The sequence below is a fragment of the Hemiscyllium ocellatum genome, chromosome 6 (genome assembly GCF_020745735.1).
Source record: "Hemiscyllium ocellatum isolate sHemOce1 chromosome 6, sHemOce1.pat.X.cur, whole genome shotgun sequence".
NCBI classification, from domain to species: Eukaryota; Metazoa; Chordata; class Chondrichthyes; order Orectolobiformes; family Hemiscylliidae; genus Hemiscyllium; species Hemiscyllium ocellatum.
Genome location: NC_083406.1, coordinates 113118359 through 113262537, shown reverse-complemented (window position 1 = coordinate 113262537; position 144179 = coordinate 113118359). Strand labels below are relative to the sequence as shown.

Below are 144179 nucleotides of genomic sequence, written 5' to 3'. Positions count from 1 at the left end.
CAGAGGGTCAGTGTAGACTTGTTGGGCTGAAGGGCCTGTTTCCACAATGTAAGTAATCTAATCTATGATTGTATTGAATGGCGAAGCAGGCTCAAAGGACTAGATGGCCTACTCCTGCTCCCAGTGCTTTATGTTAAAAATCGCACAACACCAGGTTATAGTCCAACAGGTTTAATTGGAAGCACACTAGCTTTCGGAGCGACTATCACCTGATGAAGGTGCGTCGCTCCAAAAGCTAGTGTGCTTCCAATTAAACCTGTTGGACTATAACCTGGTGTTGTGTGATTTTTAACTTTATACACCCCAGTCCAACACCAGCATCTCCAAATCATGACCAGTGCTTTATGTTCTTGTTATATTTCAGAAGGTCCTGTTCATAGCTCCAGGCAGCAATCAACATGAAATGAGAACTATCCTGAGTGAGTGGTGAATATCTCCTTGTGTAGCACCTAAAATGGAAATGGTTACTTCCAGCCAGATATTTGGAAAAGAGCATTAAAGTTTCAAAAATAGCAGCGTGAGTTGACCATTTGGCTCCTCAAGGCTACTCTGACATTCAATATGATCATGATCTATCTTTTGATTTCGAATTCATTGTTCCCATTCTTTCTCCCATTATTCCTGACTCCTTATGCACTTTGTCTCATTCCTTTGCTTTGTTCCTCTTTAGTTAGGTCCCTTTTGAATACCTCAGTTGATCCCGCCTACACCACACTTTTATGAAGTACGTTACAGACATTAGGCCCTCACTTTGTGAAAACTTTTTTTCCTTTTACTAATTTCAGCAATGACTTTCCTTCACATTCTCATGTGTGGGAAGTTTCCATCAATCTACTTTGCCCAGACACTTTGTAAACTTGAATGTTTCTGTCAGAATTCCCCTGTCTTCTGTTTTGCAACTTCCCCAATCTGTCTCTGTAACTGAAGTGACTCATCCCTGGACCCATTCTCACAAATCTTTTCTGCACTCTCTATAATGTTTTCACATCTCCCTCAAGTATGATTGCAAAAACTGGACTCAATACTCTTAGCTTAGGCTGAACTATTGTCGTCTACAGGTTTAAAATTATTTTCTTGCTATATTCCCCTGTTAGTAAAGCTATATACTTTATAAACTGCTCCTCCGCCATTTCGACCACCTACAAACAGACTCCACCACTAAAGATATATTTCCCATTTGCTTTTCATAAAGAGCATTCCGTCCGCAACTTCCTCGTCAGGTCCACGCCCCCTCACCAACTCACCGTCCCCTCGCGACACCTTCCCCTGCCATCGCAGGAATTGCAAAACCTATGCTCGCACCACCCCCTCACCTGCATCCAAGGCCCCAAAGGAGCTTTCCACATCCATCAGAGTTTTACTTGCACTTCTACACATGTCATTTACTGTATCCATTGCTCCCATTGCAGTCTCTTCTACAGTGGGGAGACAGCACACCTACTTGCAGAACACTTCAGAGAACATCTCTGAGACACCTGCACCAACCAACTCACTGCCCTATGGCTGAACTCTTCAATTCCCCCTCCCACTCTGCTGAGGACATGCAGGTCCTGGGCCTCCTCCATCGTCCAACCGATGCCTGGAGGAAGAACGCTTTGGGACCCTCCAACCCCATGGCATCAATGTGGATTTCACCAGTTTCCTCATTTCCTCTCACCCCACCTTATCCCAGAACCAACCTTCCAACTCGGCACCGCCCTCATCACCTGTCCATCTCCTTTCCCATCTGTCTGCTCCTCCCTCATCGCTGACCTATCGCCATTACTCTCACCTCCATCCACCTATTGCACTCTCAGTTACCTTCCCCCCAGTCCCACCCCACCCCCTCCCATTTATCTCTCCATCCGGTCAGCTCACAAGCCTCATTCCTGATGAAGGACTTTTGCACGAAACATCGATTCTCCTGTTCCTTAAATGCTGCCTGGCCTGCTGTGCTTTTCCAGCACCACACTCTTGAATCGGTCCTCCTATTCTGCCATCTTTAATGATATGTGCATATATCCGTCTGCTCCTGCACCCCCTTTGAAATGATGCCATTTCTTCTGTTTTATCTCATGTCCTTCCCATCAAAACTAATCACCTCACATTTCTCTGCATTAAATTTATCTGCTCCCTGATAATTCCACACAATTGTTGCTCTTTTCTTTTGAGCATTAGCCATCTCACAGTTAATAATACTCTCAAGTTTGTATCAGCTGCAAAATTTGAAATTGTTTCCTGTATGCTAGTAGCTAGAAGATCAATAGATAACAGGAAAAGCTACATTATGGGGAATTCCACTTGAGACCTTCCTCCAACACAATGAACACCCGTTAGTGATGGCTCTCTGCTTCCTGTCATTCTGCCAATTCAGTATCAATGCCCATTTTATAACTTTGCTCATAATCCTGTTGTGTGGCATTGCATGAATATTTAGGAAACCTGTACAACATTAACGGTATTGTCCTCATCAAAACTCCCCGTTGCCTCTTCAATAAAACTTCAATGGTTTAATTAACCATGATTTTCCCTTGAACAATCCATGCTGATTTTCCTTAAGTAACCCACATTTGCTCAAGTGACTCTTGATTCTGTCCCTGATTATTGTTTATAGAAACTTGCCGGCCCATGGAAGGTAAAGTCATACAGTCATAGAATCATTGCGTTGTGCAGTATGGAAACAGACCCTTTGGTTCAACTCATCCATGCTGACCAGATACCCTAAATTAATTTAGTCCCATTTTGCCAGCATTTGGCCCATATCCTTCAAAACCCTTTCCTATTCATATACCCATCCAGATACCTTTTAAATGTTGTAATGTAATAGCCTCCAGCCCTTCCTCTGGCAGCTCATTCCATACACGCACCACTCTCTGCATGAAAAAGTTGCCCCTTAGGTCCCTCTTAAATTGTTCCCCTCTCACCTTAAACCTATGCCTAATTCTGGACTCCCCCACCCCAGGGAAAAGACCTAGTCTATTCACCCTACTTATGCCCCTCATGATTTTATAAACCTCTGTAAGGTCACCCCTCAGCCTCTGATGCTCCAGAGAAAATAGCCCCAACCTATTCAGCCTCTTCCTATAGCTCAAACCCTCCAACCCTGGCAACATCATTTCTGAGCGCTTTAAAGGTTTACAACATCTTTCCTTTAGCAGGGAGACCAGAATGGAATGCAATATTCCAAAAGTGGCCTAACCAATGTCCAGTACAGCCACATCATGGCATTCCAACTCCTATACTCAATGCACTGACCAATAAATGGTTCGAAGTCACTTGGTTTATCTTCCTGAACAGGCGTCTAGCATTTACAGTTCTTCAATTCTTTGACACCAACCTTGAGTCAAAGAAAGAATTTTAATTTATGGCCAGAGCCTCTGCAATTCTTATTGGTCCCTCAGTATCCTTCATTGCATCTCATCTAGTCCTAGTGTCTAAACACATTTAGTGCAGCCAGGATATGCAGTACTTCGTCCTTATTAATACCTAAGTATCTGAATTAGTTCCTCTTTCATCATGGCCTTTGTAGCATGTTCTTCTTTGGTAAGACAGGTTCAAAGTACCCATTTAGTATCTCAGCTAAGCTTCCTGCCTCCATTTGGTCCCGAATGAGTTCTATTTTTACCATCATTTTACTATCTATATGCCTTCAAAATCTTTGGGATTCCCACTTATGTTAACTCCTAGCCTCTTTGTGTATTCTCTCTTTGCTTCACTAATCTGCTTTCTCCCCACCTCCTCTGAAATATCTACATTCAGCCTTTTCTCCCTGTTATTTGTTTTAAGCATTTTTTCTTGTCACAATTTCTAACTCTTTTGCAATTAGCAAGATTTTTCTTTGTTTGCCTTACCTTTCCCCTTTGAGAGGTTATATGTTGATTTGTGAAAGTGATCTATGAAAGAAGAAAGGATGAAGTGAATAATCTTTATTCATTCAGTGAGTGCTGGAAAGTGGAGGCAGATCAATTGAGACATTCAAGAGGGTATTGGATGATTATTTGGTTAAGAATGATGTGCAAGGCTATAGTGAGAAAGCAGGAGATTGGAACGAGTTAACCATGCTTATTTTACGAGCCTGAGTGTACTTCATCTGTGCCATATCCTATCCAAGGTTTCATGACTGTACACAAACTATCTCTTCCTTGAAGGTGGGTGATTGTTCAATTATCAATTTTTCTACCAGCCTTTGTCCCAATGGTATTTATTCCAGATTTGAGATTGAGTTGGTGGGTTGTTGGGAAATGCAAATGAGATTGATCAGAACTGCTCACCAACATAGTCCCACTACTGGGCTGGACAGTTTACACATCACCTGACCACTCTGCAGAGGCAGATAGTCAATGCAAGTAATGAAGTCCTCATTAGGGATGATAGTTCATGCTTAACAGTCTTCCAGAGTTATTTGCTTCATCCCCACCCAAACCCAGACTGGGAATTCTACCTCACACCCTCTCCCCAGGTGCTGCAATCTGCCACCAGGTAATCCAGGGACACCTGTTGAATGTTTGTTGTTAATTGACCTTTTTTGAAAGTGCTTCCTTGGTGAGGTGTGGTCTCACAGTGCTTCTCCCAGTGCTCAGATTCTCTGAAATGGCTGCTGAGACATAAGGATCACCACTACCATTTCCATCTAAAAGGACAAGGGCAGTAGACACATGGAAAACCACCATTTGCAGGTTCCCCTCATTATCCTGACTTGGAAATATATCGCCGTTCCTTCAGTGTCTCTAGGTCAAAAGCCTGCCCTGTCTTCCCTAAGGCCATTGTGGGTTTACCGACAGCGCATGAACTGCAGCGACGCAGGAAGGCAGTTCATCATCACCTTTTCGAAGACTACTAGGGATGAGTAATAATCCTGGTCAGCCAGTAATGCCCAAGTCCTACAAGTGAATAATAAAGCTGCCCGGGTGATTGGCCTTGTATGAATGATATCCTGACTGCCAGCCTTGATTGGATGACAACTGTGGAAACCAGTGGATGGGCCCCCAGCAAGTGACCACTGCAAATCTCGTTTAATTCAACTGTTTTTGGTTCTGATGTGGGAAAATCCTGTCCCAACGGCATGAAATAATCTCAAGCCATCATTAGCTCATTATTTCTTCCAACTAAACATTGCATTGATATGTTTGAACAACATTTGTTTTCAATATGGGATTGTCAGTATTGATAGCTGAGGACAGAGCAAGCTTAATACAGTTCTCCATCTGTACTTGACGGTGACATAATAACAATAGCTAATGCTTTAAATAATTCTGGTTGAACGGTTGACAGTAGACCCAGAAGTCCTGCTGCTGCTGAGATTTACGAATCAAGGATCCAAAGTCACCTGTTCCTCTTAAACAATGCAGCACCCACCACAGATTGCAATTTAAATTGCTCATGTTCTGTACTCTACCATGTTGTTTTCTGAGAAAAGGGATGGTTGTCGCAGTTGGCTGGACAATTGGTGAAAACGTGTTGCTGGTTAAAGCACAGCAGGTTAGGCAGCATCCAAGGAACAGGAAATTCGACGACGTTGAATTTCCTGTTCCTTGGATGCTGCCTAACCTGCTGTGCTTTAACCAGCAACACATTTTCAGCTGTGATCTCCAGCATCTGCAGACCTCATTTTTTACCTGGACAATTGGTTTACATTGCAGAGCAATGCTAACAGCATGGTTTCAATTCCCACACTGGTTGGGGTTACCACAAGCAATTCCCTTTCTCAATCTCTCCCCTTAGTTGAGATGTGGTGGACCCCCATTAGCAGTCTCTCTCTCTCTCTCTCTCTTTCTCTCTCTAGTGGAAGTGCACTCCTATGGTCTGGTAAGACTATGACTATGGTGATTGTAATGAGGTCAGCTAGGTGGACCTCATTGAATGAGTTCCCTGATTGGAACTGTTAACCTGGTCCAGTCAGAAGGCCCTTGGCTGACAGATAAGAGCAGGGGTGTCAGATGTCCTGTTCACTCCAAGAGCAGCCTCTGTGGGAGCTGGATCAGTGTGGGAAGGACTCTCCATTTTAAAGAATTTAAGGAAAAAAGAAAAGAGAAAAGACGAAAGAACAAGGGTGTCAGACGTCCTGTTCACATCGAGAGCTGGCTCTGAGGGAGCTGGATCAGTGTGGGAAGGACTCTCCATGTAGAAGTAAAGGGTGACTTGGTGACATGAAACCAGCCTCTGTGGAGTTATTTCAATGACAACTTTACTTTTCTGACAAGGTATTCAAATTTGCCTTTCCTTCAAATGATCAGGAAATGAAGCATCAAAGACATAGCAATCACATTGTTGGAATGGCTGTATTTGGTCACAATTTCTGAGATTTTCCAAAGGCGATGAGTTTTCAGGTTAGGTGAAGGATTGCTGTTGAGGGTGGTTTAATATCTGAGGCAAAATCACAAGGAATCAGATTATTTTTTTGTTTATGCTTTTATGGGATGTGGATGTTGCTAGCGAGGCCGGTCTTGGTTGTCCATTACTAGTTGCACTGGAAGTATGTAACTTGCTAAACCATGTCAGAGGCTGCCAACACCGGTACTGACAGCATAGAGTAACATATAAGTCTGTAGTAAACCAAGTGGATTTTTTGTGATCCTAGTGATAGCTTTCTGGTCAGTATCACTGAGATAAGCCACAAAACTCCTCATTTTGTTAATTCAGTTAAAAGCCCACAGTCTGTTATAGTGGGATTTGGAGTCTTTATCTCAAGAACATAGCTCTGCCCTCTAGGTTACTAGTGTAGTGACATAACAGCAATGCCATCATCTTCCCTCCCCCATGAAGGGCTATTGCCAATTCAATCAGTGTTATCTTTTGCTTCAAGATGCCTTAAAGGGAAATGGCCTGTCTGTTCTTGAAAATGTGGCAAACGGTATATTTCATACTTTAAATGTCCTTTGTTGGCATTAAAGAATATTAATGTTACAAACTTTCATCTGCACACTTGCCCACTCCTGCCTTCCCCTGTTAAATATCGTTGGGCCTTTATATTATACATCAATAAGTCATGCCAAAGTGCCTGTTCTTTGAATGGCTTCCAAAAGGAATCTAAGTCCATTCTGAATTGATATCAGAGCTAATGGGAACAATAGATCAAAGGCTGAGTACTTCTGAAAATTGGTACAAATCCAAAAGCTCACGTTACTTTTTAAAAATATCTATGACAGATGGAGAATCCAAAGGTATTTCTTCTTCCGTGCTGCAAACTGTCCCGACTCTTTTATTCAGAATTATACTCTTTTAACAATCCAAAAGCAATTAAAGCCATTTCCTATTGTCCAGAATGCATGGTTCAATATCTTTCTTCCTGTCTGAGTAAACAGAGGACAAGTACATGATTCTTAGCCAAGTTATACGCTCTTAGATTAGACTTACAGTGTGGAAACAGGCCCTTCGGCCCAACAAGTCCACACCGACCCGCCGAAGCGAAACCCACCCATACCCCTACATTTACCCCTTACCTAACACTACGGGCAATTTAGCATGGCCAATTCACCTGACCCGCACATCTTTGGACTGTGGGAGGAAACCGGAGCACCCGGAGGAAACCCACGCTGACACGGGGAGAACGTGCAAACTCCACACAGTCAGTCGCCTGAGTCGGGAACTGAACCCGGGTCTCAGGCGCTGTGAGGCAGCAGTGCTAACCACTGTGCCACTGTGCCGCCCATAATGGCAGTCCAGTGATGAAATAGCTTGTATTTGCTGTATTTATGAATGACCTAAAAACTGGTGTTGGGGCCTGATCTGACCATATGCAGTTGGTAATTAGATCCATGTGAGAGTTAGGACTGTGAATGATGCTCTGCTGATTTGGGCATCCATCTATCTATCTATCTATCTATCTATCTATCTATCTATCTATCTATCTATCTATCTATCTATCTCTGATACTTGTCACATGAATGTGGTACATATACAGTGGAAAGTGTTGTATAATGTCGCCAGCACTATCTTAAAACACAGAAAATAAGCCAAGACATAGAATATAAAGGTAGAAAATACAGAAATAAAGTTAAGACTTCAGCTTGACGATCCTTCTTGGTGCATAACCATGAGTCTGAATCCAGGCTCTTCAGCACTGATACTGAGACCAACACCAGCAGCTGCCAACTGTTTTGCATGATGGTGATACTCGGGCCACTCGAGTAATTCCCAATTTTAAGCTCAGTTATCACGTAATTGTTGATATAAATTATGAGAGTTGGCATTCAAGACTATAAAATATGTAGACTTGGCAATGGATCTGTCTGAAGTTTATAAGTTAATAAAAGGAATAACTTTGTTCTAAATGACAGTTTGCTACCTAGAATAGCGGGAATGAAAGATATAAAAGAACAGATTTAAGTTAGATGTCAGAGAATAATGCATTTTATATTTTAAGTTTCCAGTTCTTGCAGTGGACACCAATTAATTAAATATCCTCAAAAGTTGATGGAGGGTCAGAATGAATGAAGAGGTAGTGATGGAATACTTAGACATTACCCCCAGGTTAATGTCTGAGACATGAGTTTGATTCCCACCATTGTAGGTTGTGAATATTGATTTTAATGAAAATCCCAAGTGAAAAACTGGCCTAATGGCAACCATTGTTCATTGTTGTAAAGACTGCTGTCTGCCAATTTTACCTGATATGGCTGACATGTGACTTCAGACACACAGCAATGTGCTTAACTTGTTCTCTGGGCAATTAGGGACAGACAGTAAATGCTATCCATGCCAGTGACATCTGCATCCACCCATGAATTAATAACATTATCAATTAGAAAGACATAACTGATAGAGTGTCACAAAGATCAGTACTGGGGCTTCAATTATTTAGCACGACTTCTACATGATTCCTGCAGAAGGGCTCATGCTTGAAACGTCGATTCTCCTGCTCTTTGGATGCTGCCTGACCTGCCGCGCTTTTCCAGCAACACATTTTCAGTTCTATATTAATGGAGGAAGGGAGTGCACAAACTGAAAGGGCTCAAAATCCAGCAGATCTGGCAGCATCTGTAGAAGAGAACGAAAGCTAAACTTTCTTGAGACTGAAGAATCATATCAGACCTGAAACATTAATTCTGCTTGTCTGTCCATTGACATTGCCAGACCTGCTGAGTTTCTTGAACGGAAACAGAAATCACAGGAGAAACTCAGCAGGTCGGACCACATCTGTGGGAAGAAGGCAGAGTTAACATTTCAATTCTGGTGACTCTTTTTCAGAACTAGCGGCTAGAGAAAAATAGTATTTATGCTGAAGGATCAATGGGGGAGAGAGGAGGGAGGGGAAGAGAGAGGTAAGATAGATGGAACCAGAGCCCAGGGAAGGAGAGAATGAGAGATATGAAAGGGGTGGGAGTTTATTTCTAGTAGGCTAGATTAGATTACTTACAGTGTGGAAACAGGCCCTTCGGCCCAACAAGTCCACACCGACCCGCCGAAGCGCAACCCACCCATACCCCTACATATACCCCTCACCCAACACTACGGGCAATTTAGCATGGCCAATTTACCTGACCCGCACATCTTTGGACTGTGGGAGGAAACCAGAGCGCCTGGAGGAAACCCACGCAGACACGGGGAGAACGTGCAAACTCCACACAGTCAGTCGCCTGAGGTGGGAATTGAACCCAGGTCCCTGGCGCTGTGAGGCAGCAGTGCTAACCACTGTGCCACCGTGCCGCCCTTCAGAAAAAAAAGCTGAATAAGCTATAATAAGAGCTAAGAGTGGGAAAACTAGGTAGCTGTTCTAAATGCAACCCATATAATGTGATAATAAAAACTAAGTGTCAAAGTGCTGAGTTTTTTCCTGTTTTTTTGTTTAGGGATGACCAGTCCAATGATAATATTACCACAGCACCACCAACTCCAAAATCTATCAGCCAGAAATTTTGCTCAGATGCTATTATTTTGGATTATGAATTCTGTTTTACAGTAAACAATTGCATAACCACGTAACTGAAGAGTGTGAGATGTACTTTCAGATCTAAGGTATGTGAGATCAGAAGGCTTCAGGTCCTCATTTCTTGATGTTCTATGTTTGGACAGGTGGATTGTCTGTAATAGTATTTCTGAAACAAAGATAAAAACTGCTGGAGGAACTCAGCAGTTCTGACAGCATCTGTGGAGAGAGAAACAGAGTTAACAGTTCAGGTCCGGTGACTCTGTCAGTTCTTTGGGAGAGTCATACTGCACTCGAAACGTTAACATAGCTTTCTTGCCACAGGCCTGCTGAGTTTCTGCAGCACTTTCTGTTTTTGTTTTAGATCTCTGGCATTCATAGCTCTTTGTTTTCTGTTACTTTTAACTGTCCTGGATCTGCTCAGTGTCAGCTTTTGCTCACTGGCCTATCTCTTCTTCATCATAATTGGGAGAAAGCAAGAGGGAATAATTAAACTTGAACTGAATGGCCATAAAAAGTATCAAAGGTTAAGTTTGGTTCCATTATGTGCAATTCATAAAGTCATGGCTGTAAAGGTCTCGTTCCAAGTTGAATACTTTCCTATTCAATAGGTCCCTGTGGGGGAGATGCCTGTCCACTGTGGTTTTTAAATTCTGCTTTTACAATTGCAAATGAAAATCAGGAACTGTTGGGTCACTAAAAACTTGATGGATGATAGATTTATTTTTTTTAAATTATCTTTTTGTGGTCCTTTTCTTTCCTATCAAGCGAGAGATGACGATGATGAGTTGTGATCAAAGATCATCAACCTGAAACATTAAATCTCTTTCACACTCCAAAGAGGCTGCCAGACCCACTGAGTATTCCCAGAATTTTATGATTGTTTTTGTCAGATTTTCCAGCATCCACAGTAATTTGGTTTTTAAGCTTCTCCCCTCCCTGGACAGCCTTCTACAGGGACCGTCCCCTCCAGAACACCTTGATCCATTCCTCCTCCACTCCTAACACCTCCCCACCTCCCCACGGCAACTTCCCTTACAATTGCAGCAAGTTCAACACCTGCCTGGTTACCTTCTCCCTCCTCACTATCCCAGGCCCCAGACATACCTTCCAGGTGAAGCAACAATTTACTTACACTTAACTCAATCTAGGCAACTGTATTCATTGCTCACAATGTGATCTAGTCTATGGGGAAACAAAATGGCAGACTGGAAAACCGCTTTGCAAAGCACCTATCTTCTGTCTGCAAAAAAGACTCTGGGCTTCCAGTTGTCTGTCAAGAGAAAGTGAAGACTACAAACTCTGACGATCGCAGTCGAGAGTGTGGTGGTGGAAAAGCACGGCAGAATCCGAGGAGCAGGGAATCGATGTTTCAGACATGAGCTCATTAGAAAGCCCTTCGTGATGAAGGGCTTATGCTCGAAGCATTGATTCTCCTGCTCCTCGGATGCTACCTAACCTGATGTGCTTTTCCAGCGCCACACTCTCAATCCCAGTTGTCTGCCACATCCACATACCACCGTATTCACTGGCCAACATCTCTGACTCGGTCTTCCTGCAGTGCTTAAGTGAAGATCAGCGTGACGGGGAAGAACAGCACTTAATTTTCCACCTGGACACCTTCAGCACTCAATATGAAGTTCAATAATTTTAGGGTCTGAACACCACCTTCTATTTCCTTTATCCACTCCCACGCTGTAGACCATATGGGAGTCACATGGGCTGCTTTTGGCACAGCCAACCCATTGTCATTTACTAATGGTTCCCAATAGCAATTTTTCATTCTCCCAAGTTGACTTTCACCCATTCCTTTATCTGTCCAACTGCTGTTCTCTTGCACTCTCTCTCTCTCTTTGGGATTCACCCCCATCTATCATTTCCTTCTTCCCCTCCTCAACACCCCCTACCCCTCCCCCCGCCATCTTCAATATATATATATATATCATCCTTTCCCAGTTATAATCAGTTCTGAAGAAGGATCACTGCACCTACAGCATTAACTTTGCTTTCTCTCCACAGATGCTGCCAGACCTGTTGGGTTCCTCCAACAATTTCTGATTTTATTAATGACGTTCCTGTTCAATTTCTTTTTTGGTGGGGTTTCATGTGGACTTAAGTATCAGAAGTTGGCCTGAAATAATGACATCTGGGTGGATATGCTTTATGCAATGATATTATTTTTAATATGGCCAGATAGAAGCTTTTAATCACGTTCCATAACAGGTGCAAGCTGTAGCTCAATTGGTGGCATTCTCACTCAGAGTTAGAAGTTTCTGGACTTCATGTCCCACACAAGAGCTTTAACACAACAGTGTTGACTAATAATCTACAGCAGATCTGTGGGAGTTCTGTGCTGTCAGAGTCGCTGTCTTTCAGATGAGATTTTAAACCAAGGCCCTGTCTATTCCCTCTGACCCATGTCAGAAATCCCGTGGCATTGTGTTTAAGAACGACAAGCCCCAGATTGGACCCACAGCCAGAGAACTCTGGCTTGGCAGAAAATTGGCTAAACTAAACTAAACAGCAGCTAATCAGTCACTGAGAATAATGGAAACCAAGGTTAAAGAAATCACAAAGTTCAGGGGAACCAACTACAACCAGTTACAGAGGCTGATCTGTGGTATTGTGGCCAAGATTGATTCGTCAATCAACCTCAACATTATTACAATGTGGTTGTGAGAATTTCCTGTCTGCAAATATGTTGCTGCATTTCCTACATTTCCACAGTGACATCATTTAATAAAGTATTTCATTCCTTACAAAGCATTTTTGGGTCTGCAAGACAGACACTATTGTGATGATACTGTGGCTTTAAAATTTATATTTTGTCCTGGTTTTTATTTTGAAAAGAGGTTTTAAGACAGCGGTAAAGAGCTGTCTAATTCAATCCAATAGACAGTGTGAGAGGCCTTGGGTTTTTTTAAATGTCAGAACAATAGAAGCAGCCTGAATGAGTGGGGTCAAGTTCCCACAGAACAAGTTTTCTAAGTTTTAGATTTTCAGTAGCAGTTCCTGGGTTTGGAAGCTGCAGTACATCTCTCCCTGTCACTCTCTCTCTCTCTCTCTCTCTCTGAGTTTTCTCCTGATGTTTTTCCTCCTGGAATTGCCTGTGAGACAATCTATTTTACTGAATTTGCCTTATCCACAGGTACATTTATGGGATGTTATTATATTGGAACAGTTACTGTTTGTAGTTAAATAATCTATAATTCTGTTAAGTTTTCCAATAGAGTTAAGTTATTCCAATTTCTTCTCTCTTTACTTGTATTGTAACTATAGTGTTTGAATGAAGTGTGTTTTGCTTTAAGACTGGGAGTTTGACCAAACAATTTGCATCCAGAACACCACTCCTGGCACTTCCCTTTAAAATACAAAAACAATGAGGTCTACCCTATCTTCTTAATAGATTTTGAGAGGATTTGGTCAAGTCCATAGCACTATACGAATACAAAGCTTTCACTCTCATTGATGATAAATGAAAATCCCTTAACTTTAATTCTCCTTCTTCTGAAAGTATTGGGTTCTCATTAGGACAATGTTCTTTGCCTTTCCCCAGGTGACCACTATTCACATGTAAACCTTGGCAGTAGGTGTTACAGACTAGTACATAGGTGAGTGGCACTGGGGGAAGGCGGATGAACATCCAACCAAACCTGATCTTGTCTTCATTCACTGTATACACATATCTCTTCCCTACAGCACCAAGTGGACAAGCAACAGCAACGTGGACAGGGGATAATTTTTTACATTATGCACAGTTGGGCCCAAGTTTGTGTCTTTATTCTGACTGAGATCTGAGAACTCAGGGCAGACTGGGGATCAAGGCAAAGGTACATGTGGCCTGTGGGGTATAGTAATTCAATCAGCAAACCATGTCACAAATGATCAGTTGTTTTTTAGTTTGATACCTGTAGTCCTACAATCTCAGGCCCCAAATTGGACTTTCTAAGTTGACCTGCAGCCAGAGAAATTGGGCCTGCCCAGAAATTTAGTCAAACTAAATTGAACAGCAGCTGTCAGACACTGAGAACAATGGAAACCAAGGTTAACAAAATCACAAACATTCAGGGGCGCCAACTACAACCAGTTACAGGGAAGCAATGACTTAGTGATATGGCTAGTCTTTAACGCAGAAACCCAGCTATTGTTCCGGGGACCTGGGTTCAAATCCCATCCCATGGTAGAAATTGAATTCAATAAAGAATCTGAAATGAAGAGCCTAATGGTGACCATGAATCCATTGTCGATTGTCAGATAAAGCCCATATCTTCCATACCAATGTCTTTTGGATGGAAATTGATCATCCCTTCCTGGTCAGGTCGACATGTAACTCCAGACCCACAGCAATGTGGTTCAAACTTAACTGCCCTCCAGTCAATTAGGAATGGGCAATAATTGCTGTCCCAGCCAGAAAGAGCTAACTTTGGCAAATAGAATTAAGGAGAATCCAAAGGGATTTTACAAATATATGAAGGACAAAAGGGTAACTAGGGAGAGAATAGGGTCCCTCAAAGATCAGCAAGGCGGCCTTTATGTGGAGTCACAGAAAATGGGGGAGATACTAAATGATTATTTTGCATCCCTATTTACTGTGGAAAAGGATAAGGAAGATATAGACTGTAGGGAAATAGATGGTGACATCTTGCAAAATGTCCAGATTACAGAAGAGGAACTGCTGGATGTCTTGAAACGGTTAAAAGTGGATAATTCCCCAGGACCTGATCAGGTGTACCCAAGAACTCTGTGGGAAGCTAGAGAAGTGATTGCTGGGCCTCTTGCTGAGATATTTATATCATCGATAGTCACAGGTGAAGTGCCGGAAGACTGGAGGCTGGCAAATGTGGTGTCACTGTTTAAGAAGGGTGGTAAGGACAAGCCAGGGAACTATAGAGCAGTGAGCCTGACCTCAGTGGTGGACAAGTTGTTGGAGGGAATCCTGAAGGACAGGATGTACATGTATTTGGAAAAGCAAGGACTGATTCGGGATAGTCAACATGGCTTTGTGCGTGGGAAATCATGTCTCACAAACTTGATTGAGTTTTTTGATGAAGTAACAAAGAAGATTGATGAGGGCAGAGCAGTAGATGTGATCTATATGGACTTCAGTAAGGAGTTCGACAAGTTTCCCCATGGGAGACTGAATAGCAAGATTAGATCTCATGGAATACAGGGAGAACTAGCCGTTTGGATACAGAACTGGTCAAAGGTAGAAGACAGAGAGTGGTGGTGGAGGGTTGTTTTTCAGGCTGGAGGCCTGTGACCAGTGGAGTGCCACAAGGATCGGTGCTGGGCCCTCTACTTTTTGTAATTTACATAAATGATTTGGATGCGAGCATAAGAGGTACAGTTAGTAAGTTTGCAGATGACACCAAAATTGGAGGTGTAGTGGACAGTGAAGAGGGTTACCTCAGATTACAACAGGATCAGGACCAGATGGGCCAATGGGCTGAGAAGTTGCAGATGGAGTTTAATTCAGATAAATGCAAGGTGCTCCATTTTGGGAAAGCAAATCTTAGCAGGACTTATACACTTACTGGTAAGGTCTAAGGGAGTGTTGCTGAACAAAGAGACCTTGGAGTGCAGGTTCATAGCTCCTTGAAAGTGGAGTCACAGGTAGATAGGATAGTGAAGAAAGTATTTGGTATGCTTTCCTTTATTGGTCAGAATATTAAATACAGGAGTTGGGATGTCATGTTGCGGCTGTACAGGACATTGGTTAGGCCACTGTGGGAATATTGCGTGCAATTCTGGTCTCCTTCCTATTGGAAAGATGTTGTGAAGCTTGAAAGGGTTCAGAAAATATTTACAAGTATGTTGCCAGGGTTGGACGATTTGAGCTACAGGGAGAGGCTGAAGAGGCTGGGGCTGTTTTCCCTGGAGCATCAGAGGCTGAGGGGTGACCGTACAGAGGCTTACAAAATTATGAGGGGCATGGATAGGATAAATAGGCAAAGTCCTTTCCCTGGAGTAGGGGAGTCCAGAACTAGAGGGCATAGGTTTAGGGTGAGAGGGGAAAGATATAAAAGAGACCTAAGGGGTAACTTTTTCACGCAGAGGGTGCTACGTGTACGGAATGAGCTGCCAGAGGATGTGGTGGAGGCTGGTACAATTGCAACATTTAAGAGGCATTTGGACGGGTATATGAATAGGGAGGGTTTGGAGGGATATGGGCCGGGTGCTGGCAGGTGGGACTAGATTGGGTTGGGATATCTGGTCAGCGTGGACGGGTTCGACCAAAGGGTCTGTTTTCATGCTGTACATCTCTATAACTATTACTCTAAGTACTCACATCCATGAGGAATAAAGAAACAGCCCAAAGATTGTGCATTGGAAAAGTTTTGATCATACTTGCAGGCCCCTTGACTTCCAGCAGTGCCTGAGGTCATGCACTTATACCCCTCCAACAAGTCAACAATGAAGGATGTTGACATGACTCCATTGGATGCTTTGAGCCTCGGTCATGACTCCATTGGCCAAAGGCCATGGAACATTCTGGAAAGTCTGGAAGCCACCTCCTCAATGAAGACTCAGAACAAGAATCCATGTGGAAAATAGTGCAATAACCCTAGATGACCAAGGAGAAGTTCCACTTTGACCTGTGAGACCCAACTTATGGAAAACAGCTAGCCCTATGTTGGCGAAGAAGGAGACTCCAACTGTCTAGTTCAGACACTTGCAATATTGTGGTGACATCCTTTTTCAGATGGATGGAACTAGATAGAGAGACAATATTGTGAGAATTTGGGAAATGCTTACATGGAGTTTTTAATAAGGGATATTTTGTTAATAAAATTGAGTTGAACTGCACTTTGTCTCTTTTTTCCACCTCAGGACAAGATCGATTGTATAAAGTGTCATTCCTACAGAAATTGTCCAAAGCACAGATAACAATCGTATTGAAATTACAGTGAAGCCAAAGTTGACATAATCCAAGAGGACACTAGGGCTGCACTCTCCTCTGAGCAGAATAAATGGTGGTGAGTTTAACCTGAGCATCGGCACACCTCACGAACGGGAAGGTGGAGCCTTTATGGTAGCCACAGGTGATATGAGAATCGAAGCCGTGTAATTCCCATCACTCTGCGTTGCAAATCAGCTATCCAGCCAACTGAACTAACTGACCATAGTCTCTGGGCTGAAAAATTAAAACTACATGTCCAGTATAACTGAGAATATTATGAAATTATCGCTTATTTGGTTCTGACCTTATAATCTTTATTCAGAAGGTCTGAAGACTTTGGATTCATTGTTTATATAGAATCACAGAATGACCAAGGCAGCATTAGACCGTTCAGTCCATTGTAACTGCGCCAACTCTTTAAAAGACTTCTCTGAAGCATCCTAGTTCCATGCTGTTTTCCCAAAGCTCCAGACAACTTGTCTCTTTCCAGTATTTCTTCAATTCACTTTTGATGGTTAAATGAAGTATTCTATCAAAGACTTTGTGAATCGACAAGAAGCTGAATCAAAAGGAATCTGAAGCCTAGGCAGATATACATCTCTCTTGTCAGTCATTGTTCAAGCTGAGCAATTGGAAAATGCATGAAAGGAGAAAACAGTTGAACTCCAGCTGCTTCTAAACTAATCAGAAACAGTGGGCAAAGATGGTCAATGCCACTATAACCTAAAGAAAAAAGAACAACAACCTTTCTTGCTTCTCATCTTTGGAATGTGGCTTTGAGCCTGGTAATCATTACATTCCCAGATGATAAACTTTATCTATGTTTTGGACTGAAGTAAGCAACTGTGCTGAGGTTCAACAACAACTGGCAAGCCATTCAGGAGAGATCAGTAGGTGGTGGAAATATATCAATGCCTGACTGATAAAATCGTCAAGGAGTGAGCTGAAAAACACACCCGCCAGACAGAAAGCAATGAGTTGGCAGCTGGACGAGGTTCCATCTGTAGCTATTTCCTAAAGGTCAGAATAGCAGACCAGATGTGTGTTAGAATCAGTTTAACAGAACAGTTAAGGAGACATTGTTCACAATCTAGGTTCAATGACAGAAAAGGAAGCTCAAACATAAATAGTTTTTCCCATACCCATCAATTTTGGAATGAAATAGTTTTCCAATGACTGATTTATTTAATGTTTATATACATTTGAGAGAGAATGAATTGACTGTCACATTTTGTCAATGCAGGTTTTTGTGTTACATTTTTAAGATGGAGCTACTAAAGAGGAAATCTGGTTCTTTCCAACCTACAGAGAAAATTCTCTGACAATAAAAAGACTCCTAATTTATCATAAGTTACCCAAAAGCACGTTTAATCTCCAATTGACCTCACTGTATTATAGTAATTTGTCCTACTAATGTTAGAGCTAACAGGCCAGTTACTAACAGCAGCCACTTCAGATTAGAATGATATTTTTTGCATTGCATGGTACAATATTTGTGGTCTTTCTAAATTAATATGTCCACTGAGTCTTTGAACATAGGAGTTGGGGCGTCATGTTGAGGTTGTACAGGACGTTGGTGATGTCTCTTCTGTGGAGTACTGTGTCTAGGAGAGGCTGGATAGGCTGGGACTTCTTTCACTGGAGTGCAGGAAGTTGAGTAGTGAAGCTTATAAAGATTTATAAAATCATGCGGATGATAGATAAGATGAATGGCAGGTGTCTTTTCCCTACCATGGAGGCATATTTGTAAGGTGAGAGGAGAAAGTTTTAAAAAGGACATGAGGGGCAATGTTTTTACACAGAGTGTGTGGAATGGACTTCTAAAGGAAGTGGTAGATGTGGGTACAGTTACAACATTTAAAAGACATTTGGATAACTACACGAATGAGAAATGTTTGGAAGGATGTGGGCCAAGTGCAGGGACTTGTTTAGTTGGGATTATGGTCAGCATGGACTGGTTGGATCAAAAGGGTCAGCTTCCATGCTATGTGACACTATGGCCCTTTGACTGACTGGAAATAACATCAGTAAGGACCCATTCAGAACTGCCATCTGGTTTACTCCTGTTCAAAGAGAGTTGGCATGCTTAGGTACCATGCCAAGGGGCATGGGTGACCTTGGCCTCCCAAAACTTCTGGTCAGATCTGCAGAGGATGAGCTTGTTGTTGGAGTTTTGCCAAGCTGCTTCCTTCTTTATCGACTTCTTTCTCATCTTCTGTTCTTCCTTCCAATTCTGTAAGAAGATCTCACCGTTCTACCCATGTTTGAAGGACTCCCATATTTGTTGCCTCATTCAACACATCTTCATTGTTATTTCCTCCATCTTTCCTCCATCCACCTGACATTAAGATTTTTTTGAGACACCACACTTTGAAGCTGCTGATTTTCTTCTCTTTCATTTTTCAAATGTTCTCAGCTTCCCACAATTCATTACTGACCAGCCATTATCTTTCAATATGTGCATTCCTGTTCCAAGACTTCAGCTGGATTTCTTAGGATTTGGCTTAATTTTTCTACAAACATTGGATTTTAGCTTCTAATATCAAATGTTTCTGTTAACATAAGAAAATGAAAATTAGGAGCAGGAGTTGGGCATTCAGTCTCCTCAAGCCTGTCCCCATTTAATAAGATCTTGGGTGATCTAATGTGGCCTTATTTCCTTTTCTTTTCCTATCTCCCAAATTCTTTTGTGAATCACAGATCTATCCAGCTCAGCCTAGGTTTTGTTCAATGATCGAACCCCAACTACTCATTGAGGAGAGAATCCGAAACAGTAATGATCCTCTGAGAGAAGAACTTCTGAATGCTCTCTAGATTGTTTTTTTTTTGCAGTACTTGAACACTGTGGGCAGCACAGTGGCTCAGTGGTTAGCGTTGCTGCTTCACAGTGCCAGGGACCTGGGTTCAATTCCAGCCTCAGCAAAATGTCAGCGTGTTCTCGGCATGGGTTTTCACCAGGTGCTCTGGTCCCATAGTCACATAGATGTGCAGGTTAGAGTGGGTTGGCTGTGCTAAAATTGCCCACCGTGTTCAGGGATGTGTTGGTTAGCTGCATTAGTCAGGGGTAAATGTAGGGAGTGGGGGCGGGTTACTCTTTAAAGCCTGTTGTGAAACATGAGTGTGAGCAGAAAAGATTTACAAGGATTTTGAGGGTGTGATCCATAGAGAGAGGCTGAATAGGCTGTGGCTATTTTCCCTGGAGTGATGGAGGCTGAGGGGTGACCTTATAGAGGTTTACAAAATAATGAGGGGCATGGATAGGGTGAATAGACAAGGCCTTTCCCAAGGATAGGGGAGTTCAGAACTAGAGGGCATAGGTTTAAGGTGAGTGGGAAATGATTTAAAAGGGCCCTAAAGGGCAATTCTTTCACGCAGAGGGTGGTGCGTTTATGGAATGAGCTGCCAGAGGAAGTGGTGGAGGCTGGTACAATTACAACATTTAAAAGGCATCTGGATGGGGATATGAATAGGAAGGGTTTAGAGGGATATGGGCCAAGTGATGGCAAATAGGACTAGATTTATTTAGGATATGTGGTCAGCATGGACGAGTTGGACTGAAGTGTTTGTTTTCATGTTGTTCAAATCTACGACTCTATGTATCCATTTAGTATGATAGAACATTCATGAATTTCCTCTCCCTTTGCTATCACTGCAATGCATATTTTCTTATTATTGAATGTAAGCCCCATCCTGCACTTTCATTTACAATGGTGTCAATTAATTGTTTCAAGTCTTTCTCTTTATTGCTGTATGTTGTCAGCATCAGAGATGTTGCTGATGACTCTCCCTCCCTCTTCATTCTGCAATGAAATTTCAGATAACCAGAAATCTCTGGTGCCACTAGCCCCAGACGCATGATCCCTCTCAACCTGGTCGTTCGTTTTCCAGTCTCTGATCTCCCTTTGGCATTGAGTGTCTTTCTATTCTGCAAGAGAAACTGGAATTTTCTTAGTGAGTCAAGAGACACTAATTCTATTGTCCCCTTGCATCCCCATGCCGCACAAAACCACCTACATCTTGCCAGCTTAACATACGCAATATCTACAGCACAGTGTAACATCTTTCACATGTGCTGGTGATAATGATCCCATATTTCCCAGCCTGACTTCTTGCCCCACTTGCAAAGTCCATCAGCTTCACACTGTCATTAGAGAATCTTTGAAGCACTGCTCTGATATCCACCTGCCTATATGGTTGAGAGGAGGTCACTTCTCCATTTGCAACACTGGACGCAAGATTCTGAGCACTCTGCATAGTTGCTTATCAGTTATGAGCCATTCTTGATTAAGGGTTTTTGCCCGAGATGTCGATTTTTCCTGCTCCTCAGATGCTGCCTGACCTGCTGTGCTTTTCCAGCACCACTCTAAACTTCACTCTGATCTCCAGCATCTGCAGTACCCACTTCCGCATAACTGCTTATCACCTCAGTGATCTCCAGCGCAAACAAGAGGGTTTCCAATCTCCATCTCACAGAATCATAGAATCCCTACAGTTTGGAAACAGGCCATTCGGCCCATGAAGTCCACAACGATCCTCCAAGGAACATCCCACTCAGACACCCCCCCACCTATCCCTGTATCCCTGCATTTCTCATGGCCTGCACATTCCTGGATGCTACTGGAAATTTAGCATGGCCAATCTACCTAACCTTTAGACTGTGGGAGGAAACCGGAGCAGCCAAAGGAAACTCTTACAGACACAAGGAGAATGTGCAAACTCCGCACAGATAGTCACCCAAGGCTGGAATTGAGAGGGATAACCTCCTTGGGAAGATTATCGCCCCATTCCTCTGGATGGCTCAGGGAAGAACCTCAAGGGAGGCATAGCTGAATAATGGGCTCGAATCTTTGGCTGTAACAAGATACCTTTGTGAATAGGACATGGAGTGAAGAGGAGGTTGAGAAAAAGAAATGCAGATCAAAGCATAGACTGAAAGAGGTACAAGAAAATCAACTGACAGATGAATAGTCGAGGAAAGGTTTGGTAATGAGGGAGTGATAGTGGTCAACTGATGGAGGGTGTCAAAGAGCTGGGAGTCACTGGAAAAGATTTCCACATAGCCCTGCAGGAATCCTCCTAGCTGGCACCAGTACTCGCTCCCCACAGAGACTGACCCTTCCAAAGTCTTCTCTGAGCAGGAATTAACTGATGGAGGAGAGTCAGGGGAATTGGGATTGGAAGCTTCCTACCCGCTAGGCCGGAGCAGGGACATGTGCCCGCTGCTCACTTGATAGAATTTGCATGGTAAGTGTGGGTGAGTGCATATATATGTGTGTGCATGTTTGTGTGTACATGTGGGCGCATGTGGATGTACGTGTGTATGTGTGCATGTGCCTCAGTGCATGTACGTATGCGCATGTGCATGTGCACATGTGCACACATGTGCATATGTGTGTGCACATGTGTGTGCACATGCACGTATATGTGTGCACGTGTGCATGTGTGTGTGTGCATGAGTATATGTGAGCATGTGTGTTTGTGTGTGTATATCAGCTTCTAGAAATAGGGATTGAAATTGACACTCAATTCCTGTCCTGCCTTTGGGAGTCATGCTCGAATTAAATCCCTTTGAGTGGTTCAGTGAGAAATTGCCTCAAATATTAAGATGCAAATAAAGCCCAGTTATCCAGCACAAGATTCTGAAACTGCAAAGCCATTAGCAAGCCTGATGCAAATTGTGGCCACTGGCAATAAAGCTGGATTCATTAGAGCTGTGTTTATTTAATAATTCCCTTTGGAGTGATATATTTACCAGAATGCCCCCTTGGGATCAGTTCAGCTCCAGAAATGTTCTAACACATACTGTCACAGCTGTGGAGGGGAAGTTTTTTTATAAATAACATCCTGAATTAGGAAACAATGAACAGAAACCAAAGGTGGAAAGGGTTCAACAAGTTGGAATCTGAATTTCAAATGACAACCGGTCATTTGCACAGAACACACACAAACAGCACTAACATTTAAAGGCAGACGGCTGCAGTTAAACATAAATAAATTAAATTAGAACAACATTAAAAACAATACTTGAGATAATCTTGTGACCAAATTCATTGAATCTCTGAAGAAACACTCAAATATAATTAAAATGAGAAGGTAAGGTATGAGTCTGTAGGTATGACTGTGTCCGACTGTTGTTTAGCTCCCCAATTTTGACATGATCCCCTAAATCATAGAATTCCTACACTATCGAAGCAGCTTATACCTACCCTCCAAAGAGCAACTCACCCAGACCCTTACCCTGTAACTCTGCATTTCCCATGGACAATTTAACATGGCTACTCCACCGAAATTGCACATCTTTGGATCATGGGAGGAAAACAGAGCACCTGGAGGAAACCCCCACAGACACCACAAGAACATGCAAACTCCGTACAGACAGCTGCCTGAGGATGGAATTGAACCTGGGTCTTTGGTTCATGTGAGGCAGCAGTTCTAACCACTGAGCCATCGTGCCACCTTTAACTATTGGTAATAGCTGGATTTGTTGCTGTTTGTTCCAGTGTCTAGGCCGATGCCAGATAGTCCATCCAGTTTCATTTCTTAATTGAATTTTCTGTAGAGGTTTGATACAACAGAGTGGCTCGTCATTTCAGTTTGCGTGTAATTTCAGAGGATGTTTTAACGTCAACCATGTTGCACTGAGCCTGGAGTTACATGTAGATCTGATCAGGTAAGGACACAAATTTCTTTAATAAAAACAGAAAATGCTTGAAAAACTCAGCAGATCTTGCAGCATCTAAGAGGGGGTCAGGCAGTGTTTTAGACTGATAAAATATAGGACTAGAAGTAGACCATTCAGCCCATTAAGTCCGCTCCACCATTCAATGAGATCATAGCTGATCTGAAAACCCTCGACTCCATTTTCCTGTCTTTCCCCCAAATCCATGATTCCCCTCCTGATTAAAAATCTGCCCATCTTAGCCTTGAATATACCTTAATACTCAACCTCAACAGCTCTATGCGATAAAGATGTCCACCAATTCATCAGCCTCTGAGGGAAGGAATTCCTCCTCATCTCTGTCTTAAATGGACAACTCCTTATCCTGGATTATACCTTCATGTCTTAAAGTCTCCCACAATGGGAAACAGCTGAAAATGTGTTGCTGGAAAAGCGCAGCAGGTCAGGCAGCATCCAAGGAGTAGGAGAATCGACGTTTCGGGCATGAGCCCTTCTTCAGGAATGAGGAGAATGTGCCAAGCAGGCTAAGGTAAAAGGTAGGGAGGAGGGACTTGGGAGAGGGACGTTGGAAATGCGATAGGTGGAAGGAGGTTAAGGAAAGGGTGATAGGCTGGCGTGGGGGGTAGGGGCGGAGAGGTCAGGAAGAAGATTGCAGGTTAGGGAGGTGGTACTGAGTTCGAGGGTTGGGACTGAGACAAGGTGGGGGGAGGGGAAATGAGGAAACTGGAGAAATCTGAGTTCATCCCTTGTGGTTGGAGGGTTCCTAGGCGGAAGATGAGGTGCTCTTCCTCCACTTCTTCCACAATGGGAAACAACCTTCCCACATCTACCTGGATTTGATTTGATTTATTTTTTTGCCACTGGTCAAGTGATCTAAGAATCCTGTATGTTTCAGTAAAGATTGCCTCTCATGCTTCTATATTCCAACAAGTACAAACCCATGCTATTTAACCGCAATCTCTTTTCTTATTAGACAGTCTCTCCAAAGGAACATAGGAACAGAAGTAGGCCATTCAGCCCGTTGAGCCTGTTGCACCATTCAGTGTGATCATGGCTAATCTGTGGTCATTTCACCTGCCTTTGGCCATTATTCCTTAATACCTTTCCTTATCAAAAAAGTATCTATCTCAGATTTAAAACAAACAACTGACCTAGCATCTGCTGTCACTTATGCAGTAGCGTTCTTTATCGATATGTGCCCTGTTAATACCTTGAAAACTTTGATCAGATCACCATTGACCTTCTCAATTTGAGAGAAAACAGGCCTAATGTGAATTATCTCTCCTTATAACTTAATTCCTGAAGTCCAAGTATCATTACTGGAAACCCATGTTTTACTTGCTCCAACATCAATACACTAATAAATCCATATCTCGTGTCACTTTAGTGAATCTTCTCTGGATTGCTGCCAGGATATCTTTCGTAAACCTAGAAACATAGAAATGAAAAGCAGAAGAAAGTCATCCAGCTCTTTGAGCCTGCTCCATAATTCCATATCATCATGGCTGATCATCCAACTGAGAATCATGCTTCTGACTTTTCACTATACGCAGCAACTACATCTCACTCCTTCTTTAAAAACATTCATTGTTTTGGCTTCAGTTGCTTTCTATGGCACAAACTTTCACAAACTGAATGAAGACTCTTCTCTTCATTTCATTCCTAAGTGGCCTACTCCATGTCCTTAGTCTGTGACCCCTGGTTCTGGACTCCCCAGTTATCAGGAACATCCTTCCTAATTTAACAAGTCTGCTCTGTTTGAATTTTCCAGATTTCTGTGAGAATCCACTCACCCACCTCCCCTTTTTCTAAACTCCAGTAAATATAGTCCTAACCAATCCATTCTTTCTTCATATGTCAGTCCTGCCATCCCAGCAATCAGTCTGGCAAACCTTTGTTGTTCTCCCTCCATAGCCAGAATATCCTTCAAGACCAAAACTATGCACCACACTCTGGGACAAAAACAGAAGTTGCTGGAAAAGCTCAGCAGGTGTGGCAGCATCTGTGAAGAAAAATTAGAGTTAAGGTTTGGGTCCGGTGATCCTTCCTCAGGAATGATACAGATTCTGCTTTGTTCAGTATTGGTGCCTGTGTCCGATGAACTGGAGACCACTTCAACCATCTCTCTAACGTTGTCATTACCTGTAGCCCCAAGCCACTTCCTGCTCTTGCCTCTGAGTTTATTGCTCTCTTCTTGCAAAATCTCTGCCTCCATATAAATACATTGTCATGGTCCCCATCTTACTATCTTGCTATTGGTAAATCAAACACTACTTATTTACTTTGATAGCTCCCTATCACTGTTACCTTCCCCTGTTCCAAATCCATTCCTTTCTATTAATGCTGGGAACAAAATAATCTCTTTCAAATCATTCAAATTCCTCCCTATCTTGTCTTTTGCCTAAAATCCAAGGTAACATTTATGTAGCAACTATTTGGTTAAATCTTATTCTCTTCACAACCTTCAGCAGCCTTAGAACTCAGGCCTAGTTGTTCAGGGTAGTTTCTTAGAACAGCACATTCTGGGGGTAACCCGAGAGCAGGCTGTACTCAACATAGTGTTTTTCCAGCACCCCTCTAATCTAAACTAGGCTTAATTAATGATCTGTTAGTGAAGTCACCCCTTGGTAGCAGTGACCAGTTTTTTTAAAAAAAATTAAATTAGGGGAATTGTGACAGTGCAGGATAAAGTGAATTCACAACTTAGGTGAAAGGCTGGGTCAGTAGAGATGCAGTGGAAAACATTTAAAGGGATATTTCAGAATATACAGAATAGATACATTCCAACAAGTAAGAAAAATTGCAAGGAATGTACCAATCCACTGCAATGCACTAGAAATGGAAAAAATTGTATATAGCTTAAAAATAAACATATAATTGTGATAATTGTGGTAATAGGTCAGAAGGTTGGACCAAGTATAAAAAGCAGCAAATATTAACCAAAAAAATAAAGAGGGGAAAATTGCATTCTATGAGAGAAAGCTGGTTAGAAATATAAAAGAATGATCTATTGATATTTAGTACAGAAAAGAGACACAAAAGAGACAACAAGATAAGTATTACTGTTCTAGAAGAGTAAGGCATGTGAATTAATAAAACCACAATAAAGAATTAAAGAAAAACTGAACAAGCCTTTTGAATCTGTCTTTATCATAAAGGTGAAAATGAACTCTGGCAAGCTACATCATCAATACTGATAGAATCCGAACAGCAGAGGATCGGCGAACGTGTCCCGTATGGAATCATATCTGGGACCTTCAATCGAAGGTCTCATGAGGGCTGAATTAGGCAGATTTTTAATCAGGGAACAACCAAGTGTTATGGAGAAAGGGCAGGAAAATGGAGTTGAGGATTATCAAACCATCCATGATTTCATTGAATGGCAAAGCAGACTCGATGGGTTGAATGGCCCAGTTTTCCTCCGACATCTTATGGTTTTATCATGGAGCTGGAAAACCGTGAGCCTGCACTTTCCTCGGGGAGTGACGTAGCCACTTGTAGCTGTGCAGGAAACATCTTTGTTATGTCAACAATCAAGTGACATTTACAATTTTATTTGATGCAGCACTTGTTTGTCAATTCAAAATAAATTTTCTTTGGTTCTGATTAGTGTTAAAATAGAAGCTGCAAATGTGAAGTCAGCTTCATTTGGGGCTGTCTGAAAATTTGGTTACATTGGTTTATGGCTTTTCCACAGCTTTTACCACACTTGTCTTAAACTGACACACAATTTCTTTATACTCTGGCACCTTTACTCCATCATATTCTTTGACACATTTTCAATACCAGTACTCCTTAAGTCTTGATAGTTTCACTAACTTATCTGTGAAGCAGGATCTCTTGCCTCAGAAATACATAGATAAGTCTGAAGTGTCAAAAATGAATAATAAATCAACTACTCAAATAATACTCAGCACAGTAATGTCAATGTAAATACTAAATAGGATTAACTGTGCTTTCAGGCACACACCAGGGAGGCTTTAGTTTTGATATTCACTGCCTGTGTCTGTGGTACAACATGAATAAATTGAAGCTCTCAATGAGTCCATATCTCAACAATGGTTTTATTCAATTTTGTTTTGTTTCCCCAACATGATTCAGTTCAGCACAGTCTCGTTCCCTGGTGAGACTTGGGGGTTTAAATGAGGCAGTTTCAGGATGTGGTGGTAGTCATATATTAAACATTAACCTTTGAGAAATAAAGTTCTGAACAAGTTCATTGGCAGACAGTGAAGCCCCCTATCCAAAAGTTCATGAGTTCAAATACCAGACTCCTCTCATATTCAAGCCCATTGTCCCTCACTTAAAGTGCGGAACCACTCGACAGATGACTGCAGTGATTTGAACTATTCCATCCCAGAGGCAGAATTAAAATCTCTTTCTGTCACCACATTCGACTTATGTATACTTATATGTTTTAGTGCTATCATTTATAATAGGCACAGAGACTTTTATTATCCATTTATTGGCAATTCAGCGTGGGAATGTCACTAGTCTGGTTATCCAATGACCCACCCTAATACTGTGGGTTCAAATCCCACCACCATTACTGGTAGCGTTTAAATTTAATAATTAAACTTGGAATTGAAAGCTTTTCTCAGTGATGGTGACTACGATAGCTATCAGCAGTCAGACTAACAACTGGTTCACTAATGCCCTTTAGGGAAGGAAATCAGTCATAGAGTCCCTACAGTGTGGAAACAGGTCATGGCCCATCGAATCAACACCAACCCTCCAAACAGCATCCTACCCAGATCCAACCCCATAACCGCATTTCCCATGGCTACTTGACCCAACCTGCACAGTGAGCAATTTAGCATAGCCATTCCACTTAACTTGCACATTTTTGGATTGTGGGGGGAAACTGGAGCATCCGAAGGAAACAAACAGACATGAGGAGAACCAGCAAACCTCACAAAGACAGTCACCCGAGGCTGAAAATGAACTTGGGTCCCTAGCGCTGTAAGACAACAGTGCCAACCACTGAGCCACTGTGTCACCCCATCGAAGTCCATTATAAGTCATCCTTACCCAGCCTGACCTAGAACCAGTTCACTCCTCACAACTGACTGAAATGGCTCATAAGCCACTCAGTTCAAGGACAATTAGGGAAGAGTAACAAACTCTGGGATTGTCAGTGATATTCACAGGCCACAAAAGAAGAAAGACAAAAAAAAACTATTACCTTGTGGCTATCTCTTAAAATGAATGGAAACTGGAAGAATGGAAAAGAGGGTAGAGAACAGAAGGAGGTGAAATTTAGGGACTAAAACCAACCAGCAAAGGAAAATGAAGCAAGCGACCTTAACAGTGAAGAATAAAAGGATTGCAAACGTATAAACAGGAGAATAATAACACAAATGTTTAATTAGGAAATATTAACACCACAAGAAAATGTTAAGAAATTACCACAGAAGTTGGCGACAGATTGTAGCAAATGATTGTCAGCTAATAACTAGTACTTGTAAAGTATTCTTAGGAGAATAGTTAGATACTTAGGTACATTTTGTTGTGAGATTTGCAAATTTGCCAGCTAGTTGTAATAATTATACTATAATGCTGGAACTATATAGATCACTACAGATACATGAGAGCACAACCCCTTCAAGATCCCCCCCCACCCAAGTCACTCACCATCCTGACTTGGAAATATATCGCAGTACCTTCACTGTCGCCGGGTCAAAGCCCTGGAATTCCCTTCCCAATGGCATAATGTATCAATCCATAGCAGGTAGACTGCAGCAGTTCAAGAAGGCAGCTCACCACCATCTTCTCAAGGGCAACTAGGGATGGGCAATAAATGCTGGCCAGCCCACATCCCAAAAATGAATATAAAAACAAAGGTGAGACTGCAACTAAAATACTACACACTGCCTTTAGTCACTGCACCGCAAGAAGGATGTGATCACAGCAGAAGGATGTAGAGAAGATTTAAGAGGATATTAACAAGAATAAACAATTTTAGTTTTGAGGAAAAATTGGATTTGATGGGATAGTTTTCTACTGAACAGAGAAGGCTGAGGGGAGACTAAGGTTAGGTGCAAAACATTGTAATAGATTGGATAAGCAGAATAAATTTCTTCAATTGAGATGCCTAATGAGCTCGGATTTAAAATAATTGGTAGAAGTTTAGATTGGAGTTGAAAAGAAACTTCTTCATCCAGATAGTGGTGTGCACCTGGAACTCAAAGTTCAAAAAGTTGATAAAAGACAAAATTGTATTTTGAAAAATATTTAGATGTGAAGTGCTGGAACCTACAGGCTAAAGACGAGGGGCTTAAAGGTCTTAGGGATTAGTTTAGATAGCTCTTTTTTATCCAGCACAGATACAGTAGGCCAAATGACCTCCTTCTTTGTCTTAAACTTTGTTTCAGTTTCTATTCAAGGCTACACATTAATTGTAAAGCTAATTAATCAGTGAATTTCAGCTTAACTTCGATGATGGGTCAAATATTTTGAAAACAATTTATTAAAAGCAAGTTGCTGTATATTCTGCAGTTTATTAGAAGGTGTTAACCACTTCATTCACTGATCCTATCCCAAGGAAATGGTGAGGGGAGAAAGAAACTGTGTCCTACTGTAATGTCAAGAACAATGTTCTTCAATAAATTGATGTAAATGTCTCCGGCACATAATTTGCAAAAGTAAATAACATTTTATGGTTACTTACTCAATGTTGACTAATGGCATGTTTCCTGCACTTACTCAAATATCCACAGTTGAACTCTGAATGATGGCAGTTCTAAATGGTCTTATGGTATTATAAAAAGAAACAAAGTAGTACATGCTCGAGACAAGGAAAACATGGCATAACCATTGTGTTTACTGTTACTGACAATGATATATAATACATATTCCCCATATGTAGAAGTAACCTCTTTAGGATAATTCATGATTTGAAGATGCTGGTGTTGGACTGAGGTGTACAAAGTTAAAAAAATCACACAACACCAGGTTATAGTCCAACAAGTTTATTTGGGAACCCTAGCTTTCGGAGCGACACTCCTTCATCAGGTAGTTGAAGGAGCAGCGCTCTGAAAGCTTGTGCTTTGAAATAAACCTGTTGGACTATAACCTGGTGTTGTGTGATTTCTAACTTAGAATAATTCAGTATTGCTGCATTGAAGGCAAATGTTCAGCCCAGCGAGTGTATGCCAACTCCTTTGAAGAGGAATCCAGTTAGACACACTAATTGCTCTTTCCCCAGATCCGAGCAATTTTTCTCCTTTATTTATTTATCCAATTGCCCTTTGAAGGTAACAGCTGAATCTCTTCCCATTACCCCATAAAGCAGTGCTCTCCGAATCTGAAAAACTGAGTGACTTTTCCTCAAGCCACCTCAGCCAATGTTTTAAATATGTACATTTTTCCCCTAATTCACCCCTCTGCTTGGTACTTCATCGTTAGCTGGGGTAGGTGTGGCGTAGAGAACAGCTGAATGCATTTCTTGGATGGTTTTAGATATTTAGATGTCATTACACCACATCTGGAGCAGGTGGGACTTGAAGCTAGATTTCATGGGCTCAGAAGTAAGGTAATAGTCACTAGGCCACAGGAGCCTTTTCTGATTAGTTTATTTTTTTTAAAAAAATAGCCTATTTTTCTAATCAACCTGTTGGGGTTATTATCAGATACTTCTGGAGCAAGTGGGACTTGAACCTAGGCTTCTTGGTCCAGGGGTAGGGAGACTACTACTGTGTCAAAAGAGGGCCCATTTTCTCTGATGAGTTTAAATTATTTTTTACTTAACCGATTTTTCCTAATCAATCTGTTATTATGCCCCTCTGCAGCAGGCGGGACTTGAATCGAGGTTTTCTTGGTCCAGTGGTAGGGATACTACTACTACTATACCACAAGGGGACCCCTACTCTCTCATGAGCTTGAAAATTATTACACTATAAGTTACAGGTGCAGGTACCTACATGGAGTACTTCTGGTCAATTGACAAATCCTGTCCACTTCTGACGATCCCATCCTTGACTGGACACACCCTCATAGGTATGACTGGCCTATGTGATGGTGAAATTCACTGAGACTAGGTTAATGTAACTATCTAAATAGGAGAGTATGCTTTTATTTGGATGGATTTTGTTTTGTTTAAACGCAAGGTATAAGCATTACTGGCTGGGCCAGTGTTTATTGCGCATCCGTTATTCCCCTGAGAAGGTGGTGGTGAACTGTCTTCTTAAACCACTGCTGTAAGTAGACCCACAATGCCCTTAGCAAGAGATATTTAGGATGTTGGCTCAGTGACTGTGAAGGAACAGCAATATCTTTCCAAGTCAGAATGGCGAGTGGCTTGGAGAGGAATTTTCAAGTGATGCATCTGTTACCCTTGTCCTTCTAGATGGTCGCAAATTTTGGTTTGGAAGATGCTATCTACTGAGCCGTAATGAATTTCTGCAGGGCATCTTGTAGGTAGTACACACTGCTGCTGCTGAGTCTCAGAGTGAGGAAAGTGAATGTTTGTGGATGTAATGTCAATCAAGTGGACTGGTTGGTCCTGTATGGTGTCAAGTTTCTTGAGTGTCATTTGAGCTGCGCTCATCTAGCCAAGTGGGGAGTATTGCAACACACTCCTGATTTGTGACTTTTAGATGGTGGACAGGCTTTGTGGAGTCAGGAGGTGAGTTATTTGCTGTAGGATGCCTAACCTCTGACTTGCTCTTGTAGCTACTGTATTTATATGGCTCACCCAGTTCATATTCTGGTCAATGGTAACCCTCAGGATGTGGACAGTGGTGATGGCAATGTTGTTGAATGTGAGGTTTCTTTGTTTCTTGTGGGACATAGCCACAGCCTGGTATTTGTGTGGTGAGATTGCTGCTTGGAACTTTGCAACCTAAACCTGGATATCAACCAGGCTGCATTTCAATGTTGGTGAAAGTGGGTATTGCAGATGCTGGATATCAGAGTCAAGATTAGAGTGGTGCTGAAAAAGCACAGCAGGTCAGGCAGCATCCGAGAAGCAGGAAAATCGATGTTTTGGACAGATGAGACCTAATCAACATTTCGATGTTGACTGCTTCAGTATCTGTAGAGTTGTGAAGAGTAGTGTGTAGTAGAACATCACTGGGAAAAAGTTTGATGTAAAAGCATTTGTAAAAAAATTATTCTTTTGTTGCGATGTAGTTGTTGGTAGTGAGACCCATCACTAATTGGCCATTAAATAATTGGCTTGCTCGGCCTTTTAAGAGTATAGTGAATCAACCATAAGCTAGGACTGGGTAAGCAAAACAGATTTCCTTCTCGAAAGGACATGAGTGAACAAGATGGATTTTTGCTACTAATGATAGTTTCACAGTCACCAGCTTTCAATCCCAGGTGCCGTTAAGTAAGATTACTTCCACAAACATTAAAAGCCATGGGAATTAGCCTAGGTCTCTGGATTACTTGTGCAAGTGTCAATGATGTCTTGGAGCAATTGTAGGCCATTCTGCTGGGGGTCAGTGAACCACCAGAGGTTGTGGTTGATGTTAGATTCAGATAGAAAAGGGCATGAAGTCTTGAAAGCAGACTGTAGAGAACTAGAATAGAGACTGAAAAGCAGGACTTCTGAACTGGAGACAGCTGTTTGAAGGGAGCCAGTGACAAATCAATGGGAGTCATTCAAAAGAGAGATTCCATGGTTATGTGCTCCCTCAAACAAAAAAGCTGGTATTGCTAAGTCTAGAGTTTCCTAGTTCACCAGAAGTATACAGAATAAGTCAAAGCTGAAAAAGAGAGCCCATGACAATCATACAAAAGACAATACTGTAGAACACCAAGAGGAGTACTGTAGAATCTCGATTATCTGAATGAGACGGGCGGAGAGTATTTTGTTCGGATAACTGATTGTTTAGACAATTGATCTGGTCATAAACAAGCAGTAATTTATGAGTGCCAATTATCCAAAGATTTCTCAGTAATCCTGCAATGCCTGCCATAATGTCGTTTAACTGATAACTGAATGCTGAGTTGCCTAATTTCTTTTTTATGGGACCTTGACATCTTGTTCGGATAATCTGATAATAGGATAATTGATGTTCGGATAATGGAGGTTGTACTGTATAGGGATGAAATTGTAAAAAAGAAACCGATTACAGTCATGTCAACTGGACAAGGAGCATTAACATGAAAACAGGTTAACCCAGCACTGGCATTTGAGTATCTATAAGGCTGCTGCTGAGGGTAACAGGTTTGACTCTCTATGACTAATATTTGTCGTAAGAATATTTCAAAGATTTCTTGCACAGTAATATGGTTAGTGATTTTTTTTCTCTTTTGCGAGAGATGAACTTCTATGTTCTTTGTACACTAGCAGCTTCTTATGAATATATTTACTGACTAGCTACTACAGTGAACAAATTTCAAAAGCAAAACTTATGATTTATCAAATCAGGTTTCACTGGGGAATCTGATTTGGCAAAGTTACCATCAGTTAGAATCATAATATTGCTTTCGTCACTGTGGTGTGTGAACTCTCATGATTTATGTGCACCTGGTACAGTAATCTACTGTGATTGAGTATGCTTTCCTTTGAAGGTTGGAAAGATCTAGTACCAACCTTTGCCAAGGTCTATGTGAGAGACGAGAAGATAATATGGGGTCTATTGATTTACATGGTATCTCTCAACAATGCAATCACTATTGCCTGAGTTTGCCTGTTAGATGAGTGGATATGTCAGCTGGTGTCTGGAATGCCTGACTACCTCCTAGGGTAACCAATGGATAGTAGTCTGTTATAATTTGCAACATCAATTCTATCAGATAGTCTGCAAAATGACACATCCCCATATTACTGCTAGAGCCTCTTTTCTTTGTGACATCATGTTGTTTTGTTAATGAACTGGATGTGAAATAAAGTGTCTTCCTTCCACCATCATCCTAAACTTGTTGAGCATTGCATTTTTTTAATTCACTCACAGGATATGGCATTTATAACTAGGACAGTATTGATTGCCTGTCCCTAACTGCCCAGAGTCAACAACATTGCTGTGGGTCTGGAGTCACATGTAGGCCAGACCAGATTAGGATGGTAGTTTCCTTCCCTAAAGGACATTAGTCAACCAGATGTGTATTTCATGGTCATCATTAGACTCTTAATTCAAGATTTTTTTTATGTTGAATTCAAATTCCACTATCTGCTGTGGTAGGATTCAAACCCAGGTCCCCAGGGCATCACTTGGATTTCTGAATTCACAGGCATGGGATAATACCACTAGGCCATTGCCTTCCACAAACCTAGCAAGCTGTATCTACTGCTATCACCTTGGGCAAACTGGAATTGTAATAGGATAGCACTTATGCAGAAAGTAATATTTCTGTTATTTTCTTTAATGCTATGGTCTGTTTGAGACTCCAAAGTCACTGTTGACTTTTTGTCAACAGCTCGTTTAAAGGTTGTGTGAATGTACTCAAATTTGGAATGAATTCCCTGACCCGGCTGATGATTTTTAGATATTGCTGGACACATTGACACTCTTTGGTAATGAGAATTAATTAATTGGCTTTATTTTTCCTTAGGATCTACCCATGATTCCTCTCTGTAGAATGATGTGACCCAAACATCTAATTCTTGTATTGGAAAATTTACACTTCCCATTCAAAGTTCTATAATGGCCAGAGTTCCATAATGTGTTCAGAACTTCAAGAACTCTGTGATCAAACTCTTTCTCTGATCGTATGTGACACATGATTCTCACCCATGTGACACATGATTCCTTCTTCCCTTCTCTGATTTGGTGCAGTGCAAGTTGAAATATTTCTAGGGCTGATATTTCAAAGAGCGATCCAAGTAAAATTGCCTAAAAGGCTAGGATGAAAGTGATTGTCCACTTTGATCATTTTGAAGGGATATGTGTCCAAAAACCACCCTCATTATCTCATGAGGGAACAGCACTCTATTGGTTAGCTTTGTCAGACTGTCACCTAATGAATTGGAGATGCCGGTGTTGGACTGGGGTGTACAAAGTTAAAAATCACACAACACTATCACCTGATGAAGGAGCGTCGCTCCGAAAGCTAGTGTGCTTCCAGTTAAACCTGTTGGATTATAACCTGGTGTTGTGTGATTTTTCACCTAATGAAGACATTGCATAAACTTCTCTCTGGACTGCTTTTTGAAGTCTACACTCAGCCTAAACCCACTATTTGTTTTGGGGACTGTTACAAGCCCTGAACTCTAGCTTGTAAGTTCAACAACAGCTGATCTAGAATTTTAAATTTCACCAGGAAGGCTGGGGTGACCTTTTGGGATTGTGTAGGCACTTTGGCTTGACATCCCCAAACAGCATTAAGTGACATTCTTCCCTGAGCTTTCCTAGACTTTGAAAGAGCTGTGGGAAGTAATGGTGGAATTCTATCTCCTTTTCATTTTGTAATACTACATCCAATACTTCTAAGAACACTTAATTATTTACCTGTATTAAAGAAATGTTACCTGTTTCTTTTTGATGTAGAGAGTTTCAGGGATCTCCTTCCCATTCTGGCTAATTGTGGTTATGAACTGAACCTGCTCTGCCAGATCCAGACCCTCTTGGGGCCTGTTACTTGTTGGCTGGACATTGACTGATTTAACGAGGTAAAAACAATGACTGCAGATGCTGGAAACCAGATTCTGGATCAGTGGTGCTGGAAGAGCACAGCAGTTCAGGCAGCATCCAACGAGCAGCGAAATCGACGTTTCGGGCAAAAGCCCTTCATCAGGAATAAAGGCAGTGAGCCAGAAGCGTGGAGAGATAAGCTAGGGGAGGGTGGGGGTGGGGAGAAAGTAGCATAGAGTACAATGGGTGAGTGGGGGAGGAGCTGAAGGTGATAGGTCAGAGAGGAGAGGGTGGAGTGGATAGGTGGAAAAGGAGCTAGGCAGGTCGGACAAGTCTGGACAAGTCATGGGGACAGTGCTGAGCTGGAAGTTTGAAACTAGGATGAGGTGGAGGAAGGGGAAATCAGGAAGCTATTGAAGTCAAATGTGGCTGTGGTACCGAGTTTGTTCAGGACATGGTTGAAGAGCTTCAGGGCAGAGGAAATGACCTGGGAATTGCAGTGGGAGAGGGAATCCCTGAGATTCTTGTAGGGAGAGGAGGAAAACTTTTCAAGGCAGGCATCCTAGCAAGAGGATTCGCAGTAGGGTTAAAATCAAGAGGTAAAAACAATGACTGCAGATGCTGGAAACCAGATTCTGGATCAGTGGTGCTGGAAGAGCACAGATTTAAGACATGACAACTGGCCTTTACTCATTGAAAAGTTAAAAAAAAGGAAGCTTGCTCCTTCTGTAATGACTACTAAGGATCTTTGATTGCTTCTTTTGAACACAGCTAAGAAAGTAGATTTATCTTATTGATTCCTTTTATCTGTAATTTGTCAAATTTTCTGCTTTTCAAGAACTTCTTCTTCAAACTCTTTACCTTTTCTTGGAAATTCTTACCAGCTTTCTTGGTGATGATGTGCATTTAGATCAGCTTAAAGTGCCCAATGCTCCTCTATTGGAAACACTCCGCTCCCCCAGCTGGGCATTCCTGGTGTTTGCAACATTGCTTTGCTCTACACCAGGAGCATTCCTAATATAGCTACTGTACGAATCTCCTGTTCGTTTTCCATTACTGTGGATTTTCACAAGGGTTGATGCTAATAGCCATCCAGCAGCTCAGTATTTCTCAGACAATGGCCCAAATCTGAGGTCTCTGCGTGGCTCGCACCAATTGTTTGTTTGAGGTCAAACGTTCTGAAAAATCAGCAACTTTCATGTTGGATAGCCCTCATAAAGGCAATTCAGCTCATCTTGTAATGTAATAGTTAGTCAGTAAAGGTTGTCAAGGAATGACTTGATAACCTCCCATAGCCTCTGGGATCTGATTAAATTGCATTTGCACAGTTACGAGGGTGTAATCTCCCCAGGCACTGAAGAACATGGGCAACAATATCCACTATCTGCGAATGCATTGCTGATATTTACCAAGGCTACTTACACACTACCTTCCAAATGCTGATCACTTGCATCTTGCATCAGCAAATATATGGGAATGCAACTATCTGCAAGTTTCCCTCCAAGCCACTCACCATCCTGACTTGAAAATATATCGCTGTTCGTTCAGTGTCACTGGGTCAGAATCTTGGAATTCTTGTCCTAACATCCAGTTGTAAATGCTGGTGGACAATTAAACAATTTACTGGAAGGTGAGGCTCCACAAACATCCCCACAGTTAATGATTGGAGTGGGCTCAGTACATCAGGGTAAAATATAACACAAAAGGAATGCAATAATCTTTAGCAAGAAGTGCTGAGTGGATGATCTATCTAGGTCACCTCTCGTGGTTCCCAACATCACAGATACCAGTCTCCAGTCAATTTGATTCACTCCACATGATACCAAGAAACTCTGGATACCACAAGAGCTATGATTCCTGGCAACATTCTGACAATAGCATAGAAGATATGTGTTCCAGACATGGCACACATCTAGCCAAGCTGTTCCAATACAGATCCAACACTGGCATCTACCCATGAATGTGGAAAATTGTCCATCCATGTTCTGTACACACAAAAAAAAACAGGGCAGATCCAACCTGGCCATATACTGCCATCAATCATCAGTAAAGTGATGGAAAGTGTCATCACAGCAAAATCAAGCAGCACTTGTTTAGCAATAACCTGCTCACTGACATTTAATTTGGGTTCCATCAGTTCACTCAGCTCCTCACCTTATTACAGCCTTGGTTTGAATATGGACAAAAGAGCTGAATTCCAGAGGTGAGGTGAGAGTGACAGCCCTTGATATCAAAGCTGCATACAACTGAATTTGGTATCAAGGAGCCTGAGCAAAACTGAAGGCAATGGGAATTACGGGGCAAGTTCTTCACTAGTTAGAGTCATACTTGGCACAAAGCTAGATGATTGTAGTGATCATAGGTCAGGCATTTCAGCTCTAGGACATCTTGGCAGGTGTTCCTCAGGATAGTATCCTAGGCTCAGCCATCTTCAGCTGCTTCATCAATGAATTTCCCTCCACCACAAGGTCAGTTATAAGGAAATTTGCTGATGATTGAATAATAGTCAGGGCCATTCACAACTCCTCAATTACTAAAGCAGTTCATGTCCAAATGCAGTAAGACCTGGACAATATTCAAGTTTGGGCTGTCAAGTGGCAAGTTATTTTCACAATAGACAAGTGCCAGGCAATGGCCATTGCCAACAAGAGACAATCTAGTCATAGTACTTTGATTTAATGCCATTACTTTCAATGAATCCCAGTGTCATCATCTTGCAGGTTACCATTGACCAGAAATTCAACTGGATTAGCCATAAAAATACAATAGCTACAAGACAAAGTCAGAGTCTAGGAATACAGCAGCAAATAAATCCCCTCCTGACTCCTCAAAGCATCTCTACCATCTACAAGGCACAAGTCAAGAGTATGATGGAATACTCCCACATGTCTGGATCTGTGCAATTCCAACAACATTCAAGAACCATCCAGGACTAAAAGCCCAATTAATAGTGCCACAAACATCCACTCCCTTCATCACCAATGCTGAGTAGCAGCAGTGTATATGAACTGTAAGATGTACTTCAGAAATTCACGAAAGCTCCTTTGATAGCACATTTCCATCCCATGAGCACTACCACCCAGAATGACAAGGCAGCAGATGGGAGCACCATGCCTGAAAGTTCCCTACCAAGCCACTCACCATCCTGATTTGGAAATATATCGCTGTTCCTTCACTGTCATTTGGTCAAAATTCTGGAACTCCATGTCTAACAACAGCGTGGATTGGGTCTACCTGGACCAAATAAGCTCCAGTCCTTCGAGGAGACAAATCACTACCATCTTCTCAAGCTTGGGAAAGATAATAATAAATGCTGGCCTGGCAGCAATGCCCACTTCCCATGAATGAAAGAAAAAGCCATGCCTTCATCTCTTTAATCTTATTTACACTATAACATTTTACTTATGGCTGAGGAAATAATTCAGACATTAAAAATTCATGAAATTTTGACTTTTAGCTGCTCATGCTCCCAACACCAAAACTTCTTTCTAAGTTCTACCTCAGTTCTTGGTACCTATGTCCACTGGAGCATCTTTCACCAACTGCAATTTTCTCTTCAGCCAGGGCAGTTGTCCTGACCTCTGGCACTGGGCAGGCAAAACTGCCCTCTGGATTGTCTCTTACGTTTTGCTGCTAAATTATAGGAGGAACCTCATTGGAAATGGTGTAAATGTAGACACTGGATGAAAACAGGTTTAGGCTTGGATGTAAAGTTCATCACAGCCTTTCTTTAAGCTCACATGTTTATTTTAACAGAACATGACGGCCTCCAGCAAGGCGTTAGTGGTGCCAGTTGAGAAAGTTAAAGTGGAGACACTGAAAACAAAAGGGGAACTAAAATAGGTCATAACATTATAATTAATTTGCTTCACATTAGAGAATATTGATACATTGATTTATACATTCAAGAGCACTACATTTTTATAATTGACTTGCTATTATATACATAATATGTATATATTATATAAATATAATGTTATTCCAAATGCTAAGTACTAATATGATTGACTAGCTGTGAGTGAAGAAAAGATATTGTATTTGAACACAGTCTGAGATAACTTGCCTCAGCAGTAACAACATTTTCCCTCTCTTTCTCTGAAACCCCTCTCATTGAGTTGAAAACCTCATTGGAACACCCCATCAGCACAACTTGCACATTTGGAATGCCCATCACTGTCTCCAGAAAAAGTGCTGTCAGCCCACCAGAACTGATCCAGGAACAAATCTAAGTGGCAAAAGCTTGTGCGGAAAATGACATTGGCTGCAGACCAGCATATGGGACAATCTGTGAATAGTTCTTTCATTAGAATTGAACTGTTACTTGGCTAAAGCACTTTTAAGTTCAATTTTTTTTTCAAATAAATGATAATCAAGTGATGTAGAAATTCAGCAGATCTGGCAGCATCTATGGAGAGAGAAAAACAAAGTTATCATTAATTTTGAGTCCAACGAGTCTGATTGGACTCAAAACATTACCTTTTTTTTATCTCTCTCCACAGTTGCTGCAGACTCGCTAAGTTTCTCTATCATGTTCTGTTTTTATTGCGGATCCCCAAGAGTAGCAGTACTTTGCTTTTATTTCAGTGTTCATTTTTTTCCCCGGGCTCTTCTGAGTTATTTTGTGTGTGTTTCATTTTTTTCAATCTTTACATCTTTTCTTGAGTAACTTTGTTTGAAATAAATTAATTCTTTATTAATTATTCAAGGGACGTGGCTTGTGGTACTAAGGAACATGCAGTAAGGTACATATTGATAATGTCACCTCCCTTCTTAAATCGTTGTCACCAGTGGAGGAATCGAATAAAGAATTAGTGCATCCCATTGGTCAAATACATAAACCCAAAGAGAACTAATCCCACATACAGACTCACACAGAACGCCCACATGTAGAATTTTCACCCACACACACACACACAGGTCCCCACAGAATTTTCATTGATGTGCGCAAGCAGAACTCAAGGCAAGAAAAAGTGAAATGCCGTAAGATGTAAGAAGCCTGAAATAAAAACAGACAAATGCTTGGACACAATGACAATTCCTAGACAATTTCACACTGGGAGAGGCTGCTGTCATTTAGTAACTCCAGCCCGATACCCTCTGACTACATCCTTCCACCCTCCCACCTTCCCCCTCCACACTCCCACTTCCTGCTTCTCTCTAATACACCTCCAACCACTCCCAACTTAGGAAAGCCTCTCTCTCTCTCTCGCTCCTCATCCATTCAGCTGAGCTGATGAGAAATTTCAGAGCCGGGCTCTGTCTCTGGTGTGAATTATTCGGTAGAGGGAACGGGTTGGGGGGGGGCGGGGGTTGGTGGCTGATGTGAACGGTGTTGCCTGCTCACGCTTGTGGGGCAGATGCGTCTGTCTCCACCCCCAGTTGTCATTTGAAGAGAGACTAATGGATGAAATATACGCACACACACACATATATATATACCCCTCCTTCTCCTGCAGGAGCGAGCTCATACTGAGCGACCTTGGTATATTCTCCAACTCAGGGGCTTACTCCACCTCCTCTGCAAAAGATCCATCAACTTCAATTCCACAAAAGTGCGGATTTACAAGCCAAAATAGTTATCCTGTCTGAACTTCAACCTCCTCGGGAACCTGAAAGTGCCTCATCCATCCAGACAAAAATATTATTTGCAAAATATCTCAATGTGTCTAATCACTTCAGTGTTTCTCTTCTCTTGAAAACTTGCAAGTCAATGCAAACTTATTGGATGTAACCCTTTGACGGTATAGGGAGAGGGAGAGAGCAGTGCTATATTCCATCTGGCTTTTTTTTTGTACAGCCGACTGTTCTCTAGTTTCCCTCTTGTTTGAGTCTAACGGGACGGCGCAGTGTGTGCACGGAATCTCTCTCTCTCACACACACACACACACAAACTCACCTGAAAAGATTCAGACAATTCCTGTCCTCTCGGTCAGACAGAACTCCACTATTCAGCAGGGCAGCTCTGCAAACCAACAGGCTTTCAGATTTCCAACATGGACTTCTAAGAAAAGGTAAATGATGCTTTGTTTATTTAAAAAAAAGTCTTTTGTTCTGTAGTTCTGTGGGATTCTGGCGTTTATTGAAGGGGTCGACCGCCTTTGGAAGTTTCTGAGGTTGGTGCTGTCTTCAGTATCGAATGTAACGTTGACCTGGTGACTGTGGATTGGGAAATGGTCTACATGCACTGTATTTCAGTCTGGGCTGCTGCATATTAGTGGGATTATACCCGACGCTAAAACATCAACGGCGGCAAGCGAGGCACATTGCATTTACGTTACAAATAGTTCCCCTTGTCCAGAGAAGGGTCAATCTGGTCGGTTTTGACAGGGAGTGGGAAGGACTGATATCACTTACAGTGAAAGGTTCTGAAAATATCACACATTACAGCTGCCGCTTGCAACAGTCAGTACTGGGGTTCTGTATATGTGTGTGTGTGTGTTAATGTGTAATAAGAATCATCTGTATTTAGATAGCTAGAGGGAGACGGCGTGTCTGCGGTGACAGATTGCAACAAAGGCTGTTGAGTTTCATCGGCGGAGGTTCAGTTACACTTTCCAACTTCCTCCCAAACGAACCTTGTCAGCGAAATGCCAAAGTCAAACTGACCCCCCCTCAATGACCCGGCCGCCTCAGACACTCTCCCAGGAACTTTCGTGTTACATCTCGCACCCCAGCTTCTGTAGAACTCAGTGCCCACCGTTCCTGCCTTGCATCTACAAAAGAAAATAACTTTTTTTTTGTATGGAAACGGTTTTCTGTTTTAGCTGGCTCAGCAAGCGTACTTTTTTTTAAACTGGGGGGGGGGGGGGGTCAGGTCTAGAGAGGCATCGATATGCCAACTTGCAGTCTGAAGAAAAATGCGCGAGTTTATCTTGGAAAAGTTAACAGAAAAGGTTAGTTGGAAGGACAGGGCCAGTCCACCTGGTTCCCAGTCGCCCTTGAGTTCAATTGGAGAGAGAAGCTTAAATTCAGAAGCTGTGCTCAGCCCCTGGGCTGAGAGTGTGCTTCTGAAGCAGTGGCTGATTGAATGAACCACTAATAGCGCCCTGGGGTGAGGATTTCCCTCACAGGACTCCCTCTAACCGCAAAGGACCATCTCTCCCCACAATCTTTCCTAACCTGTCTACTCCGGAGGGCGGGGGAGCAAAAGCCTTGTCCTGTCGCCTATCCTACAGGCACCAATCATCTTCCACAGTCTCCCACATTCTTCCTGACTGACGCTGGGCGGTTCCTCACAATGAGCTCCTGAAATTTTGTTGTGATTCTTAGATTGACGCCAGATGAACGGTGTGCAGCTATTGAGAGGGAGAGAGAAACAGTGCAGGCAGACAGACACACTGTGGATACTCGCCTGTACTCAAGACTCATCCACTGGCTAAAGTACTGAAGGAGGCTTTGGAATTCCTTGCCAGAGGGAGCTGTGGGCGTAGAATCTATGTGTATATTTAAACCTGAGATAGATTCTTAATCCTGATTCCTGATGAAGGGCTTTTGCCCGAAACGTCGATTTCGCTGCTCCTTGGATGCTGCCTGAACTGCTGTGCTCTTCCAGCACCACTAATCCAGAATCTTAATCAACAGGGGATTCAAAAACCATAAGGAAAACGTGGGGTAGTGGATGTGAGGGTGGCTTAGTGCACTGCTGCCTCACAGCGCCAGGGACCCAGGTTTTTTACATTAGACTGGGTTCCATACAGTGTGGGAACAGGCCCTTCGGCCCAACAAGTCCACACCGACCCTCCGCAGAGTAACCCACTCATACCCCTTTTCCCTTTAACTAATGCACCGTCCTCTATGGGTGATTTAGCATGGCCAATTCACCCAACCTGCACATCTTTGGACTGTGGGAGGAAACTGGAGCACCTGGAGAAAACCCACGCAGAGGGAGAATGTGCAAGCTCCGCACAGTCAGTCGGCTGAGGTTGGAATCGAATCTGGGACCCCGGTGCTGTGAGGCAGCAGTGCTAACCACTGTGCCACCGTGCTGCTTCAATCCCAGCCTTGGGTGACTGTCTGTGTGGAGTTTGCACATTCTCCCTGTGTCTACGTGAGTTTCCTTCGGGTGCTCCGGTTTGCTCCAACAGGCCAAAGATTGGCAGATTGGCCATGCTAAATTGCTCATCGTGTCCAGAGATGTGCAGGCTATGTGGGTTAGCTGTGGGGAATGCAGGAACAGTGTAGAGTAGTGGGATGCCCTTCAGAGGGTCAGTATGGACTCAATGGGCAGAATAGCCTGCTTCCACACTGTAGGGAGTCTATGAATGTCTGATCACCCATGGTCCTATTGAATGATGAAGAGGCATGAGGAGCCAAATAGCCTACTCCTGTTCCTATGTCTTACAGAGACCATTCTACCCACCACATCCCTGTTGCCTCTCTTCAGTTGTCTGTTGTTCCCCTCTCCCTACTCATTTTTGTTTCAAGCCATACACACACAAACACGATCCACACCTTTTTGCTATTTTGAAAATGAAATTGAGTCAACTAATGTGTTTAGAAAAGATTTACCAGTGTGCTGCCAGGAATGGAGGGTTTGCATTATAAGGAGGGGCTGGATAGACTGAGACTTCTTTCACTGGAGTATTGGAGGTTGAGGAGTGACCTTATAGTGGTTTATAAAATCATGTGAGGTATAGATAAGGTGAGTGACTGGTGTCTTTTCTTTAGGGTGGGGGATTTCAAAATTAGGGGGCATATTTTTAAGGTGAGAGGAGAAAGATTTTTTAAAAAACACATGGGGGCAATTTCTTTACACATAGAGTGGTCCGTGTGTGGAATGAACTTCCAGAGGAAGTGGTGAATGTGATTACAGTTACGACATTTAAAAGACATTTGGATAAGTATATGAATAAGAAATGTATGGAGGGATAGGGGCCAAACACAGGCAGGTGGGACGAGTTTAGATTGGGATTATGGTCAGCATGGACTGGTTGGACCGAAGGGTCTGTTTCTGTGCTGTATGGCTCTATGTCTCTATGATTCTAGTCAACCTAAAGAGCTGGAAGAAAAGGGGGCACTATAATAGAAATCAGATCTTCAAAGGAAACTTGCCTATTTAAAATAAAATGTCATTCTTTGGGATGCTAATCCAGACACACAGCCACCAGGGCACACGCAGATACACACTGGGACAAAGACACACACCCATACCAATGCAAAAACATACACAAACACAAAGCTCAAACATAACATACATACACGAACCTTCACACATAAACAAATACACCCAGCCACAGTTACATCCTCTTTCCAGGCTGCACAACAGCATGATAAAAACGTAAGCACGCCAACACACACAAAACATATACCACACAAACCCCATGCAACTATACCAACACATAAACACCAACTCCAAAATACACACAAACAGGCTCAGACCACATATACAAGATTGTAAACTGCTGGAATCTGGCTGGAAGTCTCATACAATCCCAGGACAGATGTACCCAAGGCCAGCTGCAACTTTCCCCACTTCCTGCTGTCCAGCTTGGATCAAGTAACTTAACAGGGATTGGAAACTGGATGTGTCACCTTCCTGCTTTGTGTAGCACAGTGCTTCACTACACTGAGCATTTTATTTAAGGTGACCTTTGAACTTAATATATATTGCACTAAAGCTACTAGGTTTTCTTAATATTTTAATATACGATGCAAGTATTTGATTAAAAATTCTTTGAGACAATGGATGCCTTCCAATCTGAATCTCCTCCACCAACCAGTGCCATTAATAAAATTAAACCTTGATTTAGTGTCATAGAGTCCTTCAGCTTATCCAGTCTATGCCAGTCAAAAACTACCACTGAGCTATTCTAATCCCATTTCCCAGCACTTGGCCTTGTGTGTCTTGATATCACACATGCACATCTAAATCCTTCTAAATTGTTATGAGGGTTTTCACCTCCACCACCTTCACAGACAGTGAGTCCCAGATTCCCATCACTCTCTGGGTGAAAAGTCTTTTCCTCACATCTCCACTAAATCTTCTATACCTTGGCTTCAATCTTTGCCCCTGGATCCCACCATCACCACCTTCCTCCCCACCCAATCTGTGCCCCTCATAATTTTATGCATCACAACCATGTCCCCTCTCAAACTCCTCTGCTCAAGGAAAACAATCACAGTCTGTCCAATCTCTTTAGATAAGAAACTTAATATCATTCTCAAAATGTGGCTACCATATATTTACATTGGTTGTTAATTCATGTATATACAGAATTGTAGAATGATGCAACAAAAAAGGAGGCCATTCATCCGATTATTCCAATATTAACTCTCCAAAAGAGCCATCCATTTCATCCTACTCAACTTTCTCTTTGTCCCTGGCATTAGAGATGTGCCCCTTTTAAGTAATTTTCCTTTTTGATAGTTATGATTTAATCTGTTTCCACTCCCTCCCTACCCCTTGCCCTTTCAGATGGTGAGACCCAGACCAGTAACCTGTTGTGTTTAGCTTTGTGACCTGGACATTTCTATGAAGCAGAATATGTACAGTACTTCAGCATCTAGCAGATTGTTGCCAGCTTGGGTGTAAATCTTCATCAGAATTGTTACACTAAATGCTTACATTTGAGTGTAAAACTGCCCCATTCAGATGTTAATGATTGCCCTATGCATCTCCAGTACTTTTTGATTAGGATTGCAGTATTTCACCTATTATCATCAGTCGGATCCCTTGTGCTGCACACTGGGTTATACATTACATTGAAAACTGTATTGAATTCTGTGGGAACTCAGCATAAACAGTGTGCTCCTTTTCTGTTCTCACTGCAATGAGAAACTGCCTCTCTCACTGGGAATCTATCTATCTCCATGGAGTGCATTCCTGCCTGGAGCGACTGTCAATAGACACTGTCTACCATCAAGTGCATGACAAAGTCAAAATGAAAAAATGCAGGGTTGTTTCACTTAGAAATCATTTAAAGTGTACCATTGAAAACATATGGGAGGTGTGGTTGGACGCATTGATCATTGGCAGAGAGCCATTCATTGACTGCTTGAAGTTAGTATGTGTGAATCATAGGAGAGACCATTAACATGGGTGGGCGCGTGGGATTGGTTGCGGATGGGAGATTAAATCAGGAAAAAATTACAAGCGCGCCTTCTGGGTTTCACTGAGCTAGGACTGCTTTCAGGAAGCGAGTTGGCATTTTAAACATCTTAATGAGGCTAACAGCATTATAACTTGGTTTATAAATTTGACAGCGAGGCACAGAGCTTTGCCAGGCTTTGGGGCAAGGTGAGGGAAGCTTTGGGAGAAGGTAAAGGCTTTTGCAGCATTGCTTGTGGGCAAAGGGGAGCAGAGAAAGCCAAGCCTGGCAATCAGGACATCAGGCAGACCTTCAGGTGGGGAACCCTCAGGGCCATAAGACTCAGATTTAGGAGCCATAACTTGGAGGTGCCAGTATTAGACTGGGGTGGCCAAAGTTAAAAATCACACAACACCAGGTTATAGGTTTATTTGGAAACACTAGCTTTCAGAGTGCTGCTTCTGCATCAGGTGGTTGACCTAGCTTCGAAAGCTAGTGCTTCCAACTAAACCTGTTGGACTATAGTCTGGTGTTGTGTGATTTTTAACCATGTTTTGGAGGTAAGACCTCCAGGTTTCCTGAAGTTTAAAACCCCACCTACATTAAGCAGCTCAGTAAGTTTAGGCCACAAAAGTATGTGGAACAGAAAATGGCTATTCAAAGCATTGAATGTTTCCTTTGAGGGAGGTATATATCTGCTGCCTTTCTCTTGTCTTGCCACACAGACTTGGGATTAATCTTTAATGGAGTCATAGAGTCATGCAGCATGGAAATAGACCTTATTGGTCCATGCGGTACATAATCCCAAACTAAACTAGTCTCACCTGCCTGCACCTGGCCTATCTCCCTCCCAGGAGAAAGTGAGGACTGCAGATGCTGGAGATCAGAGCTGAAAAATGTGTTGCTGGAAAAGCGCAGCAGGTTAGGAAGCATCCAAGGAGCAGGAGAATCGACATTTCGGGCATAAGCTGCCTGACCTGCTGCGCTTTTCCAGAAACATATTTTTCAGCTCCCATCTCCCTCCCAGTTTGATGCTGGAAAAGGACAGCCGGTCAGGCAGCATCTGAGGAGAAGGAAAATCGACGTTTCCTGATGAAGGGCTTATGCCCGAAACATTGATTCTCCTGCTCCTCGGATGCTGCCTGACCCACTGTGCTTTTTCAGTACCACACTCTCGACTCTGATTTCCAGCATCTGCATTCATCACTTTCTCCATATCCCTCCAAACCTTTCCTATTCATGTACTTATCCAAATGTACTTTAAACATTGTATTTGTGCCCACATCCACCACTTTCTCAGGAAGTTAATTCCACATGTAAACTGCACTCTGTGTAAATAAAATTGCCTGTTGTGTCTTTTTTAAATCTTTCGCCTCTCACCTGAAAAATGTGCCCCTGAGTCTTGAAAATCCCCATCCTAGGGAAACGACAATTACCATTAACCCTATCTGCACCCCTCATGATTTTATAATCTTCTATAAGGTCACCTCTCAACCTCCAATCTCCAGTGAAAAAAGTCCCAGCCTATCCAGCCTTTCTTTATAACTCCAACCTTCCATACCTGGTAACATCCTGGTAAAACTTCTGGACCCCAGCCCCCCATCCCACCTCCCCTGCCCCCCCCCCGCCCAGCTTGATAATATCCTTCCTTTACAATGATCAATTCTTTTATGAAAGTTACTGTGGAAGTTGCTGCCAGCGTATTTCATTTACATCACAGCTTATGTCATTAAAGAAATTAAGATCATGCACCCTCTGATTCTTTTGCGAATTGTCTGTGATCAGAAAGAAGTCATGGCTTACGTTGATTCCAACAAAAGAGATTGGAAATTAGATGAGGTCCTGAAAGCAGCATTCAGGGAATTGTGAAGGAGAGTGGATCTCTGGAGCTATAATCTCAGGATTGCCCCCAGTGTTGCCAGTGAGCATCGGGGAATTGACATGGCTGAAGAACAAATGTAGGAGGAAAGGCATCCAATTTCTGATGCATTGAAATTAGCTGCATAAGCTGGATGGGTTACATCTTATCAGGACTGGGAATGATGTCCTCATAGGGAGATTTGCTCGTGCCATGAAAGTTGGTTTGAACCACCTTGTAAGGAGGAACGGGAACCTCAGGGTTAACACAAATTGAAAGGGAGTTAAGTTAGCAACAAGAAGTAAAAAAAGCTCTAAAGACAAACAGAAACAGGAAAAACAAAGCCGAGCATTTAATGTGCTTTTAATGCAAAAAAGTATCAACAAGACATGTATTTGGTTGTATTTGTAAAGGTAAGGATGGTTTTTACCTGATTAGGGATGGTCAACATGACTTTGTGCGTGGGAAATCATGTCTCACAAACTTGAATGAGTTTTTTGAAGAAGCAACAAAGAGAATTGATGAGGACAGAGTGGTGGACATGATCTATATGGACTCCAGTATGGTGTTCGACAAGGTTCCTCAAGGGAGACTGGTTAGCAAGGTTAGATCCCATTGAGGGAGAACGAGCTATTTGGATAAAGAATTGGCTCAAAGGTAGAAGACAGAGGGTGGTGTTGGAGGATTGCTTTTCAGAGTGGAGGCCTGAGACCAGTGGTGGGTCACAAGGATCGGTGCTGGGTCCACTGCTTTTTGTCATTTGTATAAATGATTTGGATGTGAACATAGGAGGTATGGTTATTAAGTTTGCAGACAACACCAAAGTTAGGAGATGTAGTTGACAGCGAAGACGGTTATTTCAGAGTGCAACGGGATCTTGATCAGACAGACCAATGGGCCAAAGAGTGGCAGATGGAGTTGATTTTAAATAACTGTGAAGTGCTGAACTTTAGAAAGGCAAATCAGGACAGGATTTATTCACTTAATGGTACGATCCTGGGGAGTGTTGCTGAACAAAGAGACCTTAGAGTGCAGGTTCATAGTTCCTTGAAAGTAGAGTCGTATGTAGATAGGATAGTGAAGAAGGTATTTGGCATGCTTGCTTTCATTGGCCAGTGCATTGAGTATAGCAGGGGGAGGTCATGTTACGGCTGTACAGGATGTTGGGTGGCTACTTTGAAACTTGAAAGGGTTCAGAAAAGGTTTACAAGGATGTTGCCAGGGTTGGGCTATAGGGAGAGGCTGAGGAGAGTGGGGCTATTTTCCCCGGAGTGTTGGAGGCTGAGGAGTGATCTTTTCTTTTATAGAGTCATAGAGATGTACAGCACTGAAACAGACCTCTTGGTCCAACTTGTCCATGCCGACTAGATATCCCAACCCAATCTAGTCCCGCCTGCCAGCACCCTGTCCATATCCCTCCAAACCCTCCATTTTATATACCCATCCAAATGCCTTTTAAATGTTGCATATAGAGGTTTATAAAATCATGAGGGCATAGATAGGGTGAATAGCCAAGATCTTTTCCTGCGGGTGGGGGAGTCTAAAACTAGAGGGCATAGTTTAAGGTGAGAGGGGCAAGATTTAAAAGGGATCTAAGGGGCAATCTTTACATGCAAAGGGTGATAAGTGTATGGAATGAGTTGCCAGAGTTAGTGGTGGAGACTGATACAATAACAACATTTAAACAACATCTGGATGGGCATGTGAATAGGAAGGATTTAGAGGATTACTGGCCAAATGCTGGCAAATGGGACTAGACTAGTTTAAGATGTCTGTGTGTCTCTATTACTCTATGACTAATAGAGACACAAGGGTATGTTTCCATGCTGTGTGTCTCTATTACTCTATGACTCTGTGACTCTAAGACCAACCTAAGGGGACTGTGCCTGAATACACAAAGCATTTGCAACAAGATAAATGATCTAATAGTGGTAACTACTTATGATTTAATTGCCATATCAGAAACATGGCTGCATGGTGACCAAGAGTGGGAACTAAATATTCAAGGATATTGTCATTTAGGAAAGATAGACAAGAACAAAAAGGAGGTTGTGTTGCATTGATAGTACATGATTTGTAAGGAAGGATTTCAGATCAGAAGAACAGTGTGTACAATTTGTTTGGGAGGAACTAAGAAACAGCAAAAGAAAGCAGACATTGGTTGGAATAATTTCTAAGTTATCAAATAGTAGCCGTAATTCGGGGGATGATGTAAATCAGGAGATGAGAGAAGCTTGTAGCATGCACAAGAATAGACATGGATAACTTGAACTTGGGTAAACCAAGTGAGAACTAAAGCCATGGAGACTGAGTTTCTGAAATTTATAAAATATGGTTTTCTTGAGCAGCACATTGAAGAGCTGACTGAAGGACATGATATTTTGGATCTGGTCTTACGTAATGAAAAAGCCTAATTAATAACCTTGTTGTAAAATAAATTTCAGGGATGAGTCACTTTAATATGGCAGAATTTTACAGTATGTTTGAAAGTGAGGTAGTTCAATCTGAAGCAGTGGGCATTATATTTGAATCAGGAAAGTTATGAAAGCTTGAGGCACAAGGGCTGAATTGAATTGGGAAAATATATTGAAAGGTGCAACTAAACGCACAGGCAATTGACAGTCTTTAATTATTACAGAAACAATATATTCCTTCAGACTCAAAAAGATCAGTCAACTGTGTTGAACAAAGGAAATTAAGGATTCTATAAGGTTAAAGGTAAAGGCTAATGTCGTGGCCAGAAATAATAATAAATCTGAGGATTGGGAAGTTTTTAGATTACAGCAAAGGAGGACCAAGAAACTGAAAAGGAAAGTAAATATAAAATATGAATGCAGTCTCACAAATGGTGAAGTGATTGGAACCAGGTGGATCTCATTAACTGTGAGATCCTTGATTGTGGTTTTTAACCTGGGCCAATCAGGGATCCCTGGGTGAAAAATATAAACAGGAGATTGAGAATCCCTTCACTTGAGGGACAGACTCCAAGCACGCTGTGCAAGTATATATAAAGAGTGAGTTGGTGATGGGATACCAACCTCTATGCTGTTATTTCAAATGGACTGTAAAAATTTCTAGAGACAAGTAAAAGGTGAATGTTTGGTTCAGATGACAGTGAGTCCATTAAAGCATGGTCAGGAGACTTTATAATTAGATGAATAACAAAAAAAAACATTGATTTTATTTATTTTGTGTGTATTTTCACTGAGGAAGATGCAAGGGGTTTCCCAGATTAAGAGTTCCAAATTACAAGGGATAATGAGGAGATGAAGGAAATTAATTTTATTAACATAATTGCACTGGAGAAATTAATGGGATTGTAAGTTCCCAGACGTGATACCCTAGAGTGTTGAAAGATGAGGCTACAGGGATAGCTGGTGCATTGTTAATCATCTACCAACTTTTCACAGATGCTGGAATGATTCCTGCAGCTCACCAATGTGACCTCACTATTTACAAAAGGAACAAGGAAAATAAACAGGGAACTGCAGAACCGTCAGCCTTACAACAGTAGTAGGAAAAATGCTACTATCTATTTAAAGGACGTGATAAATGAACATTTGGGAAAAAAAATTATCCAATTAAGCATAGCCAGCATACATTTGTGAATAGAAAATCATGTTTGTCAAACTTGTTGGAATTTTATTCACGTTAGAAACAAAACTGATAAAAGGGAGTCAAAAATGTAATATATTTGGATTTTCAGAAGAATTTTAATGAAGTCTCCCACAATAGGTTTATTAGCTAAGTTAATGCACGTGGCATAGGTGGTAATAGAGATAAGATTGGGTAACAGGCAGAAAACAGGGAATGAAAATGTGTTGCTGGTTAAAGCGCAGCAGGTCAGGCAGCATCCAAGGAATAGGAAATTCGACGTTTCGGGCATAAGCCCTTCATCAGGAATGAAGAAAGTGTGTCCAGCAGGCTAAGACAAAAGGTAGGGAGGAGGGACTAGGGGGAGGGGCGATGGAGGTGGGATAGGTGGAAGGAGGTCAAGGTGAGGGTGATAGGCCGGAGTGGGGTGGGGGCGGAGAGGTCAGGAAGAAGATTGCAGGTTAGGAGGGCGGTGCTGAGTTCGAGGGAATCAACTGAGACAAGGTGGGGGGGAGGGGAAATGAGGAAACTGGAGAAATCTGAGTTCATCCCTTGTGGTTGGAGGGTTCCCAGGCGGAAGATGAGGCGCTCTTCCTCCAACTGTCGTTTTGTTATGATATAGGCGATGGAGGAGTCCAAGGACCTGCATGTCCTTGGTGGAGTGAGAGGGGGAGTTACAGTGTTGAGCCATGGGGTGGTTGGGTTGGTTGGTCCGGGCGTCCCAGAGGTGTTCCCTGAAGTGTTCCGCAAGTAGGCGGCCCGTCTCCCCAATATGGAGGAGGCCACATCGGGTGCAGCGGATGCAATAGATGATGTGTGTGGAGGTGCAGGTGAATTTGTGGCGGATATGGAAGGATTCCTTGAGGCCTTGGAGAGAGGTAAGGGAGGAGGTGTGGGCGCAAGTTTTGCATTTCTTGCGGTTGTAGGGGAAAGTGCCGGGAGTGGAGGTTGGGTTGGTTGGGGCGTCAGGACCTGACGAGGGAGTCACGGAGGGAGTGGTCTTTTCGGAACGCTGATAGGGGAGGGGAGAGAAATATATCCCTGGTGGTGGGGTCCGTTTGGAGGTGGCGGAAATGACGGCGGATGATACGCTGTATACGGAGGTTGGTGGGGTGGTAGGTGAGAACCATTGGGGTTCTGTCCTGCTTGCGGTTGGAGGGGCGGGGCTCAAGGGCGGAGGAGCGGGAAGTGGAGGAGATGCGGTGGAGGGCATCGTCGATCACATCTAGGGGAAATCTGTGGTCTTTGAAGAAGGAGGCCATCTGGGCTGTACGGTATTGGAACTGGTCCTTCTGGGAGCAGATGCGGCAGAGACGAAGGAATTGGGAATATGGGATAGCGTTTTTACAGGGGGTAAGGTGGGAGGAGGTGTAGTGAAGGTAGCTGTGGGAGTCAGTCGGTTTATAGTAGATGTCTGTGTTGATTCAGTCGCCCGAGATAGAAATGGAAAGGTCTAGGAAGGGGAGGGAGGAGTCTGAGACAGTCCAGGTGAATTTGAGGTCGGGATGGAAGGTGTTGGTAAAGTGGATGAACTGTTCAACCTCCTCGTGGGAGCACGAGGCAGCGCCGATACAGTCATCGATGTAGCGGAGGAAAAGGTGGGGGGTGGTGCCAGTGGAGTTGCGGAAGATGGACTGTTCCACATATCCTACGAAGAGGCAGGCATAGCTGGGGCCCATGCGGGTGCCCATGGCAACTCCTTTAGTTTGGAGGAAGTGGGAGGATTGGAAAGAGAAGTTGTTCAGGGTGAGGACCAGTTCAGTCAGTCGAAGGAGGGTGTCGGTGGAAGGGTACTGATTGGTACGGCGGGAAAGGAAGAAACGGAGGGCTTTGAGTCCTTCGTGATGGGGGATGGAGGTGTCTTCGTGATGGGGGATGGAGAAAACAGGGAATAGAAATAAGTGTGTCATTCACTTGTTGGAGGACTGTGACCAGTGGGAATCACAATAATCAATACTTAGGACCTAACTGTTCAATGATTTGGATGCATGATCCAATATAGTATTTTCAAATTTGCAGATGATACAAAGCTAAGCAGAAATGTGCATTGTGAAGATGATTGAAAATGTTTTCAGGAGGATTTGGACAAGCTTAGTGATTGGATAAGAATGTGACAGATGGGATATAATGTGGAACAATGTAAAGTTCTTGCAGAAAGAGCAGATCTGCGGAGTATTTCTTAAATGGTGAGAGGTTGCAAAGTGTAGATGTACCAATGGAACTTGAGTGTCCTGATCAATAAGTTACTGAGGACTAACACAAACGTGCAGCAAGCTGTTAGGAAGGCTGATGGAATGTTGGCCTCTCTTGCAAATGAATTTGAATACAGGAGTAGAGTAGGTTTGCCCAATGGGCCTTGCTGTAGAATGATACAGCATGGAAACAGACCCTTCGGTCTAACCTGTTCCCAAACTAAACTAGTCCCACCTGCCTGTGCTTGGCCTGTATCCCTCCAAACCTTTCCTATTCATGTACTTATCCAAGTATCTTTCAAATGTTTTAACTGTACCTGCATCCATCACTTACTCTGGCAGTTCATTCCACATATGAAACACTGTCTGTGGTGGAGGGTTAGGAAGTAGTAGATGCAGCTGATTGGATTGTCTCAATCTTGGTGACAATTCAGTGAAGACACAGGTGAGAGGGAGATCCCTTCAGAGGGAAGGATCACATAGTGAAGTCTTGCTTCAACTCTATCGGAGCACCTGCAGTACTTTTGTGCATTTTTGATCACCTTATCTCAGCCACAGAGGGAATGCATTACAGATTTACCAGAGTTGTACTGGGATGGCAGGACTATCCTATGGAGAGAGATTGGGCAAACTGAGTTTGAAATCTCTAGAATTTCTAAGAATGACAGGTGAACTCAATGAAACTTACAAAATGCTTAAAGGGATAGACAGAGTAGATGCAGGTAAAATGTTTTCCTTGGTTGACGAGTCAAGAACCAAGGCATAATTTAACAAAAGAAAGGGTGCCATTGAGGATCAAGATGACAAGAAATCATTTCACTCAGAGTGTGGCGAATCTATGGAATTGTCCAATTCAGAAGACTGTGGATGATAATCTTTGAGTGTATTTAAAGTAGGGGCGGATACATTTTTGATTGTCAATGGAGCAATGGGTTAGAACATTGCACAAAATCTGGGGGCATGGGATTGAGGGTGACTTAGCAGTTTGGATCAGAAATTGGCTAGCTGAAAGAAGACAGAGGGTGGTGGTTGATGGGAAATGTCCATCTTGGAGTTCAGTAACTAGTGGTGTGCCACAAGGATCTGTTTTGGGGCCACTGCTGTTTGTCATTTTTATAAATAACCTAGATGATTGCGTAAAATGATGGGCTTGCAAATTTATGAATGACATTAAGGTCAGTGGAGTTGTGGGTAGTGTTGAAGGATTTTGCAGGTTACAGAGGGACATAGGTAAGCTGCAGAGCTGGGCTGAAAGGTGGAAAATGGAGTTTAATATGGAAAAGTGTGAGGTGATTCACTTTGGAAGGAGCAACAGGAGTACAGAGTACTGGCTAATGGTAAGATTTTTGGTAGTGTAGATGAGCAGAGAGATCTCAGTGTCCAGGTACATAGATCCTTGAAAGTTACCCCTCAGGTTGATAGAGTTAAGAAGACATATGGTGTGTTCGTTTTTGTTGGTAGAGGAATTTAATTTCGGAGCCATGAGGTCATGCTTCAGCTGTACAAACCTCTGATGCAGTCACACTTGGAGTATTGTGTACGGTCCTGGTCACTGCGTTATAGAAAGGATGTGGAAGCTTTGGAAAGGGTTCAGAGGAGATTTACGAGAATGTTGCCTGGTATGGGGGGGGAAGGTCTTATGAGGAAAGGCTAAGGGACTGGAGGCTGTTTTCGTGAGAGAGAAGAAGTTTGAGAGGTGACTTAATCGAGACATATAAGATAATCAGAGGGTTAGATAGGGTCAACAATGAGAGCCTTTTTCCTCGAATGGTAATGGCTAACATGAGGGAACGTAGCTTTAAATTGAAAGTTATTAGATATTGGACAGATTTCAGAGGTAGGTTCTTTATTCAGAGAATAGCTGGGGCATGGAACACCCTGCCTGCAGCTGTTGTAGACTTGCCAATTTTAAGGACATTTAAATGGTCATTGGATAAACATATGGATGAAAATGGAATAGTGCAGGAGAGATGGGCTTCAGATTGGTACTACAGGTCAGCGCAACATTGAGGGCCGAAGGGTCTGTAATGCGCTGTGATGTTCTATTCCAATGGCATACAAGTAACTGTTCTCAACAATCCTAATCTATTCAAAAACAAAATATTCACAAAACTAAGAGGTCAACTGTATTTAAGTTGTTTATATCGCAAAAAACCCCAGTAAATACATATAAAAATAGCACAATAAACATATAGACCTGGAGTGGGGGAGCATCTATGAGGGTTACTTTGAGGAACTATCCCTTCCATAGTAGCCAGTTTAGCAATAAAGTAGCAAAAAATTCCCATGAATTACATTTCCAACAAGGATTTCACAGTAGCTCAGGGCTAGCAATTTGGTTTGAAGATTAGTGTTTTGAAAACACGAAGGATTACAATTGCATGCTGTTTTGCAGTTGAATAAGTCTTTAATCCAGATCTGCACAATCAAATACTGGGTTAGAATATTTTGCTGTAATCACTCCAGGCAATCTAAATTTCCATTAAAAAAAGATCCACTGCACTGCTGAATTACCAGTGTTAAATTACTGCTGAATAATTCTCAGAAAGTTTACATTGTTCTTTACTTGATCGGCATGTCTTTTTTCCCCCCGTAAATTGTCTTTCTTTTGTGGTTCTCTGTCTCATGCCATTCTGTGGGCCAACAGTGAATGGGTAGAGGAGACATGTGCTCATGTAACGCCACCTCAGGGAGACTAAGATTGACTCCCCCAGAGGCGGGCAATGTCCTGGCCCACACCTGCAGAGCCCACACAATATCCTTCATTGTTCTCGTCAATGAGCCTTGAAGGATATTCTCCCCAGGCTGTTTGATCTGCTCCTTGCAATCTCACAGGTATACATGTGTGCTTGCCGCGGGGACAACTTTACGTAACTTCTCCAGTGGGGTAAGAAGTTAGTATCCATAAGAGAAACCACTTGTCAGATTCTTATAACTACCTCAGTTCTGAGGAAAGATCATTGGAACCAAAACATTAACTCTGATTTCTCTCCAGAGATGTTACCAGACCTGCTGAGTTTTTCAAACAATTTCTGTTCTTGCTTCTGACAACAACCTACCTGGTTCACTGATGCTCAGTAGGGAAGAAAAGGTAGCATCTTTTCCTGTTCATCTCTCCATGCTTCCAGCTCACTGCCTTTATTCCTGATGAAGGGCTTTTGCCCGAAACGTCGATTTCGCTGCTCATTGGATGCTGCCTGACCTGCTGTGCTCTTCCAGCACCACTGATCCAGAATCTTTTCCTGTTCAGCCAATGTATGACACTACATCCACCTTAATGAATGCTAATATTGATCCTTTAAAAACTAAACCACTGGGTTGCTAGAAAGTTTCAATATTGACACTAAAAAGGGCATTTGCATCCACCAAGCCAGGTGGATCTCATTGACTATGAGATATTTAACCTGGCCCAATCAGGAAGCCCTGGCTGACAGATTGGTGGATATTGAATAAAGATTTGTACACTTTGTATCTGTCACTGTGTCTCACACCTGCACACACACACTATGGATGCTGGGGGAAAAAAAAAGCACTACCGCAGTTAGGCGGTAGTGTAGAAAAAAAGAAGAAAAAATAAATGGGAATGTTTTAGAAAAAGAAAAAAAGAAGAAAATAAAAATAAACAGGAGAGTCTCAGCGCTGTCACCCTGGGCAGGTACCGGGGCGGGCTGCCCCAGAGGTGGTCGAAAGGTGATGAGGGTGGTTAGTGAAGCCGGAAGGTGGGTAGGCCGTCCAAACTGCTGTCACCCCAGGCGGGTACTGGGGCGGGCTGCCCTAGAGGTGGTCGAAATGTGTGTGAGGGCGGACCGAGAACTGGAAGGGGCACGGGGTGGACCGAGAACTGGAAGGTGGGTAGGGGCGGGCTGCCTTAGAGTGGTCGAAAGGTGGGAGAGGTGGGGGCTTGCTGGGTCTGTATTGTCTACACTTTTGTATGTAACCGTATTGTTTAATGTACAAATGTCATTGTCACTGTCTTGTTAAATGTGGAATTGGGATTTGAGGTTTGTCCTCATCTCCCTGTAAAATGGTCAAACGGTAGGGTTTGGGGCCTAGCATTGCTGCTCCTCTCCCTTGTAAAATTGCTGTCTCTTGTACAGCTGTAAATGTTTATTGTAAACTGTTTTGTAATTTGTTTAATAAAATAAAAAAAACAGGAGTGTCGGGGTTGTTAGGGCCGATTGCCTGCCCCTCTTCTGCGGTTATGTTAGAGCCCGGGTGTCTCTGGAGAAGGAGCACGCGATGTCCACCAACACCCTGGAGTTGTTCAGGGAGAGGTGGGCGCCGCAGGGAGTGGAGTGCATCATTTCCCCCTCCAACTCTATTTTGATTTAGTCCCTGCCCTCTCCTTCACTGTTTGATCACACAGCATTGCCCTTTGAGGTGAAGGGCACTGCTTGTCACTGGCCACTCATGTTTCCTTTCTTCCTGGTGGTGGAAATTGAATAAAGATTCGTGCACTTTGTGTCTCTCACTGTGTTTCACACCTGCACAAACACACCATGGATGCTGGGGTAAATAATAAGCACTACCGCAGTTAGGCAGTAGTGCGGGGGTGAATTAAAGAAAAAAAACAGTGAAGGGCACTGCTTGTCAATGGCCACTCAGATGTTTCCTTTCTTCCTGGTGGTGGAAACTGTTGTATTTCACTGTGTCTCACACTTGCACACATGCAACATGGGTGCAATAAAAAGAGAAGAAAAAAATGCACTGGGTCGCTGCGCAGGTCCTGAGTGAAGAAGGATAAAAGAGGAGTGTCAGTCATGCTGATCACTCTCAGAGCTGGTTCTGAGGCCATTGGATCAGTAAAAAAGAGAAAGAAAAAATAAATAAACAGGAGATTCAGAAGGTCTCCTCAGTCTAGAGACTGGCTTTGATCTGGCTGGTAGCCCATGTAGCAGGATGAACAGAGTAGTGTTCTCTAGTTTACTACCGGTGCCACGAGATAGCGAGGCAAGGAACAGGGTGCGGGCGCAGCTTAACACGTGGCTGCGCAGCTGCTGTAGGAGGGAGGGCTTCAGATATGTAAATAATTGGGATGCCTTCTGGGGAAGGTGGGACCTGTACAAATAGGATGGGTTGCATCTGAACTGGAAGGGGACCAATGTCCTGGGTGGAAAGTTTACTTGAGTAGTTTGAGAGGGTTTAAACTAGTATGGCAGGGGGTGGGAACCTGAGCTGTATACCGGAGGTGAGAGTTGATGCAGATGAAGCAATAGCAAGGCGTAGACCAGCTAGTGGGAAGGAGTTTCCTGGGAAGGAACCAAGGGATTAGTCAAAGTGTGTTTGCTTTAACGCAAGGAGTATCAGGAATAAAAGTGATGAACTTAGAGCATGGATCAGTACCTAGTGCTATGATGTTGTGGCCAGAACAGCGACATGGGTTTCTCAGGGGCAGGAATGGATGCTGGATGTTCCAGGGTTTAGAGAATTTAAAAAGAATAGGGAGGGGGGAAAGAGGAGGGGGTGTAGTACTACTAAGCAGAGAGGGTATCACAGCTACAGAAGCTTCCATTGTTGAGGAAGATCTGCTTACCGAGTCAGTATGGGTGGAAATTAGGAACAGCAAGGGAGCAGTCACCTCTTTAGGGGTCTACTACAGGCCCCCCAATAGCAGCAGGGAGATGGAAGAAAGCATAGGTCAGCAGATTTTGGAAAAGTGTGGACGTAGTAGGGTTGTTGTAATGGGTGACTTTAACTTTCCCAATATTGATTGGAACCTCCTTCGAGCAGAAGATTTGAATGGAGCTGTTTTTGTAAGGTGTGTTCAGGAGGGTTTCCTAACTCAGTACGTTGACAGGCCGACGAGGGGAGAGGCCATTCTAGACTTGGTGCTCGGAAACGAGCCGGGGCAGGTATCAGATCTTGTGGTGGGACAGCATTTTGGTGATAGTGACCACAACTGCCTCACATTCTACATAGCTATGGAGAAGGAGAGGATTAAGCAAAATGGAAGGATATTTAATTGGGGAAGAGGAAACTATGATGTGATTAGACATGAGTTAGGAAACATGGATTGGGAGCAATTGTTCCATGGTAAAGGCACTATAGACATGTGGAGACTGTTTAAGGAGCAGTTGTTGCAAGTGATGAATAAATATGTCCCTCTGAGACAGGCAAGAAGTGGTAAGGTAAAGGAACCTTGGATGACGATATAGGGCGGCACGGTGGCACAGTGGTTAGCACTGCTGCCTCACAGCGCCTGTCAGACCTGGGTTCAATTCCCGACTCAGGTGACTGACTGTGTGGAGTTTGCACGTTCTCCCCGTGTCTGCGTGGGTTTCCTCCGGGTGCTCCGGTTTCCTCCCACAGTCACAAAGATGTGCGGGTCAGGTGAATTGGCCAAGCTAAATTGCCCGTAGTGTTAGGTAAGGGGTAAATGTAGGGGTATGGGTGGGTTGCGCTTCGGCGGGTCGGTGTGGACTTGTTGGGCCGAAGGGCCTGTTTCCACACTGTAAGTCTAATCTTAGAGACGAGAGCGGTGGAGCTTCTCGTCAAAAGCAAGAAGGTAGCTTACATAAGGTGGAGGAAGCTAGGATCAAGCTGAGCTCTAGAGGATTACAGGCAGGTGAGGAAGGAGCTTAAACATGGTCTGAGGAGAGCCAGGAGGGGGCATGAGAAAGGCTTGGCAGAACGGATTAGGGAGAACACAAAGGCATTTTACACTTATGTGAGGAATAAGAGAATGGTCAAAGAAAGAGTAGGGATAGCATAGGGAATTTGTGTGTGGAGTCTGAGGAGGTAGAGGAAGCCCTAAGTGAGTTTTTTGCTTCTGTCTTTACAAAAGAAACAAACTTTGTAGTGAATGAACCCTTTGAAGAGCAGATGTGCATGCTGGAATGGATAGAGATAAAGGAAGCTGATGTACTGAAAATTTGTCAAACATTAAGATTGAAAGTCGTTGTGGTTCTGTTCGCCGAGCTGGAAGTTTTTGCTGCAGACGTTTCGTTCCCTGGCTAGGGAACATCATCAGTGCTATTGGAGCCTCCTGTGAAGCGCTGCTTTGATGTTTCTTCCGGTATTTAAAGTGGTTTGTTCTTGCCGCTTCCGGGTGTCAGTTTCAGCTGTAGTAGTTTGTATGTGGGGTCCAGGTCGATGTGTCTGTTGATGGATGTTCTTGCCGCTTCCGGGTGTCAGTTTCAGCTGTAGTGGTTTGTATATAGGTCATGAGATCTTGTTGCAGCTCTATAAAACTTTGGTTGGACCGCACTTGGAATAATGTGTCCAGTTCGGGTCTCCCTATTATAGGAAAGATGTGGATGCTTTGTAGAGGGTTCAGAGGAAGTTTACCAGGATGCTGCCTGGACTAGAGGACTTATCTTATGAAGAGAGGTTGACTGAGCGCAGACTTTTTTCATTGGAGAAAAGGAGGAGGAGAGGGGACCAAAATTGAGGTATACAAGATAATGAGAAGCATTGATAGAGTCGATAGCCAGAGACTATTTCCTGGGCAGAAATGATGAACACGAAGGGTCACAGTTTTAAGCTGGTTGGAGGAAAGTATAGAAGGGATGTCAGAGGTGGATTCTTTACACAGAGAGTTGTGAGAGCATGGAATGCGTTGCCAGCAGCAGTTGTGGAAGCAAGGTCATTGGGGACATTTTAGAGAGTACTGAACATGCATATGGTCACAGAAATTTGAGAGGGCATACATGAGGATCAGTGGTCGGCACAACATCATGGGCTGAAGGGCCTGTTCTGTGCTGTACTGTTCTATGCTCTATGTTCTATGTATTGTGAACATATAAATAAAGGGTGACTTGGTGACAGATGTTAGCCTCTATGTAGTTATTTCAGTATTATACAGTTATTTGGATGGAATTGGTGTGCAAGGATATGGGGAAAGACTGGAGATTGATGCGAAGTAATGGTCACATTCACAGTCTAAGGAGACAGAGTAGGTGGTTTCGAACTCAGATGAGGCAAAATTTCTTCACCCAGAGAGTTGTAGGGCTCTGGACCTCACCACCACCTTTTTAAGGGTCATTAATGGTAAGAAGTGCTTGCCATGTAAGTGAGACCCACACCCTGGCAATTCATTTTTAAAAAAGAAGAGAAGGGAGAATATAATGCAAGCTTTCCTCTGCTGCCTCTCTTTTGCATACAGAAAACTGAAGACACTAAACAGTGTGATGTGGCATGTGGAATCATCGATGTGAAGCACCAGTGGGGTGCCATATAGAAACATAGAAAACAGGAACAGGAGTAGGCCATTCTGCCCTTTGAACCTGGTCTGCCATTCAATATGATCTGATCATTCACTCAGTACCCTTCAGCTGCTTTCTCCCAATACTGTTGATCCCTTTAGTCTTAAAGAATTATATCTAAATACTTCCTGAAAATGTTTTCAATCACTTTACAGTGGGTCCAGAGTCACATGTAGACTAGACCAGATAAGGATGCAAATCACTTTCCCTAAAGCACATTGGTGATCCAGATGAGTTCTTATAATGGCCAACAGTGGTTATATGATCACCTTTAGGCAAGTCAGTTATTCCAGATTTTCATTGAATTCAGATTTTGCTATCTTCCACCATAGGCATTAGAACCATGTCTTTGGAACATGACTGAGTGTTCTCGATTACTAGCCCAGTGACGTTACCACAATGCCACCACCCACTGCATGTCCTTCTCTTCCAACATTGCCAACACTTCCCGTTTTGGCTAATCATTGATCAATGCCTAAATGGTTTCTTTCTTTTTTTCTGACAGGACAAGCTGGAACCTGGTGCTTCTCCCAGGCCATTGTTTGCACGGTTAAGCAGCCATCCTTTTCCTTGATGGATCACTCACCACTGAAAAAATGGCGACATTTTGACATTTCCTGAGAGGGCAACGGGTAGACTTGGTACCGCCTCTGCGCTTTGAAGTGGACAACATCGTCCATCCTTCCGCGACACACCTTATAGAAATTCAAGCACTTCTTTGCGGCAGGGCGGCGAAGATGCGGGAGGTTTTGTGCAATATGGTTAATGCAGTGACCATCTCATTGGTTCTGATTCTGTCTCTGGGATATCCGTGCCTATCCAGCTTCTGTCCTATTTCCTGTACCTGCTATTTCTTAACTGAAGTCCACTGCACATTTCGGTCACTAAAAGCAGTGCCACCCAGGTTACCGAAGAAAGTGGAAAGAATCAATTTAGGGTTTGTATACCTCTAGATATACTTGCAAAAAATCTCTTGTATAAGCATAAATATATTGTTGAAATGTCTAATATGAGCACTTACATGTGAGCATAAGAGATATAGTTAGTAAGTTTGCAGATGACACCAAAATTAAACGTGTAGCGGACAGCAAAGAAGGGTTACCTCAGATTACAATGGGATCTTGATCATATGGACCAATGGGCTGAGAAATGGCAGATAGAGTTTAATTTTGATAAATGTGAGATGCTGTATTTTGGGAAAGCAAATCTTAGCAGGACTTATATGCTTAATGGTAAGGCCCAAGGGAGTGTTGCTGAGCAAAGAGACCTTGGAGTGCAGGTTCATAGCTCCTTGAAAGTGGAGTCACAGATAGGTAGGATAGCGAAGAAGGTGTTTGGTATGCTTTCCTTTATTGGTCAGAGTATTGAGTACTGGAATGGGCTGTACAGGACATTGGTTAGGCCACTTTTGGAAGATTGTGTGCAATTCTGGCGCAAAGAAGTGCTTGAATTTCTACAAGGTGTGTGCAATTGGAAGGATGTTGTGAAACTTGAAAGCATTCAGAAAAGATTCACAAGGATGTTGCCAGCATTGGAGGATTTGAGCTACAGGGAGAGGTTGAATAAGTGGGGCTGTTTTCTCTGGAGCGTTGGAAGCTGAGGGGTGACCTTTTAAAGGTTTATAAAATCATGAGGGGCATGGATAGGATAAATAGACAAAGTCTCTTCCCTGGGGTGTGGGAGTCCAGAACTTAGAGGGTATAGGTTTAGGGTGAGAGGGGAAAGATGTAAAAGAAACTTAAGGGTCAACTTTTTCACGCAGAAGGTGGTACGTGTGTGGAATGTGATGCCTGTGGAAGTGGTGGAGGCTAGTACAATGCAACATTTAAAAGGTGTTTGGATGGGTATATGAATCAGAAGGGTTTGGAGGGATATGGGTCCGGTGCTGGCGGATGGGACTAGATTGGGTTGGTGTATCAGGTTGGCATGGATGAGTTGGGCCAAAGGGTTTGTTTCCATGCTGTACATCTCTAAGGTTCTAAAACTCTATGAGATGGATCATACAAACCATCAATGATTGATTCCAAAAGTCTATAGATTGAACACTAAACAGTTTTTTCTGAGCATGGACTGAAAACTGAAGAGAAGAATTTTAACCAGAAAGGCTTGTATGATAATCCAGTAGTTATGTCATCGCTACAAATAAGATTGGCTTTTAATTCAGATTTATTTAATTAACTGAATTTAAGTATTGTGTTTCTGAACTCGTGCCTTTGTGTGGTGGGTTGCTAGTAATCAATATGCCGCCATTCCCAATAACATTTTGGGAGAACATTTTGGCCCATCAAACCTCTTCCACCATTCAGTGTGATGATGGCTGATCTTCAACAGCAATCCTACTTTCCCTCCTGTTCTTCATATCCCTTGATTCCCTTAAAAAATAAAAGTCTGCCCATCTCAGCCTAAATGATGGGGCATTTGCAATCTCCTGAGGTAGAGAATTCCAAAGATTCACAACTCTTTGAGGGAAGAAAAACTTTCTAACTTTAGCCCAAAGTGATTGGCCCCTTTATCCTGAGTCTGTACCCTTAAGCATTTGACTTCCCAACCTAGGGAACCAGCCTCGCAGTATCTCTCCTGTCAAGCTCCTTCAGAATCTTGAATGATCTAATTAATTTAACAGTGTTGGCTCGAGGGAATGTATGTACTCAATGTACTCAATCTCTTATTGAAGCACAACCTTTTTATCCCAGGGAGGTATCCAATGAATCTTCGCTTACTGTCTCCTATACAAGTGCATCCATCCTAATATATAATGACCAAAACTGGACAGCAATTTAAATGTGGTACCATTAACACCTCAGAGGTTTACAAAATTATGAGGGGCCTGGATAGGATAAATAGACAAAGTATTTTCCCTGGGATCGGGGAGTCCAGACTAGAGGTTTAGGGTGAGAGGGGAAAGATATAAAAGAGATCTACGGGGCAACTTTTTCACACAGAGGATGGTACTTGTATGGAATGAGCTGCCAGAGGAAGTGGTGGAGGCTGGTACAATTGTAACATTTAAGAGGCATTTGGATGATTATATGATTAGGAAGGGTTTGGAGGGATATGGGCCAGGTGCTGGCAGGTGGGACTAGATTGGGTTGAGATATCTGGTCGGTGTGGACAGGTTGGACGAAGGGTCAGTTTCCATGCTGTACATCTCTATGTCTCTATGACTCTATAATGCCCTATGCAAAGTCACAGTGTGCATTATTTATTTTCTAATGACTTGTACCTGCATAAAAACTTTCTATTCTAACACATGCTCATTAGACTCAAAAATTAACTCTATTGCTCTCTCCACAGATGCTGCCAGACTTGCTGCATTTTTCTTTTCATCAGTTTCTGTTCCTGTTTCTGATGTCCAGCATCTGCAGTCCTTTGTTTTATTTTAACATGCTAACATTTCGTGCCTCGTACAAAACTTGCAGAGTTTTTAGAACCTTGCCCAAATACACCCCAATTCCTCTGAGCATGAACATTTACAAGCTGCGCCTCTATCAACAATATTTTCATTCCTACAACCAAACTGAGTAACCTCATACTTCCCACATTCAACTCTGTCTGCCACTTTATTGTGCGCTGACTAACGGCACAGAAACAGGCCCTTCAGCCCATCAAGACTGCGCCAAAACACAACGTCTTTCTAAGCTTAAAAACCTTTTACGTCTATGTGGTCTGTATCCCAATTCCCTGCTGATTCATGTATCTGGCAAGATGCTTCTTAAATACAGTCATAGAGTCATAGTGACGTAGAGCATGGAAGCAAACCTTTTGGACCATTTTGTTCATGCTGCCCAGTTATCCTAGATTAATCTAGTCCCATTTGTCAGTATTTGGCCTATATGCCTTTAAACCCTTCCTCTACATATACACATCCATCTGTCTTTTAAATGTTGTAACTGTACCAGTCTCCACCACTTTCTCTGGCAGTTCATTCCATACACACACCACCCTCTGTGAAAAAGTTGCCTCTTAGGTCCCTTTTAAGTCTTACCCCCCTCACCCTAAACCTATACCCTCTAGTTCTGGACTCACCCACCCCAGGGGAAAGACCTTGTTTAGTTACCCTATCCATGCCCTTCATGATTTTATAAACCTCTATAAGGTCACACCTCAGCTTCCAATGTTGTTCTTGTATCCTCCTACACCATCTCCTTTGGCAGTACATTCCAGGCACCCACCACCTTCTGTGTAAAAAACCTGCTCCTCACATCTCTTTTAGACTACCCCCCCCCACCCCCCTCCCTTTTCCTTAAACCTATGCCCCCCCCCCCCTAACAATTGACAGTTCTATTTGGGAAAAGACTCCGGCTATCTATTCTATCTATGCCTGTCATAACTTTACACGGTTCTATCAGGTAGCCCCCTTAATCTTTTGACGTTCAAGTGAAAACAAACCGAGTTTATCCAACCCCTCCTCATAATCAATACCCTCCAAGCCAGACAACACCCTGTAAATCATTCCTTTACCCTTTCCAAAATCTTAACATCTTTCAGTAATATGATGACCAGAACCTTACACGATATTCCAAATGTGGCCTAACTAAAGTTCTATACAGCAGATGTTCTAGACAGCTGTTGACTTGCTAAGTTTCATATTCCATGTCCCAATCAATAAAGGCCAGCATACCACATGCCTTCTTGACCACTTTATCCACTTGTGTTGCCACTTTCAGGGAACTGTGGACTTATACACCTAGATCCTTCTGTTTGGTGATGCTGCGAAGGGTTCTACCATTTACTGTATACTTAGCTCTTGCACTAGATCTTCCAAAACACACCATCTTCTGATTTTCTGGATTAAACTCCATCTGCCATTTCTTCGCTCAAGTCTCCTGCTGTATCCTTTGGCAACCCTCCTCACTATACACAGTTCTCCCAATCTTTGAACCACCTGCAAACTTACTAACCAGCTCACTGACAATCTCCTCCAAATCATTTACATATATTAAACAACAGGAGTCCCAGCACTGATTGCTGCTGAACACTACTGGCCACAGATCTATGGTCAGAAAAAACACCCATTCACTACTACTCTCTGTCTTCTAAGCTAAGCCAGTTCTGTATCCATCTTACCAGCTCACTGCAGATCCCATGTGACTTCACAATTTGTATCAGTCTGCCTTGAGGGAGTTTGTCAAAGGCCTTCATAAAGTTCATACAGACAATATCTACCGCTCTGCCTTCATCAATCAGCTTTGTCACTTCAAAAACTTAATCAAGCTTGTGAAACATGACCTTCCCCACACAAAGCCTTGTTGCCTATCACTAATAAATCCATATATTTCCAAATGTGAGCAAATCTTATCCCTAAGAAACTTGTCCAATAATTTCCTTCCCAATATTGGATGACTCACAGGCCTGTAATTTTCTGAAGTATCCCCAGTGCCCTCCTTAAACAAGAGAATAATGTTGGATATTCTCCAGCCCCCTGAGACCTCTCCCTTGAGTAAAGAGGATGCAAAGATTTGGTATCATGGTTGGCACAGACAGGGCGGACCACTGGGCCTGTTCCTGTGCTGTGCTGTTGTACATTCTATGTTCTTTATCCCAAAGTGTATAAACTACACTCTACGACATTGAACTTCATCTGCCACTTATCTGCTGACCCCACCAACTTGTCAGTGTCCTTTTGATGTTCCTCACTGCTCTCACAATTTACAATTCGTCCTGATTTTATGATATCCGCCAATTGTGGAATTGCCCCACGCATGCTAAGATCTGGATCATTGATGTAGTTATCAGGAAATGCAAGGATCCCCAAGCTACTATGGGATATTCTATCCTAAAAAATACACATTAACCTTTTCTCACTGTTTCTTCATTGTCAATGAGAATCCTACCTCCTTGGGAATGGCCTTTCTTCCATCAAAACCAGAGTGCATTGTTTTTGAGGTGAAGGATTTTAACTTCTGATGTCCCACCCAACAACAGCACTCCCCCAGCTTTTTTCAGAGGTTAGAATTCCCACCAATGAGTCATCGATTGACTGGTATAGTGATAGGAGAAAGTGAGGATTGCAGATGCTGCAGAGTCAGATGCTGAAAAGTGTGGCATCTGAGGAGCAGGAGAGTCAACGTTTTGGACATAAATCCTTCATTAGGAATGAAGAGCTTATGCCCAAAACGTTGACTCTCCTTCTCCTCAGATTCTGCCTGACCTGTTGTGCTTTTTCAGCACCATACTTTCTGACTTTGGTATTGTTACAGCCACAGTGTAGTTGCTGTCTCTTTCCTCTGAGTTAGAAAGTTGAAGGTTTTAAGCCTTAGTCCAGATGCTTGAGCGCAAAGCTGAGTCTGACACTCCCACCACTGAAGAAGTGCTGCTCTGTCAGTGATGCTGTCTTTCTAGAGGGATGAGATGGATGTAAAAGATCATTTCAAGGAGCCCACAGAGTGCAAGGAATGTCCTGGCCTGTTGGCCAACATTTATCCCTCAGTCAACATCAGTAAGGCATTTTCTGTTTGCAGAACTAGGGGATGCTTTTTAAAAATTAAGTCATCTTAGGAAGACAGAAACCAGGAGGATTTCTTTTCTCAGACATCTGTGTGATTTTGCAACTCTCAGTCTCAGAAGGTAGCAGAGGCGGAGTCATTGAATATTTTTAAGGTAGAGTGAGTTTTAGGAATCAAAGTGTATTGGGGGAAAATGGAAGTTGAAATGAAAATAGATCATTTATGATCTTATTCAATGACAGAGCAAATTTGCGGGGATGAATGATTTATGTCCACTCCTCACTTATCTGTCTGTATGTTTCTGTGTATGGTCACTGCAGTGTGAGCATTGGCAGCAGCATTTTTTACGTTACAAGAATCTAAAAGTATTTCATTTTCATCTGTCCTGAAGCCAGAAAATGCAACCATTTATTTTCTAACAACACTTGATTTTGCCATCTAAGATAAACATTACAGGTTTAACTTATTTCTTTATTTTTCTACTTTAACAACCAAGAATTTGTACCTAAGATGGTACCATGAGTGGCGACACTGTACACTTTTCACTGCTGTCTTGTGCCACGTACTTGAGTACACATGAAAATAAAATCTAAATCTAAAAATATCTAAGATAAAGATTAGTAGACACTGAGATAAGTCAACATCTGAAAAAACTCGGTGGTAAGTGCAGTGCCTAAGTTTGGACATTTGCTGGGTTACTTTCATCTTTATTTTGACCAAGGTGCTGAAGAATGATCTGCGTCTTCCATTTTCTTGCAGCTTTAACAATATCCAATCTGTGAGCAACACTTCGTTTCGTGAGCTGGAAAAGTTGCAGCTTCTGATGTTGCATGGGAATGACATCCAGAGGTTTAATGATGGAACTTTTAAACATTTGCACTCATTGCAGGTAGTACCTGGAAATAGGTGCTTAAATTATAACATGCATTTAACATTGAACTTGTGGTTTGTTTTCTCTGCAAGGATTAATGCCAAAAATAAATTTTGGACCGCATAAGACTTCTAAAGATGTTTGAGTGAAGACCAGCCATTCAGTCACATATTCTTCGCTCTCGGAAATTGGGTTGATGGTCTAGATGCTGGTTGTTTACAAAGTTATGCCAGAGATTTTTAATCAACATACTTGTGACTGCTGGGTTTGAGTTATAAGGAGAGTCTGGATAGGCTGGGAATTTAATTCCCTAGCTCAGGCAGTTGAGGGGTGACCCTATAGAGGCTTCTCAAATCATGAAAGGCATAGAAAAGGTGAATAGCAAAGGTCTTTTCCCTTGGGTAAGGAAGTTCAGAAGCTATGGGGCATGTTTTTAAGGTGAGAGGCGAAATATTTAAAAGGGACCTGAGGGATAACTTTTTCATACAGAGAGTGTTTCATGTGTGGAACGAACAGCCAGAGCAAGTGGTACATACAGGTACAGATAAAACATTTAGAAGACATTTCAACAGGTAAATGAATAGGAAAGGTTTAGAGAGATAAGAGCCAAATGGGATTAATTTAGTTTGAGAAACGTGGTTGGCATGGATGAGTTGGACCAAAGAGTCTGTATCCATGCTGTATGACTCTATGACTGTGGCTATTCCCCTGATGATTCCTGGAACATAGAACATAGGACATTACAGCGTAGTACAGCCATTTGGCCCATGAAGTTGCGCCGACCTGTGAAACCAATCTGAAGCCCATCCGACCTGAATTATTCCATTTTCATTCATATGTTAATCCAATGATCATTTAAATGCCCTTAAAGCTGGCAAGACTATTACTGTTGCAGGCAGGGCATTCTACAACCCCTACTACTCTCTGAATAAAGAACCTACCTCTGACATTTGTCCTATATCGATCACTCATCAATTTAAAGCTATGTCCCCATGTGCTAGCCATCACTATTCGAGGAGAAAAACTCTCACTGTCCACCCTATCTAATCCTTTGATTATCTTGTATGTCTCAATTAAGTCACCTCTCAACCTTCTTCTCTCTAACTAAAACATCCTCAAGTCCTTCAGCCTTTTCTCATATGACCTTCCCTCCATATCAAGCAACGTCCTAGTTAATCCTCTCTGAACCCTTCCCAAAGTTTCCATATCCTTCCTATAATGCGGTGACCACAACTACACGCAATACTCCGAGTGTGGCTGCACCAGAGTTTTGTACAGTTGTACCACGACCTCATGGCTCCGAAACTCAATCCCACTACTAATAAAGCCAACACACCATTTGTCTTCTTAACAGCCTTATCAACCTGGGTGGCAACTTTCAGGGATCTATGCACATGAACTCCAAGATCTTTTGGCTCATCTACACTATCAAAAATCCTACCTTTAGCTCAGTACTCTATATTCCTGTTGCTCCTTCCAAAGTGAATAACCTCACACGTTTTCATATTAAACTCCACTTGCCACCTCTTCGCTCAGCTCTGCAGCTTATCTATGTCCCTCTGTAACCTGCAGCATCCTTCCGTACTATCCACAACTCCACCGACCTTAGTGTCATCTGCAAATTTACTAACCCATCCTTCTGCACCCTCATCCAAGTAATTTATAAAAATGGCAAACAGCAGTGGTCCCAAAACCTTGTGGTACACCACTCGCAACTGAACTCCAGGATGAACTCTTCCCATCAATCACCACCCTCTGTTTACTTTCAGCTAGCCAATTCCTGATCCAAACAGCCAAATCACCCTCAATCCCATGCCTCCTTATTCTGTGCAATATTCCTTTTCAACTAAATTGCCATCATTCCTAATCTTTAAAAGATGACCCAAAGTTGGATTGAAGAGAGAAGTTTGAAGTAGCTGTGTCTATACTGGTGCACTGAAACTTTCATATCCAAGAGAGTTGCTTTCTCTATCCCTTTTTTCTTTGCTTCCATTCTTTAGTTAGCACCAATTTTCCTCTTCCCTTCTCTCCTGGGTGAACTGACACATTACCTCAGTTTCTTTTTGTACAGACACTGCCTGTAAAGTATTTTCTGCTTTTATTCCAGATTTTCAGCATCTGCAAAATTTTCCTTTCACGTTAGAGGTTTGCACTTTGTCCCTTCATCTTCAACATTGTAATAGATCACAAATAGCTGAGGCCTAAGCGCTGATACTTAGGATACCCCACTGGCCTGCCAACAATAACAATTTGTTTAGTGTATATAGCTCCTTAAAAATAATGAAGTATGGTAATGTGCTCCAGAGAAATGGCTAAAACAATGGATGACATTGAGTCACAAAAGAAGATATTAGATCAGATGTACAAAAGCTTTTTCAAAGATGCAGGTTCAATAAACATCTTTAAGGATTAAAGCGGTTTAGAGGCAGAAAAATGCAGAGGAAATATCTGCAGCTTGTGACCTAAACAGATGATAACAAGATTGTCAATGGTGGAGCAACTTATAATTGGGAACTTTTTAAAATTAAAACATGGGGCAAGAGCATCACTGGCTAGGCCCGCATTTAGTACCCAACCCTAGTTGCTGAAAGAGTCAACCACATTTCTATTGGTCTGATATCACATGTTGGCCAGACCAGGTAAGGATGGCAGTTTCCTTCCCTCAAGGATACAGCCAGAATTAGAGGAATGGTGATGTCTCGGAGGACTGAAGCAATGGAGGAGATTAGAGAAAATGGGAGGGGCAAGGGCGTGGAGGTGCTTGGAAACAAGGGTGAGCGTTTTAAAATTAAGGCATTCATTGATCAGGACCTTGATGTGGGTCAATACGTATAGTGTGGAAATGGTTAATTTATTCTCAATCTTTGTTTTTCTGTTCATTAACCAACTTGAAACCAAATTAAAATGTTACGTCTCATCTCACAATCCCCAACTTTGTATATAACCGCCTTGTGTGGCACCTTGTCAAATTCTTTTGAAAATCTGAACACATTGCACTTAATGGTTCTCATTCATTGACCTTGCTAGCTTCAAACTCAAAAAAACCTCCAACAGACTTGTTCTTTGTCATAAATCCTCATTGCGCCAACCCTTTTATTGACACTGTCCAGCCACATCTGCATTTAATAGTATTGTGTTACCACGGACCTAATAAAAATGATCCTACTCTATTAGATATTAGGTTCTGATATTAGACTAAGTCACTTTTAGTTTTCTATTTTCTTTCTTCCTCTTTTCTTGAATAGCAAGATTATATGTTCTATTTTCTAACCACTGGGGAATCCTTTGGAATCTAGGAAATGGAATACAATAGAGAAACATGTTTTAACAGTGACCCGTGAATAGATGTTTCCTCTTGTAGGATAATCTCGAGTTTTACGTGGTCATAGTTTTAGGATAAGGGGTAGCAGATTTAAAACAGAGATGAGGAGAAATGACTTTCCTCAAAGAAGCATGAATTTTGATGGAATTCATTACCCCAGTGCGTCTGGTGCATTGAGTAAATTTGAGAAGGGGATAGACAGATGTTTAATTAGTAACAGCGGAGGGGGGTTGAAGGGTTGTGGAGAGCAGGCAGGAAAATGTCTGAGATGAGATGAGCCATGAGTGTATTAAATGGTGGAGCAGGCTGATTGCCTACTCCTTCTGCCAATTCTTATGTTCTCATGTTTTAGACAGAAGAATGGTTTTCACTTGATGCCTGCATTCTGTTTGTTAGCTCCTTGTGGTTAACCTTTTCCAGATCACTATTAGTGTGGTAGTCTTTTCTCTCTAATACTTCCTTCCTCTGTCTCCTTTAACCCCTCAAACCTCCCAACATGATCCATTAAAGTCCAGTAAATCTCTGTGTGGTCATCACAGGAACAGCCACCCCAAAGGCCTGAGAATGTTATGCATGTGCTTCTCATTAATGTTATGCTTTGGTATAAATCCTTCTGCATACTGAATCAATTTAGTCTTTTTTATGAATTGTTCCTTATTATTGAACCTAATTATCTTTCTTTTTCAGGTACTTAAAATAAGCTACAATAAACTGAGTTCCATAAAAGGCCAGACATTTCAGGGACTGGTGAATTTAGTACGCTTGCACTTAGATCACAATAAGATTGAGTTCATTCAACCTGGTGCTTTCCACGGACTGACCTCTCTGAAGCTCATCCATCTCGAAGCCAACCTGTTGAGGCAAATCCATCCGCGCACCTTTGTCACCTTCTCGTTTCTACAACATTTTACATTTTCAACAATAAAGCACCTCTACCTCTCTGAAAATCTCATTCCAACACTACCCAAGGACATATTCCATTCAATGTCCGAACTGGAAAGCGTCTACCTCCATGGGAATCCGTGGTCATGTGACTGCAGGTTAAGATGGCTCCTGGATTGGCAGAAAGTGGCTAGAGGTAATCAGTGACTTTACACCAAGTGGGAATGTAGAATTTATTGCTTCTTTAATGCTCACCAAGGTGAGAATCAGCAGTGCTGGAATGGGAGAAACTTTCACTTCCAATCCTGGATGAAGTTTGTTGTGAATTACCCTTGTTTGATTTTTCTCCCAAATCTACAGAGAATACGCCAATCGTCAAATTGCAAGAACTTTTCATTTGCAATAGTTTAAATGTGCAGTCAAATGAGGGATATTTCTATCCAGGGCATGGAGTGACGGACACTTTAGGAGGTGGGTCTGTGATATACACAGACCAACCACCTTCTCAATGTCACTACAATGGAGTTAAGGTGCAGGTCCATGATCAGCTGCCATGTCACCAAATGAGACTTTTAGATGGCCACTTAAGAATCAATAATGGGCCTCAGTCCCCCATGACCGGAATTAACCCAACCGCAGGTGCCATGTGCTATGTCCAATAGATCAATGTGTGGAGGCAGCCCATTGTGTGGGAGGGGTAGGGATATCAGAATGTCATGTCTTTGCTCATAAGACCATAAGAAATAGGAACAGGAGTAGACCATTCAGCCTCTTGAGTCTGCTCATGGCTGATCCGACACTCCTCATCTCCAATTTCCTGCCCTTTCCTTGTAATCCTTGATTCCCTGACTGATTTAGGATCTCTCTGTCTCAGCAGTAAATGCACTCAAGGACTTTACCTTTCCACAGCTCTCTGTGACAAGGACTAAGGCAATCAGAGCCCGATTGAGGGACTACACTTTGGGCTGAGTCACCCCCAAATGGCCTGGGCACCTTTAAGCTAACACACCCCCTCCCTCAGAAATACCACCCACAACTCACTTAAAATCCCTGATCACAGGGTGCTGTTCTGGCAACAGCCACCGCCTCCTCAATGGTGCTGCTGAGCACAAGAGGTGCCAGTCTCTGGTTGGCTGGCAGTCCTCAATATGTGTGGAACATTCACCCCCAGGCTCTTAATTCCAGTCGATCAGGTACTCCTAAGGAAACGACATCTTTAAATAACTGTGTCTAATGCCCTCTGCTAACATGTCAGGTGATCCAGTCGAGGCGCATGCTGGGAAATATCCCACCGCCAAACAGCAATTGCTTGACCTGAGTATCCTGAACTCGTCTTATCATGACCAAGAGTATCAAACAAAGTCCAAATACTACCCCAAAACGTAATCACAATCCAGCAACACAAAGGGTGAGGGGTGGGCACACCATTGTTTATTCATTCACAGTGGCATCACTGACATTGACCAGTATTTATTGCCCATTCCTTACTGCCCACAGGGCAGTCAACCACGTAGGAGTCACGTGTCATTAAGGACCAAAGAGTTTCTTCTCTAAACAAAATTTGACAGGTTTTCACCAACAATTGATTTAATTTGATTGCAAGCAGTATAGGCAAATCATAGTAAGGACATACAGAGTGTAGAGTGCTTAGACAGAGTGAGGCAAACAGGTTACACTGCACAGGAGGTGCATAAAGCAAGATCAATATTATTTGAAGTTGGAGAGTGATTTTGGCACCACAGTTATTATTGGACAATTCACTTATTCATTAAATGTAAATTCCAACACCTGCCACAGTCAGAATATGAACCTGGGTCCCCAGGTCATTACCTGGTTCTCTGGATTATCAGCGCTGAAAATGTTGCTGGAAAAGCGCAGCAGGTCAGGCAGCATCCAAGGAGCAGGAGATTCAATGTTTTGAGCATGAGCCCTTATGCCTGAAACGTCGATTCTCCTGCTCTTTGGATGCTGCCTGACCTGCTGCGCTTTTCCAGCAACACATTTTCAGCTCTGATCTCCAGCATCTGCAGTCCTCACTTTCTCTGGATTATCAGCCTATCAATAATGTCCATAGGCCATCACCTCACCACAGGCTCATGAAGAGCTGACAGGCAAGCAAGGGTGAGTTTCCAGCCAATCACAGATCTCTACACTGGTGTCCTAGTTTGACAGAGACTAGCAGTGTCTACCTCCTAACGGTGTCAGTCAAGGCCTACCTCTCACAGTGAAATGTCCAGGTTCTTTTCCTTCTAACCACAAAGTGAAGTGTTGTTTTGGGGAGGTGTCAAGAGATGTCGGAGGCAAGGGCAGGAGAGGTGGCTTTCAAAGGCTAATCCCCTTACTCATCACCTATAGCTCCAGTTAGACTAGGGAGTTAGAGAAGTTGAAGGCCAGTTACCCTAGTTTCCCAGTTGGAAATACAGACATTTTTCTCAACTCCTGCAAGGCTGGTCATCAGGGGAAGGTGAGTTGAGGCCTTTAAATGACTGTAAGTTGACCTTTTAAGGATTTTAATTAGTGACAGGTTGAGAAAGTTGCTCTCAGCAGAAATTCTTCCACAGATACCAATTGCTGAGCTGGTGAGAAGGGAGCAAACATCTCTCCAGGGCCACCTTGCCCCATTATCTCCCTTCTCTGCATTTCTCTTGCAACATGCAAGAAAGAGGAAGTTCCATTGCAAGTGTCTAAATAGCAACCTCATTTCGTTGCTATGTGAGCAACTAATTAGGGGAGTGGTGTTAGTGTGGTGGTGGAGTGTATAACTTAGGGGCTTATGATGTTAAATTAGAATGAGGCTGCCCAGGACAAAGCAAGGAAGGACATGTTTGTACAAAACATGAAAAATCTGGGAATTTTGAATGTGAGATTGATAGATTCTCGTTGGTGAAGTGTATGAAAGGATATGGAGTAAAGGTTTATAGATAGAGCTAGCTTTCGGGTCAAGTGGAATAGACAAACGTGAAGGGCTGAATGATCTTCTCCTGTTCACCCCTCCCAAACACTGCACAGATCAGGAGGTGGGAGGGCTCACAAAACGTAGGAAGTGTTGAGAGGTAAGTGCAAGCAGTCTTCCCTCTGCCATGGGATAGTCCTGGTAGTGGGATTGGCAGAAGTATAACCAGCCACCAAAGGGAGGATGCTGACCAATTAGACACCATATTCCCCCGCCCCAACCTGCCACCTCCAGGAGTTTGCTGGAGTTGGGACAGGCCCCCCTTCACATGAGGAGATCGTCAAGGCCAACTACCTGGGCTTTCCAAGACAGGGCATGGGGCTTTTCTCTTTGGATGTCTCATCCAAGAAGAGAACGCCTGGTAGACCTTGCTTTTCTCACAGCGCCACTGCCTGCCTGGCCCAGGAACTTTTAGAAAGAAGTTTCCTGACGGGACTGGACTGGGTAAAGGAAGGAAGGATGTTTCCAATGACTGGAGAGTCCAGATTCACAGTCTAACAATACAGGGTAGGCCACTTAGGACTGAGATGAGGAGAAATATCTTCACTCAGAGAGTGGTGAGCCTGTGGGATTCTCTGGTTCAGAAAATGGTTGAGGCTAAATGGATCAATGGGGAGAAAGTGAGAACAGGGGAATGAGTTGAATGATCAATCATGATCATATTGAGTGATACAGCAGGCCTGAAGCACTGAATACCCTACTACTGTTCCTATTTTCTCTATTTCTACCTTTCAATGCTGCCTCAGAGTGGATGCACCTCTTAATTAGCCACTGCCTGTAAAATTCCCTTGAGAATCCCACTGTCCAGTCACACTTGCTTCGGTCCAGTTTAGGCCTGGACAGAGAGATTTCACTGTTCGTGGCAAAATTCCAGCCCCCTGTCCTGGGGGCATCTCGTTGGAGATGTACAATACGAGTCAGATGTCTGTGAGACTGGAGTCGTGCAGCTCTCTGTGCACTCAGAACAGAAGGAAGAAAAGTAGGAACTGATCAAAAATAAAGATAACTGAAAGAATTGTGGATGCTGTAAATCAGATACAAAAAAACAGAAATTACTGAAAAAGCTCAACAGGTCTCATAACACCTGTGGAGAGAAATCAGAGTTAGCGTTTCTGGTCGAATGACCCTTCCTCAGAACTGATGGTAGCTAGGAAATTGTTGGTTTATGTGCAGAAGATAGGGTGGGGGAGGTGGTAAGGAGTAAATGGCAGGTGGAGATAGAGAGTAAAGAGAGAGATGAACAGTTGGATGGAGAAAAGAGTGGATAATGGTCTGGCTAGGAGGGTGAATAGCCATTAGTGGAGAATGTTAGTGGCTAACAATGGTTTGTGTGCAATAGCAGTTTATGTGACAACAAGGCCTGGATTGTAAGGGTTGGGATAAGGACTTGGGCAAGATGAAGCCCTAAAGTTATTGAACCTCATGTTGAGTCCAGAAGGCTGCCGAGTCCCCAAGGGAAAAATGATGTGCCATTCTTCCAGCTTACACTGAGCTTTGCTGGAGCACTGCAGCAAGCCTGAGATCAAGATGTTGGCCAGGGACAGGGTGGGGGGTTGACGTGGCAGGCAACTGGAAGCTCAGGGTCTTTTTTGCAGAAGTAAAGAAAAATGACCTTTGCCCTTAAAAAAGAATTTAGGAATTTGTCCTCTCCACTTTCCCTTTTGTCAAATATAGTGAAGGGTCTTTTCTTCCTATTCACAGGTGTTATGAAATGTAAAAAGGACAGAACGTATCCAGGAGGCCGAATGTGCTCACTGTGCTCCGAACCCAAGCAATTCAGCAGAAAAGAGCTTTTCAATTTGAATCCTAATGCCCTCACTTGTAAGAAGCCTACAATCATATCCCCGTTGAAGAAGAACAACAACACTGAATGGGACGATGAAGGTGAAGATGTATCACATCAAAACTATCAAAATCCATTTGGCAGCATGACTTTGAACTTAACGGACCAGCAAGGAAACCACAACCACTTGGTCTGTCAATCCAACAGGATGAGGAATGGCACGAAGATTCAGTGGCAGCGTCTAAATCAGCAGCAAGTCGCCATTAATATGACCCTTTCAGCAACCCTGATGTGCTATATGGACCAACAAAGGATGGAAAGGCTGTGGAAACTTATTGCCTATTACAGTGAAACACCTGCAAAATTAGAAAGAGATTTAATGTTGTCCAAGGAACCCAACTCGAGCTATCGATATAAGCAAGTCATTGATGACCAAGCTTACTATTACACTGGTGTTAGAGCAGATATTATGACGAAGCCCTCATGGTTAATGCAAGAGCACATCAATATCCAACTTGACAGAAGGCAAACAACTACAGACCATGTTATCCTTCTGTTCTCAATGCACTTGTCTCAAAGCTTTCAAATCAATGACAGCCCAAAGAGAGAGAATAGCTGGGTATTAATCAAAGACGATGGTGGGATGAAGAGGCAGCATGTTTTAGTTACTGGGACTATGCTGCAGTTAAACTGTCCAATCACTGCCTCAGGGAGTCCATCTATAAAATGGACATTTCCAAATGGTACCCAAAGGGAAGCCTCATACACCAGTGAAGACAACCGTGTTTCTGTTTCAAAAGCTGGCACGTTAACAGTGAAGGCAGTAGGGTATGGTGATTCAGGTTTATATCAATGTATTGCATCAGTAAAAGACGATATGGATACAATGACCTACCGAGTTGTCGTGCAACCCACAAGAGTACATCCAAGCCAAGTTGAAGAAAATGGCATCACCGTACATTCGGGGGATACCATCTCTCTGCCCTGCAGTGCCACTGCAGTACCAAATGCCCAACTGAGTTGGATCCTGCCAAATAACAATGTCCTCGGTGCCTTAGCAAACACTACAAGTGGATCTGTAACGGAAAATGGAACTCTAGTCATCCAAACTAGCCATGTTAGTAATAGCGGCCACTACAGGTGTCTCGCCGTCAACATGTATGGAGTTGATTCACTGACTGTTAATGTGGCAGTCATTAAAAAGTTGCATGGCCAAACCATTAGAAAGGGGAAGAAAGACAATAGAATGTCATTTCTCAATCTCTTTTTCAGGAATGGTGGTTCAAAGGCTGAGGAACAGGATGGTTCAGGTAGAGACACAGCGTATGAAAGTCAGAAACAGGTAACCTACAACAAATACACTGGCAGAATTCTGACTGGACGTAAACAACTCCATGCTGATGAGACGCATGACCGTTCCAGAGCCGAATCCAGCCGGAGCATCAAACTAAGGCAGGGCTCACAGCGGGGGAGAGGGAAGCCAACCTTCGAGGGCAGGAGGCGGTGGGATTCACGCAGGAGGGTCAGTATGTCCAATAAGAAGATCGACCCGCTAAAGTGGGCAGACATCCTGGCAAAAGTGAGGGCAAAGACTGCTCCTAAAGTAACGGAAAAGCCTTTGCTCCGAATCGACAAATCGACCACCATCTCGCCAGCTGCAAAAGAAACCAAAAGAAATCCCTTGGCAGTGAATCACCAGGGAAATTTCGAACAAGTCTCAGAAGAGGAGTCAGGTCTTGAGGAATCATCAGGAAACAGTGAAATGAATTTTTCGGAGGACCAGTTGATACAAGTGAGCTCGCGTCAGAGTGCAATAGCAAAAGACCACATTTTGTCAGAGAACACCACCCTGAACGAAATGTTCATTCGTAGACAGGAGGAAAATCTTGCACCGAGAGGTGGTACTGACTCGCCGAGAAACCAAACATTTAATGCAACTGGTCATGTTCTGGAAAGCACCACTGAGTCTGACACTGTAGCCAAGTTTCTTTCAAAGCCGGGGAATGAGTCAGACATTTGGGAAATGTTGATAACCACAACAGCAGCTTTGGAGCAGGGCAGTATTCAGTCAACAGCGGTAGTGATTGGGATGCAGCCAAAACAGGAGTATCCAGAAGATGATGATGTATCTGTCATAGAAAGCAACACTCAGGCTCCAGAAACACATACACTCGAGGGGTTAGCAGTACCTTGGATCACTGAAGCAGTTACAGATCCAGCAAAGAGACTTGCTGGGAAGGACTCCTTAATGGCTATTGCAGATATAAACTCAAACAGCGATAATGCCAGCATGTTTCACATCAGAGACGTGACCTTAACAAGTCAAACAGTTACCACTTTAACCACCACCAAAGCAACTTCAATGATCACCAGAGCCTTCACCTCTGCCACAAATGCTGGAACTACTGCCAAATTGGCCCCCACTGTAAAAGTAATGACCATGACAACCACCGTCCCTAATACCACAACCAAACTAGCCACTGCTACCATTCCTCCCACCACTACAGCCAAAGCAACTACCGGGAAAACCAAGGTGCCCATTACCATAGCAAAGCCAACTGCCACCGTGAATGCCAATGCAAGGGCCAGTCAAAGCAAAAACACCTCTACCACTTCTCAAAACTATCCAAAGCGAAGATTGCCTGGCAGAAGGAGATATCGGCCTAACAGGTACAGGCAAAGACAACATTTATACCCAATAACCAGGGCCAAAGAAACAAAATCTACTCACGTAAATATGACATTAAGCACTTGGCCAAGTGGGAAAGCCATTCCAAGAGAAATGAATCATTCCGAAAATAGCCATATGAAAGTCAACTCTAGGTTAGAGAAGGATCCAGATTCAAAGTTAGCTTATGGCAAATTCAATTTGCCTGCTTTAGAACAACTCACAACAAGGGAACCAGCACTAAAATCAGTGAATCTCTTAACCATTGTCAAATCCCCACATCAAACTAACCCTTCAGGAGCACCCATCACTCCGGAGCCAAATCAACCAAAATCATTAACATCAACAACACAGACAATACTTGATACTACAAAAACCACTTCCTCAAAACCCCCTGAGATGGACCCAACCATTCTTGAATCTTTAGCCAACCCCACAAAACCGTTGCATCTTCAAAGGGATTATTGGTTGCACAATGCTACAAAACTTGACACTACAACCATATCACCTCTGATACCCAATACATTTGGAAAACCTCCCGACCCTGCTTCTCAATTCAATGCTGTGGCATCAAGTAATAAACCTGTATCAACCACAACAGCCTTAGCTTCTGTTGTTCCAGTTGGATCTGGGAAGTTAAATGGAGTCCATGACAGCACAAAATCATCAGATGTCATCTTAAATCCAATAGTCCCGACGGCAGTCCTTCCAATTTCTACAACAGTTACTTTGACATCAAAACCTACAACGGATTACCTTGGAGTGTTAACCACGATCACTACTAATGCACAGGGATCCAGGAAAACTCCAAAGTCAAACACTGAGCTGAAAGTACCAACCGACACATTTTTAGAAACTGAGACTAAACTACCAGTGGTTGAAATGTCTCAGAAAATTCCCACATTTCAAAAACCTGTAAGTGACTTTACACCAAATCTATCTTCTTCACCTGACACTAGAAACCCTTCACAATTTTATGACTTAAATGTTCCCATGTACAGAAAAGCAACAGTTAATGTTGTGCCAGAAGCCCGACCGACCATTATAAAATTAAGATCGGATCCTCCTTTGCCTTCTCAAGTCTCAGTTAAAGTGCACAATGAAATTCTGCCTCCAACTATTTCTTCACGAGGTTTCTTGCCCACTCAGAAAACTGCTGGGATGGGAGAAATTCAACTGGAAATCAACAGAACAGATGAAAGTAATAATAAACCAGATGGAGACCCTTTAAGACAACGTGCAGGAACTACACAGGGCAAGCAACAACTTAAAATGACATACACACAAGGATCAAACAATTTAACTTGGATTTCAAGGCATAAGTGGAAGCCAGATTCAAATCCCAGCTTAATTTCCATTCCAAAACAAGACTCTAGGCTTAAATCTCCCAATGATATCTTCGCAGGAGTAACACCAAAGCTACTGACACCCGCAGCAAGGGCTAGGTCCCATAACTTGACAAACGGAGAATGGTCAGGAGTTACTGGTGATCCTGGGTTGACAACATTCCCAGCTAGAACAGTGGAAAATGTAACAAAACCTGATGAACCTTTCATCCAGTCAGCATCAAGAACCCCTTTCCAAACTAGTTCTAGGATGATTATCAAGCCAATGGAGAGGATAGGTACTGATTCAGACAACAAATCAAAAACAGCATTAGGACATCCCATCGTTCAAACACCTACCACAAATCAAGGTTACCAATGGCGTCATCGTGTAGAGATTCCAATTCAATTTACTAAAGAGAAACCGACAGAATCTATACCCAATAGAAAGACGTCCATGAGAACACCTACAACTACACCCAACACAACTAGCATTGCTGAAAGGTTGAGAAACACCTCATGGAGCAAATGGCTCCATCACGCCCCAGTCCTTTCAAAGTTCGATGGGAACTCGTCCATTGCTGGACAACCATCTCCCAATTTCAGGATAATAAAGCGGAAGCCGAAAATAATACCAAGGCACCCTATAACAGTTTCAGTGAAAGCAGAGATGGATGCTTATCTTCCTTGTGATGCAGTTGGGGAGCCCAAGCCTTTTATATTTTGGACAAAAGTGTCAACAGGTAAGAGACTCATAATGACAGTACAGCGTTAAGTGAAATCTGAACATGCTGGAGAAATGGAGCAGACAAACCAGCATCTGTGGAGAGAGAAATGGAATTAATGTTTTGAATCAGTATGACTGAAGATGAATCAAACTGGACTCAAAACATTAACTGTTTCTCTCGCTATGGATGCTGCCACACATGGGAGAGTGTCTCCAACATTTCCTGTTTTTATTTCAGATTTTCAGCATCTGCAGTATTTGGATTTTATTACTGTACATCCTTGTAGTCAGTGAACTTCAAAAAGAATTAAGTCTGTTATCAATAGGAGGTAAAATCTTGGTGTCTCTAAAATGGACAATTATTCAGCAACACCTGGTGTCAAGCTACAAATCCATTGTGTGGGTTTAGGGTGAAAGGGGAAAAATTTAAAGGGACCTAAGGGGAAACGTTTTCACACAGAGGGTGGTGCATGTATAGAGTGAGCTGCTAGAGGAAGTGATGGAGGCTGGTAGGTTACAACAATTAATAGGCATCTGGATGGGAGGGTTTAGAGGGATATGGACCAAATGCTGGTAAATGGGGTGAGATTATTTTCCAATATCTGGTCGACATGGACAAGTTGGACTGAAGGGTCTGTTTCCGTGCTGTACATCTCTATGACTCTAATCAAGGCATTTGCTCAATACAATCTCACATTCCATCAGTACAAGTGTCACCTTAATTTAGAATGGGGTTATCAATTCTGGAGTCAGACATATTCCTGGGTGTCATCACGTGACCTCCTGCAGCCAATTGCCCCATTCCCACACTGCAGAGGAACAGGAGGAGGCCATTCAGCCCCTGAAAACTATTCCACCACTCATGGATGATCTGCCACCTAACTTTATATACCTGCCTTTGGCCCATATCCCTTAATACCTTGGCTTAACAAATTGTTTATCTATCTCAAATTTAAAATTAACATCTAATCCAGCATTATTGCCATCTGTGGAAGAGAGTTCCAAATCTTTGAGTCTAAAAATGCTTCCTAATACTGTATTTCTCCTGAATGGTCTAACCTTAACGTGTAGATTATGCTCCCTAGCTCTAGAATTCCCAAGCAATGGAAATTGTTTATTTTTATCCACCCTGTCTTTTTCTGTTAATATCTTGAATACTTTTTTCAGATCACCCTTAAACTTCTAAATTCCAGAGAAAACAGGCCTAATTTGTATAATCTCTCCTCATAACTTGACCCCTGAAGTCTGGGTATTAGTTGTCATTAGTTAGCTAAGATGGCCATATTCGTGATGCACCAGATTCCCATGTGAAAGCTAGGGGATCCTTCCTTCCTCAATGTGGGTTTCCTCCAGGTGCTCTGGTTTCCTCCCACAATCCAAAAATGTGCAGGTTAGGTGAATTGGCCATGCTAAACTGCCCCTAGTGTTCGGTGAAGGGGTAAATGTAGGAGTATGGGTCTGGGTGTTATACGCTTAGGTGGGTCGGTGTGGACTTGCTCGGCCGAAGATCCTGTTTCCACACTGTAAGTAATCTAATCTAATCTAATCTAACTGGGTGGCTGACTATCAGCCTTCAATTGCATCTTCAATAATTTTGGAGCTAGCAAATCAAAATGCATCCAAGAGCTATTATTTATCATAAATATTCTCCCAATTACTCCATTCTCCCATTCTCTGGGTGGTACCGTGGCTCAGTGGTTAGCACTGCTGTTTCAACATGCCAGAGATCCAGGTTCGACTGGTGACTGCCTGTGTGGATTTTACACATTGTCCCTGTGGGTTTTCTCCCTCAGTCCATAGATATGCAGGTTAGGTGGATTGACCATGTTAAATTGCCCTGCAGTGTCCAGGGTTGTGCAGGTCAAATGGGTTGGCCATGGGATATTATTGTGACAAGGTGGGAGGATTGGTGCAGATTTAATGGGCTGAATGGCCCCAATCTGCACTAGCGGGCTTCTATGATTTTCCTCATACAACCCAGAAAGTAGGGTCCCGGAGTACAGTCTTTCCTTCCAGGGAACTGTACGGCCATTCTGAAAATTTGGTAAATGTAGGTTTTGTGTAGAACATGTACCGCTGAGACAAAAGGGCCTGGATTCAAGCCCCACGACAGACATAATTAAGATTGAGACATCCATGTGGGACAGGGGAGTGCTGTACTATCAGGTGCAAAACTTTAAGCAAAATGCTCAAGCAGATTTGAAATGATTCTATGGTGCAATTTGGAGTTATCATGACTATTCTTCCACTCATCATGACTGTTTTTGCCTTTATAATCTTTAAATTAGCATTCATTGGTGATGAAGAGTGTAGGATTGTTTTAAATGCCATGTAAGTGATTGTTTATACTTAACATTGTGCAAAGTCAATAGAAATCATCTATATGGATCCCCAGATGTTGAATTATGGAATCCTTCCAGTGTGGAAACAGGCCAAACAGCCCATTGAGGTCACGCCACCCCTCCAAAGAACATCCCATCCAGATCCACCCGCCCTTACAACCCTGCATTTCCTATGGCTCATCCATCCAGCCTAGACACTGCAGGGCAATTTAGTATGGGAAATCCACCTGACCTACATACCTTTGAACTGTGGGAGGAAACCCTTGCAGACACCCTTGGGAAGAATATGCAAACTCCACACAGACAGTTGTACCCGATGCTGTGAGCATCAATGCTAACCACTGAGCCAACATGCCACCCTAATGTCAAAAGATTTGAGAAGATTCTATGATCCAAAATTTGGAGGTAAAGTTTAAACTCATGGAATTAAAAGCAAACGGTTGACCTGATGAGGGCTCAGTGGAGTGACAGAACACATATAGTACCGAGAAATGGTGGTTCACTAATTGGCAGGATGTGCCTGTTGGTCCTTCTCTACAACCAGTGTTGGAACCACAATTACACCATGAGTTTTCATGACAGAGATCAATATTCAGGGAGTTACCGTTGAGAAACTGAACTGGACCAGTCATGTTTAAATATAGAATTAATACATTTAATAGTAACTCCAAGAGCAGGTCAGAGGCTGGGAATTCTGAGATGAGTTTCTCATCTTTTGACTCCCCAACACCTGTCCACCATTTACAAGACACAAGTCAAGAACATGTCAGAAGGTCCCAGCAGTTATTGACATGAAGGTTAGATGCAAATGTTGCCAATTAGTCATCTATGCAGGTTTTTGTCACTGCATTATTTAATGGAATGTGGGTATCTCTAGCTAAATCAGCATTCGTTCCCATCCTAAGTTGCTCTAGAGAGGATAATGGTAAATTGCCTTCTTGAACCGCTGCAGTCCATGTGCTTTAGGTATAACCACAGCAACAAGGGAATTCCAGCGACAGTGAAGCAATAGGGTACATAAGGTGTATAAGATGCTAGTTAGTGCTTAGGTGGAATATTGCATGTAATTCTGGGTGTCTCACTTTAGGAAGGGTGTAAATCATCAGAAAAATGCAGAAGAGATTCACAAGAATGGTTCCAAGGCTGAGAAACTTCAGTTTTGAAGATAGATTGGAGCAGTTGGCAGTGATCCATCCTTTGGAGAGGAGAAGGCTAAGAGGTGATTTGGCTGAAGGTTTTGAAGTCATGCGGGACCTGGATAGAGAACATTGAAAAAATCTGTTCCCATTCATAAAAGGATCAGGAACAAGAGGGTGCAGTTTTAAAAGAAGCAAATGTATCATGAGAAAAAAAATTCATTTACACGGCAAATTCGGAGTGTCTGGAATGCTCCGGCTGGATGTGTGGTGGAAGCAGTTTTAATCAAGGCATTCAAGAAAGCATTAGGTGAATATTTGATAGATAATACTGAGATGATATGGAGGGTCATGAGGAAGGGGTGTGCATTCAGAGACCAAGTGTAGATACAATGAGCTGAATGGCCTCCATCTGCACCATACCAGTTCTATCATTCTCTGATAACCATTGAGTTCCAAGTCGGGTTGATGGGCACCTGGGAGGGGAACCTGCAGGAAGTGGTGTTCCCATGCCTCTTATGCCCTTGGCTTTCTAGGTAATGGTGGTTGTTAGTTTGGCAGGTTTCATCAGAGAAGCCTCAACGAATCGCTGAGTACCTATCTATGGTACAAACTACTGCCACCATGTGGTTGCAAATGTTGGTGCATGATTAGCTACCTACTTGTACAACCCTTTCATGACAGGTGGGGTGAGCTGCTTGAGGGAATGTATGGAAAGAATCTGATGTGGGATCCTTATTGATACATAGAAGATTCTTTTGGGATTTGACAGGGTAGGTGCAGACAGTTTGCTTCCCCTTGCAGGACAGTCTACAACGAGGGGCATAGTCTCAGAACAAGGGGTCACCCATAAGAGGAGGAATTTCTTTTCTCAGATGGGTAGAGAAACTATGGAATCACTTACTGCAAATGACCATAGAGTTTGGATTCAATGAGCCAAATATACACAGAATAGGGAAATGATTCAATAACCTGTGATGTCTAACAGGTCTGGACAGGAGAAGTGCAGGAAGGATGTTGCTATGGCAGGGAAGTCCAGAACATGGGTCACAGTCTAAGGATACAGGAGAAAACCATTTAGGACTGAGATGAGGAGAAATTCCATCATCCAGGGATGAGTGAGCCTGTAGAATTTGACACCATAGAAAGCAGTTGAGACCAAAACATTGTATGACTTCAAGAAGAAATAGCATTGAAGCTAAAGGGGTCAAAGGATATCGGGGAGAAACAAAACCAGCTATGGAGTTGGATGATCATAAGTGGGAGAGCAGGCTTCATGGGCCAAATGGCCTGTGCTTGCTCCTATTTCCTATGTTTCTATGTCATAAATTCTTCAAAAGAATAACATCCTCGCTAACTCTCTGGCTGAAATTAAGTCGTTCAACCTTAAAATGCTCCTGTTTCTTCCAGGAGCTGTGATGATGACAAGCAGCAGAACACTGCGATTTGAAGTTTTTGACAATGGGACACTGGGAATTCGCAACGTCCAAGTGCAGGACCGCGGGCAGTACTTGTGCACAGTGCAAAACCTGCATGGCACAGATAAGATGGTGACCACATTGATCGTGCTGGCCCAGCCTCCGAGGATAGATGGATCCCGCTACAAAGACACCACCGTCTACCTGGGACAACCGTTCCTGGCGGAGTGCAGAGCTGAGGGGATACCTGTTCCCCAGGTTTCCTGGCTGCTGCCCAGCAGAAAGCTCCTGCAGACCCCCGGCGTTGGCGTTGGCAGAGGAGGAGGCAGCTTGACGCTATCACAGAACGGGACCCTGTCCATCAGGGAGACCGCGTTCTCAGACCGCGGGATCTACAAGTGCATCGCCAGCAACGCCGTGGGAGCAGACACCGTGACGGTGAGGCTCCACGTGGCAGCACTGCCACCCATGATTCAGCAAGAAAAGTCTGAAAGCCTGACTGTCGCTCCAGGCCAGGGCATCCACGTTCACTGCACTGCCAAAGCTGCACCCCCAGCAAATATCCGCTGGATCCTTTTCGATAGGACACAGATCCGGCCTTCCCAATTTATCAACGGCAACCTGTTCGTTTTCCCAAATGGGACACTTTACATACGTAGCCTGTCAGAGCGTGACGTGGGAAATTACGAATGCGTGGCGACCAATATAGTTGGTGTTGCCAGGAGGACAGTCAGCATAAACATTCAAAAGCGCTCAGCAACCGCCAAGATTACTGTATCCTCTCCTCAAAGAGTCGACATTAGCTATGGAAGCACTCTACACCTGGACTGTGTTGCTGCAGGAGATCCAGGTCCAAGAATACTCTGGAGATTGCCATCAAGATTGCTAGTGGATTCACGCTACAGGTAGTTTCCATTTCCATTTATTCCTTAATGGGATTTAGAGTCACAGAGATGTACAGCTGGAAACCGACCCTTCAGTCCAACTCATCCATGCTGACCAGCTATCCCAAACTAATCTAGTCCCATTTTTTAGCATTTGGCCCATATCCCTCTAAACCCTTCCTATTCATTATTCCATCCGCATGCCTTTTAAATGTTGTAACTCTTCCAGCTTCCTCTGTCAGCTCATTCCATGTACGCACCAACTTCTGCATGAAAAAGTTGCCTCTTAGGTCCCTTTTAAATATTTCCTCTCTCACCTTAAACTATGTTGTCTAGTTTTGGACTGCCCCACCCCAGAGAAAAGACCTTGGCCATTTACCCTATCCATGTCCCTCATGATTTAATGACCCTGTATAAGGTCACCCCTCAGCCTCTGACGGTCCAGGGAAAATAGCCCCAGCCTGTACAGCCTGTCCCTGTAGCTCAAACCCTCCAACCCTGGCAACATCCTTGTAAATCTTTTCTGAACCATGTCAATAGCAGGAAGACTAGAATTGCATGCAGTATTTCAAATCTGTTACGTTTCCATGATTGCGTGGGTTGGCCTTGCCCAGACAAAAATCAACCAACATTTTTCTGAACGTATACAAACAGTTGGTAAGGGAGGTAGATTGCTTTCTGTCCAGGGCATCAGTGAACCTGATGGGTCATTAGGACAATTGATGTTGTAGGTGTTTTCCAATCAGTCTGTTCAGAGATGATATCACACATGCGTATGGAGCAAGAAGGACTTCAAACTTGGGCCTCCTGGCTAAAGGATATGGTCACTACCAATGCACAATTGATGATAGCTTTCAATTCCAAATGTTGTGAATTAGACTTAACTTCCACCACCTGCAGTACTGGGGTTAGTGAACTCTTACCCCCACAGCATTAGCCTGGGTCTTTGGATGACTTCTCCAATGATTTTACCACTACACCAAGATCTCCCCCCATTTTCAGCGAAGGACATTAGAGCCTTTGTAGCAGAAGCTGTCTCAATGATTTGGTGGGTGAATGTACAAGCCAGTACAATATACCTGAGCTACAATCAATCAGATGTGGCTCACTTGATAGCCGGGCCTGTGCTTTTAGTCTAAATGTTATGTGTTCAAGTCTCCCTCCAGTGAGTTGACGTAAAATTCCAATTTGAATACCAGTGCTTTGTTGAATGGCAGCATTATCAGCTGTCTCAAATGACTGTGTAAGATCCCACAGGCCACTTTCTAAGGGGCAGAAAATGGACTTGCATTGTAATACATTGTCCCAATGCTCTCTTCAGCCGATGGAGCAGTTTTGCAGGTCATTCACAGTTTTTTTTGCATCAAATGGACAACCAATTTGTGTGCAGCAAGCTGTCAGTCAATGTGATAATGACCAGGCATCTTTTCTTTTGCAATGTTGGCTCAGGGATAAATTGACGCCAGGATACAGATGAGGATTCTTCTGCCCTGCTTCAAAACAGTGTCTTGGGTCATTTACATGCACCTGAGCAGGCAGAAGTCACTAACATTTTATCCAGAAGACAGAGGAAGGAACTGCTCCCTGATCTTCTAGTTAACAGTTATCCCTCAAGCAACGTCACTAGAAAAAAAAAGACTATCTGATTATTCATCACCATCTTTCTTCCACCTCAATATTTCAACAAATATTCATTGCCTATAAACACTTTATAGGAATCTTATAAGATTGTAAAATGTACTATATGAATCCAAATTTGTTCTATGTCTGAATGCCTTTTTTGACTCCTATTTTTCATGGATCTGGGTATTGCTGGAAACATGCCCTTCCTTAATGTTCCTAGAATTGATTGGCTTGCTAGGCCATTTCAGAGGGAAGCTCAGAGTTAATCACATTGCTTTTGATCTGGAGTCATGTATAGGCAAAACCAGGTAAGGATGGCAGATTTCTCTCCCGAAAGGACATTAATGATTCAAATGTGTTTTTACCACAAGTCGAGTATGATTGTCATAGTTACCATTACAGCAACTCATCTGAGAAAGTTGGGCCTTGCAGCTGTGATTGGAGAACAAACCACTTTGCTTTGCAATAATAAGTCAGCAATTTTAATTGGGCAAAACCTCCTCACAGCATGAGACATTTAATTCCATAGATGAATGAGGGGTTTTGGAATCTGTCAACAGACATGGTTTTAGACTGAAGTGTGATGATCAAAATCCATCCTTCACTGAAAGACCATAAGGCCAAAGGGCAGGATATTTAGATTTAGCTCATTGCTTCGAATTCATTCACACCAGTCAACTCCTCAAACCTTTCCTTATATCCTGAACAAATGGTTGCAGCCCAGGTCCAAGAACAACAACAACTGTTTATCTGTGTAATGTACCTTTAAAACAATTGCTTTGCATTGCCACAAGACATGGTTTGATTCACCACATTCGAGAGATAGCTATTCTTGTCTCTGCTGGTGGTTTGTGGTCATGTAATGATTCCTCCACAGTTATGAATGATTCAAATTGGTTTCTGCAAACTCTTTCAGTTGCACTTATATTTGTCTCTGTAAGTCCATCTCTCACTAATACTGTCCTTTCTATACCACCTCTTGCTCGTATGCTGATGTCACTATTTCTATCAGAGATAAGAAATAGGAATGGAGTAGACCATTCAGCCCCTCAAGCCTGCTCCCCATTCAATAAGATTATGGGTGATCCAACATTCCTCATGTCCACTTCCCTGCATTGTTCCCTATAATTCTTGAGTCCCTGACTGATCAAGAATCTATGTAGCTAAGCCTTAAATAGAACATAGAACATAGAACAATACAGCGCAGAACAGGCCCTTTGGCCCACGATGTTGTGCCAAACATTTGTCCTAGCTTAAGCACCTATCCATGTACCTATCCAATTACTGCTTAAAGGTCACCAATGATTCTGACTCTGCCACTCCCACAGCCAGCGCACTCCATGTCCCCACCACTCTCTGGGTAAAGAACCTACCCCCAACATCCACCCTATACCTTCCACCCTTCACCTTTAATTTATGTCCCCTTGTAACACTCTGTTGTACCCGGGAAAAAAGTCTCTGACTGTCTACTCTATCTATTCCCCTGATCATCTTATAAACCTCTATCAAGTCACCCCTCATCCTTCGCTGTTCCAACAAGAAAAGGCCTAGCATTCTCAACCTATCCTTGTATGATCTATTCTCCATTCCAGGCAACATCCTGGTAAATCTCCTCTGCACCCTCTCCAAAGCTTCCACATCTTTCCTAAAATGAGGTGACCAGAACCGCATACAGTACTCCAAATGTGGCCTTACCAAGGTCCTATACAGCTGCAACATCACCTCACGACTCTTGAATTCAATCCCTCTGCTAATGAATGCTAATACACCATAGGCCTTCTTACAAGCTCTATCCACCTGAGTGGCAACTTTCAAAGATCTATGAACTTAGACCCCAAGATCCCTCTGCTCCTCCACCTTACTAAGAACCCTACCGTTAACCCTGTATTCTGCATTCTTACTTGTCCTTCCAAAATGGACAACCTCACAGTTGACAGGGTTGAACTCCATCTGCCACTCCTCAGCCCAGCTCTGCATCATATCTAAGTCCCTTTGCAGCCGACAACAGCCCTCCTCACTATCCACAACTTCACCAATCTTCGTATCGTCTGCAAATTTATTGACCCCTCCCCGTTCAACTCCCTCTTCCAAGTCATTAATAAAAATTACAAACAGCAGAGGACCCAGAACTGATCCCTGCGGAACTCCACTTGTAACTGGGCTCCAGGCTGAATATTTACCATCTACCATCACTCTCTAATTTCGACCAGTTAGCCAGTTCTTTATCCAACTGGCCAAACTTCCCACTATCCCGTGCCTCCTGACTTTCTGCATAAGCCTACCATGGGGAACCTTATCAAATGCCTTACTAAAATCCATGTACACTACATCCACTGCTCTACCTCATCTACATGCTTGGTCACCTCCTCAAAGATTTCAATAAGACATGTAAGGCAAGACCTACCCCTCACAAATCCATGCTAGCTGTCCCTAATCAAGCAGTGTCTATCCAGATACTTATAACTCCTATCCCTCAGTACCCTTTCCATTACTTTGCCTACCACTGAAGTAAGACTAACTGGCCTGTAATTCCCGGGGTTATCCCTATTCCCTTTTTTGAACAGGGGCACAACATTCGCCACTCTCCAGTCCCCTGGCACCACCCCCATTGACAGTGAAGACGAAAAGATCATTAAATATACCCAAGGACTCTGTCCCCACAGATCTCTGAGGCAAGGGGTTCCATAGACCCATAGGCCTCTGAGTGAAGAAATTCCTCCTCATCTCGGAATTCAATTGGTGCCTCTTAATTCGAAGACTATGTCTCTGGTGTTAGACTCTCCCTCAGGGCTATCATCCTCCTGGCATTTACCCTGTCAAGCCCCTTTTAGAGTTCTTTATGCTTCAATGAGTTCGCCTCTTATTCGTATAAGCTCTAGTAAGTGGAGTCCCAGCTTTTGCTCATATGCTAATCTCTCCATATCTAGTGAACCTTGTCTGAGCTGCTTCCAGTGAAATAATATCTTTCCTTAAATAAGAGGATGAAAACTGTTCCAGATGTTGTCTCCTCAGCACCTTGAATGGCTGCAATAAGACTTGCCTCCTCTTATCCTCTGACCCCACTTGAATAATGGCCAACATTCCGTTAGCCTTCCTGATTACCTGCTGTACTAATGTGCTAGCTTTCTGTGTCTTATCGCTAAGTCCATTTGTGTTGCAGCTTCTGCGGCTTTTCAGCATTTAAACAGTCTCATGAAGATATACGTCACCACTTCATTACAGTTTATCAATTCCCATTGTACAAAGTGCATCAAGAGACTTTGCAAGAGAATGTAAAGCAAAATATGATTAGATTCCACATAAGAATAAATTAGATCAGATGATCAATAACTAGGTCTGAGAGGATGATCTTCCACGTTGTCCCAATGGAGGAGAAAACATGGAACACATTCTCCTTCCTGCATGTGTTGCTTCTCACATCCAGATTGTCACAGGTGAATTAACTGGTGGTAGATGATCTAGAAGGGCAAGGGTTGGCAGACACATGGAATACCAGAACCCTCCAAATCACTCACCAAATCTCACACCATCCTTAAGTGTCAAAATCCTGGATCGCTTCCCAGTCAGCATTGAGGCTCTACCAAGACCAAATATACTGCAGTGGTTCATGAAGAGCTCACTTTCACCTTCACAAGGGCAATTAGGATTGGCCAATAAATGTAGGCCCAGCCAGTGATGCACACACCCCATGAACCTGCCAAGAAAGAGGAGACAGGCAGCCGGACCTGGACAGCATCTAACATTGACCACCTAAGAGCAGATCAAAGGGAATGACACTTCACCATCTGTAAAATGATGGTCAAGCTGCAATTTTTAGCCACTTTATCCAGGGTTTATCTCCAAATGGTTGCACTTTATTCTCTCTCTCTCACCATTTTCCTAGCCTTCTTAAAACCTACTTATTTTATCACATCTTTGGCAGCTTGCCCCATTCCTCCACCCCACAATGTTTGCTCGTGTGTTCATTGACGCATTTGGGAAACCCCACTGGGATATTGTTTAGTATGAAAGGGGCTCGAGGTGTGTGAGTTATCGGAACATCTCAGGAGTAAAGCTGTTTGGCTGTATCATCAAATCAAGTATTACTCCATCTGATATTGGATCAGAAATGCAGAAGTAGTGGACAGCAAGAAAACTAGAGGAGAATACTGCTGATGCTACAATAAAAATGGAAAAAATACAGTTCAGTGGTTAATGCTTTGATACCATAGCAAAAAAGCAAATCTTACAGCCAAGATACACACTCATTTGCATGAGTTAGAATACCTCCAGTACCAGGCATAGCCCTCACAGTATAGATATTAGATATTAAAGGCATCAAGGGGGATGGAGAGAAAGCGGGAAATATGGCATTGAGGTAAATGATCAGCCATGATATTACTGAATGGTGGAGCAGGCTCGAAGGGCTGAATGGTCACCCCCTGCTCTGAGTTCCTATTCTTCTAACTTGGCCCCACTGAGATCAGCTGGATAGAGTGTCACAAAGACAAACCAAGGATCAGTCCTCACACTGTTTTAGCTCTCACAAAGATATGATTTGGGAAAACTGCCTATCTAAAATCTGGGATGTAATTAAACATGTCCACCTCACAAGGGTTAAAGTAAAGTGCCAGCTCCCCCATGGAAATGGACATAGCAAGGTTCTAACTACCAAAAACTTACATTGGAGGTAGAATACTGCAGATGCTGGATAGACACAGAGAATGCTGGAGAAACTCAGAACGTCTGACAGCATCTATGGAGAAAGAAACAAAATTAATGTTTAAGTCCAATATGGCTCTTCATCAGAACTGAAGAAGAGTCATACCAGAATTAAAACATGAATAAAGTGTTCTATTGTTGGTTACTCAGTTCTGAATGTGTCTTTTTTTAATGTTTCAGTTATAGCAAGAGAATCAAAGTATATGACAATGGCACCCTGGTCGTTCAATCAGTTACAGACAAAGACGCTGGAGATTACCTTTGTGTAGCCAGGAACAAGATGGGAGATGACTTCATGGTGCTTAAGGTGAATGTGATGATGAAGCCAGCAAAGATTGAGTACAAGCAGGATGTCAAGCAGAAGGTTATGTATGGTAAAGATCTCAAGGTTGACTGCATCGCATCAGGATTACCAGATCCAGAGATCTCCTGGAGCCTCCCAGATGGTACCATGGTCAACAGTGTCATGCAGTCCGATGACAGTGGGACAAGAACCCGCAGATACATAGTTTTCGATAACGGCACCCTGTACTTCAATGAGGTTGGGTTGAGAGATGAAGGTGACTACACTTGCTATGCGGTAAACCAGATTGGTAAAGATGAGATGAAGGTCAACGTAAAGGTAGTAGCAGAGCCACCAAGCTTCCAGAGTGGCGCGCCCTCCCTTGTTCAGGTGGCGTACGGTGAGTCCTTCACAATAAAATGTGGAGCTAAGGGAGAGCCAACTCCCTGGATCAGCTGGTACTCTCCAACCAACAGATTCATCCTGTCTTCCACAAAGTACCAAGTCACAACCGATGGTACTCTGCACATACACAAGGTGCAGAGATCAGACAGCGGAAACTACACGTGCATCGCTAGAAATACAGCAGGAGAGAGTAGAAGAATCGTCACTGTGCAGGTAAACATCGAAGCACCCAGCATTAATGGACAGAAGGGCACGAATACAGTGATCAAGGTAAAAGCAATGAGGGAAACCCGCAAGCAAATAGACTGTAAGGCAGAAGGGGTGCCTCCTCCACGGGTCATGTGGGTGTTGTCAGAAAATGTGGTTGTAACAGCCCCATATTATGGAAGTAGAATTCAGGTGCATCACAATGGAACACTTGACATCCAGAGCTTGAAGAGGTCAGATGCAGAAAAGTTAGTGTGCATTGCTCATAACGAAGGAGGAGAAGCCAGGCTGACTGTGCATCTCGAAGTAGTGAACACCCTGGAGAAGCCTTCATTCACCAACCCACTTAGTGCTGGGGTTGCCATCGTGATCGGCAACAGTGTAAACCTGAACTGCTCTTCCAGGGGGATTCCAACTCCGGAAACAACCTGGATCCTACCGGATGGGAACAGGCTCCTGAGCGGTCAGCGATTGCGAAAGATGTACCATGGTAGGGATGGCACCTTACACATCAGTAGTCCATCTGCCGCAGAGGCTGGAGCTTACCGCTGCATTGCCAGGAACACGGTGGGCTCCGTTGAGAGGTTGGTGACTTTGGAGATTGGCCATAAACCCGAAATACGCAATCGGTACACGAGTTTGGTCCAAATCCTGCCGGGAGAAAGGATGAGGCTGGATTGCATGGTAGGGGGAAATCCGCAACCTGAGTTATCATGGGTTTTGCCCAGTGGAGTGGTCCTGAACAGACCTCAAGATGTAGGCCGCTTCTCCGTCTTGCAGAACGGCTCACTCATTGTTAATGATGCCTCTGTGTACGACAGAGGGACTTACTCTTGCAAAGCCATGAGCGACCTGGGCCTTAGCTTCATGAGTGTCTCAGTGATTGTGATAGCCTACCCTCCCCGCATTACCAACGGGCCGAGTCCCGTGACGTATGTGAGACACGGTGTCTCGGTTCAGTTGAACTGCAGGGCCATGGGGATCCCGAGAGCGGAAATAAGCTGGGAACTTCCAGACAAGACCCGGGTCACGGTCATAAATCAGGCTCGCTTGATTGGAAACAAATACCTTGACCCTCAAGGGTTGCTAATTTTACAGAATCCGAGCAACAGAGACACTGGCTTTTATAAATGCACTGCTAAAAACCTGCTGGGCAGCGACTCGAAGATGACCTACGTCCACGTTTTTTAAGTGAGTGTTTCTTTTAAGACTGTTTCCTCCCCTCCCCCCCTCCCCCCTCCCCCTTAGTCAATGGCCTTCAATGGACAGTGCCAGTTCAGACCACCTTGCTGAGCTTTATGAAAAGGTGGCACAAAATATTGCTTCGACGTGCTCTCAAATGTTTTGCCTCACGTTTCTCTTCCAAGTTTGGCAGTACGGATTTCTGCTGACTTGTGCTGTTTAAAAAAAAAGATGACCAATTTTAAATTTGTGCTGGGTGGATATAAACACTGATATTTTCAAACTAGTTCCATTCAGAAGGAGAAGGGCAGCAGATACATGGGAACACCGCCACTTGCAAGTTCCCCTCCAAGCTGCTCACCACCCTGACTTGGAAGTATATCACCGTTCCTTCAGTGTCGCTGGGTCAAAATCCTGGAATTCCCTCCCTAACTGTATTGTGGGTCTACCTACAGCACAAGGACTGCTGTGGTTCGCCACTGTCTTCTGAGTGGCAACTAGGGACGGGCAGTAAATGCTGACCAGTTGTCCACGTATGTACAAATGAAAAGGAGTTGATTGTTACCTCAGTCTTCAGTTGGAGGTTATGGAAAATATCCAGCACGCCACGAGTCAGTACGAGGGATTTTCTAAATACAAATGTCATTTGTCTCTAATTGCCATTGTTTGCAGGAAAAGAGAAATTTTGGCTTTGTTTAATGAAAAACTGTCTCGGCAATCATTCCCATTGAGTTTGAGCTTGTTGGTAATGAACTCTGTCCTGAATCATAGATCATTGTGGGTAAAGTAACATTGGTGTCAATGGTGCTCTTGTAATTAACAACAAGCTGTGACTGTGGAAAATGGGACTTGAAGCTTTTCTATATTAATGTGACATGAAGTCAATAAATTTTAGAAGTCAGGTAGTGACATGAAGTCAATAAATTTTAGAAGTCAAGCGATGCATTTTATACAGTTGTTAGTGCTAATTATTTTAATAACCAAATTTGATTTTACTAAGTACTTTGCACCACAAGCGGCAGTGGTTATCAAATGGAAGACTCTCCCTTTCAAATAGCTTCATGACATGATACGGAGGTCATTTGGCCCATCATGCTTGCGCTAGCTCTTTGAAAAGGCTAATCCAATTAGTCTCACCCAGCTGCTCTATTGCCAGCATCCTGTGATTCCTTTTCTCTCAAGTATTTATCCAATTCTCTTTTGAAAGAGACGATTGAAACTGTTTCCACTGCCCTTTCAACCAGCATACGACAGCTCGATGCATGAATACACTTGCCGTCCTCTCTGGTCTTTGGCCTATTAACCTAAATTTGTGTCTCTGGTCACCAAATCTCCCGCCAATGGAAACAGCTTCACTGTCTTTGTCCAACCAAAACTCTTCATTTTCAACATCTATCGATCTCCTCATAGTCTTGTCTGCTCTTAAGGATAAGCTTCTGTAGCCTCTCTACATAATAGAAGTCCATCATTCTTTGTACAAACTTGAGTAAATCTTTCTGCGTTACGTTTCCAAGGATTTGGCATACAGTGCGGGGCCCAGAATTGGATACAATACTCCAGCCAAAGCTGAACCAGTGATTCAAAAGATTTCACATCATTTCTGGACTTAATTGTACATAAATAATAAATATTTTTAGTAAGTTACTGTGAGAATTATCAGTGCCATTACACAACCATGTAAATAAAAATGTCTGTCTTTTAAACATAAGTAGCTTGTAAGTTTTATGTAAATCTTAGGATGTTATTAAAAGTAGGGATGTCGACTTACATTCTCTGCTCAGTGATCCACATTGGTTTATGTGCAACTCTGGTATTGTGCTATCCTGACCACAATGACCCAGCTCTGTGACAAATTAAGCTGAACAGTGTGACAGAAGGAATGCCACAATTGGCCACATTCTCCATACAGCCGTAGAATACAGGACTGCCGTGGTTATGCTTTGTGACTACTACCCAACATCTGGACAATAATCCAGAGAATGTATGCTCGGATCAAAATGAGTTTGAGAATTTGAATTATATTTTACAAAACATGTTACTGACAGAGAGAACCACTCTCGGTAAAAGTGATCCATAATGTGGTCCAATGTTTGGTAAATAAAACCCAACTTGCTCATTAATACAGGGAAAGAAAATTGTTGCCCTTACCTGGTGTGGTCTACAGGGATTGTAGTCTCACACACCAATGGGACTGACCCTTTAAGCAATCTCAAGAACCATTTCAGATTTATCAAAGAATATCCAGTGTGCACAATACGAAGGAAGGTAACTACCAGTGATGCCTCTAGTCTGAGAATGATATTGTGAAAAGACTAAGTGTTGGGAAAGCAGTTTGTTCTAGAATGTTGCTCAGGATGGTAATTCCTGTCATCTCTGCTCTTTTTTATGGCATAGATGGTCATTAATGTCAGAACGGCCAAATTTATCCCAATATTCCACTTTTTGATCAGGATGGAAGACGTGTGCTCAAACCTATCATTAATCCTTCCATTCTCAATTGTCACCACTCCAAGTTCTGCCATCAGAAAGCACAACAATTTCAAATATCCATCAAATTTCTGAGAAGCAGCAAGCCAAGCACTCCGCACCCAGACACGTTGTACATGCCCATGACTCATGTCAGACACAAGCACATCCATTGTGCAGGTGTCAATTAACTCAGTTGGCGGGATGGTGTGATGCCCTCCGTGCATTCTGGCTCTGGCCAAGGTCACCATGAATGCCCTGCTATCCCAACTTGCCCCTCACCTGAGGCAGGTAGATCAACAGGTTAAACCTACCGACAGTCGTCCCTCTTCAATGAGACATCAGGCCTTGGTGACTGACATGACTTTTCCCCATACACTGCACGTGAGAATAAAGGATAGGAGTAGGCCATTTCACTCTGTTTTGCCATTTATCGAGATCATGGCTGATCTGTGACCAGTCCAATTATTTACCCTTAATATCCCTTAATATCTTGAAGTTAACAGAAAACTGTCAATCTCAGATTTAAAATGAGTAACTGACTATGCATAAATTGTCATTTGCATATGTAACTAACCTGTAAATTCATCGCTGAAAGGGTATGACTAACTTTGAGATTTTGTTGCTCAAACATGCTGAAAATCTGAATCAGAAACAGGAATTGCTGGAGAAACTCAGCAGGTCTGGCAGCTTCTTTGGAGAGAAGACAAAGTTAACATTTCAAGTCCAGTGACCCTTCTCCAGAACAAGATCTGATGAAGGGTCCCCAGACCCAAAGCCTTAACTCCATCCCTCTCTCCACAGATGCTGCCACACCTTTACCTTAATTCTATATTTTCTGTTTTCGCTCCAGCAATTCCTGTTTTTGTTGAAGCAGAATTAGTTTCTCGCTATCCACCTTATCTGCTCCCTGTAATATCATGAAAACTGCAACATATACCATCACCAGGCTCAGATGGTGAAAAGGAATAGAGAGCAAGTTGCCTTCTCCTACTATTTGTCTTCAACCTTTCAGTTGATCAAAAAGATGAGCAGGTTAGGTGAACTGGCCGTGCTAAATTGCCCATAGTGATAGGTGCATTAGTCAGGGGTAAATGTAGGGGAATGAGTCTGGGTGGGTTGTTCTTCGAAGGGTCGGTGTGGACTTGTTGGGCTGAAGGGCCTGTTTCCACACTATAGGGAATCTAATCTAATCTAATCTGAAGTATTAAATCTTTATTAATGTATATGTGACTCAGAGCTAACTAATGCAAGGGAAATCCATAGGTTGGAGATTGTGTTGTGTTATTCCAAGCATTTTAAATTTACTGAATGATTTTACACATCAAGTAGGAAGATATAGATGATAAGCAGACTTCCACAAAATGAAGAATTTCAAGTGAATCTTAGAACCCTGACAATGCAGATCGAGTCCATCAACCCTCCGAAGAGCATCCCACCCTACTCCACATTTCATAAAATCCCTAGTGTGGAAGCAGGCCATTCAGCCCATCAAGGCTGCAAATGTGTTGCTGGTCAAAGCACAGCAGGTTAGGCAGCATCTCAGGAATAGAGAATTCGACGTTTCGAGCATAAGCCCTTCATCAGGAATAAGAGAGAGAGAGCCAAGCAGGCTGAGATAAAAGGTAGGGAGGAGGGACTAGGGGGAGGGGCGATGGAGGTGGGATAGGTGGAAGGAGGTCAAGGTGAGGGTGATAGGCCGGAGTGGGGTGGGGGCGGAGAGGTCAGGAAGAGGATTGCAGGTTAGGAGGGCGGTGCTGAGTTGAGGGAACCGACTGAGACAAGGTGGGGGGAGGGGAAATGAGGAAGCTGGAGAAATCTGAATTCATACCTTGTGGTTGGAGGGTTCCCAGGCGGAAGATGAGGCGCTCCTCCTCCAGCCGTCGTGTAGTTGTGTTCTGCCGGTGGAGGAGTCCAAGGACCTGCATGTCCTTGGTGGAGTGGGAGGGGGAGTTAAAGTGTTGAGCCACGGGGTGATTGGGTTGGTTGGTTCGGGCGGCCCAGAGGTATTCTCTGAAGCGTTCCGCAAGTAAGCGGCCTGTCTCACCAATATAGAGGAGGCCACATCGGGTGCAGCGGATGCAATAGATGATGTGTGTGGAGGTACAGGTGAACATATCCGCCACAAGTTCACCTGTACCTCCACACACATCATCTATTGCATCCGCTGCACCCGATGTGGCCTCCTCTATATTGGTGAGACAGGCCGCTTACTTGCGGAACGCTTCAGAGAACACCTCTGGGCCGCCCGAACCAACCAACCCAATCACCCCGTGGCTCAACACTTTAACTCCCCCTCCCACTCCACCAAGGACATGCAGGTCCTTGGACTCCTCCACCGGCAGAACACAACTACACAACGGCTGGAGGAGGAGCGCCTCATCTTCCGCCTGGGAACCCTCCAACCACAAGGTATGAATTCAGATTTCTCCAGCTTCCTCATTTCCCCTCCCCCCACCTTGTCTCAGTCGGTTCCCTCAACTCAGCACCGCCCTCCTAACCTGCAATCCTCTTCCTGACCTCTCCGCCCCCACCCCACTCCGGCCTATCACCCTCACCTTGACCTCCTTCCACCTATCCCACCTCCATCGCCCCTCCCCCTGGTCCCTCCTCCCTACCCTTTATCTTAGCCTGCTTGGCTCTCTCTCTCTCTTATTCCTGATGAAGGGCTCATGCTCGAAACGTCGAATTCTCTGTTCCTGAGATGCTGCCTGGACTGCTGTGCTTTGACCAGCAACACATTTGCAGCTGTGATCTCCAGCATCTGCAGACCTCATTTTTTATTCAGCCCATCAAGTTCACATCAATCCTGCAAAGAGCATCCCATCCAGACCAATCCCGTACCCTAACCCTGCATTTCTCATGGCTAATCCACCTAGCCTGCACGTCCCTGGACACTATGGGTAAGTTAGCACGGCTAACCCACCTAGTCTGCACATCTTTGGACTAGGGGAGCAAACCGGAGCACCCGGGGAGGAAACCCACACAGACACAGGGAGAACGTGCAAACTCCACACACAGATAATCGCCCAAGTGCAGAATCACACCCAGGTTCCTGGCATTGAGGGGCAGCTGTGCTAACCACTGAGCCATATCAGCCAGGCTAGGCAAGCTGAAATAAAATTTTAATGGCAAAACCATCCTTAAAATCTATACAGAAAATTAAAACCTATTAAAATAAAAACTATTAACTTAAAAGTTATTCTGTTGTAGCAGTTTCACCAGAGCTTTTTCAGGGGTGACTCAGAGGATTAGCAATTAATGTTCATGCAGCCAGCAAAACCCACATCCCATCAGTGCATGAAAAGGGGGAAAAAGGTCAAGTATGCACATAGAACAGCGATAGGAACACATTTAATAGAGTCATGTCCTGACAACAATCCCTGGATTCTGGCGAAAAGTAGGGAACCTGAACAAATGTTCCTCTTTGTTCATCCAGTGCAGAGACAACAATTCTAGACCACAACAGGCCAGTACCAGGCAAACATAGCCATTGGAGGAAACCTGGGATATTTGTCAGGATCGTTTATGCGCTAAACAGTGTATTTAGTCAGCTATAAATGAAGCCCTCAGCTGCAACCTTTCAAACTTAAATCGAAGGACAAATTTGATGACAAAGATTTCACTTCATGTTTGAAAGAATATGTCATCTTTGCAGCTGGTGAAACTGAACATCCCCGAGTTGAGAAGGCATTGCATTTCCATTTGAATATTTAAATGGTAAATCATAATGCAAAGAACCAAAAATATAAATGTTGCATTCAAGCTTACCTAGACATTGTTAGCATTAAGATAGCACTGGAGCCATTAGCACCTATAAAGCAGAGCCTTCTAATGTATAGTTATATTTATAATGTTAATTCAATATGCTGTACATCTTGTAATAAAGAATATTTTACCACTAAACGGATGATGGTCTCATTCACATTTATCAAAGATTCACAATAATCAATGTGTATTTAAAATGATGAATTAGCCGATCTATTTCACAGCAAAAGTTCAGTAATATATATCACTATATTAGGGAATGGTCTGGCACACAAGGAGACCATTCAGCCTGTCACTAACTGGCAAGTTGTAGAGACATGTTTTAAGGAAGTGGGGGTGACAGCAAGGATGAGAATCTCTGGGCTTGGAGCTAAAGGTTCTGGCTGTTCAAGGTGATGCAGTTAAAGGGTTGGCCAACACAAGATTTGATTTGATTTATTATTGTCACATGTACCTAGGCACAGTGAACAGTTTTGTGTGCAGTACAGGCAATCATACCATACAAAGTGTATTAGGGTAATAGAACAGAGCGAGGAATACCATGTTACAGCTGCAGAGAAGATGTACATAAAGCGAGATCAACATTAAATTTAAAATCTGAGATGTCCAGTCAGAGGTCTAATAAGAGCTAAAAATCACACAACACCAGGCTATAGTCCAACAGGTTTATTTGGAACTATATTTGGAACTGTTGGACTATAACCTGGTATTCTGTGATTTTTAACTTTATACACCACAGTCCAACAGCAGCATCTCCAAATCATGTCTAATAACAGTGGGGAAGTAGTGTTCTTGAATCTGCTGGTATGTGTGTATAAGCTCAGATGACCTAACGTGCTGAGAAGAATGAACTAGAGTGCAGGTGGTCACAAAATTAAATAAGGATTTTGAACTTAATGGACAGGCATTTCCTGTGAATTTCAGCCCCTTTTTTCAGGATTAAATGGGAGTCCAGAAGACCACATTTACCAACGGAGAGGGAGAAAGAGCGAGAGAGAGAGAAAGAGAGCAGCATCACAGTGTTCAGGAGATACCCTCCTTATTGTCTGCATCCAAGCTCACCATCCTCTCAGGCAATATATTGAGGTTGGCACCTCTGCTGGTAGAGCTGGTCAGGAAAGATGGCACTGCTGAAGCAGGTCAGAGATATTGTCAGCCCATGACATGGAATACTCTCACTAACCTGCACACTCGTCAGTAAATGACTGGAATCTGGATCAATTGGCGAATCAGGGAGAAGGAGCTGGTGGGATGTTGGGGAACATACAAACATATGGATTCGGAACTGAAATAGGTGATTCAGGTCCTTGAACCTATTCTACCATTCACAAAGATCATGGTTGATTAGTTTGAGTTTTGAATTCCACATTCCTATCCATTGCCAATAACCTTTGATTCCCCTCAAGACATTTGCATAATTTTCAGCAGAGGTACAGTCAACAAGTTAGACCATAAGATGCTGAAGGAGAAGTAGGCCATTCAGCCCATTGAGTCTGTTCCACCACTCAATGACATCATGGCTGACCTGATAATCCTCAGCTCCACTTTTCTGCCTTTACCTTAAACTCCCTTGAACAGTTCATCAACTTTACTAACACCTTCCATCCCGACCTCAAATTCACCTGGACTGTCTCAGACTCCTCCCTCCCCTTCCTAGACCTTTCCATCTCTATCTCGGGCGACCGAATCAACACAGACATCTACTATAAACCGACTGACTCCCACAGCTACTTGGACTACACCTCCTCCCACCCTGCCCCCTGCAAAAACTCCATCCCATATTCCCAATTCCTTCGTCTCCGCCGCATCTGCTCCCAGGAGGACCAATTTCAACACCGCACAGCCCAGATGGCCTCCTTCTTCAAGGACCGCAGATTCCCCCCAGACGTGATCGACAATGCCCTCCATCGCATCTCCTCCACTTCCCGCTCCTCCAACCGCCACCAAGACAGAACCCCACTGGTTCTCACCTACCACCCCACCAACGTATCATCCGCCGTCATTTCCGCCACCTCCAAACGGACCCCACCACCAAGGATATATTTCCCTCCCCTCCCCTATCAGCGTTCCGCAAGGACCACTCCCTTCGTGACTCCCTCGTCAGATCCACACCCCCCACCAACCCAACCTCCACCCCCGGCACCTTCCCCTGCAACCGCAGGAAATGTAAAACTTGCGCCCACACCTCCACACTCACTTCCCTCCAAGGCCCCAAGGGATCCTTCCATATCCGCCACAAGTTCACCTGTACCTCCACACACATCATCTATTGCATCCGCTGCACCCGATGTGGCCTCCTCTATATTGGGGAGACAGGCCGCTTACTTGCGGAACACTTCAGAGAACACCTCTGGGCCGCCCGGACCAACCAACCCAACCACCCCGTGGCTCAACACTTTAACTCTCCCTCCCACTCCACCGAGGACATGCAGGTCCTTGGACTCCTCCACCGGCAGAACATAACAACACGACGGCTGGAGGAGGAGCGCCTCATCTTCTGCCTGGGAACCCTCCAACCACAAGGTATGAATTCAGATTTCTCCAGTTTCCTCATTTCCCCTCCCCCCACCTTGTCTCAGTCGGTTCCCTCAACTCAGCACCGCCCTCCTAACCTGCAATCTCCTTCCTGACCTCTCCGCCCCCACCCCACTCCGGCCTATCACCCTCACCTTGACCTCCTTCCACCTATCCCACCTCCATCGCCCCTCCCCCAAATCCCTCCTCCCTACCTTTTATCTTAGCCTGCTTGGCTACTCTCTCTCATTCCTGATGAAGGGCTTGTGCTCGAAACGTCGAATTCCCTATTCCTGAGATGCTGCCTGGCCTGCTGTGCTTTGACCAGCAACACATTTTCAGCTGTGATCTCCAGCATCTGCAGACCTCATTTTTTACTCCCTTCTTCCCTAAATCAGCTTTGAACATACATAACGACCTAACCCTTACAATGTATCTACTCCACATTAAATATATTTAATGACCACTCTTCATCACCTTCTGTGACAAGAGAGATCCAAATTTGCAAAACCCATTGAGAAAAAAAATCTCTCTCAATTTAAAACCATATCCCCCAATCCTAACCTCACCCAGAAAAAGGACATGTCATTTCCACATCCATCTTATTAAAGACATTTAGGATCTTATATACTTTGATCAAGTCACTCCTTACTCTTTTAGGCTCCAGTGGAAAACAGCTCAGTCTGTTCAAATGTTCCTCATAAGAGTCAAGCTACTCATTCATATCTCATGTATGGTAAACCTGCTTTCAATTGTCTTCAAGACATTTACATCATTTCCAGTGGAGGTATAGTCAAGAACTTACATGATAAGATATAGGAGCTGTAGTCAGCAGGGCATGGTTCAGTGGTTAGCAATGCTGCCTCACAGTGCCAGGGAACCAGGTTCAATCCCACCTTCAGGTAACTATCTATGTGGAGTTTGCATGTTCTCACCATGTCTATGTGGGTTTCTGCTGGATGCTCTGGTTTTATTCTACTCTCCAAAGATGTGCAGGTTAGTTGGACTGGCTATGCTGAATAGTGTTCAGGGATGTGTAGGTTAGGTGGGTTAGCCATGGGAAATGCAGGGTTACGGAGGATGGATTTGGTTAGGATGATCCTTGGATCATCAGTGTGGACTAATTGTGCAGAATGGCGCAATTCCACGCTGTAAGGAAAAAAGTCAGCCCATTAAGTCTGTTCCACCATTCAATTCCTTCATGGCTGATTGGATAATCCTCAAATCCACTTGATTCCCTTACAGTTTAAAATCTGTCTATTTCAGCCCTGAATGTACTTAACAATCTAATCTCTACAGTCCTGTTCCTGAAAGAACTCCACATATTCAAAACCTTTTAAAGAAGATATCGCACCCATTTTTGTCTTAAAATTCAATTCCATACCCTGAGGTAATGCCCTGAGGTCCTAATCTCTCCCACAAGTGGAGAAAACATCACATTATCTACACTGTCAAGTCTCCTAAGAATCTTGCATGTTTCAATAAGGTCTCTTCTCAATTTTCTAAACAGCAATAAATACATGCCTAACCCACTTAACCTCTCCTCATAAGAAAATCCTTCCAAACCCAGGAGCAACTCAGTGAGCCTTCTCTGGACTGCTTCCAATGCCAGTATATTTATCCTTTGGTAAGAGATCCAAAACTGTGAGCAGTATTCCAGCTGTCGTCTGACTAGTTGTTAATGATTGACAAACCAAATACAATTTTGGGTAGGGTAGTGGAAGTAAAAGTCTTTGATTAATAAAAAAAACTCACTTGTACAAGATGAGGGCATGTGGCATCTTTTTCTAATGGCCTTTTTCTGTGCTTGATTAGGATAGATTCCTTACAGTGTGGAAACAGGCCCTTTGGCCCAACCAGTCCACACCAACCCTCCGAAGAGTAACCCCCCAAGACCCATTTCCCTCTGACTGATACACCTAACACTATGGGCAATTTAGCACGGCCAATTCACCTGATCTGCACATCTTTGGACTGTGGGAAGAAACCAGAGCACCTGGAAAAAACCCACACAGATATGGGGAGAATGTGCAAACTCCACACAGACAGGCACCTGAGGTGGGAATTGAACCTGTATGGTCCTACGATATATACCTGCTCCATTTCCCTCATGTAAATAATAATCATAAGAAAAATAACATGTGACCCACAAACATAGTTAAATACTTTTGCTGTGCTTATTTCCTGTGTTCAAGGCATTGTCCATCTGTGATATTTCATTCTGTTCAAGTGCTGAACCTGCAGCACATTGTGATAGTGCCAGGGTGGAATAGTATCTCTGTAGGGGAGAATGCTGAAGGGAAATATGACCAGCTGCTGTTACATTCACCCATTTACTTGTCTGTCAGCGTTGGCTCCTGAGGAATGATCTGTATTGGAACTATGGACTGACTGTCATTGTTTTTGCGTGGATTTATCGGGTCAAAATGTTGCACAACACAGAAACAGACCATTTGGTCGAACACATCCGTGCTGACCAGATATCATGAATTACACAAGTCTCATTTGCCAGCATTTGGTCCATATCCCTCTAAACCTTTCCTATTCATATACCATCCAGGTGCCTTTTAAACGCTAAATTGTACCAGCCTCCATCACTTCCTCTGGCAGCTCATTCCATAGATTCAACATCCTCCGTGTGAAAAAGTTTTACTTAGCTCTCTTTTAAATCTTTCTCCTCTCACCTTAAATCTACGCTCTCTAGTATTGGACTACCCTACCCTGGGAAAAAGCCCTTGCATGTTCACATTATCCATACCCCTTACGATTTTATAAATCTGTGAAAGGTCACCCCTCAGCCTCCAACACTGCAAGGAAAATAGCTGCACAATATTCAGCTTCTATTTACTCTGCAGTTTACTGAGCAGTTCCACAAATTTCTGTTTTCTTTTGGGGAAACAAAACCTCTTTGTCCTCCAAACAAGCTCCTAATGCAAATTAAAGTTCTCTTTAAAAAATAAGAACCTCTTATTCCTCTTTATCTCCTACTGAGGGAATATGGAAGTGTTGTCCCATGTTGTGCTTTCAAGGTTGTGGAATAGATTTAGATTCTCAACCCTAAGACTTAAGGTAGTGGTTGTGACCATTAAAGTCAGGCTGTTGCCAAAGTTCCATTCAAGCCTGCTCTGCCAATGCAGCAATAACTTGGCAAGGTAGTTGTATACGATACAAGATCCAGAATCAATAGGAAAGTGTTCATGAAGAGCATGACAATTACATCCAGATCGTCTCCCCCGTTAGTTTGCACAAGTGACCATAGAGCAATTGGCAAAGGCAGCTCCAGTCTAATAACAGTTAAAAATCACACAACACCATTGCTGGCTGCAATGCAAACTGCCTACTTACCCTTCTTCCAAAACCATAAGACACAGGAGCCAAATTAGGCCATTTGGCCCATCAGGCCTCCATTTGATCATTGTTGATAAGATTCATAGAATTCCTACAGCGTGAAAGCAGGCCGTTCAGCAGGCCTCACAGCGCCAGGGCCATGGGTTCGATTCCAGCCTCGGACGACTGTCTGTGTGGATTTCCTCCAGGTGCTCCAGTATGTTCCCACAGTCCAAAGATGTGCAGGTCAGGTGAATTGGCCATGCTAAATTGCCCATAGTATTAGGTGCATTAGTCAGAGGGAAATGGGTCTGGGTGGGTTACTCTTCGGAGTGTCGGTGTGGACTGGTTGGGCTGAAGGGCCTGTTTCCACACTGTAGGGAATCTAATCTAATCTAATTCAGTCCACACTAACCTTTCTCAATCCCAGTCTGCTGGCTTCTTCCTGTAACCTTTGCTCCTGTTACTAATCAGGAACATATCTATACTTGCCTAAAGTACACTTCATATCTTAGCCTCCACAGCCTTCTGTGGCAATGAGTTCCACAGATTTGCTACACTCTGGCTGAAGAAATTCCTCTTTATCTCAGTTCTAAAGAGTCATCCCTTCACCCTGAGGCTTTGCTCCGAGTTCTAGTCTCTCCTACTAGTGGAAGCAGCTTTTCCATGTTTATTATATCCAGGCCTCTCAGTGTTCTGTAATTTCAATCAGATGCCTCTTTATCCTTCTAAGCTCTATCAAGTACAGACCCAGAGTCCTCAGCCACTCCTGACGTGATAAGCTGCTCATCCTTGGGATCATTTTTGTAAATCTCCTTTGGACCCTCTCCAAAGCCACCACAGCCTTCCTCAGATGTGGGGTCAGAACAGGTCATAATATTATGTACCTTTCAGTCACAAATGTCTGATTACACTCCACGGCTAATCTTTTTCATTAGATAGTAGTTCAGCAAATGTTCTTCTAGAAGGGGAAATGTAAGAGAAACTCATGTCGCTTTCATTACAATGCACTTAAGTGATGGTAACCACGGCGTGCTCCCATGTTGCCTTGGTGGCAAAGTTTGGGGAATGACTCCTTTCAGTGCTCACAAACTTAGCTGCTGATGTGACATTAGTTGGACAGTGGTGCAGGTTCAAGGAGATTTACAGCTCCCCATTCCCCCCATCGACTGAGGAAGGTTGTCTGACGTCCATAACTCTTCGCCATTCCCGAAGTCGTTAAGATACCTTTTGCCAGATCAATGGATGTCTGTCTTGTCCAATAATTCTACAACGCTTGACAGTGTGTGTGGATCATACAAAGCAAAAAATAAAGTGCAAGCATGAACGTGGCAAAGGTTAAAAGTGTCAGGCATCCTTTAAATCCTTTGATGTGTTCGGAAAAAAAATAAGGAAAATTTTTTGCACCAGATCTATATTTATCCTTTATTAGGGCTCCACCTCAGCATAACAGGCTTTGCACACTCAAAAAGATCCTGCTGTTTAACATTTTTGTGCTGAATTAATTAATTTATGCCTCCAATTTGTTTCAATAAACCATAAACAGCTGTCTCTGTGGAGTGGAAAATATAAGGAATCACATGAATCACTACTGGTGTATTTTAAACTGCTGACAACTTTCTTTACTCCATTCTAATTTACACCCTGGGCAAGTTTCAAGAAGATTTTCTTGAGGCCTTCTTGGCAAGGTTCCATAGGAACAGGATGAGGCCCATCTGACCATCTAACCTGTCCCATCCGGAAGGAGAAGGGCAGTTGTCACTTGGGAACACAATCAAATGAATGTTGCCCTCTTTAAAGGAACAAATAGATGAATTGCTTTCAGATAAGAAGCTAATGGGGTCACTAGGTTCTTCCTTATTGTACTCTGGGCTACCTTCTCCTCAACTCCACCCCTCTCCCATTTATGTCTCCTCCCCGGACATTTCTTGCCTCATTCCTGATGAAGGGCTTTTGCCCGAAATGTCGATTTTCCTGCTCCTCGGGTGCTGCCTGACCTGCTGTGCTTTTCCAGCACCACTCTAATCTAGACACTGATCTCCAACATCTGCAGTCCTCACTTTCGCCTCGCTGATTTTAACCTTACTGCGAATTCTCTTGCAAAGATGCCTACCTTGAAGAAGTTCTTCTCCGTTCTCTACAAGGGTTTCAGTGAGTCTCTTTCTCACTGCAACCCTCAAGTCACCTCCTCTGCCCTGAAGCTACAGACACGCTACCACAGCCACATCTGCTTCCTCATTTCATTTCCCCCCGCCTTACCTCAGTTCCAACCTGCCTGCTCAGCACCATCCCCATGATCTCTCCTACCTGCCAATCTTCCTTTCCACCTATCCGCTCCACCCTCCTCTCTGACCTATCACCTTCATTTTCTTGCTCCTTGGATGCTGCCTGCCCTGCTGTGCTTTTCCAGCACCACTCTAATCTAGACTCTGATCTCCAGCATCTGCAGTCTTCACTTTTGCCTCTTCCTTAGATAAAGCTGAGAAATGATATGCTTCATAAGATAAAATTAAAGAGGGTTTAGTGCTGATCATCTATCCAAAAGATGCAGTGAATTTTATTGAACTTACAGCATAGAAATCTGTCACTGGTCCAATCTATAGCACTGTCTATATATCACAGATATTGTTCTCCCATTCTCCATCATCCAAAACATGTCTAGCAAGACCCACATTCATCCCATCATAATAGCCTCTTGTTTCTTGAACAATCTCACAGTTTTACCTTGTATTGTCATTGGAAATATATCCAAATGTTGCTTACTCTTTGCATGAAGAATATTCTGACCCCTGCTCTCCCACCCACCGCCAACCCCGTCCAAAACAGTAATTCTTAGTTTGACACAAAAGCAAAATACTGCAGAGATGAAGGGAATTGATTAGCTTGAAGCTGAACACCATGCTCCACCTCCTCACACGTACTTAACTGAATGCAAATTTATACCAAATAAAATTACAGTGTTCATGCTGTAACATTCTTAAAGGACAGAGCTTAGGCTGTAATCGGCTGACAGCATCGCTTCCCGGGTTTTTTTGAAGTTGCAAAAGCTTTCTCAGCATGGAAAATTTATGCAGCAGGGTGTCTCAAGTATTTTACTAGAGGCACCGACTTGATTGGAGTAATCATGGTTATAATATATCTAGAGCTGAAAATGTGTTGCTGGAAAAGCGCAGCAGGTCAGGCAGCATCCAAGGAGCAGGAGAATCGATGCCTCGGGCATGAGCCCTTCCCCAGGGCTCATGCCCGAGGCGTCGATTCTCCTGCTCCTTGGATGCTGCCTGACCTGCTGCGCTTTTCCAGCAACACATTTTCAGCTCTGATCTCCAGCATCTGCAGTCCTCACTTTCTCCTATAATATATCTATTAAAGAGCAGAGAAAGAAATGTCATCGGTATATATTAAGAGTTAAAGAACCTCATTGCTCTTTTCCCTCATCCCTAGAAGCAGCTATTTCATTGACAAGACTATTTGTTGTTGGAGCTTCCCTGGTTTTGTGTGGTTATTCTCTCAAGAAGTGTCATAAAAAGCAGGAAGGACTCACTGCAAAATTAATTCTGATGCGCTGACAGATTAATTGTCTTAAAACTAGTTAACTAAAACTGAAGATCAAGATGTCTCCCTCATTTTAAGGGAATTATACAAACGGGAGCTGGAAGTGCATGACTTTGTGGTCAACAGTCAAAGGCAAAGTCAAGCTAATGTAACAGGTGGGATTTCAACACTGGGATATTACATACGCTGTGTTCAGTTGGCTGTTAGTAAGGCAAATGTAGTACAGGGAAACCTCAATTATCCAAATGACATGTGTGGGGAGTATTTTGTTCAGATAATCAAATGCTAGATAACACAGTTTAGTCAAGCATAGGGATCTTACGGTCTGAAATTTGGATAATCGAATGTCAGGTAATCGAGGGCCCTCTGTATTTCAATTCATTTTAAAGGTTCCAGAATACCAGGGCAGAGATGTATTGCTGAGGCTGTATATGGGTCTGGTCAGACTGCGTTTAGAAATTGCGAACAGTTTTGGGCTGCAAATCTAAAGGAGAATGTGCTGGCTTTCGAGGAGATTCTGAAGAGCATGAATGATCCCAGGGGTGAAGGGCTTGTCATTTGAGGAGCAATCTAGGTCGGTATTCAAAGGACTTCAGAAAGATGAGATGGGATCTGATTGGAACTTACAGAATACTGAAAGGCCTGGAGAGATTAAGAGTCGAAAGCACAGCCTCAGTGTGAAGGGACAACTCTTTCAAACTGAATGCGAAGGAACTTCTTCAGTCAGAGGGTAGTGAATCCGTGGAACTCATTGCTACAGAAGGCTGTGGAGGCAAATTAATTGAGTGTATTTAAGGCAGAAACAGGTGGGCTCTTGATTGGTAAAGGGATCAAGGGTCATGGGGACAAACCAGGACAATGGGCTGAGAAACATGTCAGCCATGATCAAATGGTGGAGAAGACTCAATGGATCAAATGGCTTAATTCTCCACCAATTTCTTATAGCTGTCTGGCCTTGTGATTTTGATGTTAACAAATAGAGAGTTATAATCAAATTGTTAACCAATTTGTATTCAGCTCTTCGCCAACCTGCTAAACTAGGTGAGGGAAAGCATTAACATTGCCATGGTAATACAGATACACATAGACATTGCGCCGTTTATATTTGCCCAGAGGAAGAAGCAACCCCTTGAAGAGAAACTTGCTGGCCTATAGTGGAAAATCAAGACAGTAAAATCGTAGAGTCATAGAGCATGGAAACAGACCCTTCAGTCCAACTTGTCCATGTTAACCATTTGACCTAACCCCATTTGCAAGCATTTGGCCCATATCCCTCCAAATCCTTCCAATTCATATACCCATTCAGATGCCTTTTAAATGTTGTAATTGTACCAGCCTCCAACACTTCCTCTGGCAGCTCATTCCATACACACCATCATTTGCATGAAAAATTTATCCAGGTCCTTTTTAAGTCTTGTCCCTCTCACCTTAAACCTATGCCCTCTAGGTTTAGACTCCCCACCTTAAGAAAAAAACCCTGGCTACTCACCCTATCCGTGCTCCTCATGATATATAAATGTGTAAAAGATCACTCTTCAACTTCTAATGCTCCAGGATAAAAAGCCTCAGCTTCTCCCTGTAACTCAAGCTCTCCAGGCCCAGCAACATCCTTGTAAATCTTTTCTGAACTCTCTCAGGATTAACAACATATTTTCTATGGAAGGGTGACCAGAATTGCATTCAATATTCTAGAAGTCACCTCATCTATGCCCTGTACAACCAAAACAATGACATTCCAACTACTATATTCAATGTTCTAACCAATGAAGGCAAGCATGCCAAATGCCTTCTTCACCACCCTGTCTGCCTGAGACTTCACTTTCAAAGAACTGTGCAATGGCATACCTAGGTCTGTTTGGGGTAAAAACAATGACCGCAGATGCTGGAAACCAGATTCTGGATTAGTGGTGCTGGAAGAGCACTGCAGTTCAGGCAGCATCCAAAGTTTCCTCGAGTTGGCGTTTGGCTTCAGTGGTGTAGAGGTCAGTGCGCCAGACTACCACTGTGCCCCCCTTTATCCGCTTGATGGTGAGGTTGGGGTTGGAGCAGAGGGATTGGAGGGCTGCGCTTTGTGAGGGTGAGAGGTTGGAGTGGGGGAGGAGGGTAGACAGGTTGAGGCAGTTAATGTCCCGGCGGTAGTTGGAAATGAAGAGGTCGAACTCAACCTGTCCACCCCCTCTCCTACTCCAACCTCTCACCCTCACAATGCACAGCCCTCCAATCCCTCTGCTCCAATCCCAACCTCACCATCAAGCCAGCGGATAAAGGGGGCGCAATGGTAGTCTGGCGTACTGACCTCTACACCACTGAAGCCAAACGCCATCCCTAGGTCTCTTTGTTTGGCAACACCTATCATTAACTGTATAATTCCTGCCCTAGCTTGCCTTATCACCTCACATTTATCTAAATTAAACTCCATATGCCCATGACCCATCTGATCAAGGCTACCTTGTACTTTGAGATGACCTTCTTCACTGTCCACAACACCACCAATTTAGGAGCCATCTACAAAATTACTAACCTTGCCCCCTATGTTCACATCCAAATTGTTTATATAAATGAGAAAAAGCAATGCACCAGCACGGATCCTTTTGGCACACTGCTGGTCACAGGTCTCCAGTCTGCAAAGAAACCTTCTGTCTCCTACCTTCAAGCCAATTTTTGTATCCATTGGCTAGCACTCCCAAGAGCACATGTGATCTAAACTGTACTAACCAGTCTACCTTACAGAACCTTGTCAAATGCTTTGCTGAAGTCCATACAAATAATAACCACTCCTCTGCTTTAATTAAACTTTGTTGTCCTTTCTTCAGAAAAACTCAAGCATGTTAATGAGACACAGTTCCCACACACAAAGCCATGTTGACTATCCCTACTTAGTCCTTGCCTTTCCAAATGCATGTAAATCCTGTCCCTCAAAATCCCCTCCAACAACTTACCTACCACTGACATCAGACTTACTGGTCTGTAATTCCTTGGCTTGACCTTACCTTTCTTAAACAATGATATCACAAAAGCCAACCTCCAGTCTTCCAGTACCTCATCCATGACTGTTGATGATGCAAATAATTTAGCAAGAGACCCTAGAAATCTGAGCTTCCCACAAAGTTCTGAGAAACAACCAATCAGGTCCCAGGGATTTAACTACTATTATGCATTTTAAGACCTCCAGCACCTTTTCTTCTGTAATATGAGCTCTGTTCAAGACATCATTATTTATTTCCCAAGTTCCCTAGCTTCCATATCCTTGTCCACAGTAAATACTGATGCAAAATCCTTGTTCAATATCTCACCCATCTCCTGTGGTTCCACACAAAGCAGGGTTAGTGAGTTTAATGGACCACTATTGTCTTGGAAATTCCTGTGGTTCAAGCGGTCCTCTGGCTTTAGAAACAGCGCAACGCTGGGGGCTTTTGCCCGAAACATCGATTTTCCTGCTCCTCAGATGCTGCCTGACCTGCTGTTCTTTTCCAGCACCTCTCTAATCAACGCTGCCTGATTCCTCTTCCAGACCTTCCCTTCCTCTGTGGTCCAGATGGACAGTAACAGCAACAATCCAGGCTACATAAGACATTTCTCATCTTAAGGTTTGTGTAAATATCTGTAGTTCAGGTGCCAGTTGCAGTTTTTGTGGGTTTTTTTACTGAACTGGTAACGTTTGCAGATGTTTTGTCCCCTTTCCAGGTGACCTCCTCAGTGCTGTGGAGCCTCCTGTGGAGCGCTGTTGTACTGTGTCGGGTGGAATTTATTTGGTTTTGTTGCTGCTGCTTTCGGTTGCCAGTTAGATTAGATTCCCTACAGTATGGAAACAGGCCCTTTTGGTCCAACAAGTCTACACTGACCTTCCGAAGAATAACCCACCCAGACCCATTCCCATACCCTATAAGAAAACAGCAAAATTAACTTTCAACAAGTTAAAAGGCAACAGTTTACTTGATTGGGTTAGCAAACAGAAAGTCTCAGCTAGTTCTGAGTGATAACATTTCAGACAGAAGTGTCTCAGAATACAGCATACCCTCTCAGGGTCAAGATGGGGAAACACTGGGCTGAATTTGACCAGACATTGGCTAAGGATTACATTTGGTGAGTTTCTTGGAGAATTTCTGTCCACAAAGTCTACCGACATTTCTCACACTATCTTCCAAAATGTGGCTGGTTGGTGACACAGGATGATGCCAACAGCATCTGACCAATTCCCGCATCAGTTGACATTACCATAAAGCTTTCTCCTTCTCAACATCTTCATTGCCCAAGTCATGGTGACCCTCAGGTTAAATCAGGACCAGTCATCTCTAATGAGAGAGCAGCCCTAAGGTCTGGTAAGATTGTGACAACTTTATCTTGCCCGGGAGTGTTGCTGAACAAAGAGACCTTGGAGTGCAGGTTCATAGCTATTTGAAAGTGGAGTCACAGGTAGATAGGATAGTGAAGAAGGTGTTTGGTATGTTTTCCTTTATTGGTCAGAGTATGGAGTACAGGAGTTGGGACACCATGTTGAGGCTGTACAGGACATTGGTTAGGCCACTGTTGGAATATTACATGCAATTCTGGTCTCCTTCCTGTCAGAAAGATGTTGTGAAACTTAAAAGGGTTCAGAAAAGATTTACAAGGATGATGCCAGGGTTGGAGGATTTGAGCTATAAGGAGAGGTTGAACAGACTGGGGCTGTTTTCCCTGGAGTTTGGGAGGCTGAGGGGTGACCTTATAAAGGTTTACAAAATTATGAGGGACCTGGATAGAATAAATAGACAAAGTTTATTGGGGAGTCCAGAACTAGAGGGCATAGGTTTAAGGTGAGAGGGGAAAGATATAAAAGAGACCTAATGGACAACTATTTCACACAGAGGGTGGTATGTGTATGGAACAAGCTGCCAGAGGAAGTGGTGGAGGCTGGTACAATTGCAACATTTAAAAGGAATTTGGATGGGTATATGAATAGGAAGGGTTTGGAGGGATATGGGCTGTGTGCTGGCAGGTGGGTCTAGATTGGGGTAGGATATCTGGTCGGCATGGACGGGTTGGGTCTGTTTCCATGCTGTACATCTCTAGGACTGTATGAATCTTTATTCCCTTGTGACATCCCACTCACTGGATTCTCCCACCTACCATAGGTGGAAGTATTCATTACCATTTGAATCCCTGGCACTAGGGCCATCTTTAAAGTCCAGCCAGGCACCTCGGCAGTCTGGAGACTGCCACGTTGGTAGTCTGGAGTTGCTTCCCCTGGATATATTGGAACGGCAGTGTAAGGATAAACCAATACTTCTCAGGATATAAGAGAGGTGTAGCTGGTCCTTCATTATGTGTACAAGTGACTTAAACAACTACTGGGAGAGCCTTGGGTAGTCTTGTAGAACAGACACCTAGCAGATCAGGTACATAATTCTTTGAAATTTGCATCACAGGTAGAGAGGTTGGTTATGAAGGCATTTAGCACGCTTGTCTTCATTGCTCAGACCTTTGAGTACAGGAGTTGAGATGTCAAGTTGAGGTTGTACTGGATGTTGGTGAGGCCCCTTCTGAAAAAGTTAAATTTTCCTTAATTATGACAGGGGCTTTAATTTTACTTCAGTGATTTGGGAGACTGTGAGAGGTGCTATGCAAATGTAAGTCTTCTCTCCATTATTGAATGGATTTTCTGACTTTTTGCATAGCATGAATATATATCGGAATTTGGCTTTTGGGCTAAAGCATGCAATTTCCTAAGCCTTGTGGTCTGTGTGTACAGTGGCACACTCAAGAATGCAAAAAAGCTGTCCTGAGGAATCCTCAGATGTGGTTTTTACTTCCTGGAGGATGTCAAAGGAGCATTTCAACGGAAATAAAATCTCCTCGTAACATAGATATTACCTTTCAGTTCTTTTCATTACCCCTGAGGTGGTATTTTTCCAAAGTGTTCTTTAAGGTGTGTGTACGTTTAATCAGTGTGTTGTCTACTTTAAGAATACCCATAGGAGCTACCCACTATAATTAGACATTGCTCTGCAATTGCTTAGTTGAACAAAATTACTAGCAAAGAGGCACATCAGCACTCAACATTAATACAGTAGTAGCCTATTATGAGTGTAATAGCTCAGTGATACTCAAAGCCTGTTGCTTCACAAAGCTTTGTCCTCATAATTTCCTGCTATGTATGCTAAATGTTAGCTACTAATTCTGGCTGGGGCTCTCTACCTATATCCAAGCTGAGGGAATCTCTGAACATATTTTACTTTTAAACCTTTCATGACCAGAGCCATAAAGGTTCTTTCCCATTGAGGATTTTGATGTATGATTTGAAGAATGCTGAGAAGGATTTAGGTTGGAATCCTGTTGATTAAAACAGGCCAAAGCCAAGCCTGAGGTATGACATGTCAGCCAAAGGTGTAGAGCTTTGGTTCCAAACCTATGGGGATGATGAAGGAAATAGGTTCCATCCTGAAGTGGATCTCCTGGTACTAAAGTGTGCCACACTTTTTCTCCATCTGTAATGCTTCTACTACCACTTTATCCAGTTCAACTTTGACCATTATCAATATCACTGCTTGGTCCACCATCATTGCCTTTACCTCTGTCATGCTTCAGTCATCAGCCATTCCCTGTTCCTTACCTCAGCCCTGATCCTACCACAATAAAGCAAAGAACGCAAAATAGAGGCAGAAGTAAACCATTTGGCGCTTTGAACTGCAACCCCATTCTACAAGATCATCGCCACCTCCACTTCAATTCCACTTCCAGCATTCTCTCTACAGAACTAAAAGCCCACCTCCTTTGCTCCTGGATTGCTTTCTCCGGCTATTCAATCGAAACAGCCGAGCAGGATACCGACAGGCAGGGATTGTGCTCCCGTTTTAGCCCTCATCTGACTTTTATCCCCCATGATTGATCCAATCCCGTCAATTTCCTGTCAATCAATATATCAGCCGTCCCACCGATTCATCGCAGGGGCTCCAAACCAAATAGCTGTGTACACGCTTACCTCCCTGGAGACTTATCGACCCTCAAACCTTCCATCATAAAAGCCAATTGTTCAGAATCATAGCATTATTATGATGCAGAAGGAGACCATTTGGTCCATTAAGGGGAAGGTGGTGGCCTAGTTGTATTATCACTAGACCATTAAGCCAGTGATCCAGATAATGTTCTGGGGACCCAGATGTACCACCACCATGACATACAGTCAGGAGGGAGTTGCTCTGGGAGTCCTCAACATTGACTCTGGACCCCATGGAGTCTCGTGGCTTCAGGTTAAACGTGGACGAGGAACCTTCCTGCTGATTATCACATATCATCCTTGCTCAGCTGATGAATCACTTAGAGGAAGCACTGAGGGTGGCAAGGGTACAAAATATAGATGGGTGGTGGATTTCATGGTCATCACCAAGAATGACTCAGCGCAGTACTACTGATCGAGCTGGTCGGGTGCTAAAGGCCAAAGCTGCTGGGCTGGGTCTACGGCAGGTGGTGAGGGAAGCAACAAGGAAAAACATACTTGAACTCATTCTTACTAATCCACCAGCTGCAGATGCATCTGTCCATGACAGTATCAGTAAGAGTGACCACCGCATAGTTCTTTTGGAGATGAAGTCCCACCAACACATTGAGAATAACCTCCATTGTGTTGTCTGGCACTATCACCGTGCTAAATGGGACAGTCTTCAGAGCAGAGGGTGGTACTTGTATGGAATGAGCTGCCAGAGGAAGTGGTGGAGGCTGGTACAATTGTAACATTTAAAAGATCTAGCAACTAAAGAATGGACATGCATCAGGTGCTGTCGGCCATCAACAGCAGCAGAGGTGTACTCCAGCACAATCTGTAACCTCATGGCCTGGCCTATCCCCCACTCAATCAGTACTATCAAGCCAGGGGGATTGTTCAATGGAGAGTGCAGGAAGACGTGCCAGGAGCAGCATCAGACATACCTGAAGATAAGGTATCAACCTGGTGAAGCCACCAAACAGGACTATTTCTGCCAAACAATGTAAGGAGCAAGTGATGGACAGAGCTAAGCAATTCCACAACCAATGGATCAGACCTAAACTCTGTAATCCTGCTGCATCCTGTCGTGAATGGTGGTGGACGATTAAACAACACACTGTCAGGCAAGGCTCCACTAATATCCTCACCCTCAATGATGGAAGAGCCCAGCACATCAGTGCAAAAGTTAAGACTGAAGCTTTTGCAGCAATCTTCAGTCATAAATGTCAAGTGGATGATCCATCTCAGTCTCCTCCAGAGATCCCCAGCATCACAGATACCAGACTTCAGGTAATTCAATTCACCTCACATGACACCAAGAAATGGTTGGAGGCACTAGATACTGCAAAGGCTACAAGCCCTGACAACATTCTGGCAGTAGTACTAAACACTTGTGCTCCAGAACTTGCCGCTCCCACAGCCAAGTTGTTCCAGTACAGGTACAACACTGGCATATACCCCTCAATGTGGGAAATTGCTGAAATAAGTACTGCATATGAAAAGCAGGACAAATCTAACCCAGCCAATTAACGCCCCATCAGTCTACTGTTGATCATCACTAAAGCTAACAAACAGCACCTGCTCAGCAATGCCCAGTTTGGGTTCCACCAGACCACTCAGCTCCGGCCCTCATTACAGCCTTGGTTCAAACAGGGACAAATAAGCTGAATTCCAGAGGTGAGATAAGAGTGACAGCCATTGACATCAAGGCTGCATTCAACCAAGTGTAGCATCAAGGAGCCCTAGCAAAACTGGAATCACTGAGCATCAGAGAGCAAACTCTCTGGTGGTTTAGCCATACCTGACACATAGGAAGATGATAGTCATTGTTGGAGGTCAGGCATCTCAGATCCAGGGCATCGCTGCAGGAGTTCCTCAAAGTAGTGTCCTGGGCCAAAACATCTTCAGTTGCTTTATCAATGATCTTTCCTCCATCATAAGGTCAGAAGTGGGAATGTTCTCCGATGATTTCAAGTGTTCAGCACCATTCGTGACTCCTCAGATACTGAAGTCATCCATGTCCAAATGCAACAAAATCTGGAAAATGTCCAGGCTTGGGCTGACAAGTGGAAAGTAATATTCATGCCACACAAATGCCAGGCTATGACCATCAGTAACAGGAGACAATCTAACCACCACCCCTTGACATTCAATGATATTACCATCATTGATTACCCCACTATCAACATCCTGGGAGTTGATCATTGATCAACTGGACTGGCCAGATAAATGCAGTGTCTACCAGAGCAGGTCAGAGGCGAGGAATACTGCGGTGAGTAAGTCACCACCTAACTCCCAAAACTCCCATCTACAAGGCACAAGTCAGGAGTGTGATGATTTATTTCCCACTTGCAGCCCCAGCAACACACAAGAAGCTTGACACCACCCAGGATAAAGCAGCCCATTTGTTTGGCACCACATCCACAAGCATCTACTCCCTTCACCAGTGATGCTCAGTATTAGCAGTGTGTACTATCTACAAGATGGGCTGCAGGAATTCACCAAAGATCCTCAGACAGCATCTTCCAAAACCATGACTAATTCAATCTAGAAGGACAAAGGCAGCAGATGCATGGGAACAGCACCACCTTCAAGATCCCCTCCAAGTCTCTCACCATCTTGACTCAGAAATATATCACTGTTCCTTCATTGTCCCTTGGTCAATATCCCAGAATTCCCTCCCTAAAGGTATTGTGGGTCAACCACAGCAGATGAACTCCAGCAGTTCAAGAAGGCAGGGCACCACCACTTTCTTAAGGGCAACTAGGGACAAGCAATAAATGCTGGTCCAGCCAGCAATGCCCACATCCCACAAAAATTAATTTAAAAAACCTCAAGGTTTGTGAGCCTTTCATGCATTCATTGTATTTACAAAAAATTACACACACTGCTCCTTGTGTTTTCTGGAGGAGCAGACACAGCGAGCTGAATCTGATGCTTTGTTGGTTAATTCCGAGTTGTCAAAGTTTACTGGAAGATTTTTCATTGTGAATCCGAACACATTTTCTCACCCCTGTCTTACTAAATCCACCTCATTAATTATCTACCATACCATTATGGTGTCTCTCATGTCCAATACCAACCCTATCTTACCACACTAAGATGATCCCCCGATCCCAATAGCTCCCTGATGCCAGGCAGCCTGCATTGCCACTAATGTAGTCTTTCAGATGACACGTTAAAATGAGGTCCTTCTTACCCCTAAAATTCCCAATTGCACAATTGCAATGAGGAGCAAGTTTCCTATTCCTTGGATGCTGCCTAACCTGCTGTGCTTTAACCAGCAACACATTTTCAGCAGGGCAGATCTCCCCAGTGTCTTGTCCAATATTTATCCTTCATAGGTATTATTAAATAAAACAAACTGTCTCTTTGAAACATATCAGGATAGATGGAATGAGACAAACACAGAGAATCTGGAGAAACTCTGTTGAAGAAACTTAGTTCCGAAGAAGAGTCAAATCAGATTTTAAACATTCACTCCATTTCTCTAACTACAGTTGCTGACAGACCTGCTGAGTTTCTTCAGTGTTCTCTGTCTTTGTTTCAGACTTCCAGTATCTACAGTATTTTGCTTTTATGAGACTCTTTGAGCAACATTTTCTGCTTGGATGGTGAGTCTAGAGCATGGAGCACAATCTTAGGAAAACGAATCAGTCGCATTAACCATAAGATCTTAAGACCATAAGATATAGGAATAGAATTAGGTCATTTGGCCAATCCAGTCTGCTCTGCCATTCAATCAAGGCTGATGTACAGAGGAACCTCGATTATCCAAACAAGATGGGCAGGCACTATTTCGTTCAGATAATTGATTATTCAATTTAATGCCTTTCCTCTGGGGCTTGGAGTTCTCTGTGGAGTCTGCGCCCCGCTCAGGAGATGAGGCAGCAGCACACCGTGCGCGAGCCCCCACCTCCCCCATCTGACCCCAAACGCATCCAAAACTGCCCCCCCGTCCCACAACACCGTACCCCCACCTGCCCTCACCCCCACGCCCCTCCTGCCACCCATCACTGCCCTCCTGCCCGTCCCCAACCCTGTCCAACACTGCCCCCACCCCTGTCCCCCTCCTGCCCCCAACCCCGTCTAACAGCCCCCCATCCCTCTCTCCAGCACCACCCCCCTACCCATCCCAAACCCCATCTAACACCATCCCTCCTTTCCCCAACCCCTGCCTGTTCCCACCCCTGTCCACTCGCGCAGCGCCCCCTGTGTGCCGCTGCCCCCCTCTGGGGCAGCTGAGTTGGACATCAGCACGCGCGCGCGCGCGCACACACACACACACACAAACTGTGTTACTGCAACTTTTTGACAGGTTATCTGGTGAAGTCGGGTTTAGGGTACACTCCTGTGTTGAAGTCCAGGGAAAGTGTGGGAGGGAGAGAGAGAGGGCGGGAGGACAATCATTTGGAGACGATACCTGGGCTCCCATCAATATCCAGGACTGTTCTTGGCAGCATTTTAGTGATCCCCTACATAACCAAGAAACTATCTACTTCTGTCTGAAATGCACTCAGCGACTTGGCCTCCATAGCCTTCTGTGGCAATGAATTCCAATTGGATTGACAATTGGACGGACATTTATAAATATTTCTTCATTAAACGGGCATGAATCCTTGAAATTCTCTAACTCAAAGAGCTGTGGATGCACCATCATTGAATGCATTTAGAACTGCAGTAGGCTCATTCAGCTCCCTTAGGGAATTGGGGAATACGAGGAGGAGGCAGGATTTGTGGAGTCACAGCTCAGTTCATGAGTGATCATGATCAAACTGAATGAGAGAGCAGGCTTGATTGGGTACACGGCCCTCTCATGCTCCTATCTCGTATACAGAGTCATTGAGTCATAGAGATGTGCAACAACAGACCCTTTGCTCCAAATTGTCCGTGCTGACCAGATATCCTAAATTTATCGAGTCCCATTTACCAGTACTTGGCTCATATCCCTCTAAACCCTTCCTATTCAAATACCAATCCAGATGTCTTTTAAATGTTATAATTGCACCAGCCTTCACCACTTCCTCTGGCAGCTCATTCAATATACATACCACCCTCTGCCTGAAAACGTTGCCCCTTTGGTCCCTTTTAGACCTTTCCCTTCTTACCCTAAACCTATAACTTCTACTACTGGACTGCCCTGCCCCAGGGAAAAGACCTTGTCTATTTACCCTATCTATGCCCCTCATGATTTTATAAACCTCTATAAGGTCACCCCTCAGCCTCTGACGCTCCACGGAAAACAGCCCATGTTCTTGAATGCTTCTGCTGTAGTGATGTTTGTGAGGATCGTGCAAATTGGCTTTTGCATGCGCTGCATTACCACATTGACAGTAATGCAAACATACTTTATTAGCTGGAAAGCTGATCCTGACAGAATGAAGGGCTGTGCATAACAATGAAAGTCTTTCTTTGCTCTTCTGAAGTTCGATATCAGGGTTTCCCCTCCAAGAGAAGAAAGTATGTGAAGTGCATATGAATACGAAAAGAAATATCAAACAAGGCTACTCACTTGCAGTAATGTCCATCCTCACTTGAGACTTCCTTGATAGCTCAGAGGCACCCAACCCCCAAGGTTAAATCAACAGTGAGGTACATTCTAAGGAATTTAGCGCGGTTGTGGAATAAAACTGCTTATTGACTTTGAAATGACATTTTAATGGGTGGGTCAATCGCTCTGAAATGTTTTTGACCCTTCTCTGTCTCATGGATTGCGCTTCTTGGTTATAAGAAAATGATACCATTAGATTAGATTAGATTAGATTTACAGTGTGGAAACAGGCCCTTCGGCCCAACAAGTCCACACCGACCCGCCGAAGCGCAACCCACCCATACCCCTACATTTACCCCTTACCTAACACTATGGGCAATTTAGCTTGGCCAATTCACCTGACCAGCACATCTTTGTGACTGTGGGAGGAAACCGGAGCACCCGGAGGAAACCCACGCAGACACGGGGAGAACGTGCAAACTCCACACAGTCAGTCGCCTGAGTCGGGAATTGAACCCGGGTCTACAGGCGCTGTGAGGCAGCAGTGCTAACCACTGTGCCACCGTGCCGCCCATAATGCCACCATGTAGATGGATTTGCTATCAAATATGTGACACAAATGGGAATGTTTATTAAGATTTAATGAAAGAAAAAGAAAATGACAGAGAGAAAGAAAAACTCAACCAATCTATGTGTTCCACTTGATGATTAGCATCATATGAGAGATTTAGACACTTAATATAGCTACTTGTGCTGCAAGCTGGAAATAATGTTATTCCTCGGATCACTTGCACAAAGTTGTCAAGGGAAACAACACAGCGAAGAAATAAAAAGGCTGTTTATAACTGCTTCCTACACCATCCGCCTCAGGTAATGTCGCTGAAAATTTGCCGAGTAACATTTGCAGTCAAAATACAGCTGGAAGTTGCAGAGAATGCTGTGGCAATGAAATGACCACCATTAATTGTGGTAAAAATCCATTCTTTTAGGGAGAGAAATGTGCTGTCCTTACCTGGAGACAGTGAGGACTGCAGATGCTGGAGAGTCAGAGTCAAAAAGTGTGGTGCTGGAAAAACACAGCCAGTCAGGCAGCATCTGAGGAGCAGGAAAATCGATGTTTCAAGCGTAAGCCCTTCACCAGGAAGGGCTGATGAACAGCTTATACCCAAAATGTCATTTGTCCTTACCTGGTCAGGCATATGTCTGGTCCAGACCCACAACAAGATGGTTGGCTCTTAACTATCCTCAGAGATAAACATAGAAAATGCTGGAGAAACTCAGCAGGTCTGGCAGCATCTGTGGAGAGAGAAAAGCAGAGTTTAACTCTTCAGGTGCGGTATGACTTAAAAATTTACTTCATCTGATCATGAAGGGGTAAGTCAATCCCACCAACACCATTATTGGACAGTTCCAAAGAGTCATACTAAGGCTCTGAATGCTAACTCTGCTTCTCTTTCTGCAGGTGCTGCCAGACCTGCTAAGTTTGTCCAGCAGTTTCTGTTTTTGCTACAGATTTCCAGCATCTGCAGTATTTTGCTTTTATCCTCCAAGATAGCCTAGCAAGCCACTTAGCTGTATCAAACTAATATAAGGACTAAAGAAAGGAGTTAAACTGGACAGACCAGCCTGCATCAACCAAGGGACTGAAAATAGTGACTACAAACTTAGCCCTGTTAACTCTTTCAGTGTCCTCCTCACTAATATCTGGGAACTTGTGTCAAAATAGGGCGCTCTGTCCCATAGACAAGTCAAGCAACAGCCAGTCATAGACAGACACATAGAATCATACCTTACAATCAATGTCCCAGACACATTATTATCATCCCTGTGTACCTTCTATACCACCAGCCAGACAGACTCAACAGATGTGGTGGTACAGTTGTAAACAGTCAGGAGGGAATTATCATCAAAGTTCTTCACATTGACTCCCCATAAAGTTTCATGACATCATGTCAAACATGAGCAAGGAAACCTCTCAGTGATTATCCCCTACCTCTCTCGACAGTCTGATGAATCGGTACTACCTGCTGTTGGACACAACTTGGAGGAAGCACTGGGGGTGTCGAGGACACAGAATATACTCTGAGTGGGATTTCCTTGTCTGTAACTAGGACTGACTCAGCAGCAGCACTACTGATCGAATTGGTTGAATCCTGAAGGGCATAGCTGCTAGACTAGGTCTGCTGAAGATGTTGAAGGAACCAACAAGGAGGAAAACCTACTTGATTCCATCTTCACCACATCTACCTGTTGGAAATGCATCTGTCAATGACGGTATTGGCTGGAGTAACCATCATATGGTCACTGAGGAGATGGAGACTTTCAACACTAAAGACACCTTTCATTGTGTTGTGTGGTACGACCACTCTGCTAAAATGGACAGACTGGTTAGATCTCATAACCCAAAACTAAGCATCCATGAGACACTGCAGGAGTTAGCAGAAGCAGAATTGTATTCAACCACAATCTGTAACGTTATAGTCTGGCATACCCTCATGTCACCATTGCCATCAAGCCAAGAGATCAATTGGGGTTCAATGGAAAGTGCAGGAGGGTGTGCCAAGAGCAACACCAGGCATGAGCAACATCTTGAGGTGTCAGCCTTGTGAAGCTATCAAACAGGACTACTTGCATGCCAAGCTGCATAAGCAATACATGACAGCTGCAGCTAAACGATTCCACACACAACAGATCAGATTTAAGCTCTGTGGTTCTGTCACATCCAGTCAAGAATGTTGTGAACAATTAAGATTTGGAGATGCTGGTGTTGGACTGGGGTGTACAAAGTTAAAAATCACACAACACCAGGTTATAGTCCAACAGGTTTAATTGGAAGCACACTTACTTTCGGAGCGTTGCTCCTTCATCAGGTGATAGTGGAGGGATCAAGCCGAACCCACAGAATTTATAGCAAAAATTTGCAGTGTGATGTAACTGAAATTATACATGAAAAATTGATTGTCTAGAAAGCCTTTCATCTGTTAGAATACAGTGATAGTTTCACTTCTTTCATGTGTAAATCACAAAACCTTCTTTAAAATGTTGCATTCTCAGGTTAGCTGTTAACAATGTTGATAGCTAGACAATATGTTGAAGGTGTTAGTCCCCTGTGTTCTCTGTCTATGCCATGATGTTTGGATTGATTCTAATCTAAAAAGTGAGCTCACGGAGTTTTACATGAATGCATGCAGTTTTTGAACAAAGTACAATGTAACCTTGCAAGTATAAATTCACCCCACAACATATATGTGTGCATATGGGTCTTTGTCTGTCTGTGTGTGTCTGTCTGAGAATGCAACTTTTTAAAAAAAGGTTTTATGATTTACACATGAAAGAAGTGAAACTATCGTGTTATTCAAACAGATGAAAGACTTAACAGACAATAAATTTTTCAATGTATAATTTCAGTTACATCACACTATAAAGTTTTGGTATAAATTCTGTGTGTTAGGGTTGATCCATCCACTACCACCTGATGAAGGAACAATGCCCTGAAAGCTAGTGTGCTTCCAATTAAACCTGTTGGACTATAACCTGGTGTTGTGTGATTTTTAACTGTGAACAATTAAACAATTGTGGAGGTTCCACAGATATCCCCATTCTCAGTGACAGGGAGCCCAACACAGCAGTGCAATAGATACGGCTGAAATGTTTGCATCCATCTTCAATCAGAAATATTCAGAGGGTGGTTCATCTCGGTATCATTTGTGCATCGGGTAAAAAATGAGATCTGCAGATGCTGGAGATCACAGTTGAAAATGCGTTGCTGGTTAAAGCACAGCAGGTCAGGCAGCATCCAAGGAATAGGAAATTCGACGTTTTGGGCATAAGCCCTTCATCAGGAATGAGGAGAGGGTGCCAGGCAGGCTAAGATAAAAGGTAGGGAGGAGGGACTTGGGGGAGGGGCGATGGAGATGTGATAGGTGGAAGGAGGTCAAGGTGAGGGTGATAGGCCGGAGTGGGGTGGGGGCGGAGAGGTTCGGAAGAAGATTGCAGGTTAGGAGGGCGGAGCTGAGTTGAGGGAACTGACTGAGACAAGGTGGGGGGAGGGGAAATGAGGAAACTGGAGAAATCTGAGTTCATCCCTTGTGGTTGGAGGGTTCCCAGGCGGAAGATGAGGCGCTCTTCCTCCAACCGTCATGTTGTTATGTTTTGCCAGTGGAGGAGTCCAAGGACCTGCATGTCCTCGGTGGAGTGCCGAGGACATGCAGGTCCTTGGACTCCTCCACCGGCAAAACATAACAACACGACGGTTGGAGGAAGAGCGCCTCATCTTCCGCCTGGGAACCCTCCAACCACAAGGGATGAACTCAGATTTCTCCAGTTTCCTCATTTCCCCTCCCCCCACCTTGTCTCAGTCAGTTCCCTCAACTCAGCACCGCCCTCCTAACCTGCAATCTTCTTCCTAACCTCTCCGCCCCCACCCCACTCCGGCCTATTACCCTCACCTTGACCTCCTTCCACCTATCACATCTCCATCGCCCCTCCCCCAAGTCCCTCCTCCCTACCGTTTATCTTAGCCTGCCTGGCACCCTCTCCTTATTCCTGATGAAGGGCTTATGCCCAAAACGTCGAATTTCCTATCATTTGTGCATCCCCAACTTCACAGATGTCAGTCTTCAGCCAACTCGGTTCACTCCACATGACAACCAGAAATGATTGGTGACTCCAGATAATACAAAAGCTATGAGCCCTGGCGACATTCCTGGCAACAATACTGAAGACATGCTCTAGAACTTGCTGCAACTCCATCTGCCCTCCCAGCCAAGCTTTACAGCTACCACACTGATATCCACCCAACACTGTGGAAAGATACCCAGGTGCATGCTAGACACAAAAAACAGTTTAACTCCAACTTGGCCAGTTACCTCCACGTAAGTCTTCATCAGCATGTGATGCAAAGGGGTTATTGACAGTGTTTTAAAGAAACAATTGCAAAGGAGTAACGTACTCACTTGTTGTTCGGGACAAGTTATCTCCTGCCCTCACTGCAGCCTTGGTTTAACCACGGAGAAAGATGCTGAATTCCAGAAGTGAGATGAGAAATATTCAACACTATCCAGGATGACAGAGCTTGCCGTTAACATTGGCCACCTTCACCACCCACTTCATCCACCACCAACATTCAGTAGCAGCAGTGTGTACCCTCTGCAAGATGCACTGCTGAAATTCATCAAAGCTCCTTCAACAGCGCCTTCCACACCTATAACCTCTACCATCTAAAAGGACATATGCAACTGATACATGGGAACATGACGACTTGTAAGTTCACCTTCAAGGCGTACATCATTCAAACTAAGAAATGTATTAAGGAACGGTGGGTCAAATTCCTGAAACTCCCTCCCTAATAGCATTGTAGGTGTCCCTCCACCCTTAGGGTTGCCACAGTTCCAGAAAGCAACCCACCACCACCTTGTTCTATGTAATTAAGGATGGATTATATACATTTACCTAGTCAGCAACAGCCACATCCTGCGAATGAATAGAATAATTCCATCGTGTTTATTGCAATGAAAATTGCTGTTAGAGCTTTAAAATAAATAATGCAGGAGAAGATTCGTATGAATGGAGTTTGGGAAGTTGAAGCAAAAGGACAAGACATTAACACTGTGTAGCAATGTGGTAAACGATAATGAGTGTTTGACAAGAATAGATAGAGCTTACAGACACAATAGTGCACCAGCAAATAACATCAGAGTTGGTAAAGATGCAGAATTAAATGAGTTTTGTCTGAATGTCTGCAATATTCATAGCATTATGGATGAAATGGTGGCACATATAGAATTAAATGATATGTTAGCTATTACTGAGCCTCAGTTGCAAAGTGCCTTTAACTAGAACCTGGTTATTTGACATTACAGAAAGCTGGGAAAAGTGATAAAGGAGGAGGGGTGGCCCTAATTATCAATGCTGAGATCACTATCTGAGTAAGTACCAGCATTTTCTGTTCTAGTTTCTTCAAACAGTTAGTTCTGTTACAACGCAGGGCACAATTATTTTAGATCCAGAATTAATAAGACAGAATTAATAAGTTACCTCAAAGTAAAGGGTTCACTAATTATGATGGATCATAATATGGTAGAATTCTATGGTTAGTCTGTGAGTCAGAAATTTGGAAAGGAAATAAATGGGGTCAGTTTTATAAGACAGGAGGTCTGCTGTCAATGGCTATAAAGCTGGGAAGAGACCAATGTTGCCTTTATTGGGAATGCCAACTAAATTATGGCTCAATCAAGGAAATGTTTCTTGTGATCAGGAGTCCAGGGGTGGACATCACACCCATTAACAGCTTAATGGAGGCTAGAATAAGGAATCGCACATTTAACATAGAAATGACAAGGATTTTTGTTCTTCCAGAGGGCAATGAATCTGTGGAATTCTTTAACAAAAAGGGTTGCCAAGGTTGGAGCATTAAGCCTATTCAAGGTTAAGATGGACAGATTTTTAATAAGAAAGAAAATCTAAGGTTATGGGGAAAAGGCAGGAAAGTGGAGTTGAGGATTATCAGACCAGTCATAATCTCATTGAATGATAGAGCAGATTTGATGGACATCATGGCCTACTTTTACCCATACATCTTAAGGTCTATAGTCTTATGGATTAAAAAAAAACATAAAATAAGTGTCATCTACTAACCTAGTTTCAGACAAAATCTAAATCTTCCTGAATTTGGTTTTCTTTTCCAAACTGGTTCAGCTTTGGTTCTATCTACACATCTGGTGTATTCATTGTTGGAAAAAAAGCAAAGATAATGGGTAGGAGTTTTGTCCTTTGATGGTGGAAGGAATGCAGAGAGATATGTAAACATTTAAGATTTTAGTGTGTTTCCAAACCTGTCTTATTTATTTGTGTTCTATTTGTAGATTTGGAAGGTCTTAAGTATGATTTTCATTCTTACCTCTTCTGAAGTTGGCGTTGTTATCGGGAGGTCCAGAGCAGATTTGATTGTTGTACCCCAGACCATTTTTATGGGCTGGTGTGGGTTTATGAACCACTAAAAACCCCACCAGGTTAGAAGGTTTTCAATCAATGGGGGAAGCCTGCTGAGGAGACAAGAATGCTCACAGGGATGTACATGTTTTGATGCTTTCCAATGTCATTAATAGGTAGTTGATGAAAGAGCTGCGCTCCAAAAGCTATGCTTCCAAATAATCTTTTTTTTAGATTACTTACAGTGTGGAAACAGGCCCTTCGGCCCAACAAGTCCACACCAACCCACTGAAGCGCAACCCACCCAAATCCCTACATTTACCCCTTACCTAACACTACGGGCAATTTAGCATGGCCAATTCACCTGACCCACACATCTTTGTGACTGTGGGAGGAAACCGGAGCACCCGGAGGAAACCCACGCAGACACGGGGAGAACATGCAAACTCCACACAGTCAGTCGTCCGAGGCGGGAATTGAACCTGGGTCCCTGGTGCTGTGAGGCAGCAGTGCTAACCACTGTGCCACCGTGCCGCCCCTAATTGTCCACGCCAGTCCAACACCGGCACCTCCACATCATTAACAGAGGCTGCATTGTAATGTTGGTACTTTTTTATGCAGATATTGATGACATGGAGCTATCCTTAGCTATATTATACAAGCATTGCCTTGCAGTACATTAATTTTCTAAACGATGAGATAATGATTCAAAACCATTGAAGAATAAACTGGAAAACTCTTCTGGCTTGTATAATCTTTAGTTTTGAACCAAAGTTCTAGAACTTAGCAATGGGTGTCTGCACTCACCTTTTGGTTTTGGACTTTTAAGAGGTTATTAAAGAATTATCTGTCTTTGGTGTTGGAAGTGGTACACACTTAGTTATTTTATAATAGGTTGAACACTTGAAGAGATTTTCATTTTGAAAATGACGTTTAAGGAAAAGAGTTTCTTCAGCATCAAATTTCTTTGTCTACCACATAACCACAGAATTGTTACAGCATATAAAGAGACCATTTGCCCCATCATGCCTGCATCAAACCCCCATTCTAAGCAGATGTATCTCCCGACTATAAAACCACACTTCAGCTCCACAAAACAAAATTCCATTCATAACTGTCAGACCACCCTCTGCCTTTGACTTATAAAGATCATATGAAAGAATTTCACTCTGTGAGAATGGTGATGTAAATACAAACTAAAATACCAGAGAAAGCTAAGAAAGTGAATAGAAAAAGTGAGTTGAATGGAAAAAGAAAGATAAATTATCTGGGATGAAAAGCAATATGGAATGTGATGAGTTTATTTGGCCAAATACTTTTATTTGCTACTCCACACCCATCAGCAAGATCAGGTGAAAGCTATAAGGACTGTTTGAGTTTACGTTTTTTTTTAGTCTTCTGAGATAAAATCATGTGCAAATTTATTATTGCAACAGTTCAAGGTTAACTCATAAATCTTGCATTAAAAATTTGATGTCGAGCTCACAAATGGAACCTATTAACACAAACACCTTCAGTAACCACTGCGGTGTCCATAACACAATAATTAACATGGTTGCTCCCTGTGAGAGGTATATCCTCGCTGCTAAACTGGCTGTGCTTCATCAGGTGGATAGGTTGGGGATTCAATGGCGTGTTGAACTTAGCACTATGTGCTCACCCATGGGAGGTTGATTTGAGTCCTGTCTAGACACAGGGAATGCAAACCACTGCTCAGAATTTAAAGTAATCAATTATACACGTGGAATTAGCTTTGGCAGTCACAACTGCAACAGTGACCGAAATTCACAACCAGGTGCAAATAGACTGGGAAACTCACATTGACAAGAGTGTGAAGACTCAAACTGTTACATGTAGAGAGACAGATTTTGGTTTTCTGCACCTAAAGCTGAAGTGATTATGTGAGGGCAGCAGTAATTTATCATTCTGCCTCTCCTTTGCTACAACAGATATCCAAGCTGTTCACATTCAGCCATTCTTAGCATCGACTATAAGTCAAATATTTCAGCGTACTGCAATGAAAAAAATAACAGAACAGCAAAAGTCTGTTTGTGAGTGCAAGTTACTCACAGTTTCCTTGTGCTGTTGCATCTTGAAAATCAGTAACTTCTCTGAATCAGTTCCCTCAAACACGCAATGTGTGACCATCGAGAATGGACTGATGATAATTGAGATAAACAAGCAGCCGGAATTGGAGAGGCAACAACTGAACAAAGTCCTAAGAGAAGGGATAAACATTCCCCTATTGATGGTTTTAGTGTATTTAACTTGAACATAAAATAAGTCTTATCTTGTACTGACACCACATTCCTCTGTATTTTCCCTGAACAGGTGGAGTTTTACTTTTGCAGACATTTATGCTATTTCGACTTGAGTGTAAAACCTGAGTACAGATATAAAAAGACATACTTTGTAAAAACTTTCCAGGACAATTGTCAACAATACCAGTGTAAAGGGAAAACCCTTAAAATGTACGAGAGAAGAGAGTTGTCTTCTGTTTGGCGGAGGAGAATGCACCAGTTAGATTATGACTGACAGTTAACTATCAAGTTTTACATTTTAAGCAGGACAAGTCAACTGTAATTAATCAAGGCACTGTCCTAACAAGTGAACAGAGAATATATTTCTATTTATTTATTTGAGTTGAAACTAGGTGTGGCTTGTGTGCATGTTCTTTCTGTCTGCAAACAGGGTCCTGTGTATTGATATACATAATTACTATATGTGCACACGTTACAAGCCCGATTGACAGCTTAGGTTAAAATGATGGGATGAAAGATTCTTCAGGACAATACAAAGAGTAATCAGGAATTTGATTTTAATGATACTGACTTCCTTGCAGTATAAATGCTGGTAAAACATCACAGGATTGTGAGGGTGCAGAAGGAGGTCATTCAGCCCTTCATGTCATCTCTGTCTCTCTGAGCTCTTCACTTAGTGCGAATCTCGTGGATTTTTGCCATAACCCTTCACATTGTTTCATTTGAAATAATAATCTAACATCCACTTGAACTCCACTGAATTCCACCTCACTTTCGAGCAATGCATCCCAAAGCCTGAACATTTGCTGTGTGAAAGAAATTCCCACCTCTCATTTTCTTTCTTCTGCAAAACACGTTAAAACCGTGCCCTCTGCTTCTCTGTTGATTTTTGAACAGAATGAGTTTCTCTCTATTCATGCTTTTGAAAGATTCTATCAAATCTTCTCTTCACCTTCTCCTCTCCAAAGAAAATAGCCTGACCTCTCCAATCTATCTTCATAAGTGGATTGTTTCATCCCTGGAACCATTCGTGTAAACCTCTTCTGTATTCCTCACAACCTTCCTATAGGGTGGTGCCCAGAACTGGGCATAACAATTCAGTTGAGATCTAAACAAAGTTTTATATAAATTCATCATTACCTCTTTGCTCTTGTATTCTTTGCATGGATCTACAGGGTCATTACATACCACCGGAGCAGTTGAGACTTGAACTCATGGCCTCTGGGCTCAGAAGTTGCAAGAACCCTCAAGTACAAAGTTAAAGACAATGAGTGTTAATGATCTGCACTCTCCCTGTGTCCAGTCTTTATATGTCACCGAGTGAGCAGCTGACTGAGAGTATAAAGCATCCTGTCCATTCTGGAAACTTTTAAGCATTAATAATCTGAATTATAGAAATTTGTATAGATTCTATTATAGAACCATGAAATACATTCTTATTACTTCTTGCTGAAGATATTTTTAGACACTTTTTTCAGCTGAACACTTTGTCATTGGAAGAATTGGAACTGAAAAGTGAGCCATGCAGAAGTATATATTTGCACATGATTAATCATATCCAACACATTTGTAGATGCAAATAAGGTTTAGACATAATGACTTGGCCATACCCCTGTGCTCTAATGATTCTACAATCCTCTTTCAAGAATCTGGGAGAAGTTAATGCTCTAACCCTCCAAACTCTGTCTGTTCCCCCATTCCTGGTATCTTGCACGTCCTGGATTTTCACAGGACACGAGAAGCTATGCATTCAGCTTGTGATGCAAACATAATTCCTGCTCAAATGCATCTTGATATCAGAAAAGTCATCCCACATGCAGAAACAGTGCGGACACAGGCCATTCTCCCATCAAGTCCACACCACACCTAATCTACACATCCCTGGACATTATGGACAATTTAGATTGGCCAATCCACTTAACCTGCACATCTTTGGACTGTGGGAGGAAACCGGAGCAACCAGAGGAAACCCATGCAGACACAGGGAGAATGTACAAACTCTACACTGGCAGTTGCCCAACAGTGAAAGTAGGGGAATGGGTCTGGGTGGGTTGCTCTTCGGAGGTCGGTGTGACCTTGTTGGGCTGAAGGGCCTGTTTCCACACTGTACAGAATCTACTAAATACTTGCCTGGATGGGTGCTGCTCCAACAACACGTCAGATGTTTGACACCATCCAGGGCAAAGCGGCCCACTTCATTGGCACAATATCGACAAACCTTCACTCCCTCTACTATCTGTGCTCAGTAGCATCAGTATGTACCACCTACAAGATGCATTGCAGAAACTTATGAAAGATCCTTAGACAGCACTTTCCAAACCCATGATCAATACTGTTGTAGAGGGACAATGGCAGCAGATACATGGGAACACCACTACCTGTAAGTTCCCCGCCAAACCACTCAACATCTCGACTTGGAAATTTGTCGCTTTTCCTTCAGTGTCCTTTGATCATGAGAATTCTGGTCAGAGTCAGAAAAATCTTTACCCACTGGTGGATGGTTTGAGGGCACTAATTTAAATTCATTTGCAAAAATGATAATGGATACTTGAGGAACAACTTTTTCGCATAGTTGGCGGCACAGTGGCTCAGTGGTTAGCACCGCTGCCTCACTGTGCCAGGGACCCGGGTTCAAGTCCCACCTCGGGCAACTGTCTGTGTGGAATTTGCACATTCTCCCTGTGTCTGCATGTGCTTCCTCCGGGTGCTCCAGTTTCCTCCCACAGTCCAAAGATGTGCAGGTTAGGTGAATTGGCCATGCTAAATTGCCTGTAGAGTTAGGTGCATTAGTCAGAGGTAAATGTGGGGGAATGGGTCTGGGTGGGTTGCTCTTCAGAGGGTCAGTGTGGACTTGTTGGGCTGAAGGGCCTGTTTACACACTGTAGGGAATCTAATCTAACCATGGTTAAAACCTGAAAGAGGTTGCCTGAAGATTTGTTTTCTTTAATCTGTCATGGGAGGTGGGGGAAGCAGACTTCCTTCCCTAAAGGACATTACTGAGCAGCAGCTTTTTTTAAGAAAAAGAGGATGATAGTGACCATTACTGGGAATAGTCTCATATTGCAAATTTATTCATTGTCTGGCAGAGGCAGGTTCACCTAATGCATTTAGGGGACGGTTGTTTCATATTCCGGAGAGGGAGAACGAGCAGATTTCTGGGGAGAAGGCAGGCTGATGGCATAAGCTGCATTGTTCATTTAAAAAGCTGGTAAGATGCAAAGGGTTGAATGGCCTTCTTCTGTTCTGCTATGCTTCTATGAAATACACAGCCACCAATGACGCAATGATTAAAATCTGGACCTGCTTGTGGCTGCAGTCAGAATCACAGATGCCCTACAGTGTGGAAGCAGGCCATTTAGCCCGTTGAATGCCCGCAGATTCTTTGAAGAGCATCCCGTCCAGACCCAGTCCCTACCCTATTCTTGTAGCTCTACATTTTTCCATGTCTAATCCACCTACTCTGCACATCCCTGGACACTATGGCCAATTTAGTGTGGCCAATCCACCCTAACCTGCACATTTTTTGGATTACGGGAGGAGATCAGGGCACACAGACACTGGGAGAACATGCAAACTCCACTCAGGCAGTCACTCAAGGCTGAAACTGAACCCAAATCCCTTGCATGGGTTAACAATGCTAACCACTGAGCCACTGTGCTGACCTGTGCAGTGATCTTGTAGCTCTTGAAGAGGTTAGAGATATGATGCAGACATAAGGAGGGGTATGAAAAGATTAGAATTGTGTCACAGGACTCACTGCATTGTGTGTAGCAGAATTACTGGAAGGTGTGGAGAAATTTTGGAAGAGAATGAGAAGGAGGATTTATTGTTAATTGATTTCATGGTAAGCCAGCTCAGAATAAAACGTGCAAGAAAATTCAGGGAGAGAAAGGAAGATTTGAATTTCTGTAGCTTCTTTCATAAGATCTCAAATGAACCAATGAGGTATTATAGAACCATAGAAATAAAACAGGACAGAGGGGGCCATCTTGTCCACGTTGATGCAAAGGTACCCAGTTGCCCTTTCTAATCCCATCTTCATGTACAGAACCCATAGTCTTGCATCTTTGTGTACCTCCAGGTACTTTTTAAAAGAATTTAGGTCTCTGCTCCACCATCAGCTCAGACAGCTAACTGTACTTCTTAAGTGTAATCACTGGTGCAGGGTAGGAGATGAAGAAAACCAATGTATACAAAGTATGTTTCTACAAACAGCGATGTTGTAATAACCAGATAATAATTTGTTTCAGTGATACTGATTGAGGGAAAAATATTGGTGTAGACGTCAGGGAGAACACCCCTACCTTCATTCCGATACTGCTACAGAATGTTTTAAGGAATCAAAGTGGGTTAAATAACATACTTACAGCTCATTATTAAAATTAGAAAAACAATGCAGTTCTCAAAGAAATTTAAAATAGAAATTGCTGGAAAAGCTCAGCAGCTCTGGCAGCATCTATGGAAAGAAATCAGAGTTAACGTTTCAGGCCCAGTGACACTTCCTCAGATTTGTCTTCCTCAAACCATTAACTGTGATTTCTCTCAACAGGTGCCGCTAGACCTGCTGAGCTTTTCCAACAGTTTCTGTTTTCATTTCTGATTTCCAGCAAGGGCAGTTCTTTCAGTTTTCTCAAAGAAGATTGTTGTTCAAAGAGATGCAGGAACACTTTTCTTTACAGCAATGCTGAGAACTTCTGGCCTATAATGCATCCCCGATTCCCATCGCTCTGTCATTTTACCTGCTTATGGGGAGATGATGATATAGTTGTAATATAACTGGGTTAAAAATCCAATGTCCCGGCTAATACTCTGGGTACATTGATGGAAGATGGTGGAATTTATGTACTACTAAAAAAAAATCTTTAACAGCAACTCGTCTCAATATTGTGACCAATGACAATTATTATCGATTATTGCAATAACCCATCTGGCTCATTAACGTCCTTTAGGAAAGGAAATCTGCCATCCTTACCTGGTTTGGCCTACATGTGACTCCAAACCCACAGCAATGTGTTTGATTCTAATCTGCCTTAAATGGCTGTGTCTTCAAGTGTGTAGACCCAACTTGGGAATGCTCTCCAAAACCAACTGTTTCATTTTATCAAAGATTTGTTTGGGAAATCGATGTTTTTCGTCAATATTTAAACATCTGAATTGTCACATCAAACCCTAAGAAATGTGCTTATTATCTAGACTTCCAGGAGTCAGAACTAAAACAATCTAACTGTGATATCTTCTTGTTTGATAGATTGAAAGTGCAGGCAGGTGGGACTAGTTGAATTTGGGATTATGGGCATAGACTGGTTGGACCGAAGGGTCCGTTTCCTTGCTGTATGATTCTATGACTCTATAAAAGGAAAGGGTATAAGCCACATTTACTTCATCAGTTACATGCATTCCATGATGCAGTTGACTTCATAACATCTGTCCTGTGAGTTTAATGCTGATCACTACTGCATTATAAACATTACCTACTGCCCGCGAACAAAGAATCTGAAAATCTTGATCAGTTTCAATTGGACATTGACAATGCTTTGCAGTTGCTCAGATTAGATTTGTCCACGTGTTTTAAAAATGGGCCCATTATGTTTTCAATCTAGTAATGTCACCCAATGTCTCAAAATCAAAATTCATTTGCCAACCATCCGCATTCTCCTCTCATACTGTATAGTCAGTTCTGCTGTAATATGTGTTTCTTCAACAAGAATCGGCTTTGACTCGATTGAAGAATTTAGACTGATATTTGTAAAATGTGAACTTTCCTTATGTGTTTTGGCTATAACATGGTTCTGGCCTCATTAGTTTAAATGGTGTGGCTATTGCACGATTTTCTTACAACACGGGATCGCACGAGAATAGAACTACCATTTTATCAGTGAACCGATTGTATCAGTGTTTATATTCCCTTTGAATCAGGTATTGTTGTGAGTCTGTGCACCAGTGTGGTGCTGGAAAAGCACAGCCAGTCAGACAGCACCCGAGGAGCAGAAGAATCGATATTTCAGGCATAAGCCCTTCATCAGAATTGCCCAAAATGTCAATTTTCCTGCTCCTTGGATGCTGCCTGACCTGCTGTGATTTTCTAGCACCACACTCTCAACTCTGATCTCCAACATCTGCAGACCTCACTTGCTCCTAATCTTGTATATTGTCTTGATGCATGCAAGATGAGAATCTTTGACAAAATGTGTCTTCTTTCAGTGATATGCAATAATTACACTTCAAAGAAGTACTGGCACACTTGCCTTCATCTGTCAGAGCATTGAGTACTGGAGATGGGACATCATGTTACGGCTGTACAAGACATTGGTAAGACCACATTTACCATACTGTGTATAATTCTGATTGCCCTGCTATAAGAAGGATGTTATTAAATTGGAAAGGGTCTAAAAAGATGTACAAGGATGTCACTGAGACTGGAAGTTTGAGTTATAAGGAGAGGCTAGGTAGGCTGGGATCTTTTTTTCTGGAATATACGAGGCCGATGTTTAGAGAGGTTTATAAAATCATGAGGGGCATAGATAAGGTGAATAGCCAAGGTCTTTTCCTCAGGGTAGAGGAGTCCAAAACTAGAGGCCACATGTTTAAGGTGAGAGGGGAAAGATTTAAATGGGACCTGAGGGACGTGTATGGAATGAGCTGCCAGAGGTAGTGGTAGAGTGAGTACAATTTCAAAATGTAAAAGACATTTGGACAGGCACATGGATTGGAAGGGTGTAGAGGGGATATGGGTCAAATACAGACAAATGGGACTAGTTCAGTTTAGGAAATCTGGTCAGCATGGATGAGCTTCGCCAAAGGATCTGTTTCAGTGCTGTATGACTCTCTGACACTATGACTCTGCATCATTGGCTGTAAAGTTCAGGGAGACATCCCATGATTGCAAGAAGTGCTATATAACTGTAAGTTTTTCATTCTTTATCATGGAATGTTACAACATTGACGTAGACATGTAGCCAGTAAAATCTGCACTGGTTTTTGTCTCTGTACAAATCACCTCATCTAATCCTATTCTCCCCTACATTCATATGAATATTTCTCTTTTTCAATTGTCAAATTTATTTTGTTTTAAAAGAATAATTTTTTTCAATTGATGGCATGTGTCCAAGATTCTAGGTTCTTTCAGATCACATGTAATAATATTTTCTTAGCCTCTCCTTTCGTTTTCTCCTGTGACTTATCTTAAATTTGAGCTTTCTGGTTTTGGCATAGTTTCTTGCTGTTGTCTTTAGCATCTGAAATTATGCTCATTTCCAATTCCTCCTTTCTGACATTCTGAGAGAGTTTGACAGGGCAGATACAGAGTGGTTGGAGACAATGGAACCCAGAGATGTCGAGGCCAGATTTTTCCCTCTCACACCTACCACCAGGATTGAATTAATTGGGAAGGCGTGGAGAAGGGCTTATTCCTGAAATGTCAATTCTCCTGCTCCTCAGATGCTGCCTGACCTGCTGCGCTTTTCCAGTGCCACTCTCTCGACTCTGCTCTTGAGCATCTGCAGTCCTCACTTTCTCCAAGGTGTACAAAGGACCAGGATTTCAACCTTTTATTCTCACAGGCCTTCTTCTCCATCGCTAGCAAGCTTGCCAGACCTCAACACTGCAGTCATGTCCCTGTGATATTGGGATTACCATTATGAAGACATCGGGAAATTTGTATTTTATCTCATATACCATTTTTGGCATGACAGGGGACTGTGAAGACTCCATCAGGTAAGTCATTTCTTAATCTTCAAGACAAACCTGCTGAGGATTTGCAACATCTTGGCAGGCAAGTTAAAAAGACCTCGCTGATGCAGCCTCATCCCCCTCCACCAACCCCCCAAATTGCCCCTCTATCCGTTATGTACCTTCATATTCTCCCTGCTCCCTTATATACCCAGACCCCTTTGTATTACTCCACATACCTTGCAACACATGTATCCTCCATACCTACCACTGTGTAAGTGTAAGTAGCGACTTATAAACTTTTCACTGTACTCATTTGAGTACATATGACAATAAAGCAAATTCTAATTCCAGTTCTAATTCTATCTATCATGTACAGAGTCAAATAAACATCCTTGAACTGCTCCTGAAACCCAAAGAATAAGTTGCAAAAATTCAGTTTGCAAAAATTAAAATCTCATAAGTGTCAATTAATTGTACCAATTCATTGTATTAATGTGCGAAGCTTTGATCCTCTTAACATCTGTGAAGCTTTCCCAAATATATGGATTTTGAGAAAACACATCAAAGAAATCAAAACTTCTTATAACCTAATAAAGATGTCAATGAAACAAAGCCAGCACTCCCCTTCTAGCTGTGTCAATGTTGGCTACAGGGCTGAGATTAATAATCTTGAAGCTCAGTTAGGTAAAAGTGGGTACTGCAGATGCTAGAGATTAGAGTCAAGATGAGAGTAGCGCTGGAAAAGCACAGCAGGTCAGACAGCATCTGAAGAGCAGGAAATTTGACGTTTCAGGCAAATGCCCTTCATCTTGAAGCTCAGCAAACCATCCATCATAAACCCCAGGCCTACTACAGGAAACGACATTGGTAATAGCAACTCACCCTAGTCCCTGGAGCTCAAATCTCCCAGGAGTTTTGTGATTTTTCAGGAGTTGGAAACGTGATGTTGGGAAATGGCCCGACTCAAGGTGCTGACTCTGAGGGAAAATCTGGCCTGTAATCACAGGATAAGATATCAGGGTTTTGAGACTAAGATGAGGAAAAGTGTTTCTTCACTTGAGACCTTCCTGGAATTCTCAATCCTAGTGAGCTGTGTGTGGTCAGCCGTTGAGAATATTCAAGGGTTAAAACAATGTAGCTTTGGACTTTAAAGGAATCAGGAATTATAAGGAAGGCGGAGCTCACTTAGACGTTCAACCACAATCTTATTAAATGGAGGAGAAGACTTGAAAGGCATTATGTCTATTTCTGCTCATATAC

The 144179-nt window shown here is 43.2% G+C and overlaps 1 protein-coding gene across 1 annotated transcript; it reads left to right on the top strand.

Annotated features, from left to right (window-relative positions):
• The first annotated feature begins 41450 nt into the window (after nucleotides 1–41450).
• On the top strand, nucleotides 41451–101989 carry mxra5a (matrix-remodelling associated 5a). The gene is made up of 7 exons (XM_060826287.1): nucleotides 41451–41959; nucleotides 63329–63760; nucleotides 70029–70158; nucleotides 74150–74540; nucleotides 78999–83816; nucleotides 88689–89601; nucleotides 96085–101989. Exons 2-7 carry the CDS (start codon nucleotides 63561–63563, stop codon nucleotides 97988–97990), a joined length of 8358 nt encoding a protein of 2785 aa, XP_060682270.1. The 5' UTR covers nucleotides 41451–41959; nucleotides 63329–63560; the 3' UTR covers nucleotides 97991–101989.
• The last annotated feature ends 42190 nt before the right edge of the window (nucleotides 101990–144179 follow it).

What these genes read in the sequence shown, in the direction of transcription:
- mxra5a (XM_060826287.1), top strand. Translation starts at nt 63,561, where the DNA reads ATGCGGGAGGTTTTGTGCAATATGGTTAATGCAGTGACCATCTCATTG. An exon ending in TTGGACAAAAGTGTCAACAG is followed by an intron (nt 83,817 to 88,688) that starts GTAAGAGACTCA and finishes TGTTTCTTCCAG; the next exon opens with GAGCTGTGATGATGACAAGC. An exon ending in CTAGTGGATTCACGCTACAG is followed by an intron (nt 89,602 to 96,084) that starts GTAGTTTCCATT and finishes TTAATGTTTCAG; the next exon opens with TTATAGCAAGAGAATCAAAG.